Source organism: Syzygium oleosum, unplaced genomic scaffold, assembly GCF_021117445.2.
Source record: "Syzygium oleosum isolate NSW1041296 unplaced genomic scaffold, Sole_v2.1 Sole_v2.13, whole genome shotgun sequence".
NCBI lineage: Eukaryota > Viridiplantae > Streptophyta > Magnoliopsida > Myrtales > Myrtaceae > Syzygium > Syzygium oleosum.
Window position 1 is genome coordinate 7,630,086 of NW_026607497.1, and position 103,820 is coordinate 7,733,905.

General features: G+C 39.9%; 8 protein-coding genes and 1 long non-coding RNA gene across 10 annotated transcripts; 1 reads left to right on the forward strand and 8 right to left on the reverse strand.

Annotated features, from left to right (window-relative positions):
• Window positions 1-1,882: 1,882 nt before the first annotated feature.
• Window positions 1,883-23,881, reverse strand: LOC115675693 (protein SABRE). The gene is made up of 23 exons (XM_056317415.1): window positions 23,724-23,881; window positions 22,891-23,002; window positions 22,241-22,501; window positions 21,128-21,384; window positions 20,758-20,962; window positions 18,651-18,821; window positions 18,480-18,557; window positions 16,783-17,034; window positions 13,594-15,699; window positions 10,896-12,759; window positions 9,414-9,514; window positions 8,469-8,825; window positions 8,186-8,304; window positions 7,597-7,849; window positions 6,385-6,609; window positions 5,837-5,976; window positions 5,125-5,197; window positions 4,829-4,930; window positions 4,541-4,711; window positions 3,810-4,151; window positions 3,555-3,722; window positions 2,929-3,304; window positions 1,883-2,324 (listed from the first exon to the last, which is right to left on the reverse strand). Exons 1-23 carry the CDS (start codon window positions 23,795-23,797, stop codon window positions 2,215-2,217), a joined length of 7,917 nt encoding a protein of 2,638 aa, XP_056173390.1. The 5' UTR covers window positions 23,798-23,881; the 3' UTR covers window positions 1,883-2,214.
• A 2,841-nt stretch (window positions 23,882-26,722) lies between these two features.
• Window positions 26,723-28,563, reverse strand: LOC115675740 (transcription initiation factor IIA subunit 2). Its single transcript, XM_030598498.2, has 4 exons — window positions 28,506-28,563; window positions 28,218-28,372; window positions 28,048-28,098; window positions 26,723-27,030 (listed from the first exon to the last, which is right to left on the reverse strand). Exons 2-4 carry the CDS (start codon window positions 28,344-28,346, stop codon window positions 26,890-26,892), a joined length of 321 nt encoding a protein of 106 aa, XP_030454358.1. The 5' UTR covers window positions 28,347-28,372; window positions 28,506-28,563; the 3' UTR covers window positions 26,723-26,889.
• Window positions 28,564-29,413: 850 nt separating this feature from the next.
• On the reverse strand, window positions 29,414-35,631 carry LOC115675749 (probable rhamnogalacturonate lyase B). Its single transcript, XM_030598504.2, has 15 exons — window positions 35,401-35,631; window positions 34,742-34,863; window positions 34,443-34,502; window positions 33,650-33,769; window positions 33,434-33,553; window positions 33,152-33,293; window positions 32,363-32,533; window positions 32,061-32,216; window positions 31,857-31,963; window positions 31,017-31,107; window positions 30,765-30,906; window positions 30,485-30,641; window positions 30,123-30,239; window positions 29,913-30,039; window positions 29,414-29,817 (listed from the first exon to the last, which is right to left on the reverse strand). Exons 1-15 carry the CDS (start codon window positions 35,503-35,505, stop codon window positions 29,551-29,553), a joined length of 2,004 nt encoding a protein of 667 aa, XP_030454364.2. The 5' UTR covers window positions 35,506-35,631; the 3' UTR covers window positions 29,414-29,550.
• Window positions 35,632-36,851: 1,220 nt separating this feature from the next.
• On the reverse strand, window positions 36,852-42,842 carry LOC115675870 (uncharacterized). Its single transcript, XM_030598655.2, has 15 exons — window positions 42,587-42,842; window positions 42,003-42,124; window positions 40,673-40,732; window positions 40,041-40,160; window positions 39,834-39,953; window positions 39,540-39,681; window positions 39,254-39,424; window positions 38,900-39,055; window positions 38,705-38,811; window positions 38,504-38,594; window positions 38,194-38,335; window positions 37,954-38,110; window positions 37,727-37,843; window positions 37,317-37,443; window positions 36,852-37,219 (listed from the first exon to the last, which is right to left on the reverse strand). Exons 1-15 carry the CDS (start codon window positions 42,788-42,790, stop codon window positions 36,962-36,964), a joined length of 2,094 nt encoding a protein of 697 aa, XP_030454515.1. The 5' UTR covers window positions 42,791-42,842; the 3' UTR covers window positions 36,852-36,961.
• A 2,016-nt stretch (window positions 42,843-44,858) lies between these two features.
• LOC115675873 (F-box/LRR-repeat protein At5g63520-like) lies at window positions 44,859-53,720 on the reverse strand. 2 transcript variants are annotated; one of them, XM_056316971.1, is made up of 10 exons: window positions 53,431-53,720; window positions 52,533-52,640; window positions 52,328-52,420; window positions 52,021-52,161; window positions 51,593-51,688; window positions 51,451-51,490; window positions 49,966-50,172; window positions 48,877-48,998; window positions 47,633-47,751; window positions 44,859-45,488 (listed from the first exon to the last, which is right to left on the reverse strand). In XM_056316971.1, the coding sequence occupies exons 1-10, from the start codon at window positions 53,668-53,670 to the stop codon at window positions 45,020-45,022; spliced, it is 1,635 nt and encodes a 544-aa protein (XP_056172946.1). In that variant the 5' UTR covers window positions 53,671-53,720; the 3' UTR covers window positions 44,859-45,019. The 2 variants fall into 2 exon arrangements, with proteins under 2 accessions (XP_056172946.1, XP_030454519.1); XM_030598659.2 differs by having other exon boundaries at window positions 48,877-49,052.
• A 6,759-nt stretch (window positions 53,721-60,479) lies between these two features.
• Window positions 60,480-65,582, reverse strand: LOC115675872 (uncharacterized). The gene is made up of 15 exons (XM_030598658.2): window positions 65,457-65,582; window positions 65,238-65,359; window positions 64,994-65,047; window positions 64,677-64,796; window positions 64,447-64,566; window positions 64,182-64,323; window positions 63,578-63,748; window positions 63,109-63,264; window positions 62,889-62,995; window positions 62,485-62,575; window positions 62,117-62,258; window positions 61,873-62,029; window positions 61,483-61,599; window positions 61,165-61,291; window positions 60,480-61,041 (listed from the first exon to the last, which is right to left on the reverse strand). The coding sequence occupies exons 1-15, from the start codon at window positions 65,520-65,522 to the stop codon at window positions 60,760-60,762; spliced, it is 1,974 nt and encodes a 657-aa protein (XP_030454518.2). The 5' UTR covers window positions 65,523-65,582; the 3' UTR covers window positions 60,480-60,759.
• On the forward strand, window positions 60,884-61,485 carry LOC130139618 (uncharacterized). The gene is made up of 2 exons (XR_008817717.1): window positions 60,884-61,026; window positions 61,159-61,485. It is a non-coding gene; the product is annotated as an uncharacterized LOC130139618 (long non-coding RNA).
• Window positions 65,583-66,127: 545 nt separating the features above from the next.
• Window positions 66,128-76,673, reverse strand: LOC115675871 (rhamnogalacturonate lyase B-like). Its single transcript, XM_030598656.2, has 17 exons — window positions 76,566-76,673; window positions 76,295-76,527; window positions 75,627-75,679; window positions 75,298-75,419; window positions 74,871-74,921; window positions 70,537-70,656; window positions 70,339-70,458; window positions 70,037-70,178; window positions 69,757-69,927; window positions 69,476-69,631; window positions 69,280-69,386; window positions 68,937-69,027; window positions 67,811-67,952; window positions 67,575-67,731; window positions 67,332-67,448; window positions 66,788-66,914; window positions 66,128-66,714 (listed from the first exon to the last, which is right to left on the reverse strand). The coding sequence occupies exons 2-17, from the start codon at window positions 76,425-76,427 to the stop codon at window positions 66,460-66,462; spliced, it is 2,064 nt and encodes a 687-aa protein (XP_030454516.2). The 5' UTR covers window positions 76,428-76,527; window positions 76,566-76,673; the 3' UTR covers window positions 66,128-66,459.
• A 1,985-nt stretch (window positions 76,674-78,658) lies between these two features.
• On the reverse strand, window positions 78,659-83,553 carry LOC115675874 (uncharacterized). Its single transcript, XM_030598661.2, has 6 exons — window positions 83,391-83,553; window positions 83,116-83,192; window positions 81,741-81,876; window positions 80,485-80,622; window positions 80,274-80,395; window positions 78,659-79,078 (listed from the first exon to the last, which is right to left on the reverse strand). Exons 2-6 carry the CDS (start codon window positions 83,157-83,159, stop codon window positions 78,922-78,924), a joined length of 597 nt encoding a protein of 198 aa, XP_030454521.1. The 5' UTR covers window positions 83,160-83,192; window positions 83,391-83,553; the 3' UTR covers window positions 78,659-78,921.
• Window positions 83,554-103,820: the final 20,267 nt, after the last annotated feature.

The window sequence follows — 103,820 nt, forward strand, 5'->3', positions numbered from 1 at the left end:
CAGTTGATCTTGGTTTGTCATCTTGCCAAGAAAATATTTGGGCAGAAAAGAACCAAAAAAAATATTGGGAATGCTCTGTTTACTTTAGGGATGCTCTGTTCAAAGTGGCCCCTGGAGATATTTTGTCACGTCGATTTGCTCTCATACTCTTACTAATAAGATAAATACGACCAATACTATACGCTCTTATACTCTTACTAAGATGCATACCACCAATACTATACTAAAGGTCATCGGTACTAGACATGTACTGGTAATGAAAGGGATTGATAAACTTTGACGGACCGACTAATGGCGATCGTGGATCTACCACCGCTGATCTCAGGGCCATTGGAAGTAAATTGGGTCCTAAGCCCACTGAGATAGATAAGCGCAAGTCCTTTGGCCGAATGAAGAATCACATGAATGTCACCATCGATAGTCGGGGAGCCATTCAACGTTGGCAAGGCTTTTTCCTAATAATCTTACATAAAGCTTGTTGGACAATGGCCTTCTATGCAAGTTGGAAAGAAACGACGCAGCTCTTCAGGGTATAGAATTCGAAGACGAAAAGGTTTGAACTTATGATAGTTAGACTAGTATGGTCTTAAAGCTCAAGGAATTAAGTGGTGTATTACTTTTGAGCATGTTCATAATTGAACATTGATTCGGCAAAGCAAATACAAAGGGGAGGAACAAGACAAGGTTCTACTTTAGACTTCGCCTTATGAAGTTTCGAAGTTTAATGTGGATGGATCTTCTTTTGGTACTCCAGGACCATGAGCTGGCTGATACTAATGAACCTGAAGTCTTAAGTTAAATCCCTAATTGTCTCGATGTTTCCTAAACTTTTTTTGATTATCTGCATACTCAGGACGCATTGCTCATCTATTCTAGTTCCTATGGATGGTTGGCTTTCCATCTTAGCTTTTGAGTGTAACTTGGTCGTTGCTTTGCTTAATCTCATATGAAAATGATGGCAAATGTAGATTTCCTTTAAACTTAGTGATGTCAATTCAATGTTCGGGGTTGTAACTTTAATTTAAGCTCTACAGATTGGCTTTAGTTTCTAAAGTCGTATTGCAATGTTTCGTCGATAAAAATATTTCTCGAAAAGAAAAAATAGGCGTAGATCCAAGAAGAATGAACAATCACCGAGTACTAATCGACGAAGTTTGATGATTGAATGGTTTAGATCAAGACCAACACTGGTGATCTCACAGGACGAGCAGCGGCTACAGGATCAATTGACGATAGTTCTGGACCAAATACTGTTCAGTGGTGATCAAAGACTAACTATCAATGACCGGGGAACGACCACCAACAATCGAAAACTAATTCGTTGTAACCAAGGCTAGATCAATGCTTAGGTTCGCAAGAAAGAGAGTCCAATCGAGGCTGATTATGACAAACATTCAGCACTCAAAATCAAACAAAGGCAACTTCCGATCGACCCGACAACCTGAGACTGAACAACCAGGACTTGCAGATCGACCCGACAACCTGAGACTGAACAACCAGGACTTGCAGCCGAACGACGCCGACTTGTGTATTGGCAACTAGTCACTGAGGTGCAATTTTGAACTGGAGCTCAAAATTGGGCCATTCGGACATCTCGAATCGATCAGTTCTAGAGGCACAGTGACGAGAAGAGTTCGAAGACCCACTGTCGGCTCTTCCAGTGTTTTTGCTAGCCTAGGGGAAAAAAGTAGCGAGAGGTCAAAATCCTGATACAGACTAAGCAAAAGCGTTGGGGTTTGAAGGAAATTGCAGGGTCGGCAGTACCTCAGAGCATGTCATGGTAGGCCATCTCTTGTCAAGTTAGAGTCAGTCTGTTAAGGCATTAAACCTGTCAAATTCTCGGGCATCCATCCATCAGGAGAGAGAGAGAGAGAGAGAGAGAGAGTGGGACTTCTCATTTATTTCCAATGATGTGAATTCCTTTACATACAAAATTTTACAACTTTGCTCATTAGCGAGCTCGTATACTTTCCTAACAAGAAGCTACAACAATATACAAACAAATAAGTGATCTGTTGTAGGTAATTGAGCAGTATGTGAGAAACTCGCTCAACCTAGACAATTAATTTACCACGGATATAACTAATTCAAAATGTCTCAACCCGCCGCAATTCAAAATTTTTTACTTGCTCTTCTTAATCATGCACAGACAGGTATCTCCCCGCTGATAAGAGCAAGATTCAAGGGCTTCATGTGCTCTTAAATAATGCATTTCTATTCATGGAAATCTTCATAGGGAGAGGATCCGCTGGAAGAGTCGCTCTCAAACGCTGTAGTCTCCCTTGGAGAAGACGGAAGGGATTCTCTTGCTTGTGACGATGAACCTGACAAGACATAGCAATATATGAGTCTCAAGACCAACTTTGAAGCATTCAGATCATGGCAAGCGAGTGGACCAATGCTCTTAAACCAGTTAAATATGCGATAATGTAGTAACTGCAAAAAGTAAAGAGAGAGACAGAGAGAGAGAGAATCCAGGACGAGAGAAAAAAAGAATTCCAGAACCAGCATCCCAAGCAGTATCTTAGGCCTTTCTGAAAGGGATTTTGAACCTTTGGTTGTTTAACAATACCAGCTTGGCACAGAATTTCTAGGAGATGAAACCTCGATCCCACCAGCAGTATCACGTGGCAGAAGTCCAAAAGCTATGAAAGTTAGCGGATACAAACTTCTAGCTCACTGACAATAGGTTGGCCATAATCTCTCTCGCTCTCTCTCTCTCTCTCACACACACACACACACACCCTGGACGTGAATGAGGATATCAATGTGTTTATACAGTTTTACCGGTTTGAAGTGGAGGAGCTAGATTCGCTGACAGTTCCACAAAACCTTTTTCTTTTCTGGTCCTCTTTGACTTCTCAGCTAGAGGCGAATAGAGGGCCAAAGGTATAATCCTGACAAATTGGAGAAAGAAAAACCACAAACCTTTCTGCCCTCTGGTGCGGAACTTCATCGTGTGTCGCCTAATGAGCCTCTTTGCTTTAGTTATGGTGAGCTGCCTAGCAAATGGAGAGAACTCCAAATCACTTTCACTCCATTCACCGTCATTTTCTGCTTCACCCCGCATTGTCCGTAGAACAAACTTCTTTGCCTTGCGACGTTGGGTGTTGAAAAGGCCTCTTATGGAAGTAACAAAACCATCACCTGCTCCGTCACTGGTACGCTTAGGCCAGGATATAGGATACTGTTCATTCTTCTCAGCCGGACCTCCTTCATCATCACTAAAATTTAGATCGCTGTCAGGAATACCAGTCCCATTGTGCTCTCTCTGGCTATGTGCCTTGTCTTTGAATTTTTTACCCTGCACGATATGTGGGGAAAGAAATATAAAGACGAAAATAATGGAAAAGGCTTAGCACCTCAAAAGACGAAAAGGCTTGTTGGGGAAAAGCATGGTCAACCATGTCAAAGTCTAAAAGCTTTAGCATGAGTCCCAACCGAAGGAAAAATATCACAATTTAGTGGTGTAGGTTGCAATTAAAGGCCACTCAATCAGGTTGCAATTAAAGGCCACTCAATTTGGATCTTTGTTTATCATGACTCTTCAATACCTGCATTCCGGTCACGGACTTCAGGACTCCCCAGATAATATGCTTCTTCACTCGCGAGAAGAGTCGTCTCCATGTGCCAGTAAACTCCACACGGTGAAATGTATCCATGAGCAACTTAAGATCATTCACAACAAATCTCGATCCTTCATAAGTTACCAACAGCTCCACCTATGCCAAAGAAAAAGAAGACTTCAGACGAGATGAGGTTGCTGCAGTTCTATTGCAACAACATTATTATGCATGGATAAGAGCAACCTGACTGATCTTGATATTGTGAAACTCCATTAGCTTTCGCGGTCTAGATCTTTTCTCATTGTGTGACTTTCCTAATTTCTTCTCTTCATGAGATGACCGACCAGATTTGGCGGGTCTTGAATCCTTGAGTTTGTTTCGAGAAGATTCATCTTGTTGCTCGGCAAAACCAAGTGGCCCACTCTTTGAGGAAGAAATGGCTGAAGAGTGAAGCTGTAAAACTAGTTCATTGGCAACAGATTCTGCAACATTTTCTTCCCATGATCTGTCAAAGGAGGATGTCCTTCTCAATTCCGGGGTAGTACCACAGACGAGGTTTGCTTTAAAGTTCTGCACCTTAGACGGCTTCAACCAGTTCCAGAGTTATTAAAAAACAAAGAGAGTCAGTAAGTTCTGATTTCAATGCTAGTGCTACATAATGAAAAAAGTCCATCAATATGATAAAGACAACAAAATTGGTCTGCATCACATGGGTAACTGATAGGAAGACTAACAATCATCAAGTGCAAAAAAATACCAGTTACTAGAATTAATATACTAATTACCCAAGCTGTACTTCTGCAAATTTCCCACTAATGCCATGATAAGGTAAATATAGGAAACCAGAAAATAGCAACAATCAAGTACTGATTGGCCAAATAAATCTCGGTAGAAGCAATCATATACTAGTTGCTTGAATAATAATGATTTACAGGTTTCCCATCAATGACACATTAAATAATTGAGGAACTCACTTGCAGTGTATCTGCTGGAGAGGACTGACTATTTGAGGGTACTGTAGGGACAGTAGATTTATAAGTAACTTCAGATTCTCTTGTTGAGGAAACATTTGATGTTGATGCATCCTGAGAGGAGCCTTTCTTCGCCCGTTTGGAGCTGACAGTAGTTGAAACCTTCCAGACTTCCTGCATTGTTGTAAACTATCAATTGCCAGCCTTGAAAAGGTTTACTGAAAACTATCAAAAGGACTACTTCTAAGGAGAATTGTCACAAATGTAGAAGAGAGCAAAGTCTAATCTAACCTGTCGTCTTTGAGAATCCTGCTCCTCTTCAGGGAAAAAATATTCCCACATCATTCTGTACATTGTCTCGGTCAAATGGATCCTGAGGGGGTAAATATCTACCTACAATGTCGGAAAATGGGTTGAACAAGACAACCTGTCATAATGAAATTTCAAGTTTCTATAGTATGTGCAAGTTTCAATTTTCTGAATTTATCCGCAATTCAAGCCCAACGTCTTTACACGATTTAAAAGCATATGCTCCTGCAGCCACTATATTATAACAGGGTTGTGACTATAGAAACAAACTGCATTACCTGGAAAAGTTCAAGAGGAGAATTCCCATCCTTGGGAGCTCCTTGTTTTGCATCGACCCGAAGCATGACCTCTCTGAAGATGGAAAAAGTGAAATATTCAACAATTCTTCAAATATAGTAAGAGAAATTTCACAAGGCACTTGTCTGACCTACCGGGAAAAAAATTTACACAGCACTTAACAATGCAAAAGAATGATATCTGAAAAATATAAAAGCATAGATAAAGCATGGAGATTTGAAAAGCAGTCAAATACTAAGCAAGTAACAATGCCTAGAAGACAAGTAATTAAAATGATAATGCAATACACATAGAAACGCTAATCTGTGCATGATGAAGAAAATATCTGAAGACTCGTCCATACATACAGTCAAAATATTCCTACTAGTATTGTCAAGAGTGGAATATATGACTACAACAGCGACGGCGGTTATTATTATGTGAGAGGTAAAAGACGAGGAATAGATAATTATTTGCCGAAAGATCAAGCACGATAGAATAAGTTAATTCGAAGGAGATTCTCAGAATCGTGAAGTAGGATCACATTCGGAAAGCCAGAAAGACAAACCAAAAACGAAATGCAATAGCAATAAATGTCATCGTTGGACGAATATCACATTTAAGCTTTGCAACTATAGAAATGCAGAGACCAACATATCAACAAGCAATACTAAAAACATAACATGACTAAGCATTGGCAGCAAAAGTACTTACTTTCCCCATTCAGGTGGAGGATTCCACGCAGATAAAAGCATATCGGACTTGGCATCAGGCAGGCAGTTCCTAACAACAACGTACTTAGTCGTAAAACGAGCAACGCCAACGTCCTTGTAGTCCCGGTCAAAATCATAAATCTGCCAGAATATTTATATTGAGGTACATACTCCATTATCATATGAATAACTCAAAGATAGTAAACAGTAGCTTCAGTTTGCCAAAAAGCAAATTTTAGACAGGTAGCAACCTCTAACCTAAAGAAGTGAGTATGAGAACAAGCTCATCTACAACTTTTCAGGTAGTATTCTTTGACTACTAGTTCAACAAATCCAGAGAGAAAAGAAAACAGAACCAACAAAAATGAGTATCATATGGAATATTTCATCTCTAGAACCATGGCCAATTTTAGACATCAACAAGTGCGATAGCTGACCACGAACGAGAACACTTTGATGTGACAAGATGCAATTTCATCATGGGTGAAAGCTAAATCTGACTATAATTATAGGAAACAAAACCCATGCGCTATCCTTTGACGTACTCACCATGTCATTTATCTCAGCCTCGGCAAAAGATTTACCATCTACAAGCATGCTCCAAACCACTTTGTTGATTTGTAAAGATATACGCATAGCATATGATGGACTTTTATTCTTCTCCTTCTCCATTAGTCGTAACTGGGCGGCTTTTTGTAGAGCCGCCCTAAGTGCTAAAGATGCTACCTTCCTTGATTTTTGTGCATTTAAAAGCTCTCTCTGAAGTCTTTGAACCTGCATAAATGAAGCTTGTATGCTTTGTGATGCAATACCCCAAAAGAAAAAAAAAATGCCATAATATCGATAGCAATTCAAAGGCAAAATTAAAAGCACGTGGAATGCATTGTTCATATTGCAAAGACTACCCAAAACTAAAAAAGCCGCAAATAACATCAAAACCATTCATAGAAAGAAAGGAACAGATACAAACAAAAGCCTTTTTATAAAAGACCAATCAAATCCTCGGAAAAAATCAACTAACATAACTGTCAGAAAGCCTTTATCTAATGTCCAGATTATTATTAAGAAGTTAAGGTTAAGAAGACAATTGTTTCAGTCAGAGACAGAAACTTCTGGACAGATGCCACCTAATACTATTAGAAATAATGCAGCAATAATGGGGTCATGTTACTGAATTCAACCTTCCATATCAAAGTTGCATGTCAAATTTTGACTTGCTATGACCGGACTGGCACCTCAGATAGGAATGCAAACATATGAGACAACAGATCAGAAAACTATGCATGTGACCACAAAATAAATTTAAAAAAGTGATTAGCACAAGAGCACTAAAACATAACAATAAATTAATAAATGCACAAAGGTCCAATAAAAAATGTGTGTTGTATGACTAACTATATAGGAATTTGCTCTTACAGCAAACCCTCCCTAGTAGTTCTATACCACAAATCCAATTACCTTTGGCCCAATTGAGATGGTGTCACGAATCAACAGAAGCAACAATATCCTTCCAAGACATTTCTGATGTACCAGATTCTCTTTTAATAAATTTTTTTATTATTCATCCACTCATATGATCACATTCACATCAAGCCCATCTAAGAACCATGAGTGTGCAAAAGCTTTTTCAAATAATTTGAGAAGTGCTGACAACCTAATTAATCCTCGGTATATTTACCAAAAAGCAATTAATCCTATGGTTACCATTAAGTCAGAAAAATAGACAAGGACTTCATTGGATCTTATAAGTTGGATTCTCACCAAAACAGTCTTTCCGCCATTTACCATCCATAAGTCAAATTCTTTCTCTCGATGTAGGTCCCCTGAAGTTTCACAGTTATGAGACAATTTTCTAATGTCATCAATTAGCAACTTCTGGTCCCACTCTCTCTGCTCCAGGTTGATTTTCGCAAGTTCTACTTCTTCCACCCCATCAGGAACCACTTCATCTGCCTCCTCTTCAACATCTTCATCACCATCATCAATTGGGTATGTCAGACTACTTTTCCGAGGCCTGACAAGTAACATAACTCCCGCTCATAATCGACACAAGTAAGCAACCGATATAATAACACAAATATTCTGCATTTCTGTCTATCCCAATATTACATATAAGTCCACAAAAGCCAAAATGTGGATTAAGATGGCCAGGAATATCTTGCTGTTCAACCTTCAGCAAAACTCAACTTAGGCCTCACAAATAACATTCGAGCTCATGCCAGGGACATATTAGCAACAATGGAAATTCATACACCAATTAACAAGAACATGATGATCAGAATTCATATCCTACCTCTGCTAGAAATTTTAAAAAACATTATCAAGCTCAAAAATAGGAACTAATCCTCACTTGGGGAGACGCGCAAACAGAAGATTCGTCAACACATCCAGCATAACCTGAAATTGGCGAGAAGTCATTGTTGCCGTTATATCATGAGAATTAAATGCAAGCTCTTTCAAGGGCTTCATCTGCAGCAGAGAATAAAACAAAGCAAGTGAGATCTTACACTAAAATTCGGTTGACTAGATAAAAGCCTCTGCTAAAGTTTAAACATAAAAAAATCATGTGCCTTCCTGAAAATATACAAACACCAGATAATGTGCATTCCTGGACAAGAAGAGAGCTATATCACCTTCAAATCTGGAGTCCCACCTTTGTGCCTTGTATAGCGGAAATACATATCACATGGCATAAAAACTCTTTCAAGTAGAGCACCAGTTCGCTTCACTTTAGCTGAGTTTTTTAGAATTTTTGGGAGCCACTGAAGTCCGGCCCCAGGATCAACATCAGTAGGTGCAACATGAGCTTGGACTTTCTCCAACATGACAGAGAGCTCCATGCGTTTCCATGTCATTTCAGGTTGAGAATCTGGAACGTTTATCTTTGCAGATCCAAGTGCTTGTTCAATAATTTCATGCCCAAGATGGAGAACAGAATGAAAGGATCGTGCCAAAACACGGCCACTAACAGCAGCAAGCAGAAACCTACCCTGATTAGGTAAGAATCATAGCATCACATCATGAGAACCATTCCAAGGAAAGTTGCTCCTGCTCTATTTTCTAAGATTACTCAACAAGTTCATTGAACTTCATTCACAAATCATTAGACACACCTACACACATAAACACACACGCATGCACGCACACAAACATATTTATGAAAGGAGAAACGGTAAACTGTTTCAGGGATGCCTTCTACAATTAATAGTGTTAGTTACATGCCATACAATTTTCAAGGAGGGTAATATCTGTAACAGACTCTCCTTCACATGTATCTTTGACTCTGCCTTCAAAAGCTCTCCATCAGTTCATACAAGTCTTGATTATTCCCACTGAAAGACACGATTCAAGCGATTTTTTACTCTTTCATGACATTCTCTGATGTGTTGACCAGATCATTAATCATGACAGTCCATGCAAAAAGAAACCCAACAAATGGTACTTCCAATGGAAAGTTCCTTGTGAAGAAAAGGATAAGGCAAGGAAAAAAAGAAGATTCAGCAAAAATATCTACTGACAGGATCAAAATGCCTATTCAAGAGATGTTTCTGATGAGAGAGATTCTATTCAGAACTTACATTGGCTTCTTCCGAATGTAGATTAAACTGCGGCTCAATAACATTCACCATAAAATGCCGCGTGCCCTCCTCCTCAGAATCATTTGTACTTCCATTAATCACTGGCACAAGCACCCCCAACAATCAGTTTTTTTATTGCTCATAGAGGCATTCAAGTATATGAAATAAAGCAAGCATAGTATTTAGACTTAAGATACAGCCCAAAAATAAGAAAAGTATGACTTCAGAAGAACTTCATGTGGGCCAGTAGTGACATTCCATTTAAAATTACAACCCATGTTAAAGGACACTTCAAAGCCAGTAAGAAGTGTCACTTGATTACAAAGCTTCTTATTTTGGCTGTTTTATGTAAGGACTCATTCAAAGCATTTGTTTAGTAAAAGTGACTCTATACATTAGTTGGGTTAATATTTGGATTTTGAGAGTATAAGTACAGCTTTTGGTTAGCTTAGACTATCGGACATGTACTATTATCAAAGGCTAGACATTTTGGTGGAATCCCCAGCCACTTCTGCATTCTCCAACCTCTTACGCTTCTTACCTCAAAAGGAGAAAACAAATAATAATTCTGAAAGTTCTCAGTAAAAGCAAAAATAATGGTTTACTGTCCCTTCTCATGGTTTACCGTCTCTTCAGGAACAGTGCTACATCAATGTCTTCTTCTTCTTCTTCTTCTCTCTCTCTCTCTCTCTCTCTCTCTCATCTGCACACCAAACTTCTTCGGCCCAGAGTCATCTTATCGGCCCATCAGAATTAGTGGGTCCCAACAGGTTTAACATGGGGCCACCAGATTCAGCGAATCAAATTAATATAATGTTGCAAGCACTGGGTCCATTTGAAGTGGCTCGTGTCTAGACGAGTTCTGAACTACTTTGCCACATCTGGTCTAGGGCCAACTCACATCCCAGCAGTATAGGTACCAACCGTACCATTGCCCCAAGGGCCAAGTCCAAGCATCAACCCATGAAGTGACATAAGTGGATTCAGCCCATTATGCTCTAAGAAAGCCTATATTGCGGGTTGGCTCATTCTAATTGAAATGACTATTCTTTACCATTAAATAATCAAGACCCTGAGATATTTCTGCAGAACCTAACAATGATACTTTTTCTAAATTTGCATTATCTAACAGGCATGCAATCCCCATATCTCCAAGTAGTGAGGGCATAATTGTAAATTAGCTTCTACAGTGACCTAAGGGTACTTCTAAAAGTTTCAATGCCCTAACAAAATTCAGGATAGAGGGTAAGTCAGATGAGACCAAATTTTGGGGACTTAGATTAACATTTCATGATGACAACAACTTCAGTTCACACAAAAAAGTCCAGATTTATCATGATGAAAAAAAAAAACCAAACCATTTGATCAGCCCATCTAGATTTAAATTAAATAAAGTTATCAAATGACACTTTCAACGAAAAATAAAACATCAACTCAACAAATTAGTTACTTTCAATCAATCTCATGAGTATACAGACATACCGATGGCAGCAGACGCTGAATTCTCTATCTTGACTGAAGATGATGGAGATGAAAGCAATGCTGAAGTCTCTGCAAGTTGTGTGGAAGGAGAACTCCCACTATGGCCAGAAGAACAAGCCTTTCCCTGATCATTCTGATGCACATCAGCTCCATCATCTGCCTGGTTTTCCCGATGTAACCTCCTTTGCGCATAAAGCCGTGAAGGAGAAGGCTTGGGAGGCTCAAATGCTTTAGATATTCCACCAACCCAAGACCAAACAGCATCTCTGTTCTCAATTGTCCACAATAGCTTCAAGCCATAAACAAACACACGTTGACAATTATCAGCTATTAGCACATTGTATCCATCATCATCACTCTGGTCAGATCGTGCATGCTCATCACTCTCGCTTCCATTTTCAAATTCAGACCTGACATAGGTCATCTCAAGATTTCTCCTGCCACCCTCTTGCCATGCTAATAACCTGGCAGGATCAGCTTTTGGGGCCTGTCTTCGTATGGTAAAATAATCAGATGACAGCAAAAAACCATCATCACGATGCTTCTCGGTGCAATTAATTACACGATTGCCCTTCTCACTAGGAACTCTATCCATGGATATGGATTGCGAATTTTTCCTTGTCCCTTGACCTGCTTTTGCAAAAATGGGACCATTATCAGTGTCTTTATACAAAAATGCCTTGGGCATGTGAAGGTCAAGACCCTGGTAAACAAGATCAAGAGGTTCACGCTTGCATTCAAATGTGTATTTCTGCTTCCCCCGACTATAACACATTTCATACTTCAGCTTTGTCATATTAAATGTTAAACCTTCGGCAGGGTCATCTTCAGCTAAGGGGACATGTTTTAAGCAGGTAGGAGTAGCATCTACTCGCAGCATAAACTCTGTCATCACCTTGTCTAGGGAAAGGTTGCCTGATCTGACAGCTCTCGGAACTCCAAAACGAGGCCATCGAGAAAAACTGCGCAGCTTGTGAGGAGGATTATAATTCATACTCCAGAACTTTAATATCCAAGCCAAGTCATGGGCCCCGAGGTTGAATGTTGGTGAAACGTTGGGAGTACTTTCAGAAGGATGGGGACCACAGATGGTTTCATCAACAGCAACATCAGCTCCCTGAGTAGACTGGTATTGTTTCTCAGATTGTGGAAGAGGTCTAAAAGAGAAATTCCACCTGAGAGAGAGAGAGGTAGATCTGAAGGGGTCAAACACTTTTTCACGAGGCTTTCCTTCATTGGGAAGCGCAAACAAATAATGATTGAGTGGATCGACAGATTCGCACTCCCAGTCCATCGTTACTTCAAGTGCAAAAGCTGGTGTTTCCAGGAAAGCATCAGATAAACCTGTAGGAAGTTTTAAACTGCGGTTCTTCCCTAAACTTTCCAAGCTGCTCAAAAGAATCTTGAAATCCTTAGCAGAAACATAAACTCGACCATCTGATTGCTGGATCTCCATATATCCCGAAACAAATTGAAGTTTGTCAAGCTTTTCATAAGGATCAGTTGTGGCAAGAACAAACCATCTCGTTTCTAAAAAGAATAAGGTGATGTTTCCATGGATGTAATTTCTTACTTCATCCCACCACGGCAAGCTCCGCTCTTTCTTTGGTGGCTGAATTTGTGGTGTAGTATTCCTAAGGCTCAAATTCGCCCGGCGAAGTGCAACAGTGAAAGCATAGCTCACATCAGCGAAAGATGGTTCATATCCCACTCCAAATGAAATTTGTGCTTTTTGAAAATATATAGGCAAATCAAAGTATGTTTTCACTGGAGGAGTTGTGCCACTAACGGATCGAAGCAGGCAGACCTTTCTCCATCTACCAATAAAGACATCTTGGTGTATCTGGGGTTGAAAACATGTTGCCTAATTCCAAAAAGATAAGAAACATGTCAGCTGCCTAGGAAGATATGATATGAGTCGGACAAAGCAAGTGACTGAAGCTAGCAAAGAACAGAGAAACATTCATCAACCCTTGAAAAGAAAGAGAGCTAGAAATTAGTTATAATGCAAAAATTGCACAGAGCGGTTGATGGATATTACTGCTTCCAATCAACGCTACACTTGTTCTGTTAAAAAACTTGTATATATGTGTTCCACCTTAGGGGAACAAAACTTACACCTGAATAGCAATATCATCATAACCACAATGCTATTGTGGATAAACCAAAGTCTCATCTCATATTTCCATAGAATTCACTCGAAAGCAGCTTCTATAGATTGCAGAACATCCATTTTGGCAATGTTCATACATGAAAAAAATGCCTAATGATGAATACTGACAGGTATAATCTTTATTTTCGTTTGAAAGAGTTACTGTCAGTTAGTATCTTCTTAGGAGTGTATCTATTCATAGCCTCGCTCAATCCAGTAAAGGCAATCCTGAAATGCCTCACTTTCTAAACTTACTACTTAAAGTTGCACAAATCAACAGGTTCCAGTAGCCTTGTATTCAAAAACATTACCTAAAACAATAGGAGATATACTTAAAATCAGAAAACCCATATCAATAGGCAACAAAAGGTCCTCCTTTAACTCAAAAAAAAAAAAAGGACCCTCTTAACTAAATAATAGTATCTTTATGACAGATCCTCCCACTCAACCACCAAAAGGCATTTCATATGAACCAGAGTAACAGAGTGGACTTAAAAAGGTAGAGCAGAAAATAAGGAAAATAAACCAAAACATAACAAATTTTACCTGCTGCGCCAGAATTACACGGCCCTCACATTTACCAGAAGTTGCTGAGAACATAGGATGTGTGTAATTCCTTAACTGAACAACCAGAGTACCTGTGTGCAAGAGAATATTTCTTCCATAAAGACGAGAAAATGGAATGTCATTTTCACAGCATACAGGATCAAGTTTCCTGAGTATATCTATCATCCCAGCATCTCCACCATCAATGCTAGTCAAGCTTAAATCTAAATCGGTGGCAGATATTGAAAGAAGTGAAGTCCTGCCAGCACTAGGCCTAAATCCAGCCTGAAACCCTTCACTGCATGCCCCTGAACCTTCGGAAGGTCTTAACTTCTGACAAGCCTGGTAATAAGATTGAAATGACCTTTTGTATATTCCTTCTTCGAGTTCGCGCGAGGAAGATGGATCTTGTCCATCTATTTCAATTCCATCATTATTAAATTTTCTTTCTTGAGCAACATCACTTGTCTCTGCACTTCTACTACATAAGTTGCCTTTCATTGCTTCATCAAGATACTTCATTCTGACAGCTAACTCAAAAGCCTCATTCTTCATAAGCTGATAATGCTCATCAAGCCAGCCCTGAATAGGTTCTTCCTCGATATCAGCAGTCAGTTTACGTATGCCAAACTTTATACACCCCAATTTCGACAAACTAGACTTTTTTGATTTCGAGCTTTCTTTCTTGAATGGCAATATGAGCATGGTTTTAGCAGCAGCTATAAGCTTCAAGGCCCGTAACATATCCTCGATGGAGTCATCAATGGCACGCAACTGTAGCCTATATGGCATACATATATGAAAATGAAGACCTTGCACTATCCAATCCCATTTAGTAACTGAAGATACTTTCACATCAGATGAAGCACTACTGGTACTAGGAATACGTGAAACTTGCATCCGGGTGCTTTTGATTACTCTAGCCCCATTAAAACTTAGAGTAAGTCCTTCAAAGAGTACTCCTATCCGGGCATTTTCAGAAAAGATAGACTGAATTTGAACCAATGCATCAACCCCATCTCCAGCCTCTGCTGATACAGTCAACGTCTCCACGTCTATTGCAAAAATAGACTCCTTCTTGTGTTTGGCACTTCTTCCCAGTTCCTCAGCCATTTCTTTACTCTGATGAACATTTCCCTGAGAAAAGACATCATCATTACTGATACTACCCAGTTGCTGAAGCTTCTGATGATGCATCATAGATTTCAAATTCAGAACAAGTTCGAATAGCGATAGATGTACATCAGGCTCCCACCGCACCGTAATATTGGTTGCACTGAAAAGGGAGCAAACAGAAATCTCTTTGTGACCACCAGACCGTCGTACAAATTTAGCATTTTGCATGTCAAATACAGTCAATCCTGTAGAAGAGTGATGCTCCTTCATGTTTTCTTGATAAATTGATCTGGCTCTTTCGAGCTCCACCTGGGTTGTCTGTTTCTCTTTGTTTACGCACACAGAGAGGTGAAAAATGTCAAGCGTGACAGAATAGTTCAATGTCTTGCATTCTCTGTGGACTGTGGACATTATGGTTGCACTACGTGGAGTACCATCAGCAGAAACACTAACTATGACCCGACCACCCTGTGACCCATAATTCACACGCTTGGGATCTGCAACAGTCATATTTTCCAAGCCTGCCTCACCACAAATGTTTATAGAACATCGCTCAAGATTAAATTGTATGAGTCGAGTCCCTTTTCCTGATTGCTTAGATGCCCGGCCCCCTTGGCTCTGTCCTGATCTCTTTCTAGAAGCAGAAAGACTTTTGAAAAGAGCTTGAAAAGCTAGAGCAGTTGATATGAGGGATTCAACCCGCTTTAAGGTAAAATAAACACCCATACCAGTAACGTCAACTGAAAGAGCCAATTTAGATCTAGTAATGTCTTCTTCCGATGACTCCATGTCCTTTTTGCCCCAGTCTAGACTCACCTTAGCTATGTGCATCAAGGAACCAGAATTTGATTCAACACCAAAAAGGTTTTCTTTCAAACATTCTTGATACTCATCTTCCATATGCAGATTTATCTCACCAAGCTCCATGTGAACAGAAGGGCCTGTTGTAGATATATTATTTGCAAAGATGTGCGAGGATTGTGAGCAACCCTGCAAAAAGAAAATTATGAAGGATACCCAAGAAACTAAAGTGAAACTTATGCTTTGTAGGATCAATAACAAGAAGATAAAGATGAATAGACTAAGTGCATTTTACATAGACACTTGAGCAAGAACGATTAACAGGAAAAACTATATGTAAATTATAACGAAAGATAAAGGCAAACCTGCTGAGCAAGAAACCTAAGAGCTCTATGCAAGTGATTAGAACTACATAAAGAATCATCCTCAAAAAGTAGATTGCAAGTAATAGGAAAAAATTAAAAGACTTTGATAGAGAGAGAGAGAGAGAGAGAGAGAGAGAGAGAGAGTACAAATTACATTTTTAGCGAAAGTCAAAGGAAAAATTTCATCTGTAAGGACTTATATGCATTATCATAAATATGGTAAATGTGCCACAGAGATTTTGAAATCGAGAAGTAAAAGAATCAAAATGGAGAAGAAATTATCTCCGGTGAAAAAACCTTACCCATTTCCTAGAAAGCATAATACTGCAAGGCGAAGCCCAATTAAGAAGTTGATCCAGAGGAAATGTTTTGGATTGATTATGACGGTTCAATGAAAGATTCATCCATCCTACAAGGTCTTCCCATAATCAACATATTCATCTCGCTATGAACAAGAAACACTAAAAAGACTGACTCTGGAATTTTCTAAGTTGAGCAATATCACTTAAGTTTGCACCAGTTTAAAAGCAAAAGTGTCCCCATGTTTAGAAGGTAGTAACCAGCTGACAGTACTTGGTTGATGACCAACAGTTCTTGTTAAATTAGCAACACTTGGGACGTGGCCAACTTTTCAGTAAGAAATTAGCCTGGGAGCTAGAAGTAGAATCCCTTCAATGTCGTAGTCAAGACAAACTCTTACATCCTCAAATCTTGTAGTTTAGACATGCCTTCTGCATATAGTAAGTCTGCCATCCTAAGTTCAGTTAAGTGATTTCTAAAGAATGGAGTGTTAAGGCACAGTGGCGTATCAACTGAAGCAGCACAATTCAGGGGGACAGCAAATTATCTACATAAAATTTCTAGCTACAAACAAGTCCAAGTACCCAAAAGCTCATAGCAAACTCACATGATACAGAGGCAAACCACTGAAGCTGTATAGCACAATAGTTATCTCAGGAGCTGAGAGAGTACAAGTCCACATGATAGCTTTAGAATCTGATGATAGTGACCTCTTAGATGTCACAGTTGGCTCCTGCAGCACCATTTTCTTCTTCTTTGAGGACTGGAGATGCAACCACGGTTTTAATCTACTTATGAATACGTTGCACTGAGTACCTCCCAATTTGACATCAACTTCAGCTCTCACTGGCAATGTTGGCTGAAAATGAATAATTTATTACATGAGATAATAAAATTACAAAGAGAAGAGCGAGCTCATGCAGTCAGGCTTATTAAAGCTAAGAAATGACACATAATAATTGACAAGGGTATCAACACATAAGAATACAGTTGCAGACGTAAATGTGAAGTGTGTCAACAATCTACAAGCCTCTTTCATGCCATGTTGCAGCCCCGTTGATGATTCTAAAGAATTCAATTAGGTGGAGAACTTAAATTGATAGTTTTCATCGTCATACTAAAATTAGAAGGTTTATGAGACAACTCCGCCAGCCTTCTTAGGAGTCACAAAGTAACTCTGATGTGTTATAAGCTTTAGCACAATTACAGAATGGGGAAAAATATTGAAGTAATGAGAACACACAGTTCAACTTGGCGATTATGCACAACTAAAAGAACAGGCCTATGCAATATACAGGTCAAAGTAGACAGTACTTATGATCGTAATTGAAAACAAAAGTTGCTTATTGATTAAAACGTAATACCATGCAAGGTTTAAGAGAGATGGAATCCTTATTTAAATCTAACTTAAAAACACATTTCATACAGCTTTCATAGCTTACACAAATCATTCGTAGTTCCACGCTAGGAAAAAAAGCTAATAAGACCTTATAGGCATCTTTTTACTTCAAGAATGTTGAATAACTAATAAGTGTGGTTAGAAGTAGCAGCTGCAGGATGGTTTTGGAGGTAAAGCGCAAATAGTCAATGGTTATTCATGGTTTTATCAACCCTAGCAGATAAGACATCATTTATTCTCTTCTGTTCCGAAACCTAGTAATGATTTACTACGGATGATTTAGTTCATTTTGGTGCTATTTTTTTTAGTCCATGAGGGATTAGAACAATTGTCAAAGTATCCTGCATCACTTACAAACGAGATTTATGTCGGCATATATGCATGTATCTCACTCTTGCTTTTGTATGGACATTCTAAGGTGAAATAAGAGCAAACTTTCAATTGTTCCTTTCCCGTTTAATAATTCATCTCACATGTGGATTCTTGTTCGTTTCAATCCTCATTCTTCAACTTCATGTGCATTCTTCATATGATTTCGTTCTAGCTTGCATATGAGGGAGTGTTCAAGTATCCCACATAACTTATCCGCAGGATTTATGAGAGCCTTATATACCTTATTAGTTTACACAATCTGGTTTAGACTTCCTCACAACACCAAGGTATTCTTGGTTCTCAACTTTCGGAAACCTAAGGCAAGTGCTATCTGTACCGCTTCTTCGGTGTAACATAGATAAGTAACATTATTTCCAACATGCATTAAAGTTCAAACTTTCACCAACTTCTTCTCCCTTTATCAATGAACCTATCAGACTATATGCATTAGCCAGGATATGATGGACCCGTGACCCTCTACAGCAATTTCAAAAAATCTTCTTTTCTGAATCAAAAAATAGAACATGACTCACCTCTAGAGGAATGTACACCAGAGATATGACATCAACCTTCAGAATCTCCATAAGAGAACTGCCAGCTTCTCTTAGCAGCTGAAATATCACAGATAATTACTGTTTAGAAAGGACGAAATGGAATGGAGAATACGAAACTGAAAAGCAAATAACGGATTCACAAACTAGTACATAAATCTCGCTGAATTCCACTTGAATGTCAAGACGTGTACTCTCCCCCACATCCTCCGTGGATCGAGTTTTCAAGCATCTAAATTGAATGCCCGTGATGTTATTCTCTACACGCAGGTCATGCTCTTGATGACTAAACTTAATATCCACTTTTGGCAAACTGAAGGAAACCTGTCGAAAAGGAATTGTTTTCATTCAATAAAAGATTGCAACCAGTCAAGGAGCTTCAGATTGCAATATGAATGAAACTCTCAAACTTAAAGTAGATGATTTATGTAATCACCTAAAGTTGTTATATCCAGAATTGAAGAGATGATGCAAATGCTGGACCGTCATCAGAGAAAAACTACTGCTGTATTTGAGTTTTAAATTTAAAAGGCTATCATAAACTTTGCTTGGTATGAAGTAGGGGACCATCAGAGGAACCTTTGTGCTTGCTGGGAGGTCACATGTAAACCAAGTTAGAAGGGTGTGTCACTATTACAACTTGTTTCTTAAGAATATAACTGTTGTTCAGAAGCAGTGCTGTAGTCTGTTCAAAAAAATTTCTGCTCTCCGGGAGATGAATAGAAGTAGTATAGTTGGTGACAACATGGATGGCATGATTACTGGGGCATTTGTTTCCCAGGCAAGCACCAAGAAACTGATCGCCCCCACTTATGAAATTTTTTATATTTCTAAACATCAACAAAAAAGTTGGAAAGGATTATTAAATTTAATTAACCTTTGGAATATTTATAAGCACCAGCCACTTTGATTCTCCATCCTAATCTCTTTCATTCTTCGTGGAGTTTCCAATGATGTCCACCATTCATTTCTTATCTTGTCTTTTGTTTAACTAGTCATGATGAACTGCTATGTGGTTTTCTATTGCAGGGTAGACGTAGCAATAGTTAAGTACCAAACATTAAAAAGAAACTTATATTGCCAAAAATGCACACACATATAAAGTCTTTGTCACATGCACGAACCATGCTGCTATGCTGAAATCATCTAAAATCTTCTGTTGCATTTGCCTTTGTCTTCTCTGCCTTTATTTCAATCATTCTTTCTCCACAAGTTGCAGTACTGCAAACAACTTGATCATCTTAAAGTAACCAGTAGCTTGCTGGTACTTCTATATTCTTTAGTCATTTCTTAAAATTGAAAACCACAATTCATTGAATTCTTTGTTTATTCCTTCTTTTAGCCTACACTAAAAAATTTTACAACACCAAAATATGCCAATATACTTTTCGAAAAAATGGTCCTACAAATTAGTATAGTCAATCAAAGCCCCCCCTAAAACCCCATAAGACAATTTATCATGCCAATGAGAGGTTATGCTACTTTCTTGAGCCAAACATGACCCTTAGATAGTAGTGGCAATATAAACTCACAATATTCCACCAAAGAAAGAAACAAAGAAAGTTCATAATGCATGTTTTGTGGAATATCTCATATGATGCAACAATCAGCCTGACACTGAATAGACTGCATTTGTCAACATCATCAAGAATTGAACAATTTAGTAAGTCAACCATTCCAAGAAGCTTGGTTAGTATGGATTCTGAAGACATAAATTGTCAATGTGGTATCGTTCTACAATAGAAATTACCATAATACATCTTTTTCCATTTGGAACTGAATGAAGTTTTTTTATAGTGTGATCCAAGAGACAGTGATGTGAGTGTGTAAAAATAGCTCAATCACTTATGGAGCCCAAAACATCTTTACATTAACATTGCACAAAGCTTTATCCTTGTCAAAAGCATCAACCATATTAGAAGGCAGTCTTGTCTATTTTTAAGACATAACCTTATCGCAATTTGCACCCTTTACAAAAAAGAAACTTTAAAAATGTGCTGCTTAGTTAACGAAGATCAAGTTTGGAGTGGGGCAATAAAATTCCTCATTTTCCTTGTATAATAAGAAGTGTTTAATTGGTCGGACATAAATTCTATTTTTCCCATCAAATCCCTACAGCTCTCTGCCCATCAAAACATAAAACAATTAGGCGAAAAGATGCCACAGCGAAGAGAAAGTCCATGTAATGTAGTACAAGGACAAAACTAGAGAGGCAAGGTTACTACAAGGCACCAGCTTGTAATGCAATAAACTCACTAACCTTCTCAGGAAACATCAAACCGTACTTTGAAAGTGCTGCTTGTTTTCTGGGTGGATTTTTGCCAGCCGCAGAATCAATAGTTCGCTCCATCTCTGTAGAAAATGTATCAGATGACCTTTTGTCCTTCGAAAAAAGTGACTCATTCAGGTTCATATTGACTTCTCCACTATGGATGTCTAGATTGTTGATAATTACACCAACTTCCCTACGTTCAAAAGAGCAAAGCAGAATAATTAAAAAATAGACCAAGACTGTTGTATCCAAAGCTACAAAAAAAGGTCATCCGTATGTTGAGAGAACACCATAATGACAAAGTAATCACACACTGCAATTACATTTGAGAGAAATAAATGGGTGGGGAAAAAATCACCTATCATGACCGAACTCGCAAGAAAGAAGCAACTCCTCACAGCTCAAAGGTGCAGAAGACCTCTCCATACCAGCATGTGCCATCTGGTTGGAAGAGTCACCATCGAGATTACATGACTGGTCACAGCTCAATCGTGATTCACCCAGGTAAACCAGAATAGGTGATATCTGCAGCTTAACCAACAGATTACGTTTGGAGCCACCATCTTTAGATATTTCCACTTTCAAATCTTTTACTTCAACAGTAGCCTTGGGAGTCTGCCATTTACAAACACCCGATTAAGAAAAATATGAAATCAACCATGCAGTGTTCTCCATGCTCATGAAAAAAAGCAAAAGGACCAAAGACTTCTTTAGACTGAACATAGGAAAAGCAAGTTGTGGAAAGCAAGAATTCCATTTATATTATCTCAGCAGCCAAGCGTCAAATAAAAACATGGCAAGACCTGGCAGCCTAGCAAAATATATTTTAACTGATATGCCTGGCTTTAATACAGCTTCAAGTTCGCACCAACTAATAAAAGTACTTTCAGACACACCACGTGCTAATCTAGCAATTGGAATATCAATTTTTACAAGAATCGTAGCGTCTCAGGAAAAAAAACTACAAGAATCCTAGCACCTTAACAATAGGAGGAAGGGTGGGATGGCTGGCAAAGGGGACCATTACACGGTAACAAGAACATGAAGAGAACATGGCTACCTAGAGTATGGAATTTGAGAGATTGAGCGACTAATTCCATTCCCCGGTCCTCTCCCCTTTAAGTGCCTATCTTGGTCCAACCAGTGTCAATACATATCTCTGCTGCGAGTCTATGTGTGTATGCACAAGTGTAAACAGAATGTGGAGTTGTTAAATAATCATGCATAAAGATTACCAAATCATTCACCTTCCTTGTACTTCCTAACCAACCAATTACTGCCAATTGACTATTTTCTTCAACACCTAAACATACTTAGCACTTTGCTAAAAAGTAACACACCCAAAATCTCTCAAGGATAGAATTACCTCAGTGATCCTCTTGAAAAACAAACAAACTCAAAGTGACTAAGTCAAAACACTTCCAAAACAAATCACGAGTACATAAACCAACATTTAAGAATTGCAAGTTACCTTCAATGCCAAATCTGTAATACTAATAGACAAAAACCTTGCAATATTGGCTACAAGCATCCACTTTCCCCTGCCTGAAGTGCGGGGTCTCCGACTTTTGACTTTCTGCTTGCTTTTATTAGGAGGCCTGATCACAACCTCTAAATCAGATATCAGCACTTGTAGCTTGGGATCCCTCGAAAAAAAACCGGCCCCAAGCTTGACAAGAGACTGTCTCAGGCTGACTCTAATTTCTCCAACAGACACAGATTCGATGGGACCCTGCATATTGGCAAGTCAAATTCATCAACCACAGTTTACATTTCCTAGAATCCAGTTAGCAAACGAGTTCTTTCAGTCCTTTGAGCCCAGATCCCCAAAAATCCAAAAAGAGTCCATGTTGTATTACATGATGCATGCATGACTTCCCTGACTAATGTTGTTTTCACCTTGCCTGGGGTATATTGTCTCCACTCCATTAAGGCCGGAAGGCAAGAGCACAATCAGTGACATTTTGTCATAAAGAAACTCTAGATTGGCAGGTGATTAGGAGCATGGAATTTGAATATGAGTAACCGGATTGACCGGAGTAGATGCCTAAGATTTCTAAAAGGTTGAGTTTCTCTATGAAGAAAACTTTAGCAGACCAGTCATAGAAGTGAGAAAAGAACCTTTTTAAACTTCACCACAATGTCTCGTAAACATTTCCACCCACCAACTTTAAAGGCAACAGAAGCTCCCAAAACCCGGCTTAAAGTCCAAGCGACCAATCGAGAAGCAAAGCTGCAAGGAAGAGGAAAACGAAGACATGGATTAAAAAAAAAAACAGCTGAATAAATGGTACAAGGGCAATCCACCGATAACGAAGCCAAAAACAAAGGTACATAATTTCTGCGAAGTAACATTAGCATGAAAACTTGCAAACACTTAAACTCCATCAGATGAAACAGCATTATAAACCCCATGCAACAGCAAGGGCAACCTTATATCCCCAACATGGTCAACTTTCTCTGCGCAAGCACAACTCTATGTTTTTTCTGTTTGTTACATGAAGTGGCAAATTGAAAGTAAGCTTGGCCAATGCTAAACCATGGACGGACGAATTCCGCGAAGCAAGACACAGCAACCATCGGAAGAACCAATAAAACATGTCCTCCGCCGGAACTATACCCTGCATGGGACGAATTCGATCGAACGACCACGCAATTTTTCCCCGACCAGTCACTTTGATCGTCGCCAAACGGTTCCCATTGCTCGCTCGGCTCCGCTCCTTCCACCACTCGCCAACAGTCACTCAAAAACCAAAGTCACCGCACGCCGCTCGCATTTCTCTCCAAACGGCCGCAAAATCCCTTCTTTTCTCCCGATCCACCACGAAGGCTTAAACGCGATCGACACGTCGTGTCTCAAACCGATCGGCAGGCAGAATTTCAAGAGAGCAAAAGAGAAAAAGAAAAAAACAAAAAACAAAAGCGGAATTCCCACGGGGGGGAGGGGGACATACATGAAGAGCAACCACAGCACAATGGAGACCAGCAGGAACCCGAAGAGGAACTTGGCCGGCGAAGCGGACGCCATTTCCCGCGCGGGGCAGGGGCGGGGGCGGTGGCGGGCGGTCGCCGGCGCCCGATCAGGACGGCCGCGGGCGGCGGCGAGGAGGAGGCGGCGGCGAGGGGAGGGAGGGGGAGGAGGGGGATGGGTGGGGAGGGGAGATCATAGCAGTGGTCGTCGTCGTCGTGGTGCTTCCACTTCGAAGGGCCCTGAAGATCGGAAGGGAATTGATGGTTCGAGCTTTTATGGCAGGATTCGAAGGATCGGATCCGCGATGCTCTCTCGGTCGTCACACAGAGAGAGAGAGAGAGAGACGGACAGGGAGGCGGTGTTTCCGATCGGGTGCGCGAGGGCGCAGGGGAAGGAACGGTGCGCTCGACGTGCGCTCGGAGGAGAAGACGCCGTCTTTCGAGAATTCTCGTGCGTTTGGTCGTCTTTTTTTTTTTTTTTTTGGGACAAGTGCGCCCGGAGCCTTGAAACTCGTCCCGTAGACGTAATTATGTCCTAAAATTTTTCGTGAAAGTGTAACTGAGTCTTTAAGCTTTCAAAAAATACAATCGAATCTAGAAACTTGTCGAATTGATCTAATCATGTTTATATGTTGATTGAACTATTTGAAATTTTTAGGACTTGATTGCTTTGGTAATAAATTTTAGGACTTGATTGCATTTTATAACGAATTTTAGGACTTAATTGTACTTTTGAAAGTATAATAGTTTTAAGATTTAATTATACTTTCATGATAAATTTTAAAACTTGCAACGCACTTATCCTTTTCTTAACTATGTTAAAAAATTTAACATCCGAAATATCGACTAAAATCATTTTTGTAATGAAATATTCGAATCATCAAATAACAGAAGGAAATCATGGATGAAAAAGTACACAACATGAAGACCATTTTAGAGTGATAGCTACCGCTTGGTAGGTTAATTTTACATGTTGCAATGTATTAATTTAGTTGTCTGAAAAGTTGTGACTCATTTTCTCGATATTCGGGAGCATTTTCAAGGAATAGGATCTGAGAATCAAATCAATATATGTATTTTTTTTGGGAGATTTAACGAGAGATATAACCAAAAAAAAAATTCCAATAAACCATCAAATTTTAAACTAGTAACAAGGGTAACTTAGTGGGCTATTGCCCCCGACGGTTTTATATATAATTTTGATGATAGAATAATTTGGGTCTTCAAAATTATCATACATCAAAATTATGATTTTGTAACTTTGCAAGTGATCATTTAAGATACATGGCACTTAGATCGGATCAAATTAACTTCTACTATGATTTAGCTAGCCGGATAATCTTAATTGACATTTCTTGAATAATAACTTATATCCGGGTGGTTGTCAAGGAAATCATACCCAAAATTTAGTTCGCGATTCATGTCACTTTACCCTAAACTCCTCTTAACAAATATAGAGCTTTTGAATCCGCTCAAGAGAGAGCAAATCATCAATGTCAGAGATCAAGGAATCAAACGGGCATCGAGCTCGAGCTCCTAGCCGGTCCAGATAAAAAACAAGGTGATTCTTGAAACTTTGGAAACTTTGCAGATGCAACTTTTTCCTCGTCATATCGACCCGAAACGGATCGAATTTTCAAATATTCACTTTATTTTCTCAAGAAACCTATTGTGTTCACTTTATTTATCCATGCAGCATGTGTTGGTTTAGATTACAAAAAAGAAAAATTCCCGGTAGTTTTGGACGCTGACTTGTCTGTGACCCAAGTAAGTTACCCAACGACTATAATATTTTGCCTCGTCGAAGCTGTTTCCTTCTAAGTTCTGTAATTTGCCTCCTCGTCGTATGTGGTTTTTCTTGTTTACTGGCTGCTGGGTTTGTTTGCAGGTATGGCCTTCGGTGCCGGTTTTGCAATTGCTCTTAGATTCGTCAATGGTGAGATAGGTCCTCCCAAAGTCATTGTGTATGAGGCAGCTAAAGATCGTCGTAACCTTCAATTGAAGAGTTAGCAACATGCACCGTCTCTCGTGACTCCGATGTTTGTATATATGTATACATATTGCACATCTGTTCTTTGGAATCAACAGTGTGCTTTGCTGCTGTTGCATTGTTGCGGGAACATGTTTGAGTGCCGCAAAAAAGAGAAATTTCAAACCTCGTGTAACAGCAATACGCGGCTGTTTAGACGCATTGCTTCCTTGTTTTCCATTCGAACCCTTGCGGCGCTATGAAATGCTTGCATGTAGATTCTCTCAAACTGGTTATTCTAATTGTAATTGGCTTTTGCACGACAGACACGAATCGGACAGTTCTTGTATGTGGGATATCTTGCTAACATCGCCGTGGTTTAAGAAAGAAGTAAAGCAAAAGTAAATATCAAGTTAGTTTAGACGATGGCTTGTGACCTAACCAAACAACCTCATCAAGCACAACGCACTTCCCTTGCCTCTTCTTCTCCCTGCCCAGCTTCGTTTCTCTCAATCTGTCTGCAACAACAAACTCAGAAAACGCCTCGCTTGAAGTCCATGTAATTAAAAAAGGAAAGAAGTCCACGTTAAACGGGGTGCGATCTCGATTCTCTCTACTCTATCCCCACGCTTCGATTTCTTCGCTCGGCACGAGCACCTTTTCTGATGGTGGTCTCGGCTCACGGGTAAAGTCGGCAGTGCGATATTGAACTCAACGAAAAGCTGAAGGTTGGGCTGCTCGGAATTGGTATCCTACATGAAAGATGTAACATAGACGCAAGAAATTTCTCCCTCTTAAGACCACTGTCTAGATACAAAATGTTTTCCAAGGTTTGTGCTTTAGAGCCTTTTGCTCCGTGTATCATTGACTATGGGTTCAACCATGTCTCTTGCATTTTAATTTTGTAATCTGCAGTAAGCCTTCATAGTTACTCCGAGCTCGAAAGGTCATACAATGCAGTATGAATCTTATTTGACCGCAAGCACATAATCGATAGTCAAAAGGCCAAGAAAATACAATCAACATCCCTTATCCATTTAATCACCAATATTACAACTCTCAGAAGTCATTGAGATTTACACACATGGACGGAAGGAATTGAGACAGTAAAGAGGCGAAACACCTCGTCTCCAGCCAGTATAAAGTTTCTGGAATCCAAACACGCAATTGGTACTCGAAAATCACTGAGTGAGCAGCTTCGAGTCACATGCTACGATCTTAACCCGACCGACAGTTTCCGGGCAGTCCTCGTTCTTAAAAGTAGCGTCCTGTAGAATGAACGTCCACACGTTGTCGCAGAACCGGTACGTATGCAGATGTCCCTGAACCAAAACAAGAGAGAAGTTCAAAAAGATGTCAGTTTTCCTCTCATAGTGATCACAGCTTAAACCTTTTCACCTTATAACTAAATAGACAGTTTGAATGCATAAGTTCAAAACACACATATAACAAGATACATATCTCCTTAGTAGAAGACTAGAAGCTATTTGCTATCCTCAACAATCTCACAGCAGGAGTGTTATATTCATTTCGGAGGCAATATTTAGTGCATTAGGGCAAGCATTGATGTCCTTGGCTGCAGTCGTCCATAAGTCACCAACCAAGATCTTAAAAAATTCTGTTTAGATGAATCCATTTGTGCTATAATGATAACCAAAACGAGCCAAACCCAAAAGGGACAAATACTTTCACTGAACCAGTAGAGTTCGTACATTCAAAATAACACTTAACTCGCAAAGTACATGCATGCATAAGCCTCCTAGATGCCGAAACGTATGAGTGACGGATCTAATTTTCAATAAATTTACCGAAAAATGACTGGGCGTCGATTGTTAACGCTTATTCAATAAGATTTGGTATGTGATATTAGCATATCGGTTTGTTATAGAATCTTCAAATGAAATAAACAGGTATCTTTACAATCAGCGAATCCATGAATAAATAGCACAACCTATGCCTCTGCACACGCGCCCACGCGCGCGAGGAGAAAATACCGCGACGGTGATACTATCATTATTATACCATGTAAGCAACTAATTGAGGACATACCATCCAGCTATTGAAAAAAAAACAATGATGATAATAATGACATCACAAGCCATGCACTACTGCTCCAGCAAAGTATCATCTACCAGGGCTATGGAGCAAATTTGAAAAAAACCCGACATGAGAATCAATCAGCTAACAATCAGTCCGAATTACACGAGGACAGTGTCGTGAGGAACCTACTTCCACCAGTCGCCCTTTTCAGACAGACAATCGAGGCAATACAGCGAATAGCACCGCCAGCGACCGAATACGACAGAGGCATGACAAAAAAAGGAGACTTTTTTTTTTACCTTGATAGTCACCTTGCTCTTGACCTGGGTCTCCAGCGCCTCCGTCATGGACTTAAAGAAACGCGCACGGTCATCATCATCAGCTCAACACGAACGAACAGACAATCGCGAAAACAAAGACGGAAAAAAAAAAGAAAAAAGAAAGAAGAAGGTCGGGTCCAGATCCAGACCTTATCGAACTGGACGAGGACTTGGATGGCCAGCTCGGGGCTGAGGGTGCCGTTCGACACCATCTCGTCCAGCGTCTCCGTCAGGCACATCCCGATCGTCGACCTCCGGTACAGCTCGAACGTCGCCATTTCCCCCTCTCGATCCAATCACCGATCTACCCCCGAAAGAAAACGGAAAAAGAAGAACACCACCACCCCCGCAAACAAATCGATTCGATCCGAGTCGAGTCAATCTCCGAGAAGAAATCGAGCCAATTCGACGCGGGGAAGAGGAAGAGAGCAACGAACCGTACCGAGTGCTTCAGCTGGAGAGCTCCGCTGCTGCTGCTCGGCGTCGATTGGGGGGGGGCGTCCTCGAGAAAGAGAGAGAGTAGGGGGAGAGAATTGGGGCTTTTTATACCTAGATTCAAAGCGGAGCGGCATATATAGCAGGTGACGGACGGAGGACGTAGGACGGCCGGACCGAGGGGGCGAATTGACCGGAATGCCCTCCGCGGGCCCAGAGCGGGCGGTTTTTCATGGGCTTGCGGGCGGGATCGCAAAGCCCATTCGATAGATGGATCCGGGTCGATTGGCCCACGGACACCCGGCGAGGCACGTGGCGTCAACGGCCGCCACGTACGCGAACGGTGCGCTGACGTGGAAGACCCTAAGGAAACGAGATCTTGCATTGCTGCATCCGTAGAAGAAGAAGAAGCATCAATAAGCCTCGCCGATGGACGACATCGTCAGCTCGTCGCCGCCGCCTCCTCCTCCTCTGAGCACCGCCACCACCGGCAGCCACGCTCCCTCCATCAGAAGCGGGAGGGACCATCGAGGGACCTCGTCGCGCGCAAAGGAGGGGCTTGTCCTTCGCCGTGTTGGTGCAGGAACGTCTTCGCTACGTCAAAGCTTCTCCTGCTCGGCCAGGTAATGGATCAGCAGCTCCGGACCGAAATCACGAACCCGAAAGGTTACGGGCGAGCGGGACGGACCGATTTTGACTGCGAAGTAACATGCGAATTGCCCGTCGCGTTTTCTGTGCGGCAGGCGAAGAAGATGAGGGCGAGGAACGAGAGGGAGGCGACGGAGGCCGATCTGCGGACGGCGAAGATGCAGGCCGACGCCACCAGCGACGCCGAGAAGCGAATTCACGACAAATCCGCTTGATTTTCTCCATCAATAATTAGGAGAGTTTATGCTAATAACAATGTGTTCTCTTTGGTGGCAAAGAAGGCTAATGGAGAAATTCTATGTTTCGACTAAAGTGATGAAAATTTGTACAAGCGACCCTGTTATGCGATACGCACAATGCCACAATGTCGTCAAGCACGTAGGAATTTCTGGAGCGGGTCTAGGATTCGGCGTCCTTCCTTGTCATTCGGAGATGGGGAGGGCCTTCGAAACGGATGTAGTCGTACATGATTCCCTGGAGAGGACCCATGCTCATGGTTTGGGAGAGGAACACGGTGTTGTCCCCGGCGACGAGCTGGCCTCCGGGCACGTCGACGGCATAGGAGCGGTAGAGCCCGTGAATCCCGTGCCTGGCGATCGTGTTGTCGTGCCCGATCACGCCGGTCGAGAACAGGGGAGGATCCGCTTGCGGGTCATTGACTCGAACCTAGGAACATTGGAAAAAAAGAAACGAGGCGCGGATTCAATGACACTCAAAGTACGAGAGATTGAAAATCTAAGTAGTTCGACATAGGTTGGTACTTCTAGTTGTGCTACATTGGCCGTGGCCAACGCCAAACGCAGCTTGTAGGTCTCGGACGGACGAACATCGTCGAGTTTGAACTTTATTTGCCATGTCGTTCCTTGGTACGTGGTATCATCAATCTTCCTGTAATTCAAATTCGATCGAAGTGAAATGTTGCCGTACACCAACACCGAAGGTTAAGACAAGGTGTCAAAAGAGATGCGTACCTGGGAACTTGTGCGAAGAACCAATCTTTTCTATAATCACTAGCATCGACCGTATAGATCAAGTCGCTATCGGGATATAGTTCAGTGTATCTCTCCCACAATCCATATTGCCTAAACCTGTACGCGAAGTGAGATATTAGCTTCCTCCATGTTAATCGACATGATCAGCCGAACGATCGAATGTCGAATCGGATATGACCTCGATCTTTTATCAACACTACATTGTCTTTCTTCCCCTCGAAGCGATCGTGAGGGCCGCGCTCGCCGGTTCGGGGGATGGAATTTCATCCGATGCACTCGAACGAGACGGTTTGCATGGTTTTATAATGAAAAATTGTACAATCGAAACTTTGAGAGCTTACTTGTCAGGATGATTGAGATAGAGCTTGTTGATGTACTTCGGATCTGGGTCGGGCACGTAGAATTCTGCCGCGGAACGATCCGGGATTCCAATCTCCCACAAGGTCGGCCCATCTCTAGGAGGCTCGTACACAAGTTCCCCCACATCAACTTGGCAACCTAATAATGTCACATTCCAAAAGGGGGATTTACGTATATGGATCTTGGTTCATGCAATAATATTCATCTCCACGTAAGTTTGAGAAATTAATCGTACTTTAGCACAAAAAATTAGCCCGTCACCTGATGTTATAGTGATCGCTCTGTCATTCCGATAATCTCCGACATAACAGGGTGCCCATGCATAGATGCAATAGTCGCCGGTCCGCACGTTATTGATTGAGAAGTAACCATCCGAGTCGGCTTTCGTCCAAAATTGATAACCCTGAGAATCGATTTGATAATAATGTGTGAGATGGTATTTTCTAACTCCAAAAATATTTATCAATATTCTTTTTATTATTATTTTTTTTTCTTGTTCTCTATTTCATTCACCTTGACTTCTGTTTGCCACGATCCGACATCGCCCGGAGGTGCTAGTCCCACGTATGCCCCGTTCGCAGGGATTAAGGAATCATTGATGTACCTATGGAATAGTTCGCAATTCATCAAAAAGATAGATGTATACACGCAACTTAATGAACATCTAGAGCAAATTTATAATACATGGTATTGTATATAGTTGTTCTGCACATAAGATTGTCCTAAGTAAACTAAAAACCAGCACTAAAAATTATGACGCTGTCGATACAGTATGTTTATATCGTTTCAGAACATGTCATGTGATAGTTAGGCTCCGTTTGCTTCGCAGAAAATGAATGGTTTGGAAAACATTTTCCTAAAGATGATCGGCTGTATCGCTTGAAATAATTAGTTAATGAAAAATGATTTCGTTATCAATAATAATTGATGTCTAAACATTTTCATGAGCAATGAAAATAATATTCGTTGATTCGTTTTTGTAAGTGATATAAATAATTATTTTTAGGAAAATATTTTCCAAACTATTCAACGAATGGAGCTTAAAAGTTAAGAGATAAGTAAATTGGAAGTCCTAAATCTTGTTATAAAAGTGCAATTGAATCCTAAAACTTTAATAAAATGCAATTAAGTCCTAAAACTTGTCACGAAGGTGTAATTGAGTCCTAAAACTTGTCAAATTGGTCAAATCAAGTCTTTTCGTTGATTGCACTTTGTGAAAAGTTTAGAACTCAATTGCACTTTCGTGACAAGTTTTATGATTTGATTGAACTTTTTTGAAAATTTAAAAACTCAATTGTACTAAGTTTTGAGAATTTCAGTATTTAATTAGCAAGAAAATCAGGAACTAATTACCTGTCTCGAATCATAAGCCTCCCACTGACATAGCCCCGCTGGTCTAAAGTCTGGTATTCCTCCGAGGCTGGGAAGGCATAAGGCCAGCTCTGGACTTCGCTCAACATCTACAATACAACAGTCCACGGGTTTCTCAGGCGATCGCCCGTCGATTGTAATAACGAGCTCTAACACAGTTCACTCGATTAGTCAATCGATCATCACCTGTTCCTTAGCGTCGACCCAGAGCTTGAGTGGATCGTCGGTTTCCGGCACGCAGTTAAGGTAGAAAAACACGGGTCCGAAGACTTTCTTCCATGGCTCGCCCGGTGCGAGCTTCATCACCAGGTCCTCTCCGGCGTAGTGAGCGCTCAGAAACATCTGAGACATTACACACTCTTGCGTGTGAAGACTGAGTATGAGCTTAGGAGAGTGCAATGATCCACAGAACAATGAGAATTGGCAATTCGCGACCGGAAGTTGTCCACGAGAATTAGAGAGAGAAGGAGAGAGGGAGATCATCGTACGGCGAGGGTAATGGGGCCGACATGGGAGGTAAGGTTCTGTTTGAGAAGTCCGCCGGAGCGAAACTCGTTGCTCGGCGTTATTTGCCAGAATCCCACCGGAGGGTCGAAGCATATCCACCCGTGAACCTGGAGATCTTTGTTCTCGCATGAGTACTGGTACTTGTCATCCACCTGCAACCCGAATCTCAACCTGAGAAACATCCTCTAATTGGATTTGATCATGCTACAACTAAACTAAGTAGCGAAGTTAACTACAGTGTGGAGCTCTAACTGGTGAATTAGACACCAAATAAACCAACACAATAGGCGATATTTCCATAACACAAAATCTCCAAGTACCAACTCTCATTAATTTAAACTTTTGAGATGAGATGCACTTGTCGGTTATATTAGAAAAGTCGCGCATCAAAGAGTTGGTGCACTGTTGAGTGATAATATATTTTAATTTGCCCATAACTTATTGATCTAAACTTTCGAGTGAAGGTAAATTGAATATCTTAATTTGCCCATTTCGATAAAAAAAAATAAAAAAATTTGCCCATAACTTAGGACTTCCAATGTGTATCAATGTTTGGTGAATATCTCAATGAAGTAATTACTATATTCTTTTTTATCCATAACTTATTGGCTTGCAGCTTTCTAGGGCAATTATAGCACGTGAAATTACCAACTCGAGCTGCTTCAACTGTCATATGGGATTTGGTAAGCTCTTGCATACCTACAGCACCACCAGACCAGACAGCTGCAACACCTCGTTACAGCTTTGAGAAAGAGAGAGAGAGAGAGTACCTCGCCTTTGAACTCCGGTTCGACAGGATTGACGAGAAGAACGGCTTCAGGAGTGGCCAAGGGCTGCCCTCTGCCGGGCACTCGATCGTCAGGAAGGGGCATGTATCTCTGCCTGTCATCTCCCACCACCATGTACTTAAACCTATCCGCGTAATTACCACCACAACAACCAATCAAATTAATCAACACTGAGAAGAAAAATAGAGAAAAAAATGATGATCTCATCAACCAAGATGAATGTCATGCAGAAGTAGTTGGCATAACCACAACGTGTGTACTAACTTATCCTTCCTGAGCTTGAAGACGATCCTGGTCTGGGGAAGGTTGAAAGCAGGCCACTCCCCTGAGTGCTCGTAGATTCCATAGGAGTAGAATCCTGAGCAGTTCCGAAGCATGACGTACCTGAAAAAATATTTGAAGGAAATTGAATTTTTCCCTCAATTATCGGTGTTTATTTTTTTCATGTTTTATGACTTGAAACTTAGATAAAAATCGCGCCTTTTGTCAATATTGAGGGGAACCATCTTGCCCTCTTTCGAGGAATCCCACGCCCTCGTGAACGATATCTCCACCTGCTCGTCGTTCTCCACTATCACGTTGAACTTCGTCGCCTCCATCCTGCACCACCAATGCTAAGAAGCATTAGATGGAGGATAACATATAGGAAACATGAAAATTGGATGCATCACTTTTGTCAATCGTTAAAGAAAGATGCATGACCAATCTAACACTCCCTAATAATGAGATCGAGATATGGGGTTGAAATTATTTCTGAATGGGGTTAAAATTTGATCATCTGATGCGACCGAAGGAAAAGTATTTTTATACTACTTCTCCTTCTCTTTTGATGACGAGAAAGCCCATTTTAAATGGGTAAGTTCTGAACTCATGAAATTCCCGACTATCCTTGTAATCAAATAAGACGTGAGCTGAAATTTGGATGGGGTTACGAAGGCAAAAACATGAAAATGGTTTGAAAATCGAGTTTATATTGTGTGCCTAAGTTACACGCAAATCCGTTCTTTTAACCGCTCATCTAACTCCATGTTAGAGAATCGAAATGATTGTCTCTCCATCTTAACAAGCATGCTCAAAATTAGTTTTATTCTCGAATTTATAAATAAATTTGATCACGAAAGCTGATGTATACTACGGTAATGAGTCATAATTATCCAATAATAAACTAAAATATTCGTTTTTCCTATATAGATCCCATCTTCATAACTTACTTTTGTGTTATCAATTTTGATTTTTTTGTTAAGAAACAATGGAAAGGATGAAGCAGGCTCACCTATCATCAGTGCCCGTCGTGCCAGTACTTCCTGCTTCACTCCACACGAGGTCCCAGTACCTGCAAACCATAGGTACTCAAAACCCCCGTTTCGATCGGATTTGCTAAGTTAGAAAATGAGATAAAAGCATTGGAAATCTTACAATTTATTATGAAAATACAATTGAATCCATATTTTTTTAAAGTTTTAGAATTCGATTGCACTTTCGTAATAAGATTTAGGACTTCTAATGTACTTATCTTTTTGAAAATCAGAGATTATTTCAGAACCGGATTGATTCAGCTAATTATCGACGTACCCTCTATTGAATTCCTCGTTACGAACTTCGAGCAAATTGCTGATGCCATTGTATTTGATCCCGGTGACGAATCCATCTGGTTTCGCTATCGTCACTTTGACCATGCCATTGTCCATTACCACCTGCGCCACGTCCGTGCATGTCCGCACGACATCAATAAGATATAATAAACTCCCATGATGCATGTCTCAAACCCTAGCGTCCGAGAAATCTTGTTTTTATGTATGTGAATGCCTTGAGAAAATCACCTCCCCTTCCGCCCGAGCAGCTCGTGGAGAGGTAAAATGCAGGCAAACCAAACATGGGAACAAGACGGTTAACTAAGAACTTTGTTAACGCCAATCCCATCTCAGGGGGACGGAGCCACTAGACCCGATCGCGGGATGGCCGGGGCGAGTCTGCCCCCGAACGCTGGCCCCGACCAACAAGATTCGAAGTGCAAACCTAGCAGTCTGAGGTAAATCTCGTTTTTAGGCTCCGTGGATAACCGGCCCGTTGATCGAGTTTAACGGGAACCATACGAACACAGGTATTTTCTTCCGGATAAGATCGCTTCTCCGACATAATCTCAAACTAAAAGTGCTAAGAAAATAACATGGTGTAGATTTCGATGCGACTAGAAAGAGTATATATAACGATCAAGAAACGAAGAGACTCACATGCTTATCCTGAACATTCAATCGCACCCCCGGAGACGACGCAGCATGACCATCACGTCCCATTTCACCACCTTCTTGAGCAATGAAAGCATTCTGGTTCTCCATCTTTGCTCTGAATCATATGGAACGAGTAAATATATATATATAAAAAAATACTATCTCGCACGCTGGTTTCGGCAAAAGATCTGGAGCGACATGATGTGAGAGATACTGCAAGTTCGTGAGGACCTTCACGGGCTCATAAGAATGGCGTCTTTGAGCTTGCTTTCTTGAAGTAAAAAGCAAGCAATGCTTTTTCACAGGCTCGCTTTTATTTACTTCGCTCGGTCGCCACTACTGTTTGGTGGGTTTTTGAAATTGAGGCGTGCAAGGTTGGACATCTCTATAAATGCCAAACCCGGAGAATATCGTGGTTTATATGTCATGATAATATTATTAGATTGCTCATATAGGAGGACTTAATTTCGCACGTCGCGGCTTCGATCGATGTTGTCTTTGTAACGAGTTTTGACGGTTTCCTCTACCTTTATCTCTTTATTTCATTACTGAAATCTCCCGGCTATCGGAACCTTCTTCAGCTTTTAAGTACTTGTCTGACACAATGCCGACATAAGAATGTAGAGTTGACAGGGGGTACTTCGCGAGGGAGGCTCCGGCCCTCCTATCATCACGGCCGCAATTTCGACATTTACAAGAAAATATGGTGTGAATTTTTATGACAGCAAGTCTCGCTGGTGGTGTATCACTTGACTGCTCGTATGTATTGGGCATGATCCTTACCGCTAACTACTCCAAATTAGGTTTTTGAAACAAAAATATCGGATTATAGTGTTAAAACGATGTGGAGGACTCTCGACATAACAAAGGCATATAAATCTATAATTGCTTTGATCTCGAGCTTAATACACATATAGTAATATTAGACTAAACGATAATTTGCAGGTTTCCATGAACGCAATGCTTAAGAAAACTTAGCTGCTAAGAGTTGATTTTCTTGTGATTGGAGGAAAAGATATGGTCTCTCTCCGTCTGAACTTGACATGCCAGAGTGTCGTTGGACTTGGGAGTACTCGGAGAAGCCTAAGCGAGCTCTATAACTCCAATGAATAATGTTGAAGTTAATCAAAGTGTCATGGATATGAAATAACCATGAATCACATGCATTGATTCATTCAGGGCCTAATAGTTTGCTAGTGAATGTGGCCAATATCTTTATAGCTATTGAAATTTCACCCCAGTAACAACGTTCACATGAACTTTCAAGCTTTATTGTACAATCAGTTCGATCCATTTCGAGGGGATCGGGTGTTATATAGCTATGGCTTTGTTTTGTTCGTCATAGACTGAATCTCAAATTGTGATCAAGACAATCCGTTGAATTAGACGCTGTTCATGGAGCAATCTCTCACCGTTAAATATGGATGAATTGTTGCGAGGTCATCGTTGAATGGTTAGGGAAAAAATCATGACCATCTTATTAATGCTATCTAAAAAGAATGACCGCGTTGGCTCCACTACAACAGCTTTGATCTTGTAATGGATCTGAACGTAAAGAAAAAAACTAAAATCTGTCTGTAGAATTGGAAGATGGAGGTCCCTCGAGGCGAATGTAGTCGTACATTATCCCCCGAAAAGGGCTTATGCTTCCTATTTGTGTGAGGAAGACGGTGTTCTCGCCCTTGATCAATTCAGTGCCTGGCACGTCGATGGAGAACAGCCAATAGAGCCCGTGAATCCCGTGTCTTGCAATCGTGTTGTCCCTCCCGATCACACCGCTCGAGAATAGAGGGGAGCTTGCGCTCGCATCATTGACCCTTACCTTTAAGAAGAGAACATGACGAATATAAGTACTACAATGGAGCATCTTTCTTTAAAATGAGGCTCATTGAAATTCAGTAGGGCTAAGCTTAGCGTACCTGCAGCTCGGATACGTGAGCAGTTGCAAGAGCCAATTGCAATTTATAGGTTCCAGTATGATCGATGCTGTAAATTGTGAACTTGATTTGCCAAGTAGTTCCATTATATGTGTTATTGCCAATTTCTCTGTGACAAGGTAATGTTCAGCTGATGAGTTATGTTGGGCACAGAAAGCTTTTACATGACAATGAGATGAACCGCGAGTTTCGAAAAGAAAGTCTTAACAACAATTGTTTTGTCTGTTTCTTTCACTTTGAATTAGGTCCACCTAAAGATTTTGCATTCCAAGGTAAAGCAAGCTGCGCTTCTGTGGCTGCTATTATAAGATGTTCACTGCTTATCGTTCATGCATCTTAAAATTCCCGTGAATGTGAAAATAAAGAATAAAGACTGATTATGAAACCAAAACCTGGTAACTTGAGCAAAGAACCAATCCTTCCTGTAGTCGCTTGTCCCGACTGTGTATATCAAATCTTCATCTGGATATAACTCTGTATATCTTTGCCACAGGCCATACTGTCTAAACCTGGTTGATGGTAAATCAAATGTTAGCTCTCCTAGGCCAAGAAAGGGCAGAGAGAGAGAGAGAGAGAGAGAGAGAGAGAGAGAGATCATATGGCTTTGAACATGACTGACCTATCAGGATGATTAATGTAGAGCGGGTTGATGTATTGTGGGTCGGGATCTGGAACATAATACTCTGAAGCAGTACGGTCAGGGATGCCTATTTCCCACAATGTCGGGCCATTTCTCGGAGGCTCATACACAAGTTCGCCCACATCGATATTAGAAGCTGCTTGTCAACACGTATTAATCCATGTTAATTGTTCAAGAACGGAAGAAACGAACAGTCCATCCAAACAAGAAAGCATATACCTGCAGATATCGTGATGTTTTTCTCATATTTGTAGTCTCCGATGAAACCTGGAACCCAGGCATAGAGATTGTAATGACCGGGAATAATACCGCTGATGGAGAAATTTCCCTCTTCGTCTGCTCTAGTCCAAAATTGATAGCCCTAGTAAGGAGAGATTTGTTATATAGCAAGAAATCTCTGTATTTTCATTCTTCATTAATCATTAAAAAGGACTTGCATTAACAAAAACAGATCCAGGGCTCGCAAAAACTCTAGACAGCTTCACATAGCCCTGGTAGGTGCCTGTATATACAGAAAATTAAATATTACCTTGGTTTCTCTTTGCCACGATCCAACGTCTCCGGGCGGTGCCAAGCCCACATAAGCACCATTTGCCATCAGGCATTCCTTGCTAATATATCTGGATGATCGTTGATTCATTAGTTGATCGAACGCGCATAGAGAAAATGGACACCATTTTCCATTAAGCATTCTGGTTGCATTTGGCATAAAGGTAAGAGAAGTACCCACCTGTCTAGCACGAGTAGTCGACCAATCACATTGCCCCTTTGACTGGGCTGCACATAATCCTCTAGAGCCGGGAATTTGTACGGCCAGCTTTGGGCTTCAACAATTAACTTACAATAAAATCAAGTTAAACTATGCGCACAGAAAGATGGGACAAAGTTTGATAAGTTAAGTGTATCAAAGGCGTTCAAGCAAAACCTGCTCTTTTGCATCCATCCAAAGAGAGCGTGGGTCTTCTCCATTCGACATAGAGTTAACGTAGATGAAAACCGGGCCGTAGACTTTCTTCCACGGCTCATTCGGTCCAAACCTCATTGTCAGGTCGACTCCAGAGTAATGAGCACTGACAAAAACCTTAGGGATCCCGATTTGAAAAAGCAATAAGAGATTGGTAAATGTGTTCATTGTACTTTGTCACCAAGGAAAGAGAATTAAGAAGGTAACTTTGGGGTGATCAATTGAAGCTCCAACTAAAAGCATTAATCTCATCTAAGTGAGATAAACCTAGATTGCTTCTTCTAGTGTCTTAGATTTAAGAGGAGAGTTATTTACATTGAGGGATGTCGGACCGACATGAGATGTTAGAAACTGCTTCACAGGTCCACCACTGCGGAACTCATAGCTCGGTGTAATCTGCCAGACCCCAATAGGAGGATCCTTGCTGATCCAACCGTGGACCTGGATGTCTTTGCTTTCACATGAGTACTCGTACTTATCATCCACCTGCAATGACCAACTATACGCTCTCAAATGGTCTTCATTCCCTGCAATCTTCATTTTCGCTTCCTGAAGATGATCCTTTAATAAGTAAAACGAATGTCAGATCAGAAGAAACTACCTCTCCTTTAAACTCTGGTTCCACTGGATTAATGAGCCGAACCGCCTCAGGATAAGCCAGGACTTGCCCTCTGTCTGGCAATCTATCATCTGGAAGGGGCATATATCTTTGCCTGTTATCTGCTATCGCCATATAATGAAACCTAGGCACATCACGAAACGCATTCAAAAGTTAGTCCAATCTGTTGAACTCCACCATCAGGTCCATATTCTTTATTTCAAATACTTTTGACTTTTTAAAAAATGTTTGGGAAATGAACCTTTTTGAAATAATTTAGAGGCAGCAGAGACATACTTGTCCTTTCTAGGCTTGAGCACGGTCCTTGTGTTACCAATGTTGAAAGCAGGCCATTCTGCCAAGTGTTCATAAACCGCATATGTGTAGAAGCCTGAAGATCCACGAAGCATCACATACCTAAAAGATCGCCATTCATATTATCACCACTAGACGTGTAGATTTCCCATAAACATGACATGCTAACATTAGAAGGCGACGGCATACCTCTTGTCTATATTTAATGGAACTACCTCACCCTCAAGTGACAAGTTCCACATTCTAGTGAACGAGAGCTCAACCTGCTCATCGTTCTCCACTATAACCTCAAACTTTGTGCCATCAAGCCTGCATAAAGTTCAGTTTTACTTGTTACAGAGCGGCGGCTGTAAACATTTATAAATTAATCTTAACATCTTGATTTTGACATACCGTCTTTAGATATGTACTCGAGGGTCACATGAAATTTACTAACAAAAATTACTTTAGCAGGTCTGAGGTTGAAAATAAAAGGTTTTCTTTTTGGTGCATGGACAACTTCAAGAATGATGTTAAAAACTGGCAGTGCCAAAAGAACGAGTCTTTTGTGGTACCATTAAGAAATGCAGAACTCCAATTTGTCCTGATAAGAATTTATCCTCTCAGATAAATGCTTCAATGGATTTTTAAACGCTCTAAGGGCTCAAGCTGTTGAGCTGCTTACTACATTTACATAGCTTTCATAAAATTCAGCTGAGTCTTCATTGCAGGCTACAGAGTGACATTGTGGTGCCATAGTTCATGTCTGATCAAATTAAATTGCACCTGGAACTTCGACAGAAGCGAAGTTTGAGTGCAGAGAGGACGGTGAGATAACATACCTATCGAGTTTACCCTTTGTTTTGTTACTTTGCTTAGCACTCCAAACCACATCCCAGTACCTACATATTCCAGTAAAATAATTCAAGTATCGAACCATTGAACAAAAAACAATAGGATTGAAGCAAGAAGCAGCAATTGAACTAGTTTTTATGAATTTGTGGAACTTTAACTAATAAAAGTTGATCAATAAGAGGGACACTAAGACTCATCAACTAAATTGGTTCATTAGATGATGCGGCACTCTGTTAAATAGTTACTTAAGTTAGTGGTCCATTTAAGCACTCATCAGGAATCTGCCACATACTAAGTAAATATATTGGTTGAACAATATATGTGGCATTATTCTTAATGTAAGACTTGACCAAAAACCAACATATAAGGACTTTCTTCGCAAACTCAAAGTATACCCAGTACATGTATGTTCAATATATTTAACACAAATATGATGGGAATTGATCTTATAACTTTAACGCCAACTGATGATTTGCAAAGGCTAACAATGCTGAGGCAAAAGAAAGAGTGGCCTTTAGATATTCTGGGGTTCTGGCTAGTTGCATATTGCCGCTGATAACATGACAAGATAGACAAAGTATCACTTGGTATGATTATCTGGTCCATTTACTTTGGTCTTATGTGTTTTCTCTCACCCATGACGACAAAAGAAGCATTAACCATGACTGTGCCTACAGGCATCTTCAACTAGACTAGGCCCACAAGTGCACCATACTGGACCCATGCTTCATCAACTAGGTTACCTTTTGAGTTGTTTCTTAAGCCTTACTTCGAACAAATTTCGACAAAAGTGACAGCTGGGGAAAAAAGTACAGGAATCACAATGAAGAAATGCGTAGGTACGTGTTCATTTGAAAAACATGAGGAGATTTGTGTCTTTTTACTATAATTTCTGTGCTATAAGCTCCCAGTTTTACCAGGATTCAACAAGAGAATTATTGGATTTCTTTTCTTCTTTTTGTGGATTTCTCTCACTCAGTACAGTCAAAGTAGCAAATGATCAACTAAACATCCGTCCCATCTAATATGGTGCTAGAGATGTGCTTGTAATAATATACTCAAATTGGTATGGAGCATTCAATGCTGATATACTTAAATTCCCTAAACAAAGAAGACACATGAAAACCACATCCTCAACTTTTGCTGCCGTTATCGAGTGTAAGATGACTTGCTTCGATGGACCATGAATTTATTCTTTTGCTAATTATCGCTAAACAACCCAAGAATTTATCTAGTGCAGAGCATTCCATTAAGAATTAAATGAATGAGGAATGGCAAGTAAATAGAAAAGAACTCAAGACATCAACAGTCATATACCCTCTGTTAAATTCGCTGTTTTGTTCTTCGAGCAAATTGTCGATGCCATTGTACTGTATTCCAGTTACACTTCCCCCTGGATTCGACAAAGTGACTTGGAGGATACCATTATCCATAGCCACCTGCAAAGCACTCGATCAGCGTATTGGAAAAGAAAGATCTTTTGGATGGAAAGCAACTTACTTATGCAACGACATGCTTGTGATTCAATCTATCACGAGATTGCTCTTTCTTTTGCTGAACAAAAGATTGAATATTTCTCTCTCTGTCTCTCTCTGTCTCTCTCTCTCTCTCTCTCTCTCCAGTCTACCCCTTAAGAGGTCCTGAACTTGATGACTATTGCTCCAAAGCAGCTTTTTCCATCTACTAATGCCAACTCTAAAAGAACGACATCATCAAAATCTACTGACATTGGACTAAAACGTCCCTCTCTAATAATATGGTGCATGACTTCCATATTCAACCAGGCAAAACACAAAAAGATTTACAACTTTAAAGTTTAAATATAGTAGAGTGCACCCAAATAAAAACAAAAACAAAATAAAACAGAGATGAAGAATTGAAAGCAAAAAGAGATCTCATACATATTTATCACGAACTTGGACTCGAACCCCCCCGGAGGGTGGCGTGGAGGGTCCAGGTCCAGGTGCATTAGCCTCATCATCTCCATCACTAGCTTCTTCAACATGTCGCAAACTATCAACCTTGGTTCTTCCGACACAGAGACCATGGAACAGGAACGCAGAAAAGAACATCAACAAAAGGGGAGTTCTCGCAAAACCCATCATTCACAAATGCCTGAGGGGAAAGAAGAGAAGTTTTTTTTCAAAGGTAGGCATACCTGCTTGGGGGGGTGGATGGGAATGTAATAAGTGGGTGTTTGTTTTTTGGTAGGAGCATGAACCTCCAAAAGTCGCAAAAAGGATGACTGCTGGAGTTTCCTCAAAACGGAGGATAAGGGATTTACTTCCTTTCTTTGCTTCTCTACTTCCGCTTCTGCTTCCGCTTCCTCTTCCTCATTCTGCTGAATCTCTCTCGTGACGACGAGATCATGTCCATATTGTCTTTCCTGATTTTTTAGTGTCTTTCCTTTGTCGTCACCTTTTGTTTGGTTCCGGTGTGCGGACATGCTCTGAGGTTGTCCCACCCGTGAGAGGAGTCAACATGTGACGTGACGAAAGGTCTATTAATTAAATCGAAGAAGGGGAAAGAAAAACCAAGAAAAGGAAGGGAAAGAGGAATCGCCATGAAGTTGGAATGGTATCACATTCAAGTTGAACGGGGACAGCACGTTGGTTACACCAAAAGTCACCAAATTGAATTCGCGTTTGTCAACTGCCTTGCCCACCACTCCACCAACCCAACATGGGCAACACAAGATGCTGAAAAAGTTTGTTAAGGAACATGCTATATTCCTTCTTGCTTATGAAAATAATATCGATATTCTTAGTTTTGCCATGCATACACCTGTCAAAATGGTTCATTAACTCATTTCTTAACCTATACAAAATAGGGTGAGTTATTATTATTTGGGTTAGTTATATTTAGTAAATGGGTTTAAAAATAATATGGTGTTCAATGGGTCATAAGTGGGTTATAAATGGATTTACAACTTATGGTTTTCTCTTCATTCTTTCTCGCCCTCATTCGATTTCGAACTCACTCACTCCATATTCTCACCTTAATTTGGGTACGAGTTTTCCTAAATTTGGTTAAATATGAAAATGTTTTAGTAATATGGATCGGGTTGGGTATAGATCAGGTATGGATCAAGAAATTTGCGTTACAAATAAATAGGTCAAATGAGTTAATGTGTCATTTTGGGTCGGACCATTTATAACTCGACCCAAACCCGATCCACCTATTTGACAGATCTAGCCATGCATGCATGATTTTGGTTGTGATTTCTAACCTTGTGTGAGGTGGTAGAATTGCCTATTTCATGACAAGTTTGGATGCATAATTTACTTGCCTATTTTGCGACACGAAAAATTGCATAATATCAAAATGTATCCAATAATAGACAAACAAAGATCTAGAGATTAAAAGTTTTCCCATGGAGGAAAGAAAGTTGAGGATGCTGATATTTCTTGCTCTTTATGTATTTATACTACCATGTTCATATATATATATACACACACTCACACTTCCCATCTATTTCACACACGATGAAATTATTGGCCTTCATGATCTTTCATCTTTATGGTGCTTATTTAGGTTGAGTTTCTTCATTTGACCCGCCCCATAAATTACAAAATTCTAAGAATCAATATGTTTTCCCCCACGTTTTTAAAGCATATTTCTATAAATACAAATCACTAATCTGTGCCGGCAAATTTAATGATCAACTAGTAATATAATTTTCATCAGCAAATTATTTAGCCTGTAACGTATTAGTAAGTTACCAACAATTATTTAGCCCGAATGTGTTAGTAAGTTATCACCACTTCTGTTGAAGTACCAACAATTACTTGACTGATTGTCTTAAGTTAATTCAATGCATTGCCAATATTTATTTGCGTAGTCTAAAAATGTATTGAAGTTCCTAACATCTATAGACAATTACCAACTACTACTTTGAATCCATCTAACAACTTTCAATTGATTGTTCTATAATTACTAATTATTCCAAACACTTACCATATGTTTATTTGCAAAAGTTACCATCAAATTAAATGTTTCTATCTTCTATAACCAATATTAATATAAGTGATTTACCAACTATTCATGAATTGACCTGCCATCCAATTTTAACTTTACTTACTCTTATTTGATTGAGTTAGCAACGTCCATATAATTGTTTTAAAGTCACAACATAGTTCAACAATTTACCAAACAAACAGGTCAACATCCAAGTAATGAATGGACATGCATATAGTCTATTATCATTTCTAGATCCTGGTGACATCAAGGCATCCACCAAATAAACAACTACCTAAGTTTTCTTTTTCGTAATCAACATGACCGGTCAAGTCGAAATGCACAAACATCCGATCCGCAGGAAGAAAATCATCGGATCAAGATGTGACGGCGGTGCCTGGAGGAGCCGGAGTGTATGACATTACTAGATAAACGGTGCTATAAACATGGCAAACCCGATGCACGGAGGTTTCTTCTTCGCTGTCTTGCACGTTCAAGCTTGGTGAGCAACGGCCGATTTCCCCACCACAAAATATTCCTGCCACAGGAACTCCAGGAAAGTTCTCCACGAACGGCGAGCTATCGACATTGAAATCATTGAAAAACGATTCTCCACGGCCAAAAGAAGAGAAAATGAAACCTCCGAAAACCCGGGGTTTACCAGCACTGGCAACGATGCTCCCCATTTTATCAGAGCAATCGGAATCACTCCCCAGATTCAGACTTCTCAGGCGTGCTGAGACTTTTTGGCACGAGTCAAGGGCAGCTGCAGGATCAGAATAGTAAAACTGGAAACTATCTCCACTTTCAATGCCAGACCCCTCAACACGAAGGTATTCAACACCCCTGTCAAAAATTCAAGAAATAGTCCTGCATAAGGAGGAGAAAATGTAGTTTCACTTGGGAAAGCGAAAGGTGACTCTTGGGAAGGGTTGTCCAACCAAACAGGCAATAAATTTTTGTGCCGGAATCACATGTCGCATACTTTTAACAGCTGGTCATTCACATTCACATGATTGTTGCATGCCTGAAGCAGGCAAAAAATTGATGCCATGTTAAACTTAAATTCCAACTAAATAAGCAAGAGAATGTTAAGTGAAGTCAACATATATCCTAAGCTTGATGAACTTTGAAAACTTCTGACACTATTTGGGATAAGAACAGCAGCAAGAGTGCCATAACTTTCGTATAGTGCTCACTTGAGTGCCATAACTTTTTTTTCGCTCAAAGTGTTACATCAGAATAAAATAGATCATTTGATTGCCACTTCCGACAAATCGTCCTACGTTGCTTTTTTAATTAATTTTCCATCCGACGTGAATTTATTAAATATTTTATTATTTTTTTAATTTTATTTTTTAATTTTGATTTTTAATTTTTGTTTTTCTTTTCCCTTTTTTTTTCTTTTTTCAGGGCCGGCGAGGGTCACCGATGACCCTCGCTGACTACGAAGCCCTCGCCCACTGGGCGAGGGCCGCCTTGCCCTCCGCCGTGAAGGCCTGAACAAGGCCATCGCGGCCTCGCTAGCAGTGGGCGAGGCCGTTGCCAGATCTGGGCGCTCGCGGGCAAGGCAGCCTCGCCAGATCTGGCTGCGATGCCTTGCCCGCGGCAGCCCAAATCTGGCAACGGCCTTTGTGGCCTCGCCCAATGGGCGAGGGCTGCCTTGCCCGCAGCACTGTGAAAGCCCGGGCAAGGCCATCGCGGCCTCGCCGGCAAGGCAGTCCTCGCCCAGTGGGTGAGGCCGCGAAGGCCGTCGCCAAATCAGGGCGGCCGTGGGCAAGGCGGCCTCGCCAACTGTTGGTGAGGCCGCGATGGCCTTGCCCACTGTTGGCGAGGCCGCGATGGCCTTGCCTGGACCTTCGCTGCAGAGGGCAAGGCGGCCCTCGCCCATCTAGGTGAGGGCTTCGTAGCCGGCGAGGGTTGCCAGTGACCCTCACTGGCATTAAAAAAAAAAGCTAAAAAAAAAGGAAAAGAAAATTTCAAACAAAAGTAATTAAAAAATTCCAAAAAAATAAAAAATATATATATATTAAAAAATTGTCCACGTCACCGCCGGCGAAGCCACGTCAAACGACCGGCATCCACGTCGGATTTTCCGGTGAGGCAAATCGTCAATGGCACTTAAGTGATCGTTTTTTCAAATTCATGACACTCAAGTGAGTGAAAAAAAAAGTTATAGCACTCAAGTGAGCGTCGTACGAAAGTTTTGGCACTCCTAGTATTCTTATCCCAACATTATTTATGCCATTCAATTGAAAGATGAGATATAGTCATAATCCCATAAAAAAATCCTGAAACTTTTTCCTTGTGGAACACCAATACCCCAAACTTTTTTTCGTCTCAGCAAAATCACCAAACTCGTAATAGTGACCCAAAAGTACCTTCTGTTAAACTTCCCTCCATAATAGCCGTTAAAAAAATGATGTGTCGTTATCCCCACATACTGCCACGTCTGATCTTTAATTATCATTATGGATGGAACTGTGATGGAAGGTATTTTTGGGTCACTAGTACAAGTTTGGGGTACTAATGAGACAAACAAAAGTTTAGGATATTGATGTCCTCCACAAAAAACTTCAGGAATATTGGTGAGATTTTCCATGAGATATAATAGGTTAAATATATTTCATCCTACCCACCACCACAATGTTTTATTCTAGCAGCCAAATCCAAAATCTAGGAACTGAAATCACTAGAACATACTCTAACTCAGATTCAATTAATTATAATCATGCAGAAGAATACCAAATTGCAAAATTAATCTTTCTTTGTGATAATGAAGATCTACTAAAGCCAATATCACTAAGTCAATACCGAGGTATAGGCAGTGCAAGAAAAACTCCACAGATCCAGTTTCAAGTGGAAAGTAGAAAAAGTAAAGACAAAAATCAACGTACTATTGCCCTCTGTGTCCAACCTCACATCACAAAACAACCATGGAAATATATAAATCAACAAAGAGACAGAGGTAAAGAACCTTCAGAACTCACCCCATCACACCATGAAATGACAAGAATGACATCAACTTTGCCTTCTCTGCCCCAACTTCATATATCCTTCTTTTAGTTACTCCAATGTACACGTCAGGGTACTCAACACGATTTTCTAGCTGCCACATAGTAAAACAGAGGCAATGATAAGAGTATTATAACTTGGTAATAGTGAGAGCCTTTGTCCATATTATTTAGTAGCTCAAACTTGTGCACATAACATGAGGTGAAACTTCAAAACTAAAAATATGGAGAACAGAAAGATTACGCAACATCAGATCTCCACAGTAACTGCCACACGTGCTATGTCCATCAAGGTCATTGGTTGTTTGATACGGGAGCTCCATTAAGTAAGCCTTTCATATTCCTATTGAAAATCATGACCTGAAACTTCTAAAGCAGCTAATGCTGCACTGTTCTGAAGTAACACTCACCAGATTAGCCTATACAAGTTTCGCTATTTCCATGATATTTCAATTAAACTACAATCTGTGAAACAGATCTTCCTGGCAAGACACGACCACTGGATTTGATCTCAACCATAAAATGAAGAGGGTCGAATGGATTGCCGAAGGCCTTGAATTTAAGATTCGTCTTCTCAGGTGGATGACCACAAAAAATCTCTGACATGCAGCACAAACTTTCGAACAAATCAAGGAGCTACTAATTCGTGACAACTGTGAAGAAAGTTCTACGTTCCTTACAAAGCATTTTGGTCCACTAAGGAAATACAGGAGCTTATCGTAACCATTTATTCCCGAGACAAACAATTTTTCACGGTCACAACCCTCACGTGACTCAGATTCATTAAACTCTTGTGAAATTAAATGCTGAGGTTTAAAGCATGTTGACACCCTTTTGATATGGAGGATCCACGTAAGTGCACCAACTCCCAAGTGACTCTCAGAGAATACTTGGTTAAACATGATTTTCTGTAGAAATTGGACTAACTCATCCCTCATCATGAAAGGAACTCCAGAAAAGGAACTCAGTTCATGGCTCTGTTACCAAGGGTTCAACATTTAAGTGGAGACACAGGATCTAAGGACATGCAAATTCTTAGCATAGTACAGCAGTGAGAAGATTAACAAAGGAAACAGGTAGGATTGGCGAATCATTAATCAAAAACTCAGTAAAAAAGAAGCTCCAAATTTGGGAAGCTCCAAAACTTGGTCAAGTGTTTGGAACTAACATTGACAGTACCGAATCTGCAAGTTACGAAACAATAAACTTTGATCTCATACCTCATCTCTGATGTCATTCAGAATTCCTTCGCCATCAAGAATTTCCTCCTGACCTTCTCTTCTAGCAGTGAGCAAAGTACAGCAATCATCAACTTGGACAGAAGCTGCCCTGTGCCTTGGACCTATAGTTGACAATCCATCCGATAATGCCACATGAAACTTAATATCACCTAACCCTGCTCATGCAACCAATGCATGCAGGAAATCAAACATTAGCTGGAATAAAGCAAAAGGAGATCATGAAAAGGGCGGACTAAATGACAGAAGGTAAGTGCAAGAAACAGCAAACTGAACTAGATTTTTTTTTTTTTTTTTTTTGGTGTTGGGTGGGGGGGGGCGTGGGAGAAGGTGTTTGGGGGTGGAGCATTTAAAATAGGGGCAGACATCTACAACAAGCAAACAAGAAAGGGTACAACGATAGAAGGTCCCCATTTTTATTGACAGAAAAAGACAAAGGTAAAGCAAAAAAGGTTTAAAATATGAGGAGGATTAAAGCAAGACAAGCTGTATAACTTGATTCCAGTGCATGTGCAGGATCCTGTCTGAATGGGTAATACAAAATATAAGAAAGACGTGAAGGACTAAAAGTAATCAGAACACAATAACATAGAACCAGAAGACTACCGCAAGAAACAGCAAGACCAACTGAACATTGAGAGAGAGAGAGAGAGAGAGAGAGAGAGCATTTAAGATTAAGCAGGAATCTTTTTTCTTTCTGCTGGAGATACAATGGAAAACAATCTGGAGAATACAGAAAGGATAAAACAAAAGCATCGGCAATAATCAAGAAAGCTTCAGACGAGCATGTAGAGTTTAGAGTCTTATGAAGTGTAATTCCTTTCCTCCATAAATTCCTGTTTTAAGAGTGAATGGCTATTGATAGAGCATGCTTCTCTTTTTCGACATATATATAGAAATACATCAACAGAAGGAGCGAAACCAAAATCAAATTATCACCAATTGCAGTAGACAATTACTCTTGGATCCATTTGCAATGGAAGAAAAGAATGAAAGAAAGAATTATAAGCACAGACCAAGGCGGCTATGTATTACTGAAACTGAAACAATACACACATAAATAACAACTACCAGGGCGTTTGTGTCTATCTTTGGCAAAAACAAGTGCAACGGCACTAGTGGTATAGTTTTGGAGCACAATTGCAGAGATGTATCTGGATTTGTCCACACTTCTGTACTCAAAATTGCCTTTCTCGTCACCCACTATCGCAGTTTCCAAAGGCATTGCATAATCTGCAATGACGTGCTGGTTCATGAGGCCACAAGAGCCAATGCCAACTGCAGAAATTTGATCACGCTTGTAAGAAGATAAACAAAACAAGCTACAATGATGATAATGCCTCAGTGATGTACTTGTTCTTTTAGACTATATGCCCAACCATATTAACCAAACAAAAGCACATGCACTGAGTATGGTGAATCAAGAGAAGAAACTGCTCTTTCCAACATAGCTTTGTTACTACAAAATAATATTTCCTCTCACTTTGAGCTTCAAAATGGTGGACAGAATCATTTTTTTCACCATAAAAGATTCTGTTAATTATGAGCCAAATTTGCTTGAAGACCAGTCTTAATTTCTAAGCTTTGAAACATCATGATTTTCACAGGAGGAATCAATTTTGAAGTCTGGTCCTTTCCAGTAACAATTTCACAGTTCAAATCTCCCTTGGAGTAAGCTATAGAGGGCATATGCTAATAAGACTCAACTTGAAAAGCATTAAATAAAAGCCCATTATGCAAAATTAAGTGCACTTTTACCAACGGTGCTCTGATAACTTAAAAGGTAAAATTTCCGTCTGTTCAGGTCCTTGTCCTGGCATTTTTAGGTCTTGATCGAGGTCCTCATCCACTTGCTTTGCTTATAAATATGACTTCTCCATGAGTGGTGTTCAGCCACATAAGTAAGCTACAACCCTCTCTCTCTCTCTCTCTCTCTCTCTCTCTCTCATCTGATTGCTGTCCAGTTTTCTGGTCTACTTCTTTTGATTTCATATTTTAGTCCACTAATGAGCACTCTCGGGTTTTGGTATAACTTGGTTAGTATCATGAGATTTCGAGTTGCAATTTTATATTGCTAAGATTCAAACTAACTATATCAAATTTGTCCTGCACTAAATATTAGTGCTGTCGGAACCCAGGAGCCTGAGAATACTTCTGTAAGATGTTAATAGCACATTGAAAGGGGTCATTTATGCTGTGAATAGAAGTGTATCCATACATAAGCATAAACTATTCTCTTATGGCATATTTTCATGCATTAGAACATCTGACTTTTTTTCATGAAATATTATTGTTCAATTTCATCAACCCCGAGTGATTCAGGAGATGGTTTTATTTTTTTGACAACCTAGCAGCTAACTCCTGTGACGAGCATTGGGCAAAAAATGGATCAGATAAAAAGCCTTTTTTTATTAAGCTGTAATTTACCCCTTACCCTATTATCTCTCACCCCATAATATAGATTCCATCTTCCTACTGATGGAAGAAAATCAAGGATAAAAAGGACTCTTTCCACTTCCATCTAATTATCTAAGAGAATGAGAAGAATTAACCAACCTAGTTTCTCAGCGGCAGATTTGATCTCAGCAGTTCCATCCTACAAGATCAATGTAACATGTCAACTAAGGCATCCAAGAGAAACGAATTTTCACTTATGTGAAAGGGAAAAGAGTGTAAAACAGGTGACTGGGGGACATACTCCAAACATAATAACTCCAACTGGTGTTGAGCACCCCGACACAGCAACTGAGTATTCCATTATATCCGTTACGAACTTGTCAACCAATAACCGGTCCTGGTATCAGCAAGAAATTTCTACCTTAAACCTTGTCTACAACGTTTTGCATACCAAGCTTTGAACTAAAGAAAATCTGAAGTTCCATTCATGACAAGTGGCATAAGTTAGAACAGATCTCACCATTTCATCCAGTGGCACCTGCAATAGATACTAATCGAGCACAATGATATAAAAGGATTCATCTAGCCGACCCATTTAGTGGGGTAAGGCTTAATTTGGGTTGTTGCATCATCAATTGGTCATGGCCCAAAGACTTGAGGTCAATGTTCAACGACAATGCTATATATAGAGAAAATTTGTACGTAAATATAAGTCCAGGATTTCTTTACATCATTTACTTCCGCTAGATGCAGCAGCGGGACAACATCAACTTTCAATCCTGGTACAAAACCCACGGTCAGGACAATACCCTGTTCAGCATTGTCGGAATCTTCATTGTTGTAGGAACCAATATCAATACCTCCTTCAACCTGCAATATTTTGGTACCACAAAAGGACCCGAAAAGAAAAACAAAAAAAGCAATATTATCAACCTCTTCAGAAAGATTCCTCATCCATCAATATTTGTGCTTGTCTTATTTTACGCCTTTCTAAGAATCTCTCTTACAGGAAATAAAACATAAGGCAGAATCTAACCTCTTTGACTTGATTGGTAAGAACATCTACTCCAATAATTCCACTGTCAGCGGATATTACTATAGGTGTTCCAGCTCCCAATTTACTACCAATCTGGACCATGAATACTTTTATAAATCAAATAGCAACAGGTAAATGGACTGGAACGAATTGAAAGATGAAATTGAGTAAATATTACTAAAAATGCCTTCATCAATATTCATACGTATTGAAGAGCCTCCGTCGTATCAACGTTATTTCCGACATTGACAATGGCAAAATGTGGGCAAATTGGCTCAGCCAAAACCTTATCAACAACCTCTTGCAAAGCACTCTGCAAAATAATTAAAAAAATCCATAGCTCAGTAGAACTACAAACTAGTTATCAGGTGAAATAATTGCACCAAGACTTTAAGGAAAGGAGGAATAAAAGCTAGAGAAGGCAACGTGAGCTCAAACCGACAGTAGTGAAATGAAGAAAAGCAGCCAACTTATTCGGTCAATCTTTTATTAAGGCTAACAAATGAGCCCGCTTATTCGGATAATCTTCCCATCGAACATTAACCTGTCCCGGTATCAGTTGGCCATTAGCATATGGTTCGGTTCGTTTAGCCGATTCGCTAATGTGGCTATGATTCACCGACAGCTCCCTCTACTCTAATGAGTGCTATAAAGACATCATCAGCATGAGAAGGAATGATATGTAACAGTGATGTGACACGAAAATGGCATCCCACCCCCGCATTTCAAAAGGTATCATCGTTTCAATTTCTCCCCATCCGCGTATCTGGGCATACACCAGGAATCTCCCACAAATGTACGCCCGCGAACGCACACACCCACTCTCTCTCTCTCTCTCTCCGGACCACTTGGTGTCAGACGCAGCACAACGATTCATAGTGTCTATATACTCCCTAACCGAGCTTACATGGACTAATTGACAGGATATCGCGAGAATTTCTGCCCGGGGACCAAACCAAACCGAGAACGCGCAATACCCAAAAACCTAACGGTGAAATCCAAGAGAAAGACCAATCCCATTTCGCCCCCCGAAAAAACCGACACCCCACCAACTCGAGAGGCAACAGAAAGGAAAAGGAGTTCTCGTTCGACTAAAAGATTACTTGAGCGCAAGGGTCGAGGGAGAGAGCAGTAGCGAGCTTGGGCCGCGAGAGGATACGCCCGCAGACCCGGTGCCACGACCTGCTGACGCACGCCGCCGACGCGAAGGTCGTCGCCGGCAGCCGCCGGAGGATGCTCTCGAGGACGTCCTCGTCGACGGAGCCGAATCCGGAGGACGAGCGGCCGCCCCGTCCGCCGCCGACGCCGCCGCCGCCGAGCTTGGTCGCCGGAGAGCCCGCCATTGGATCCACGCCGAGATCGCGTGCGGACACTGTCGAACGGTAGCTTAGCCTTCAAGTTCCGCGAAGCACTGAGGCTCCCTCGTCCTTTATATGAACGGCATTATTTTAAATATTTTTTTAATTAAATTAATTAAATTATTGAGGTACCGATTTCGTCATCGCACACGTGTCGCGCGGAGCGGGTCCCGTCCCCGCGCGGTCCGCACCTACCGAATTCTGTCCGTACCGAGACCACCACATTCTTAGTGTTCATGGCTATTAATCAGCAACCACGATTCTCAGAAAAATATCAAATAATATAAAAAGAATCACGTTTTTTTCACTCCCCTCTCGAGCGTCACATCCCCTTTTTCCGTATATTGACCATATTACTCTCGCTGAGAGTCAAAAGTGGGGCTCATTCGGAAATTTTCTATCTGTTTCTTTTTCTTTTTTTCTTTCACTTTTCGTTTTCTTCTCGGTGGTTTTCTTGATTAGGGACCTAAAGATCTAAAGATCACGCCGTCTCACGAATGGTTCCCTGATGAGATTGACGAGCTCTTTATTCTCCCGAATGGCAAGTTGCATACGCTTCAGGATTATCCTCTTCACATTCAGGTCTTGCTCGCGTTGCACGTGGGCTCAAGCACCTCAATCATTTTGTTTCGATGTTCGGAAATCATTGTGAGAATCAAAAGATTGCCGAAGAGAATTACAAGCCCTCTTTGCACTGGTAAAGCTTAGAGTGATCATGATTAGCATGGTTAATCCTTGTCTTGTTACGAAGGTTCAATGCCAAGGCCAAGCTCTAAAGGAAGTCTCGCTCTCCTACCTATTCCTCACTAATAATCTAAACTACATGGTGGAAAAGGCAAGGTTGACGAAACTCAAATATGCAAGGCATGCGAAAAAGGTGAGGTAGTATGCGGTGAGCTATATGGCCGCGGCGTGGAGTAAGGTCCTCTTGTCATTGCCAGAGGCGACGACCAAGGGATGATCACCAGAGGTGGCAAGGGCGTGTCTCCAGAGTTTGACACAGAGTTTGAGGAGGAGTACTAGAAACATATGTCATGGACTGTGCCAAACAAGCTAAGCGAGGAGATCAAGTTGTCCCTTGTGTTGGCATAGGGGTGGTTCTACCAGACGTGCGAAGGGTTTGTCAGGGGCGATGGCGAGGTAGAAACGAAGCTCGTGAGCTTATGTAAGACGATGTAATTGTTGTTGTGCATGCAGGTCTCAGAGGAGGAAAATGAAGACGCACCGACGATATGCATCAACACAAGCGAGAACAAGACCAAGGAAAGTCGAAGAAAAAAAAAAGAAACAAATAAAAAAAAAAGACCTCAAATTGACCCCATGTTTGACTTTGTGAGATACAGCATTCTAAGGTGGAAAAAGTGAGGGGTAATATGGTCAATAAAATGTGAAAGGGAGTGTTCGCGCCGAATGAGGAGTGGAAAAAGTGCCACCCTATAAAAATAAGAGATGATGACATAAACAGTTTTTGAATTTCGATTCAATGTACAATGTGGTCCCTGAATTTTTAATTTATTTAATATAGTCCCTAAATTTTAACCCAATATTTAATGTGGTCCCTAAACTTTTAATTTATTCAATATGGTCCCTGAACTTTTGATACAAATTCTATATAGTCCTTGAACTATATAAAAATATTCAATGTAGTCCCTGAACTTGAATTAATGGAAAGATTACATTAAACATTTTCATATAGTTCATGGACAAAATTGAATATGTACCAAAAGTTCAAGGATAACATTAAACAAATTAAAAGTTCAGAGACCACATTATCATATAGGTGATTTTGTCCGTATCCAACTTTTTTTTTTCTCTCTTTCTTTTTACTGTCGAAAACACCTGAGAAAAAGGAGGCGTCGATAGATTTATAGAACCTTTGGTTTGACCGCTGCTCTAAGGGCACGAATGGCAATATTTCTCTTCCTTGGCCCTAATTTTGGCTATATATATATATATTTCTCCTCCTGGGACGAGTTTCTGAGCAACAAGTAGCGTTTGATAACAACACAAAATTTATGTTCCCAGAATAGAAATTTGTTTGATAAGTTATTCTTAAATTTCTATTCTCGGCAGCCGGCCGGCGAGCAAGCGGCAGACAGTCGGCGGGTGGGCGAGCGACAGGAGGTGGTGGGGCGGCGGCGGCGATGGGCGGACGACGGCGAGTGGTTGACCGTGGGCGGCAAGGGTGAGCAATAAAATAGAGTTGATGTTAAAAGTAGAAAATTTTAACTTCTCATTTCTATTCCAAATCTATTTGTGGGCCAAAATTTGTCTCAAAAATTAAAATTAAAATTATTTTACCAAACAGATTTATGTTCCAAATCTGTTTCCGGGGACAAAAAAATAGAAAAACAGATAAATATAATGGTTATCATTCGCGCCCTAATGGCCCCATTGAAACCAACACATTCTCAAGTGGGCTTTCGAAGCGAACATTCTACCAGAGTATGAAACTCAGCGCGATAAGATACTAGTGATACGACAGATCTTCTTCTTTATTTTGCACGGAATAATAGAAGGAATCGGAACATCATTATGTGTATAATCTAGTAAAGAAATGAAAGATGTGAGGAGGAAATTCCGTTTCCCTTGATGGATTGTGGTTTGAAGTTCAGTTTTATATTCAAAAGGAAGAGAGAAGAAACAATTATACAACAATTGGTAATTTATTAAAAGGGTTAATAGCACGAATAATCTCAAACCGGTACACATGTGACAAATTTACCCAAAGATTAATTTTTTTACTATAAAAAATCTCAAACTCGTACACCCGTGATAAATTTACCATATATTAGTTTATGTTAAATTTTACAGTCAAATTGCCAAGTTGGATGACATGTGACAGTTGACAGGTGTACTAGTTTTGGGTTTTACCCTTCATTTATCATAAGTGTTCAAGTTTGTGGTTTATTCGTGGTATTAATCTAATTTCATGGAAATTAACAGAAGATAAATTTGTTACAAGTGTATTAGTTTGAGATTTTTGGTGGTCAAAAAATTAGTTTGGGGTAAATTTGTCACAAGTGTACCAATTTAGGATTTTCTTATGATCAAAAAATTAGTTCAGAGTAAATTTGTTACATATGTACCAATTTGAAATTTTTCGTGATATTAACCCTTATTAAAATAATGACCATTATAAAACCTCTATAAATCAAACGTTATAAAAATGTTACAAGGCCATTATACAGCCATTACAGAATGATGGCTTTCATGGCGGTTATAACTTCTATCAAAGCCGTTACTTTAAAATATTTTAAAATTATTGAAATATCAAATAATCTCCCACATATTTCAAAAGGTTGTGAAAAGAAAAAATAGGATAATGATCGGTTGTTAGAGTGTAATGTATCAAAAATAATGCTTGTTAGGTTATGAACCAGGCCTAAAAAAGAATGAAATATAATTTACGAAATCATTGTTGAAATTTGAAACTTATATGAATCAATAATTACTTTTTGTTAATTATAATTTTCACCAATCACATTACGGTCCCACGAATTTTGTTGTTCAACACGGTTTTGCGCTAATAGGCCATGTGCGTACTTGGTTTATTCATAAGTGCTCTAGTGATTATTTCTAGTGATTATTGTCAATAATTCTTATAGGCCCTACTCTACAGTTATATAGGTTATTCCATCAAGTGTATTCTGCAGTTTAATATACCACCAATAATGGTTATGAAATTCATTAAAAGCTTAGCTCAGTCTCTTTTCTATTGCAGTCTTGCACTATGATCACATTAGGAGGGAGCAGAAATTTTTAATAATACATCACTAGATCAACAAGTGACTTATTATTACTCATATGAACCTAATTCATGAGATCGCTAATCATATAGATTGGGTTACCATCTTTGTTGATTTTCCTCAACTAGTATAAGTCCTATTCCCCTCGATATATCATAAATTATCTTCCCAAAGGTCTAGAAAGAGAATTAGCCAAATTCACTTATAAATTCACATAATCAATGTACATAATTTCATCTTTTAGCAATGGCTTTCCACATTACGTCTCAACCGGATGTGTCTCTTTACCATTGAAAATTTCATTCTTTGCAATGGCTATTGTCGCTTTGCAATAGTTATTGCCACTTGGAAGCTGTTGATTTCATTCCCTTTCCTAAGAACTTGAGTAGTTCTTGAATCACCAAGATAAATATTTTTTTCTCCTTCCCCCTACTAGAGTGTTGGAGGATAAAACATTATGTTTTTGCATATATGCCCGGTAGCACCTGAGTCTACCACCCATTCTTTCGCATTAACCACAATATTGGCTTAGGAAATAACTGCAATAATTACATCATTATAATCATTTGCTTCAACCGAGTCAACTTTTGGTTTAGCAGGATTGTCATTTTCCCCACATTTTTTTGGCTGATTTTTAAGTTTCGGCACCTCCACTAAGTGTAAATAGTATTCATTAGTGGATTTTGTCTCATTAGAATTTAAGATCCGGTTAGCATTACAACAAGAAATCCACAAATGCATTAATTTATGGTTCCTCCCAGATATTTTGTTACTTTGTACAAGGGGTCCCAATAATCTCGATTGGGATTTTGCGTATATCTGCTCAGTCTAGTTTTGAGTGTTTAAAGAAGTTATATATAAAAAAAGGATCAATACGGACAAATTAAGTTATACCAGAGTCTTGTAACCACACTTAACAAAACAAACTAGAATAGATGCTCAAGTATGTCTATAAAGTGATCATAGAAGCATCTGTGCCGATTTGTAGCCGGAATGCTAAGTAGCACAACCAGCATAAGACAGCGAAATGATTCATTTGAAAATAAGTGAAAGGGTAGATGTTCATCACGGTCTGCTATCCAAGCATATAAATTGCATCTCTATCTCTGCAATACAAGTAGATCATACAGGTCTAAGTATTTACTAACACCCTCTTCATAGCGTACAAATATCTGTGGACTGACACGTATCAATACACACAGCACATGCACGCTTCAGAATATTATTAACCCTAATCATGCTACAGAGCATTTCCTCATAATAGTAAAGACATACATCCTTTATCTCTTACCAAAGCAACCAGTCTTCATCATGAAATGTGTATACCATATGCGATGACAAAAAAAGCGGGTAAAAGCAAACCTGCCCATTCCTGCGCATTGGATTTTGTAGTAATGGAAGTATCGATCAAATCCAACCAAAACAGCACCAACATCCTAGTCATGCTCGTCTGGGATTTCGATGGTGGCTACTTCGGTCGCCTTTTTGGTTTGTCTGCTGAATGAAACGCGAGTTTTACACGGAGAGACAGTAGAAGATGGAAAGGGAGGGGGCACAAAACAAAAGGAGGCCTTCTTTATAACATCCCCCACCCGATCCCACAGCAAAATAAGGAAGATGGATTTGGTACTTCGGTGCTGATTTCGATGATTCTGGTTCGATTGTCGAGTTCTTGGTGCTGCTTTACCCACCTCTCGCTTGGGATTGGTCCAAGGGTTTGATTCATCACGCGGGCTCAATTTGATGTTAGGGTTACGGGTCGATGTAGTTGGATTCCTTTCTGCTGCTGGAGCTGTGATGAAGATGTGGGGACCTTATGATTGACATGTAAAAGCGGACTTTTTCCATCATTCTCGTTTTCTCAGACATCTTTTCTTCCTTTTTTTGGCTGCTTCAGTTATGAAGCTTAAATGCTATATCAATGGACGAGAAAATGTAGATTGAAGAATGTGCTCTGCGAATCTGGAAATTCTGGAGTGTAGTAAAAATGGTTGCTTCACGAAAATTCGAAAGTTGAGAGAGAGTTGCAGAGAGAGAACGAAAGGGACAAGAAACCGGTGAAAAAGATGAGAAGCAGAGGAGAGAGGAGAGAGACAAAGGGAGATAGATTGAGATTTGAGAGTGGGCCTGCAAGCAACACGAGTCGCAGGATGATTGAACTTGTATTTTGCCGACGTGGAATCACTTGGGCTACCCAATATTTTCTCGAGTTTAACAGGTGGTGGTGGACGTAGAAACCCAAGTCAAGTCGCGTCGCGAGGAAAAGACAGACCTGCAACACCCAACTCAGAAAGAGAGTGGGACGTAGAAAATTCCAACCGGACGTGATTGGGAAGAGAAGCATGTATTGTCAAGCTTTGCCTGAAAATGCGGAAAACATGTTAAACAATGATTGATTTGCCAAAAAAACACACGGCAATCGCATTCCACGGCGATATAAACCCACGTGGCTTAATGCCTCGAAGAAATGGCACACGTGCCCCATAAGTTTAATTAGTAAACCTCGTTTGGCCATATCCTAACTCTGTACTGTAGCTTTGCCGGCGGCTTAGGACTCATCAACGGTGGTTAGCGAAGACTATCAAATTGTCCCAAACTTTTTGAAATTATTGAGGTAAACAAATGCCACAAGCGGCTATCTTATTGACTCCAAAAGAACTAATGACAAAATGGAAAATCTTAGCGAATCTAATTCGAAATCTTAATGTTGACTCTCTTGTACAAATCTAATGACGCGTTAGCTATAATATTGCTGTTAATATGCCTAATCAACATAGACGCATTATTGATAAATGGCGCGTTTGTTTCGCGAAAATGAATGAATGATTTAGAAAATATTTTCTTAGAATAATTGCTTGTATCGCTTACAAAAATGAACGGACGAAATAAACAGAGCCGAAAGTTGATTGTTTCTCGAAAGCTTAATCATCAATCCATGTCTTCATTGTTTTTTCTTTTTCTTTTTTTCATTACGTATGCCAAACGTATAATTTCCCAATTCTAGTTCACGTAATTTTCACATCAATCTCTCGGATAGCATGGATCGCCACGTCAACTTCACTATGTCGAAATTTGGAGATGGATGGACCTCAATGAAAAATAATCGCAAGTTTCAGGACTCGATTTCGGGCAAATTCCAAGTTCTAAGGACTATATCGAGAAAAGTACATAGCTTCAAGGACCCAATGCAGAACTTCTTTTACCTCATCGCTTACGTGCATCTAAAATCTTTATTAGCACAGACCAACGTGAAAATCAAGTTTGCTAAAACGACCCTGAACTTTAATTTATTTCCCCTTCACAAAGCATGGCCATTGGCCAAACATCAACTGCACACATGTGGCCATGATGCTGCCGCCTTTGAAGTGGATGGTGACGGCGAAGGAGCTTCGAGACGAATATAGTCGTACATGATCCCCTGGAACGGACTGCTGCTCCTCGGCTGCGCGAGGAAGACGATGTTGTCCCCTTCGCTAAGCAAAGTCCCCTTGATGTCCACACTGTACAGCCAGTAGAGCCCGTGGATCCCGTGCCTCGCGACCGAGTTGTCCCTCCCGATCAATCCGGTCGAGAACACCGCGTTCGACTTCGGGTTGTTTACCCGTACCTGTCGAGACGATGGGATCGCGTTTAGTTTTTTTCTTCTTGAATTAACATTGAAAAATCGGAAGGTTTCATCCGCTTTTCCTTTTCTTTCCTTTTCAGCAATGGTGATCTTGTGCAGATGTACCTGTAACTCGGAAAGCGTGGCAGACGCGAGCGCTATCCGGAGCTTGTAAACACCGTTCTTGTCCACGTTCGCGAGGGCGAACTTGATCTGCCATGTTGTGCCCTGATATGTTTTATCAACCTTCTTCCTGGAAAAGTTGAAAGATTGATTGAGAACGTGCAAGCTGCAGAATTGTTTTGAAAGTGCAATCCCTTCTTTTACACTCCATAACATGATGTCCTTAATGAGCTCTAGAAGGAGTCTAGTGACTTGTTATTACATTTACTATAACATGTATGTCTGATGAATGCACAAATTTATTAGAAGAGGATGTGTTACCTATTAACCTGCGCAAAGAACCAATCCTTGGAGTAGTCACTAGCGCCGACGGTGTAAACCAAATCTCCATCGGGATACAACTCGGCATATCTATCCCATAGTCCATATTGCCTAAACCTGTAAGCGAAATTACTTTAAATCGCGTCATAATTTAATCGAAACCTCCATCATCTTATCAGGCAGACAGGCATTTGCCTGATTTTTCGAGAAAGCCATGCACAAATCACGCAGAAACTGGAGAAAAGACTTAGCCATGCGAAGCAAATGATTTGTGCATAGATCCACTCTCATTGGGGTTATTAGCATTTACAGTTCATTTACAAAGCTCAAGTGTAATGTCCAACAGAAGTGATATCTTAGTTCATATTTGCTAGTGGATGTGCATCTAACCTATCAGGATGATTGACGTAGAGCCTGTTGATGTACTTGGGGTCGGGATCAGGCACATAGAATTCCGCCGCGGAGCGGTCGGGGATGCCGATTTCCCACATTGTTGGCCCGTCTCTTGGGGGCTTGTATATGAGATCGCCCACGTCGATGTTGCTGCCTGTGCATACATGGACGGCAAGTCACATCCGACTAACCAAATTTTGGTTACAAAGTTTGAGAGGAATTGGAAAGTGAAAAAAGGCACCTGGTGTTACGGAGATTGGAACGCCATACTTGTAATCGCCGATGCATCCAGGGACCCATGCGTAGAGATTGTAGTCTCCGGCCCATGCGTTGTTGATGGAGAAATACCCGTCCTCGTCCGCTCTAGTCCAGAATTGGTAGTCCTAAATCCAAGACCACATATTAACTCTTGTTAAAACTGTGCTTTTGAAGTCAACAGAACCAAAACTACCATAGCTGTAATCAAAGCACATAAGCTAGAGAAACAATCTCTCCTTTTGAGGGTTGTTCTTAATGTGAATGTTATGGTCATTATCATAGGTGATGTCTTTAGATCAGGAGAGCAATCTGAATAAATAGTGAAAGAAGCAAAGCCTAAGTCAGACGGACCTTGCATTCGCGTTGCCACGACCCGACATCGCCCGGTGGAGCTAACCCGACGTAGGCATTTTTCGCGGATATATAATCGTCGCTCACGTACCTATGGAGGCATCCATTTTCCCCACATGAACAGATAGTAAATATCGCAATAATGTCGGAGCAATTCTGAATAATGCATGAACCTGATTCTCTTTTCTGCCTTTTCTTTCGGTAGTCTAACCCTCGAATGAAGTGGAGGTCACAAAATTCTATGCTTTCTCTTTCACATATGAATTCGAGAATTATCTCGGCACTAGCAACAATTCTATCAGGCGAATTTGCAAAAGTTCGACAGACAAAGCATGCAGTTTTTCTTTGATCAGGAAGATAATTAAAAGGGTGGAATATTATATGATGTGGTTCAGCATATGTACCGGTCCAAGACTAGTAATCTGCCACGGACACTGCCTCGTTGGTCTGAGGAGGGAAAATCTTCTGAAGCCACAAAACTGTAAGGCCAACTCTCTACTTCCACCATCATCTGAAAAAGAAAGAACAAGAACAAAATTCCCATGTGCATGTTACAAACATTAGTATGTAATTAGAAGTCCAAGAGCTTAAGAACAAATAAAGGAAAAGGAGGAGGAGAAAAACCTGTAGCTTAGCACCCTCCCAGAGAAAAAGGTGGTCGACAGGATCGGTGACGGAGTTGACGTAGAGAAACACAGGGCCAAACACTTTCTTCCACTCCTCTCCGGCTTGGAACTTAGGCACCAGGTCGTCTCCCGTGTAATGGGCACTCAGAAACACCTGTAGTTCACATAAATCTCTACATATTATTATCAATATTAATTTGAAAAATCACCAGCAATGGATACCACATGCATGAGTAAAGAGTCACTGAATAAGTACCATCAAGCTAAAGACTCGCCATTCTACTTGTTAAAAGAAGAGAAGATGATCATCAAGAGAAAAGACGGATGGGCGCTAGGGCTAGGTATGCTGCCAAATACAACGTATTCTCTCACATTTTTGTGCACCGGCCTCAATTTGGTCTGTCGAACCATTTATAAAACGAGTATGCGTGATAACTTTGATTAGGTTGTGGGCCGACGTGGCGTACCGCTAGGGTGGTGGGGCCGACGTGGGAGGTGAGATTCTGCTTGAGGGGCCCGCCGGATCGGAACTCATTGCTGGGAGTGATTAGCCAGAATCCCACCGGCGGATCACTGCAGATCCAACCGTGCACCTTGCTGTCTTTGTTGTCACACGAATATTGGTATTTGTCGTCCACCTATTACGTCAATTGTACACAAGGATGATTTATTATTTGTTGGCCAAAGAGAAAAGAAAAAAGTACTTCAATTCAATTATATGAATGATACAGTAGAAAAAATCAACTATAGTAAAAAAAAAATTGTACGGGAATTTGCGTCTTTTGATAATGAAATATGATTCACTTGATGTATTTGCATATATATTGTAGAACGAGCCAACGCCATAGATGAGATTCCACTCGACAACATTGGTCTGACTTGAACTAGTTGGAGTCTGCTATCTTTTACAGTACTACCAGAAAAAGTAGTGATGCCATCTGATACATTATCGGTTTAAACACAACATGTTCTCCATATTTAAATATGTAGTTTCAGTTGATCAACATGGCAATAGAGTAAGAACTCAACAATAACCTAATAGATTATCAATATAAGAGTTAATTAACATGCCTCCCCTTTGAGATCAGGTTCAATCGGGTCGACGAGCAAGACAGCTTCAGGGTAAGCAAGTGGTTGGCCTCGTGGTGGTATACGGTCGTCCGGAAGCGGCAAGTACCTTTGCCTATTGTCAGCCATTGCCATGTACTGGAACCTACAATTTCCCTCCCATGCACAAAAACAACATGATCAAAAATTAGAAACTCCTAGATTGTGGAAGAACTGTTACAGGTCAGAAAATTGTAATGCATGTGTGTCTTGTTTGCTCAATTATTACTTGTCCTTCCTAAGCTTGAAAGCGATCCTCGTTTCGCCGAGGCTGAAGCCCGGCCAGTCCTTCAAGTGCTCGTAGATGGCGTAAGAGTAGAAGCCCGAGCTACCACTCAGCATTATAAACCTGAAATGGGTCACCATCGAACTCTTTCAAATTACGTTTAGAATATGCCAATATCAATCAACATGAGCACACATGCACAATAAGGTAGGGTTGCGATTCCTGTGTGTGACCTTTTATCAATGTTGAGGGGAACGAGCTTGCCTTCAAGGGAGGGATCATAAGTCCTCGTGAACGAGAGCTCCACCTGCTCGTCACTTTGAACTACCACGCTAAAACTTGTTCCTTTAATCCTGCATTTGAAATCTCAGTTCTTGAATGTATAGCTGAAAAATCCAAACCTATTATTTATGATTGTTTGCAATCGAAGAACATATGGGGCTGACGAGCGAGACGTGGCTAACGTGGTGGACAAAGAAAACAGATTTCGAATCGCTGAAGCTTCATATATCGGAACTGAGAGTCGATCAGGAATGGCACGATCACTTACACGTCGAATATCCCCGAGGAACTTCCTGGTGGATTCCATACAAGATCCCAATATCTACAAAATCAAGGAGAATTTAAAAAGGTTAAGTCAATTAATCTATTACAGAAAAGGCATTATATACATAAATGATCATTTTATTGAAGAATATTTATGCAGAAAAGATTGCTGGAGGCACTAGATAAATGTGTATAACATTATTATCTTGGAAATCTGTAAATATACATCTACATATATAAAACTTTACCCTCTGTTGGACTCATCGTTAAGAACTTCAAGTAGATTGTCAATGCCATTATATCGAATGCCAGTCACAATGCCTTCTGGCTTTGATAGAGTCACCTGGACAATGCCGTTGTCCATCACCACCTGCACATTCAAGTTTTAGCAAAACAGAAATCAGAGTTTCTATTTACCCAAACGAAAATGGAGGAAAATAAAATAAAAGACGATGACAGAATACTACATGGCGATCTTGAATAAGCAATTGCACTCCCAAATGGGACATCTTGAATTCGTCTTCCAAACACATGCAATTGTGAATGTAATTGCTATATATGTATATATATATATATATATATACCCACACATATGTAAGCTAATTGGACCGCCACAATGGTGGGGATGTTGGGGACTATACTTTTCTTGGACTGGAGATCAAGCATTCATATGCACTTTTTGAATGTCACTTAGTGGTCTCTCTTTACTTTGTCGCCACCATCAGCTTTGGTGTAGGAGGTACACAAGCGTGCAAGATTCGCCAAGAATAATAATGATAAAGAAAGCAAATTACTTAAAGATGCATCGACCCGAAAAATAAAGACACAGAGATGCATGAACGACCAGCGATAAGTAAATTACTGTAGGCCATGTTGCTCAATCACGTGAGGGCTTTGTTTTGTCACTTTCGCCGATCTTATTGAGTTAGGATAAATTTGTGATTGATGAAACCAACATTTAAGAGCATTAAGAAGGTTGAGTGATAAGCACCTGAAATGTCATAATCCATCTATGTGCGAGACCAAAGATGCAAGCACCTAACCCAGGCGGACTTGGCTGCAATATCCAAATCATAGGAGATGACAGAGGAAAAAGAAGGGTTCTGAGACCCCGGGGCGAATTAGAGAAAGGAGATCATATGTTGAATCGTGTCCCAACCATAGAATATGAACAACACAATGAATGCCGATAACATTCACTGTTTACTGATGTATATAGACATTCCCTTCAGAAAGGCCCCACGACGGCCCTCAAGTTCAACAGATACATACTAGCATTTTCTTTGCCAAATCGACTGAGCACGTTAATATTGCTCGAGAAAGTGCAACATGCACCAGTCGTACATGAAGAGGACGCAGATTGTCCTGTATATACAAAAACAGTCAATTCTGGGTCAAATAGACAACCTCTTTTTTCCTGAATATCATCATCTGCCAAAGAAACTATTGTAAACAGAGCCGAGTCCAACTCTACTTCAACCCAGAAGGGTGAGATTGGGGGCCTTCGAGACGCAAGTAGTCATACATGAGCCCTTGAAAAGGGCTATCGCATCTAGGTTGAGTCAGGAATATGGTATTTGCCCCCTCGTTTAGCAGAGCACCAGGTACATTCACGTTGAAGAGCCAGTAAAGCCCTTGAATCCCATGTCTGGCAATCGAGTTGTCCCTTCCTATAAGTCCGCTTGTAAAAAGAGGGCGTCTCGCCTTTGGATCATTAACTCGAACCTTCAAAAAAGATTCACATTTGTTTCTCAGTGAATTGTCTACTAATAGTGAAAGCAGATATACCCGTCCATACCTGCAATTCTGCTAGCGTAGCTGATGCAAGTGCAATTCGCAGCTTGTATGATTTGCTCCGATCAACGTAGCTTAGATTGAACTTGATCTGCCATGTAGTTCCTTCATGACTACCATCCTGTTTCCTCCTGATGAAAAGGCACGTCAATCTTAAATAAATGATCAGGACAGACATCCTTAATTGGACCCCCATGAGTCCGGGTTTAAGATGAAGAAACACTTTTTGGAAAATGAAAGAATCAATGAAATATGCATGCAATAACAAAGCAAGAACTTAGAAGATTGTGTTGTTCTCAACAGTTTTTAGCTTCTTATGTTGGAATCATCTCTAATGACGACTGATGAGTCAGTCTCATCAATCTTGCTTTTCGATCCTTTTGCACAATCTCAAAAACCAGGATGCATGGCACCAATTAAGCATGTTTCTTTCCTTTTTGAGCCTCTTTTGGCCAATTAGCTTGATCACACTATCTTTTTCTTCACTCGAGATGGATATAAGAGATGCAAAGACTGCTAAAAAGGATCAAAGGTTGGTAGAATTGCACCTGGGGACTTGAGCAAAAAACCAATCTTTAGTATGGTCACTAACACCAATTGTATAGACCAAATCCTTCTCGGGATACAATTCTCCATATCTGCTCCATAATCCATACTGCCTAAACCTGGCAACATCGTGAAATTGCTTAGGCCATGGGCTTTTGCAGAAAAGAAGTCCCACAGTTTTATGCACCATCGGGTGAAACCCATCTTTTGTGAGAATCAAAATCATACGATGTCCAAGAGCTGACCTATCAGGATGGTGCACATAAATTCTGTTGACGTACGATGCATCAGGATCAGGGACATAAAATTCTGCAGCCGAGCGATCGGGAATACCCATTTCCCACAAAGTGGCCCCGTCTCTAGGAGGCTCATATACCAGATCACCCATGTCATGGTCCAAACCTGAATTAATAGCTTTCTATCATATAATTCTCATAAAGAACAACCCTTGCAATTAAATAACTGAACGCGGGTTCAAAACCTGATGAAATGGTGATGATATCGTCGTGCCGGTAATCTCCAATGAAACCGGGGACCCATGCATACAGGTTATAGTCACCAGTTCTTACGTGCTTGATGGAGAAATACCCATCATTATCAGCTTGTGTCCAAAATTGATAGCCCTAAAAAGCATAGTAAGGTTACGATTCCGTAAGGGTGCATCAATGCATTACCTTTTGTCAAACAGCTTTTAGGAGTTATAGAAGAACCGTTCAAAATATGCTGAAGTCATTTTGGGAAATTTTTATTCTTGACAAACATTCAGGGTGAAAAATATGAGGCAAGCAATGATTGGAAATAGCACATTTGCTGCTATAGCCATGGCAACACTCCACTTCCACTTTCCTCTATAGCTACTTATTCTGCCACAAGTAAAGTTCATTTCATCACTATAACTTAAACTTTTGCATGCTTCAGTCTAAAAAATTATATAGCATTGAGTCCGAGATATTAAAAATCTACGAAAATGTCTAATATGAACTTCAAATAAAAATTCATTTGTCTGATCATTGAGGGAAGTAATCAAAGCATGAGAGCTAATACATCATGAGGGATATGCAGTTCAAAGATCATGATACTGTTGACATTTTCAGCACACTTTGTCTCTTCAAATTACCATCATGTAAATTATCATGTAATTGTGGGGAAGTTAGAATTTTATTGATGTATGATCTGATATCTCCCCCTTCTATGATATGACTAGAAGGAATAGATCCAGAACAATTTCCATGACTGCAACATGCGTCCCTCATGTACGTGCTGCTTGCTTTTCCAAATATGTACTTTTCAGGGTAAAGTTAACTAGTCTCGTCATTTGATTCCACTAGATTAAACAAAGGCTAAAGGATTCTATAAAAAGTCAATGATAACATCCAAAGAACAATGAAATTCTACTTTGATCACGCAAACTGATAAGAACTCCAACTCATGCTGAGCCTTTCGTTTGGACATGAGCAGGCTATCATACAGGAGATTTTAAAGGCAATGCCGGATGCAGGTTCACTGCGAGCACAGAAGGTGATCTAAAATCAAGAGTAAAGAAACTAGAAGCAAAAAGATAAACATTGACATGTCTGCCATTAACCAAAAGAGTTCATTGAGGTTACCTTACATTCTCTTTGCCAAGATCCAGCATCTCCTGGTGGAGCCAACCCAACATAAGCTCTTTTTGCCGAAATGCAGTCCTTGCTAACGTACCTAAGTGTCAATGTTACAAATATCTCACTATATTGCTCGTACTAGAGTTCATGCTCTCAAGATATACAGATAATCCATGATCCACTATTTCAAATTAGTCCAGATCGATCATTGTGTTGTAATAAGTCAAATTAGAGAATCCACCATAGCATCCCCAGATCACCAAGTTCCTCAAAGTAAGAACTTCCAAATTCATCATGTAGATTAATTAGATATTATGATGAAACATCAATATGCACCTTAGCTCTGTACCTGTCCCGGACTAACAGCCTGCCCCTGACATTACCCCTTTGGTGTGATTTGGGGAAATCTTCAGAAGCCGGGAAATTGTAGGGCCACCTTTCAACTTCATTCATCATCTAATAACATTGAGTATGCATTTGTGTCACTTTATCAGATGAGATTTAACCATCCCGCTTAGTTTGACAGTTCTCGTTTCTGTACAAACCTGAATCTTAGCATCTTCCCACAGCCAGCGTGGATCGTCCCTAGCTGATGCAGAATTAAGGTAGATGAAAACAGGACCGAAAACTTTTTTCCACGGTTCACCAGGTTCAAACTTCGGCACCAGATCCTTTCCAGCATAATGGGCACTGAGAAAAATCTGGTGACACCATTCCATTAAGAGAGAGAGAGAGAGAGAGAGAGAGAATTGCCAAGATGTATGTTTAATCACATCACGTCATGAGAACCTTTAAAACTGTATCCTTTCCCTAAGGTATCACTTACAGCAAGAGTCGTTGGGCCAACGTGGGAAGTTAGGCTTTGTTTGAGCGGTCCACCAGATCGGAACTCATCACTGGGAGTAATTTGCCAGAACCCAACAGCTGGATCACTGCTAATCCAACCATGGACTTGGATATCCTTGTTATTGCATGAGTACTGGTATTTGTCATCCACCTTCCACAGAAAAGTTTATAACTTGAATCTACTGACCGCATAAAAAACTTCGGTATAGCATGCGAGTGACTCAAGGCCAGATGTGGGTCTACATGGCTTGGATAAGTACCTCTCCCCTATGCTCTGGATCCACAGGATTAACAAGCAGGACAGCTTCAGGATATGCAAGAGTTTGGCATCTTCCCGATAACCGGTCATCTGGTAGTGGCATTTTCCTTTGCCTATCATCTGCTATGGCCATGTAATGAAATCTGTTTAATTGGGGGTAAAAAACAGCCACAGTTAAGTTTTTCCCAAGTTCAAGAGTGCTAAAATTTAGAGCTCTGATTCTGCTTTAGCATTTTCATCCAGAACAGTTCATAAAGATCATTGTTCAGCAGAGCTAATCACAAATCTGATAGATCCATTTACTTGTCTTTTCTGAGCTTGAAAGTGATTCTTGTTTCGCCAATTTCAAAGGGAGGCCATTCCGCCAAATGGTCGTAAATGGCATAAGAGTAAAAGCCTGACGATCCACGAAGCATTACAAACCTATGGACAGAAAGCATCAAGCTGTTAATCTGATTAACACTTGGGTCGAGATAAGTTAAGTCTGGCTTGAGCACGGACCTTTTATCTATGTTTAAGGGAACATACTTCCCCTCGAGAGAGAAATCCCAGGTTCTCACAAATGAAAGTTCAACCTGTTCCTCGTTCTCCACTATTACATTGAAACATGTCCCTTTAATCCTGCAAGGTAATTAATTCGTGTTTCAAGTGTAGGCATAGATTGAATAATTATTTCCTTTTGAGAGAGGTAAAACACTTCTTCTGCCGTATCAGTTTCCAAGCAAATGTCAATTTCTCACGTGAGAGTTTTGGAATTCACAAGGCAACTTTGGCGAAAAAAAAATTAATGGACTTATGCTGTTAAAGGTTAATAACATACCATAAAACACCAAAAACGGAAAATCTGTCATATCTAGAAGTAGACTCTCAGATATTTCGTTCATGCAGAAATATTGTTGCGGATCCTTAGCAGATTTTTAGGATTTAGTTTTTTACCTATTTCAGTTAGGATTTGTTTTTAAAATTCTTCTTATCATTAGGGACAAATATCTTATTTATTTTTTATTCCTTGTATTTTGGGATCTTATTGTTTTTCTGTTCCTAGAGATAAGCTTCTACAGCTTATAAATTTGTAAGTAGCGATTCAATCAATAACACAATTTAGCTAGTCTTTTCTCCTTCAACCAACTCAACATGGTATCAGAGCATGGTTGTTCTGATCTGTAAAGTTGAGAAAAACCATGGTAAAGACTGCCATGACAGGGGCAAGCAGAGGAGCAGACTCGGATGGTTCTACGATCATCTCGTCCTCCTCTACAATTGCTCCTACTCCTTCTTTCCTTGATCAATCCCTCTCCTCTCCTCAAATTACCTCACTCAAATTAAATGGAAAAAACTTCCTCTCTTGGTCTCGGTCAGTCCTAATGGTCGTTAAAGGAAGGGGTAAGCTTGGATATCTCTTAGGTACTCTATCAAAACCAGACTCAAAGGATCCTGCTTTTGAGACATGGGATGCCAACAACAACATTGTTATGTCATGGCAAATCAATTCCATGACAGAAAAAATCCAAAGTAGCTGTCTCTACTACTCCTCAGCGCGAACTCTGGAACTATCTAAATTTGGCATATTCCGACCTTGATAATTCATCTCAAGTATTTGAACTTCGGAATGCAGCAAGGAATCTACTGTAGGGAGAAGCCGATGTGACAGAATACTACACCTCACTGGTAAAGATCTGACAGGAATTAGATCTTCATGATGACTGCATTCTATGGCTGTGCTACATGTACCAAGAAATATCAGGACCGAATGGCAAAGGAGAGGGCATACGATTTCTTGGCAGGTCTAAATAGAGATCTTGATGAGGTTCGAGGTCGTCTTCTTGGAATCAAACCATTACCATGTATAGAGGAGATTTTTTCTGAAGTCAGGCGTGAAGAATCAAGGAAGCGAGTGACGTTAGGCAGCAACAAATCTGATATAACAGACCCAGAATCATCAGCCCTTGTTTCTCATCGTAATGATCACAACAAGGCTTGAATTTCAGGACTTGAGTTCGGGAAGAGGATTGGCGGTGCTAAGGAACACGGTGGACTTTATTATTTTGTTTCAGATTTCTGCATTAATCAAAATGTTTTCAATGTTAGTTGTGAATCTTTTCCAATGACTCGTGAAAAACATCTCATGTTATTACATTTCAGACTTGGACATCCAAGCTTTGGATATATGAAACAATTATTTCCATCATTATTCCTTTCAAGTGATGTTTTTCAATGTGATATATGCCAATTAGCTAAACATAAGCGCTCTTCCTACTCATCTCATGAACATATCCCATCCTCACCATTTTCTTTGATACACGGTGACTTATGGGGACCTTCACGTGTTACAACTAATACGGGAAAAAGGTGGTTCATTACTTTTATAGATGATCATGCCCGTCTTACTTGGGTATATCTATTAAAAGACAAGAGTGAAGTTTCTCATATCTTTCAAATATTCCATACCATGGTTAAAACTCAGTTCGGTACTAATATCAAAATCTTTCGTATGCGATAATGGTACGAATACTTCAACTCCACTAGTTCTTATGTCCGTACCCCAAAAACAGAATGGTGTTGCTTGAACGCAAAACAGACACTTGTTAGAGGTAGCCCGTTCCCTCATGTTTACAACTAATGTACCTACATATCTTTGGGGGATTCTATCCTTACAGCTTGTTACCTAATTAACCGGTTACCCTCACGAGTTCACAAGTATGAGACACCAATCAACATTCTTTGCAAAACTTTCCAGATCACCAAATTGTCTCCTCCTTACCATTGAAAGTTTTCGGCTGCAAGTGTTTCATTCATATCACCGATCCTTCTCGTTCAAAGCTTGAACCTCGAGCCATTCCATGCATATTTCTCGGTTACTCCTCCACAAAAAAGGTTACAAGTGTTTTATTCCCCAACATAAAAAATATATTATCTTTATGGATATTACCTTTTTGAACAGCAACCTTTTTCAAGAATTCTCTTCAGGGGGAGAAACCAGTAAATATAGAGGAAGACAATTCTTGGGACACAATCACTAAATCCTTTACGCTCACCGAATCGTCCCTACCGTCCCTACATTGCCTACAATGCCCGAATCACTATCTCAACCTATCACTCTATCCACTATACCATCATCTACCGAAACCAATATTGAAATAGAAACTGTGTCTCCTTCTATCTCTCGAGACCGCACCCAACAGTCCTGAAACTGTACCCAATAGCCCACAATTACACACTGAATTACGTGTTTATTCACGTAGAAATTTGAAACAAAATAAGGAGACCATTGTGCAACCCGAAAGCAGTCAATTCTTGGACCCGGATCGATCTAATAAGGTTAGTGAGCTCGACATTCCCATTGCTGTTAGAAAGGGTGTAAGATCATGTACACAACATCCTATTTCTAATTATGTTTCCTATGGACATCTGTCTCCTTCTTTTAGAGCCTTTGTTACAAGGGTTTCAGGCGAAAATCTTCCTAAGGATATTCATAATGCCTTAAAAGAACCACAATGGAAGAAAGCTGTATTTGAGAAGATGAGTGCCCTTGAGAAGAATAACACCTGGGATATTGTTGAAAACCCAAGGGAAGGCTCCAGTAGGTTGCAAATGGGTTTTACAGTTAAATACAAATCTGATGGCTCGTGGAAAGGTACAAAGCAAGATTAGTCGCCAAGGGTTTCACCCAAACATACGGGATTGATTACGGGAGACGTTTGCACCCGTAGCGAAGCTGAATACTATACGAGTAATTTCTCTCTTGCAGAAACCTTGATTGGAAACTACAACAACTCGATGTCAAGAATGCATTCCTAAACGGTGATTTGGAAGAAGAAGTTTATATGGATCTTCCGCCAGGATTTGATGATGCGAAGAAGTATGGAAAGGTTTGCATTGAACAAAGCTCTTTATGGGCTGAAACAATCTCCTAGAGCCTGGTTTGGGAGATTCACTAAAGCCGTCTTACAACAAGGATATTGTCAAGCCAGATGGATCACACTCTTTTTATAGACATAAGGAAGGTAAGAGTACTATCCTTATTGTTTATGTTGACGACATTATCTTAACAGGTAATGACGAAGAGGAAATGTCAAGGTTGAAGGGAAGTTAGCTGCTGAATTCGAAATTAAGGACTTGGGATCCTTAAGATATTTTCTTGGAATGGAATTTGCAAGAAATAGAGAAGGTATTTCCGTTACCCAAAGAAAGTATGTATTGGATTTATTGAAAGAAACAGGGATGCTTTGCTCTAAACCCGTTGATACTCCAATGGAACCATTAAGCAAACCGGCGTAAAGTCGATGGGACACCTGTAGATAAAGGAAGGTATCAACGTTTGGTAGGTAAACTCATTTATTTTTCACATACCAGACCTGATATAGCATTTGTTGTAAGTGTGGTAAGTCGATATATGCATGATCCTACTGAAGAAGATATGGAAGCTGTCTTTAGAATTTTGAAATACTTGAAGTGTACCTGGAAAGGGGCTGTTTTTCAGAAAAAATGAGAATAGATTAATTGAAGGATATACAGATGCTGATTGGGCGGGATCAGTGGAAGATAGGAGATCAACTTCTGGTTATTGTACTTTTATTTGGGGCAATCTTGTAACCTGGAGGAGTAAGAAGCGAGTGTTGTGGTTAGAAGCGGTGCAGAGGCAGAATTTCGAGCTTTGGCACACGGAGTTTGAAACATCCATACACAAGAAAAGGACATCGATTGATGTCCGAATGGCATTGTCACACGAAATGTATCATATGCATAACCATGTTGCTTAGCTGAGAAAATGACATTCTGCTTAGCTCTGACAAAGGAGAAATGAAGGCATCAAAGAAAGAGAGTAGCAGGCATACACGTCGAATATTCCCTTGCTTCCCGGCGCATTCCAAACCAGGTCCCAGTATCTGAAATGCCCAGTGGAAATACAAGAAAAGAAATAACCGAAATAAGAAAGAGAAAAGATGGACAAGCTTGTGACAGTTGCTGCATCAAACAGTAATTTCATAACGAGGAAAAAACAGAAAAGCATAGATTATCTCAGTATCGAAGAAACTCAGAGAAACACAGCAAGACAACACATCCTAATTCAAAAGCCTAATATCTGCATCGTATAAACTTTTTCCCTGAGCACTGTAAAACACGCCATGTATCGAAATGCTGGGCCACATGGACAATTTATTGTGTTGCATGCAATCCTGCATTTTAACCAAAGAAACCATCCTTTTCCAAATGAACACGAATGAAGTAAGAAAGAAACGGAAGCGGTCAAATCACACTCACCCTCTGTTAGATTCTTGGTTACAGATTTCCAGTAAATTGTCGACACTGTTATACCTTACTCCAATGACTATTCCATCGGGTTTCGATAATGTGACCTGCACTATGCCATTGTCCATGATCACCTGCAAAGAGAGTGAAGTAAATCTAAGAATGCCAAAAGAAATCTAACGCAACATATACCAGGTCGTTCTTATCCTGCAGGATACCTGTTTGATGTCCTAAATGATTTCTCCACACACACGCGCACACCCCCCAAACCCCCCCCCCGGCACAAAAAAAGCAACAAAAAAAAAATGGAGGAAAGTTGACACTCTCTGGAAAATTCATACTTGATGATGTTGGATGTGCAGATGAACTCCCGGAGTAGACATGGCTTCTTGTCCTGCGAAATTTCCCAGAATATGTCAACGGGCATGCGATTCTTGATTAAATGCAATGAATTTCCTGTCTTACAGATTAGAACAATATGCCGAGCAAGCCAAGTCAGTCCACAAAACCTTTATGCTAATTCTCAAGTCCTTTTATATCCCCTCTTACGTCCAAGTACAGAGGCTACATAGGCGTCATTAGCCCACTCAAAGATTGAGAGAGTTCAGAAAAAACGTGAATATCATCGTAAACTTCCGTAGATTGTCAGCAATAAAGATCGAATTTTTAGCGTATATAAGCACGAGACTGATCTATTCAACGTACATAAATGGAATCATTGAGAAAGCGTGACTGATGCCGTATTTTGCACGTCACTGGTTGCTCTTGCATTAGAAACTGAGTCTGTGACTCGTCTAGAGACGTAGCCGTCTCTCTTATGAAAGTGCCAAAACATGCAAAAACTGCCCGTGTTCTCGCTCATCATCAACATCGGCAAACACAGAACGAAATAAACAAACGACCCAGTTGCACGAATTTCGACAAAACACCCAGATCACTTTCCCCACACACCCAGATCACTGTAATTCGCAAAGAGGAGGAGGACAACATCCGGGGGGGGGAAATTTACCTCGGAGTTCTTGAGGATCAGAGGCTTGCTCCTTCGACTTCTTGGAACTGCACAGACCCATCGATCTCGATAGGGGAGAGGAACGAATCACGCGGCGCGTCAGCCTTTGCCTTAACTTCCCATCACTGATCATCACATGTTGAATTTCAAGCAGCAGTGGCTGTTGGCGAGTTCACTTTTGAGCGGTGGTGGTAGTTGACAGATGAGATGCTAAACAGTAATTATAAGTTTCGCTTCGATTCTTACTCCATTTGGGCTTAAAGTTCCGGACTCTCTCTCTCTCTCTCTAAATGTAACATTTTCCGCGATCGAAAATTGAATAATTTAAAAAATATTTTCCTTAAAAATAATTGATTTTATTTCTTATAAAAATTAATGAACGAAAATATTTTCATCGTTCATGAAAATGTTTAGATATAAATTGTTGTGAATAAATTATTATTGGGAAAATATTTTCCGAATCATACATTTTTTTATCAAGGAGACGGAGCCTAAGATGCAATTTGATTACTTCACATCCCAAAATTATTGACGATGACAGAGAAGTAATAACAAGATGGTTGCTGTGTTCCCACGCGTTAGTCGCTAGATGAAAAATATATATTGCAGTCTTCAATTATTCATTCATTATAACCATCTTCTGGGCAATTGGATATTTATCGAAGATTATGCTAATTAGGGCACTAATTAAATATATTTATCTGCGGAATGCCCAATTCTCAAATTATTAACGACTCATATATATAGCAAGAAAAGACGGTGTGTTGAAATTTGTACTTGTTTGACGCTTTAACAAAATCTTTTTAAGAAATTTGATTCTAGAGTTTATGAAATACTCAAAATTTTCCTAAAACTTAATGAAAACTAAGTTGTATACCAAGAATCTATTTATTTATATATCAATTATTTAAGTCAAAAAGTATCGTTTATCTCACTTTTTAACCGTTTTATTATTATCGCTATATCAAAAGAAAAAATTAAAATTAGCCAGCACTTTCTTCTTATAAAGTAAACACACAATTCACACATGATTAATATATTCAATCAGCAAAATAATTATCCAATTTCTTAAAAAAAAATATTTCTTTCTTTTCGTACATGACCAATTTTTTTTTTTTTGGTCATAGTACATGACCAATTGACAACCATGCAAGTGTATCTCGTATGCCTCAACTCAATATTAGTCCACTAATATAAGCCAAAACACCATTTTGTCTCATTTTTAAATTTTGATTTTGCTAATATTGTAATACGAGAAAGAAGTCATCCATCGATTTTTCACTAAAAAGTGCACTAGGCGAAATTCCTTAATTGTCTCCACACGGCAACAACCAACTCCATCTTCTCTCATTTTCTTTTGCTAAGTTTTGAATAAATTATTACTTTCAGAATGGAAAAAATGTTTATTTAAAATATTAGCTTCCCAAAAAAGAATTCTTATAGTGGTAAAAAAAAGAAAAAAAATGTATAGTATTTCATTCACTATCCAATTGAACAAATTGATTTTATTATCATATCATTTTTTGGAATTACTCTTGCATTAAATAATGCAAAGACAAAAAAGGACATAATTATCATATCTCGAGTAACTTCTCACTTCAAACATTGTCTTATACAATTACCCATTTTCATCCCGTCACACATTCACCCAACCACGCGTGCGCCCGGCACTAGTTCTACATCTATCTAAATAATTGGAGTGTGAAAAGAAAATGGGCGAAGTAGTTTTTTGATTGAATTTTGCTTGCTTTTTCATCTTTTGAAGAAAAAGTGAAAGGTAAATAAATTAATTTAATATACCACACAGTGTAACTGTTTTTCTTTTGCTTTTTTACTTTTACAAGCAGGGTATTCTTTCTTCTTTTTTTATCGCTAAGTGTAAAAAATGGGTGGAAATTTGAGAAGTCCTTTATTTATTTATTTTTTTTTTGGTCGAAGAGAAGTCTTTTATTAATTTCTCTCAATCTTACACTTTGCTTACTTTCTAATATTAGTTTTGCTAGCCTTTTTAACTTTTTTTTTTTTTGCCAATACAAATTCAAAAATTGCTCTGAAAAGTTTAAAATAGTTTATCATTTTAATGTCGTGTCCAAGGTTTCATTTCCTTCGATTCAATAAAACTATAGCATTATCAGATTCTTTGGAAACAAAAAAATCAATAGTCTCTTTTTCTTTTTCCTTTTTATCTCAGATTTACATTTACTGTCGTTCAAAGAAAAGTGGTTGATAACACCACAACATAATTATCAGGAAATCACAATTCGATAGCCTCACTAAAGTTCGAGGATCACGTAACCCAAAATTAAGGTAGCGATACAATCCATGAGATTGAAGTTGAGTTTCTGAATGAAGCTGTAGTAAAAGTCTGGCTAAACCACTGCTAAGAATACAACATGAGCACAAGGCAAAAAGTTCACAGCCAACGTTGATGAAGTTAAGTTCGTGAGAAAACTAAGAAAAGCTGCGACAACCGAGCGTCTCGTCACAGGCAAATCTATTGCGACAACCCCATATGTACCTAATTATCATTACAATAGTATGGTTTCGGACGATCCCCAGCCTCTATAAATGAAGAGCTTACTAGCCGATTTACATTGATCGAATGTGTCTGCTGCGCGGTCCAAAACTCAATGCACCTGATTGTTCTCCATCTTTTTCTGGAAGAATAGCGAACCCAATAGAACGGCAATACCCGTGATTGCGATGGTGAATAAGATGCGCCTTGGAGAGTACTCATTGGGTTGCCCCCGTGGAGGACGCTCTCCTTGAGGTGGTCTGATGTTACTGAGAAAGATACAGAAAATTCATCGTATTTGTCAGACATGAAATTTTAAATAGCACCTACCCTAAGGTCCAGAAAGTTGCATGCTACTAAGGCACGAAAAGACACAGACAATTTGTACATATATTGGGTGCAGAATTCAATCATCGTCACCGTAGTGGAGAATTTTATCAAGGTAGAAGAATCTTAAAAAGCATAACAAATGATCAAGGGTAGTTCCACCCGCTGTTATCCTGCATCAACTGTGGCTGATTCATGGTTTATGAACTTCGATTTCCAGCTTCAAATTCACAGGCATCCTTTTGGTTCCCTTTCGAATTGGATTACCCAAGGCATGTGATCTGTAAATCCTATTACTACAACTATCAAGTTTGGATGTTTAATCTATATAATGAATCTTGAAACATGAAAAATTTCGATAATAGGATTTCCATTCCTTGAAAAATCCAATGCCAAAGTGAACCAAATGAGGCCTTGAGATTCATTTCTTTGCAACTCATGCATCTTATAACCAGAATCAGATCAATTTTCCCGCAAAATGCTAGAGTGGTAGACTTGTAGCCAATATTCTGGACACCATGTTATTGCCATGTAGCCACACGCCAGTGTCTTGCCGAAAGATTAATTGGTACTAATTAAAGTGCATCAATTGCCCGAAAATGGATGAAACTAGATTGATATAATAATTCAGTGACCTGGTGGCAAAATCCACTAAAATACAGTGACAAACAGTGAGATTCTACCAATGATAAAACATGTAATCAGCGTATCAGAGAAAACTAGCAGGAATTTCAACCATCCCAGCCAAAAGGAGAACAGAAGGTAAGTCTTCACTAATGTCAAGAAAGCAATGTATCTGAAGACAAATCAATATGAACTGCTTCCATGCCCTTGCTTGATGATTCAAGAGCAACGGCGCAAGGAAAAACTAATGGGGCTGGGTCAGGAGAAACATCGAAGGCCAGTGTAATAACAAAACCCTGACATCTAAAAACAGATAACAAGGGGAAAGAGGTACAGCTAATTAGCCTATTGGATTGAATTTACAAACCTTTCCAAGAGCAACAAAGGAATGAAACAAAATAAACAACAGAGATTACTATAATTGTGGACAATTTTGAAATCCAAGCCTTTTGTGAGAAGAGGGGGCAAATATTCTGCTTGCTAAATATCCAGAGACAAGTTACAGTTGTTTACCTGGAAGGTCCTGCACTATGATCTGGAACACCCTCACAGCGACGTTCGTGGTTGTATCTTTCTCGCAATCTAATGTATCTGTTGCAAAGATGGCAAAGTTCTGTCCTGTTTCCACATACTTCCTACAATCATGAAGTAACGTGGACATGACATACAGGATTGTTTGATAGCAGCTCTCAGTATTATTTCTTCAGATACACAAAAAAGCTACCTGATGCTCAGCCAAATCAATTGCAGGCAATGGAAACTCGCAGAATTCACAAGTGACGATCCTTTGAGGGCAATTTTCTCCTCTATGAACAGCTAAAATATCACGTTCCATCATCTCACTGCACAGCGAACAAGAAACCTGCTCCAGCACATGAGGACCATGAAAAAATTCAGGAAACATCAGAGCTAAGCTCAGAAACCTCAAGCATAACGCTTGGTCTGCTTTTTCAATCTATTTGTAAAGAATATTTTCTGTTTTACTGAGGATTACGGTACAACAAAATGCAAATGTAACCTCAAAAAAATCTTGACACAGAAGTTATTCAACCATCTAAACCCATAGGATCAATTTAGATAAGCTAATTAGTAGAAGGTACAGAGGGAGAAGTGTTAAAATGGCATCTACAAAGTCGCATGGTGAAATTCTGGTTCACTTTTATTGACAAACAATACAATCAAACAAGGAATTATGAAGCAATGAACCCAGTAATTAATTTATTTGGTCTAGAAAGTTAAAGCCCCTTCTAGGATTAGCATAGACATTGTTCGTAGTAACGGGGGTTTCTTAGATAGGATATAAAAGCTTTCAGCAATCAGCTCAAGAGTGCAACATATACATAACAAATAAACAATTACCAGAGCGCCCCCCCTCCCCTCTTTCTTTCATTCTTCATCTCAAAGTAGCAGCACAATAGGCTTGTCCCACAATAAAGAAAGGCAAGAGGACTTCCAGATCAAGGAATACTTAGCATGACCACAAAAAAGTTGACTTGATTGTAAACATATCATACATATCTGACACATATCGGTCAGGAAAAAGAAAGTCATGGCTAACAACATGGTCCAGTATGACCATTGTAGGCAAGGTACATCAGCTAGTATTCACATATCAAATCAAGCTATTATTAATTATACATCAAGTTCCAAATGCCATTTCCCTCAAGTCAGTTTATAAGCACAACACAGTAGCATCACACTTTGTCAGCAAACATCAGAATAACAGGTAGAAATCAGCAATACTCAAACTACATCCTGACACTGCATCCCTAAAACCTTGAAAATTCCAATTCAGCAACATCCCCCAAACAAAAAAGCACAAACAAAGAAAAAAAAAGTCAAATCATGGATTAATATCCAGCACAATGGAGACCGACCATGCTCTGAAGATGCACAAAGACAGAAACTTGTCCATTTACAGTATAGATGAAAGAAAAAGGGCACACCAAATGGAAGTGTTCCATTTGAGAACTTACGTACCGGAGCATGGGTGGTCAAGAAATGTTCCTCCGCATGTCTCTTAGGAACCATGTCCCCACAAACTTTACATTTTTCAAGATTCCGAGAGCAATGGGCATAGTGTAGATCGATGTTTGGGGAAGGGATAGATCTTTCGCTGCAAGAAAAGCAGCATGCACATGTCAGCTAACCTCAAATGTTAAACCAGAAAAATAGAGTATGTCATGCTGGATCGAGCCATTAAAATCACAGAGCATGAGTGAATTCTATGGAAAATGAGCCATTAGCCATTGTAGATATGGAGGCATAAAAAATTATGGTAAGGTCTCAAGCTCTGAAAGACCAGAGCAAGCCTCCACCAGAAAACATATAGAAAACAGCCCCAGTTCTAAAAGATATAACAACATTTGCAGCGTACATGTTCAGTAAAACACCAGAAGTTATGTGGTGCTGATAAAAAACAGCCATTTAGTTTCAATTATAAAATGACGCCAAAAACTATATCATCACTGCATTAATCAGTAGTTGATCCACTACCATACTTGAAAAATACTTAATATCTCAGTTGACTTTCCAACCAGGCCTATCCCTAATGTGCTAGGCATTTGATAACATAACCTGCACATATTCCAACAGTGCACGACTACATGACTCAAATAACAAACCGTGATCTAGGTAACTACTACAGTTCTGAAAAGTTAGACATGCAGGATCAGGGTGAAGCAGCGCAGTGCTAGAGGGAATGACCTTAGAGTAATCTGCAGAATCTATTCTGTGTGTTCATATTATAGACTTTGTCCTCCCCTCAGCATCCAATTTTTAAACACGCACATGCTGTTTAGAAACAAGGCGTTACACTTGGAATCAGCTTAGCACTGGACATTAAAGCCTTTAAAGATATGGAATGATAATTCATATAAGTACACAACATGCATTTTTGCCTATCCTCCCACCAGCGTTTCTTGAAGTACACACATCAACCATCAACACGCCTGAGCACAGAAAAATAAACACTGCATCCTCTAGAATTAAGTTGCAGCAGTTCAATTGAGACATAATCACAATACGAGAACTAGTGCAGCAATTCAGAGCTAATACTGTCTTCCCACACATCACCTACGGCGAGATCAAACACCAAAAACCTCAGTAACCTTCTAATTGTCCCCACAAACATATGAAGTTAGCTCACCCGGTCAAATTATACCACCACAAAGCTGATGAAAGATCATAAAACCACTCAAAAACGCCGAGAAAAACATAAATTCGACCCAAATTACGCCGTCAACCCGGACCCATGAATCGAAATTCACCGGTCAACATTCCGGATCAAAAGATAATTGAGCCGCAACCCAGAAAGAAAAAGGGAACGAAAACACTTAAAAAAAGAAAAATTTACCAGTGACTGCATATTCTGGTGGTGTCATCCGCTACGACTGCCATGGCGACACGGGAGGCTCCGACCAATTCGTTCCGCTGATGAACAGAGCAAAGAGAACTCGTAAAAAAGAACGAAACTTTGAATCAAGAAATCAAGAAATGCAGCCGGGAAAAAAGAGAGAACTCGGGACGATCGAACGATCGCCCGAGGGCAAAACGCCACGCCAGGCGCGCAATTCAGCACGACACCCACGAGATTCCGACCCGAAACGACGACGGGGACGGCGGACGAACCTTCGATCTTCGGAGAATACGTTTGGTTCTTCCCGGGAGATGCTGTACCTTAATTTCTGTGAAGAGAGAGAGAGAGAGAGAGAGAGAGAAGGGGGAGTTCAATGATCGCTCTTTTCTTCACCAAACAGCTCGATGTTGGCTCCACGCGCCTTCCCGGTTAGACGCGCCACGCTATCCGAAAAAGATAACTTTCGCCCGGCGATGTCTCGTTTACTTTGGAATCTTCACTCGTTGGTATTGACTTTTGGGAGAAGGATACCACAACTCGTGTATGTGTGGAAAACCTTGAGTGTCATGAATTTTTTTCGATTACTTGAATATCATGATTACATGTTCTATATATCATAACATTTTTCGTTATTACTTGAGGGTCATATACTTTTTAATCAATCACTTGAATGCTAAATGTTCATCAAAGTGCTATGTCACGTCGTCGAAAAAATTTAGTAAGTTAGTTATAGTACTCAAATGAACTTTTTAAGAAGTTGTGACACTTAAATAGTCGAAAAAAAAAGTTATGAACACTACAAATGACATAACTTTCGTACTACGCTCACTTGAGTGTCATAATTTTTTAGAAATGTTGTGCTTTGTCGTCCGGATTCGGATTGGGATATGATAAAGGGGATTTAAAATCCTTCACATATGCCATCGGTGCAACCCAAGATAGGATTTGGAATATTTGAAAACAATCTTTGAAAATCTTCGAGAACCTGCAACTGAAGATAAAATTGAAAATCTTTGAAAATCATTCTCATTTGAAAATCTTTAAAAATCTTTGAAAATCTCATCTCTGACTTTGCTCCTCCTCTGTATGTGAGACTCAAACCCTCTCGACCACGTCTGTGGAAAGTCAATCTTGGGAGCATGACGTCTCTCAACCGACACGGGTTCACGTAATTTTGGAACATTCTCGTGAAGAGTGAGAGGCACTTCCTATGGGCTATACAGCCGGACTCCATTGCCAAATAAAGCTACTAAGCGAGGCGACATCGGAGAAGGTGTGTGTCGTGAGACGGGCCCGCACGTGGAACTCGACGCTTGAGAGCGTAGTTGCCAAGAAGTTGATGATGTGCCGGCCGTTCGTCGTCGACTAGTAGGTGAACAGCCGGCTAGTGAGTCATGCGTGAAAAGTCGGCTCGAAGTAAAGGATGTATGTGACTAGGGAGGAAATGATGATTTATGCAAAACTCGATAGAATGATCGTCTTTAGACCCCTTTCCACCCTTACTCGTCGGAACACAATCACCGCCCGGCGATGATGACCGGCATGGTCAGAGGTGATGGCGATTGTGCGATTGTCGCAAGTGACGATGATTGGTAATTTTGGTGATGGTCCTCGGGCGAGCGGTGCCGGTGAAGCAATATGCGAAGTGTCACTTTATCACTCTTTTAAAAAATAAAATATGAATTTTTAGTTGTTTTTAAATTTTAGATCCAATCCGGTCTTATCCCACCCCTAGGTCGAATTTCATATCCGGATATATCCAGGTATATCTGGTTCAAAAATTGTCACTAAACACCGGGCTACCAAACGCAGCCTAAAAGTTTCACTTTGGATAGTGATCTTCACTACTTTCACATGGTGATACATACAAAATGTTAAACATGTAAATGGCCCATAAGTTAACATAAATTCAATCTTGTTGTTCTATAGATTTTTTTACAAATTAAAACATTATTTTATCCAGTCAAGAAGTTAAAATTTGATTTTGTTTGTATAGGTGGTGAAAAATCGACTTCATTAGAAAAATAAAACCCGCCCAACATGCTTTGAAAACTAATTCGATGGGATACGACTAGACTTAAAAGGTCAAAAATTTGTAATAGACTCAAACAGCATCTAATAAGGATGTACATTTTAAAGCTAAAATACTTTCATATTCAAAATGTATGAAATGTTTCTAAATTATTTGGGTTCTCCAAAAGTAATAGGAAATAATTTATTTTATTTATCAATTTATGGCTTAATTTATCTGGAATGGCATTTGCCAGAGAAAAAAGTAATGTAAAAAAAGAATCGAGTATTCATTCACGCATGTTTAGGCGAAACTTAAAACCCCATTACGTTTTCAATATCTAATCACAACTGATTAATATTTCATACTTTATTTACATTAAATCTAAAAAAGATAATTCATAATCTTTGATAACCCAAAAAAAAAAAATCTTTGATAGCCGTGAGGTAAGAATTGGATAATGCAACTTGATTAAAAACGAAATTTGTTAAATAATCGATTAACGAAACTTTTCAATGTCCAAAGTATTGATCGCCCTTGTGGCATGCACAATCAATGTCTTGAAAACTGAATCATACTGAATAAAATTTGCTTAGCTGACGCTCCGAGGGCAGTTGATAATTCGCCGGGTCAGATTGGACTTTTCGTATCCAACTTGAAAAGACCTCCATCCAACGGCGAAATGAATTCATATCCGGACTATTCAAAATTCGAGAGATCCGAAGTCAATAGCAGTCCGACCCGATCTCTACTTGCATACGAGAGTAGACAATTTGAAAACAATTGAAACCAACGAAGATTGAAAAGATCCACAACCTGCACTTGGTATTTCATAAGCCAAATTGACTCATAGCAAAATACATTTATCCGAAATCAAAATCGAAGGTTGTTTCTAGTAATAGAATTTCCACATGATCGCACCACACCACACCACACCAGATTGGGCTTATTACTCAATTGAAGGCCCAGCTCGATGTTGGGCCAATCTTCGTCCCTTTTTCTCCACAGCCACAGAATGCATTTGCTTTCAATGTTCTTATTATTGGTTGATATTACAAAGAGCTGGTACGATAACTTGATTTATTGTGCTATTTGTTCGATGTGCAAGTTGATCTAGGACTAATCGGTTCCTGACCTAAAATGGGATCCTACCCCCTGAATCCCTTTTTGGGAATTAGGAACCGGATCATTTGGTTTAGGGTCCATAGTCATCTGTCTATAATTACCACTCGACCAAAACAATTTTAGCAGGAAAATAACGTTAACTTCTATGTTTCTCAATCCTTCTTCACCACGGCCGGGGAAAGGGTTGTTGTTTGAATATCTAGGTAGCAGAGAGAAAAAGAACCTGCTTCGATGAGCGTAACCTTCATGATTAGGATTACCCGACCAGACACGAATTGGAGTCATAACGACGAAAGGGAGGCGAAAGAAGATCATGGAGATTGTTGAATATGACCACACCCCCCCCCCCCCCTCCAAACAGAACCAGCGGTTCTAAGGCTTGAACCGGGAATGGAACCGGTCTAGGATAGGTTTGAGGTTCCCGGAATTGAATTGACCAAGCTAGTTCCAACCGATTCACGAGTTGAAACAATGGCAATGGACTGGCAATGGTACAACAATGTGTCGTGTTTAGGTTGTTTGATCTTTGCGTACGATACGAAATATTGTCTATGCCTCTAGGAGGATCAAGCCATCCTCGTTCGAAATAAGTTACCATATTATAAATTATGGGGATAAAATGACAAATTGCCTAGTTCTATTAACTGCACATCCTTCAGTCATATTTAGCACACACGTACTACTCTCGCGAGTTAAACACTGACACTTCAGTTACTCATTTGTAGTTTCTAAGCGACCATTCCCAATTACAGAAGCGTCTAATTCTCATTCAATTATGCTAAACCTAAATGTTCCTAAATCATATGAATTCTACACGTGTTTTTGAAAATTTCCACCAATAGCTGTTGACCAGGCTGTAGCCAATAATCTTATCCCTTTTCTTAATCATGCGTTGCAATCTTAGGGACATTTCCAACCCTAGTATGGCAAAGGCCTTCTCTTACATCATATTCTCTGTATCATCATACACATATTTTTTTGTACCTATGCTCTTGTATTATTCTTTATTCCAAGTTATGCATGCATGCTCTAAAATGCTATCATGTCTATCATCGTAAGCGTCTTCGTACACGCGTGGCCTAGTTCGTTCTTGTCCACTCCTTTGTCTGCATACGATCATGGGAATCAAACTAGGCGAACCATTCTTGCGAAAATCTGCACTAGTTTAATCCCCACGCCTCGGCAAAGTTGACGAGTTTCCCTTTTTAAATCCATCTCTCCACCAATTTTTAATACCGATTGGCAGCACGTTGATGCTACACTTACATTATGTATTGTGGTCACGACCCTCTTGCTGTTGGTTGGCGAGGTATTGTAATTTACTCTTGATGTGTGCAAGGATGATGACCCGTGCCTACCCTATTAAGCATATTCCATATGCAGTCTTACTGACTTTCCACACACTTAGGGTCCGTTTGTTTGAATGAAAATTGTTTTCGGGAAATTATTTTTTGATTTTCTGCTGTTTGGATGACGAAAAGCTAATTAATGTGTAGAAAACAATTTTCCCAAAATAGCCTTCCTTCAAACAGACGGACTCTGCTTCCACGTTCATACACTCAAGGGAGAACAGTGGAGGGAGAGAAAAGGTTTCTTTTTCAATTGAATGTACTGAACATCGTGGTCCATGTATTAACCCGCAAGAGGATGTAAGGATCGAAAACAAACTGTACGACTTGGATCCCTACCATTCATTTCTTTCGAATAATGTGTTATGATTTCAAAAGATATATAAATTGGGAAAATTAATCACTCTCCTAAAGTGGGAGTATCCATACATGCTTATATGAGATAGGTAGAAAGAAAAATAGGGTTTCATTTTTCCTATACCTCCTCCTTAGGGGTCGAGACATGACTTTTCCATTTAACATGTAGTCTTAAGGGCAACTTTTGTAAGTTGACGATAAACACCACGATCACATATAGATCATGATGAAGAATGACTACGCTTGATAAGTGGTTAGGTCAAGTCGAATATCGAGCCTCAAAGCTTTCTCTGACTGAATTATGATTTGAAAAATATTGAGTTTTTTACAAATATGACTAGTCTTCGGCTCAGGCCAACTTCAGGGTTTCTGAGCTGAGAAAGAAATATATTGCCCAAGCTCGCCCATTGACACTCTAGGCCTGAGCCTGCATGGGTTTGGGCTCATGATTAGATCCAGGTTTAACTACAACATGCAAAACGATCTACGTATATTAAGTTTGAGATTTGGATAATACATATAGTTAAAAGTACATGAAAAGCATGTTGACGATATTTATCTCGTCCATGTTTTTTGTGTAATGTGAGGACTATTTCAAAAAAAAACACGCAGAAATCATCCAATGACTTCGTGTTTCGAATAGTTTATTCAAGAGCGTCTCTATTTCCTTCGTCTCACCGAAATATTGAAAATTTCTATATCTAGTATAGTTCTGTTCTGATTGCACTTAGAATAATCGTACATTCAAATACTTTGCTTATATTGTTGTTCTTAAGGATAATGCAATTGCTCTTCTTTTATAGGGTAGTTAAATGTCAAGAAAACCTATGGGTTCCACGTGATTTGACAAGCTGATTTTATTAGATCCGTTATTGATCCTAAGATCGCCAGATTTGTCAAAAGCGTAAGGGTCCCGGACCACTCGCTTTCCTCACATCAATCACTTGTCAAAATCCTATCTACGTTCGAATACACAGTCATCACCAACATCAAAACAGTAACAGCCACAGAATCGGCTATAATGCAAGTCGTGTTCAGTGGACGATACACTTGAAAACCCTAGATGCAGTATCGACAGCCATTTCAGATTTCTGGCCGACCGTACAATCAACCCAACCCCCATGGAGTTGCGCGACTCTGATACAGGTGTTGTGTGCCAAACCCAATACACACAAACTTAGGGTTTTGGGGACACTTCTTGATCTCCACGGCTCTTGATTGGCTGAGCCCACGTGAAGACACCTGGGTGGCCCAGTAGGATGCGATTTACATGGGAAGTAATGCCTTTTTCTGGGTTCTTGACATTGACAAATCCGAAAGCATGGCTCGGTCTTTCTTTATTCGTGACATGAAACGATCGCATTCCTCGAACTTAGGCAATGGGACAAGTGTCAATCATCAGCCAAATGATGTAAGCTCGCGGACCTAAAAGGAGAACTCCCTCGCTTTTAGGCCTTAAAATAATGAGAAGTTTCTCTGTGATCATCAAGGCACACACCCTCTTTTGAGAGCATCGACCCATTTTGTGGTGTTTGATGCAGAGATTATTGATTCTATATTCATTGAAAAGGGCAAATCAAAGATCTCCTCTTTATGAAAGAGATTTTGCGCTGTTCTTTTTCTCTCTGGGGGGAAAAATTGAGAGCCATGTGTCATCAAATCTCCACCGGCAAATCTTCTCAGTTGGTTGTAATCGACCCGCCATGGAATTACTTTATTTCGTCATTGATTCAAGGTGGCACTAAGTGTCGTCGTGTCCCTTGTCAATTATTCGTGCTTTATCATGTCATTGCCGAAATTAACCCAAAACCGTGATTAATCAATGTGATGAAAATTCAATAAAAAGTGGTGTCAATTTCAAGTTCGACAGGCATGCTTGCACACCTGTCGAAATTTGAGTTACTGCCGGTGATTCTTATTTCGAATGGTCATTTCACTTCTAAATAACAACCGTATCATAGATAATCCCATCGATCGTGCTTGTAAAGTTGTCGATTATGAGTTTCTCTCGGTGACTCTTTCTTATTTCGAACGGTCATTTGACTTCTAAATAATTACCACATTTATCAATAATCCCATTGATCATACTTGCACACCCATCGAATTTGAGATTTTGTCGATGACTCTTCCTTATTCCGTACGATCATTTCACTTCTCAATTATAATCATGTTTATGAATAATCCCATCGATGAAATTCTTTCTTGTGATTATAATTGGTCAAAGAAGGACACCTATATCGAAGAATCAAAGTATAATACTGCTAGCTCTATAGATCACTGAATATGGTGAGAATTTATTGCAGAGTAATTCCAGCTAGGATGATTCCTTCTCTTTACCAACTTTAGGTGGAATAATAATTCTGGCCCCAACTTTTTTTTGTCTTATAAAAAATCACCAACTTTCATTTAAATCTCAAATCTGGCCCCCCTTGACTTAGAACCATTGATTATCCAACTTAATTATTCCACTTCAGCAATAAATCCACGCGGCTTGCTGACTGGATTTAAAGCACTATTTATTGTCTTCTTCTCTTAGGCACAGTTTGAAGAATAATAGTGAAATTGTTCATCTCATTTACTTCACCGGCAAGTCAAAAAGATCTCAAAATTGAATCTCTTTGGTCAGACTTCGTCGTTTCGTCATAATTTGAAGTTATAGACCACCGCCCGTCGATAGACACCATGGATGAGATCCACCATGCTCACGACCATAACCTTTTTTTTCAAACAAGGGTGACTTCAAATAGAAAGTCAACGGGGGGCCAGATTTGGGATAAAGGTGAAAGTTTGTGATTTTTTATGAGAGAAAAAAAAATTTGGGCTAGAATTGTCACTCAACCTAAAGTTAGTGCTTTTTTACGAGACAAAAAAAAGTTTGGGCCAGAATTGTCACCCGACCAAAAGTTTGTGCTTTTTTTTGGAATTAGCCCTAATCCCATCGATCATACTTGCACACCCATCGAATTTGAGATTTTGTCGATAACTCTTCCTTATTCCGTACGATCATTTCACTTCTCAATTATAATCATGTTTATGAATAATCCCATCGATGAAATTTCTTTCTCGTGATTATGACTGGTCAATGAAGGACACCTATATCGAAGAATCAAAGTATAATATTGCTAGCTCTATAGATCACCAAATTTGGTGAGAATTCATTGCACAGTAATTCCAGCTAGGATGATTCCTTCTCTTTACACCTATCCATGTATTCTAGATGTTTTTCAAAGATTTAGTACTCAAGATTGAAGAACTTCATCTTTGCTGAGAGACTGATTGGAACTGATTTTAGATTTGCTTTTTCCACAGCTGAATCTTCAACAGTAAAAATCAAGGAACCAATGAAGGTAATGGAAGAGATAATATACATTTCCTGTTCATTAGACACACTTTATTGAGAGCCTACCCCATTGTCCTCGAATTTTGGCCCAGGTTGTTCTCAATTTGAAAGAGAAACTTCAACAAGAAAAGAAACAAAGAGCTAACGTGATCTTGTAACTTATTCCTGTTCCTTTCAGTGGAGTTTAAAACGACGTGTGGGTGGGTAGTCATGGTACGGATTCGGTATTTTATGTTTTGATTTGGATTTAACAATAGGATTTTGCTAAAAATCCCATAAAATAATAGGGCAGCCGTGATAGGTCATCGACATTATCGCCTTTCTATAAATGGTCCAGCTAAGCGCGGCTCGCTCACTAAATAACAATATGACTTTGCACCAATCAAAGCCTGATTATTCGCTCGAGAAGCATGACTCAGCTCAAAGGGAAAAAAAAGCCGGTGAAAAAGATGGACAGCTTGCCACTTCGAGATTCACAATGTGCGGCTTACCGAGAACACTGCCTCGATGACCCCCTCTGGACAAGAAGCTGTAGTCCCCCTTATCACTGGCCAATCCAACATTCTTATCAGAGTCCGATGCACGATATCGTCTCACGAAGCACGGATATACATCGAAATCTAAAGCCACACATGCAAAGCCTGCGAAAAAAAGGAAAATATTCCTAAGAACAAAGCAATGCATTTTAGGGCTAGAGATGGAATAATTCTTGGGTTGCGCCAAACTCCAAAAGAGCTTTGAATAGCTTGTCTGGTGAGGACGGAGACAAGAGAACAAAGCGCCCAATTTCCAAATTGCATTTTATTACCTTATGTTTTTCTTGAAGAAATTTTATTACCATATTTGGTAACCTTAAAAGGTCAAAAGTGGCAATCTTTCTGTTCTCGGCATGTGGCGTCGACACGTGGATATACACCTCTTCTTGTCTGCAGCGACATTGATGGAGATTCGCCGTCTCCTGGGCATGGGCCGCATGATTCCTTGTATCATGTGAAGTACCAGATAAGTTCCTCGGAATCTTACCCAAAATGACCACTTGCTCCTCTTTGAAATTTTTTTTAATGAGGTTAATTTCCCCTTTTTTTTCTGCTTTTCTTATTTTCTTTTCAATGTAACAAATAAAGGGAAATTAACCTTATTTGTCTGATAATATATATTAATCAACTCATGGGTCATTCTTTTTGCGGTATTCCTGTAATCACGATGGCGAGGCGATAATATATATTATCAAGCAAATGAGTTGATTTGCTAGTCGGGTTTTTACTCATTAAAGTTACCTTTAATATGATTTTTTTGAAGATAGGGTTAGTCATAATTAGGGGATATGGAGCCTCTCTATAGAATATAGTGGTTTATAATTTCCATGATTGAATAGGTTTTGTGAGGATCACGCATCCGTACTGCAACTTAGCTTTCGTAAGGTGAACGCAAGTCCTGTTTAAAGTAAATCAGATCTTACAAGTTATCATCGTAATAGTATGGATTGTACAAGTTCTATTAGTTCATTGCCTTGGTGCTAGAGAAAGAAGCAGTTGCACATAATTACCCTGAAAAATGTGATCGAGGTGCTTTCGTAGATGAGCAAAGTAAGTGTTCCAATTTTTAGGCTCATCAATCAGATATCATTCTATTAACTAGCCAAAAAGCATGTGCATAACAAAAAAAGAGAAAACAAATTAAATGTGTGGATAGAGAAAAATATTCAAGTAATTAGTATCATATCGTATCAATTTAGGAAATGAAGCTAAATAGTTATAAGATGAGGAACTGAAATCCTTACGGGGTTATTAGTTGACAATAATCTCGATTATTTTGATGAGAATTTCGGCATTTTTGTTATTAGGTATTGTAATTTATCTAATATGTGGACGTATGTGGAATTTTTAAAGAAAGTTTGACGATAATTGTGTTATTTGGTTTTTCTATACATTAGATATAAAACTTTTCTATCTATTAAGTATAATTCCACATCACTTGAGCACATAGTTATTAATGTGCCTTATATAAATGTAGTTGCGTTCCACCTAATGGTTTTAGTTTTTGGGTTTGACTTTCGATAGTGGTATCATTTATAACTGTTAAGTCGAGTCGAGCGCGTGTAAATATGTGATTTACAATTGAGAGAGAGTCTTAAGCGTGATTCCACATTGCTTAAATACATGGTTATGTATATGTGGTCTTCCTCTATCTAAAAATATAAGCTATTGGATTTACCTTTCTAAAACTATCTCCATATAGTTCATATTTACACATTACATACACTTGCAACATATTCTTCATCTTATCTGGTGAAAATGTAAATTTCACTATTACCGGAGTAAAGCAAATTTCCCTTTTGTCTATATGCAAATTGCATGATTGCTCTGACGGTTGAACTTTTCCATTATAATAATAATAATAAATATCCATTACAAAAACAAGTTCAAATGCTAACATGTATACTTCATTCCGTTAGTGGACAACAGTACCTATTTCTTGACTGGCTGTGTACAAAATTTTTTACACTGCCTGTGTACTTTACACTAATGCAGTCATTAACTCAATAGGTGCAAATTCTATTAAGAAAACCTACAATATTAGAATACATATTCTTTTTTCAGCCCTCGGTGCACGAGTAATGATATTGTTGTGAGTAAAAATAAAGGAAAGGTTGAGTGGAAGTTGGGTGCACCAATAAAAGAAGGCGTGAAGCATGCCATGCAAACTATATTTCCATACAATTCCTTACTTGTATGTGCTTGCAGCATATATAATACATGGTCATGTAGACTTATTGAGGAGCACCTTTTTGTTCTTTTTTTCCCCGGCCCAAAGGAGAGGACCTAACACTTAACACTTCACAACCCAATTCTGTAGACTGAGATGCATGCTTTATATGCGCTATACTTATTGTATTGGTACCAAATTCAGGTCTTGCAGACCAAGACTTATTGTACCAATGTAAAAAGGTTTAGGATTAAATTGGTTCAATTAAAATGTTTAGGATTGAATTTGTACCAATGCAATAGGTTTAGGACTTTTTTAGTACTTTTCCCCATACCAAGACCTAAACTTTTCAACTTACTATAATATCACTTATGACCCGTGCGAGATGAAGAGAAATGCGGTTCATCATCTCCTTTTTCCCTCTTCTTACTCTCCATCTACTTTTTTGGGAAAATTCTGCAGACCCTTTTTTTTTTTCTTTTTGTTTCTTTTTTTAATTTTTTACATGCAGTTAGAAGAAGCATAGCATGCCCCATTTTCAACATATTTTCATTATACATTGGATTATGGCCTACATAAGAATAAACAAGTATGCCAACTTGCTCTCGTGGAAATGCTATAGGATCATTAATCATGATGATTGTTGTAAAAGATAGGTGCAAGTTGCCCCTTCAAAGTGAGTGATGAGAATGTTTAATTAATCAGTGGCTTCCACTAGTTAAATAGTTAATTAAGTTTTAACCAATAGGTCTCTCTCTCTCTCTCTCTCTCTCTCTCTCTCTCTCTCTCTCTCTCTCTCTCTCTCTCTCTCTAATAAGCATTGTTAGGGTACTCCAAGTTTGTCAATATCTGAATTTGCCTAACTGAGAGTGCTTATTATTGATTTTATTTGGCAATTGAGCCATTAATCACGTGCAATGTGGTCCTAAAGACCTCACATTGGTAAGAAAAAGTATTTTCATTGCGAGTGCCATGTGCAACATGCACCTTACTATATATGGTAGAAATGATTACATACTTGTTACAGACCGTTTGTTTAAAAAGATTTCTCGCAAAAGAAATGTGAGAAGACAATGTAATATTGCAGAATTACTCTTTGAGTGTGCAATGGCACAAGCATGCATACATCACATTTTCTAGAACAAGCTCCTCTAGTCAAACAAACTAAGATTCAATAATTAGTGGCTGTAAATAACTCAGCATCCTATTTTGTAGTTTGCCCATTTTCCTATTCTTGGTAAAAGAAAAAGGTGGGACATAAACTCCATAAAAGTCATGAACATGGAACATCACCACAGCATTCGACTAATGATCGACACTTGTCCAGGGTCACAAAATCTTTGGGCGAATTCCAAAAAAAACCCCAACTTTAGATCAAGTCCCAAATCTATCCCGAACTTTTTTTTGTCTTAGAAAAACCCCAAACTTTAACTTCAATCCTAAATCTGCCCCGAATTTTGTTTTGTGTAAAAAAATTAGCAAATTTTATTTATTTTCAAAAATATACCCATGTGATCCAGTTCAAACTTGACGTGGCACTTCGACGTTGATAACAAATCCACATCAGTAAAGTAATAAGGTGATAGGTACAGGCCGACGTCACATTTCTACTTCGATAACAAATCCAACCCAATAAAAATTGTTGACTGATCTAGGATATGAAAGTTAGGGACGATAACAAATCCACACCAAAAGAAAATTTTAATATAAAAAAACTCAATTTTTAGGCTCAATCCAAATTTGCCCCGAACTTTCTCTGTCTAAGAAAAAGCCACATTACTTTGTTAATGTGGATTTGTTATCGACATGGAAGTGCTACGTCAAGTTAAAATTGGATCACAGGGGTATATTTTTGAAAATAAATTGAATTTTGGTGATTCTTTTTATACAAAATAAATTTTGAGGCAGATTTAGGACTGGATTTAAAGGTTTAAGTTTTTTTTAGACAAAAAAAAATTTGAGGCATATTTGGGGCTGAATTTAAAGTTTTGGATTTTGTCAAGACAAAAAAATTTGAGGCAAATTTGAGATTTGATCTAAAATGGGGGATTTCTTAGGAAATTAGGCCCAAAATCTTTAATTGTGTCAAAGTTGTCAAGATCTATATCTCAGACCTTGATTTCTGACCCATCAAGTGTGATAAAAATCGAATCTGATTGTTCAGATCGTGAATCGTAATCACGTGGGCTTGGCCAATCAGAAGCAGAAATTAGTCGCCAATTTCCGAGCTGAGAAATTCTTTGGAAATTGATAATGGGGGTCCGTACGATATACGCAGCCCCCAAAAATCTACATCAGCCAAGTGGATAAGATTCTTAACGAGTCTTATTGTTACTTTGTAATTGAAAAGGAAAGATCAATACGTGTGGTTATAAAATTGTGGCTTTGGAAAGTAAGTGGAAATACTAATTCGGGCAAAGAGAAATTCCCGACCTTCGCCCTAAATTCAAGGAAAGGTCTGAAATGAGTTTGGTGGTTCCCCACGAATAGGTTTTGTTGAGAATTGATGCGTATTAGCAAAGAACAATTTTTACAATTTGAGTCATGGTATGGTATTCACACTAAATATGTGCTCGTATAATATAATTTCACGAAATGAACAATAAGTTGGATATAGGAAAAAAAATGTGTAACTTCATTGCAATATCAAGAAGCTAAATGATTTTGCTCTCACATTTTCTTCTATATGTAAAAAAGAATTTTGTTCAATCATTTAGCACATATAGCAAAGAGGGTGTTCGTTATTTGGTAAATTAGCTTCATGCCAACACTCATCATAGTTGTGAGAAAAAGGGGGATGCTCCAATTTTTGTAACATGTTAGAAGAACATTCATGCACATTGCTTTTAAAGTTGCAGAACCTCTTAACCATCTTAAGAAAGCTACTCTATTTAATTTTAAGCTGATGCAATTTCAAAATTTTGTCTTGCCAAACACATTTCGCTACAATATAACATTGTTATGACTTTTGTATTTCTTTGCTTTAGAAGATATTTCCAATGTAATGGGATCATTTTGGTCTCCTGTCATGGCATGGGAAGAAGGCAAACCCAAAGCTAATTGCATCTTTCTTTATCAAGCAATTGAAAAAAATTTATTACCACCGACTTGCAATTAATCCAATACTTAATTGCACTCCCTTTAATATATTGGGTATCGGGTCGTTGACCGGGTTATGGGGCAATATCATGTGTGGACCTCTCTGCTTGGATACTCACCATTTCATTTTTTTCTTATATATATGTATATATTTGGTACTTATAAACACGAGGTGTATTGGATGAAACCACAAAAGAGCTCGACCTAGAACTCATAAAAAGTGTTACGGTTTCTACAGATATTACAAAGTTAGTTGAGCCCACAAAAGCAATTGGAAAAGCAAAGCACAAAATAGGAGAGAACAATTAGACAAAAGCATATTTGAAAAACGAAATCGTACCGTCGTACTTGAGCCACTTCACATTGTTTTTTTATTTATGAAACGAACGGTTCGTTCTAACTGAAGTGAGGATGCCCGCCATGAGAAATGCGTAATGAAAGAGTTCTCTTGATGTGTTAGGTTTTATGATTCATGTGGTTACTTCCTCTCGAATGCCATCGGCATAATGGTAAGAAACATGATTTGAAAATTCTATGGACTCGAGGGTTTAACTAAAATAGGAAAGGTTGAGATGATGACATTTCTCCAAGTGTAGAAAGCATGCTGTATTGCAATTCGAAATTAGATGAACCGGCGAAGTTAGCATTTACCATGCATTGCATCATAACATCTATCTTGATCACAAAGAAAATGTGAGAAGAACGGCGAGTGTAATCGTTTTTCCCCTCTTTTCATTTGGTTTTTCTCCCTTTATTAGTTAAACTCTTCCTCATCCAAGAGGATTTTGGATATTGAACATGTAATGTGTCTTGAATCCATAATAATGCAGAAGGGACTTATGGCAAAAACCAAGCGCCACGACAAGTTATTCTATCTGTGACTGAATAGAGTCTTAAAACCAATCGTCAAACACGCAACAAGGTCAGGACGTACATTCTTTTTATTTCCTACGCATCGTCTGTCGGCACCCTAAACTGTGAAGCTCACATGGTTTTCAACCCCAAGGGGGAATTCAGACCGGACCGTATGCAAGAACTGAAGCAGTTGCTGACCATGATGTTACCGGACCGAGGCTGGAGTCAGTCGATGGCGACGAGATAAGAGTGGATAACATCATATGTATCGGGTCGATGGTAGTTGTAGAAAATCTCATTGACCGGGTTGATAGGAACCGGTACAAGCAGTTTGACAAGCTAACTGGTATGAAAGATGGTCTCAACCGAGCGAAGGGACACCCACGTTCATGTGAAGAACAAGATTTACTCTCTCGGCCAATACAATTTTACTTAACGCAATATATTTCCTTTCATCTCAAGTTTTACAATCCTTTGTAACCCCCGTCATTTGCTCTTGTTCCTTTGAACTTTTGTGCTGTCATCTGTGAATTTATTTCACCAAATTTTGAATCCAATCACCAAGTTCTTTTATCTTTCCAAGTGTAATGGTCTGCCAATCAATACAAGGACCTCGGCGTTTATCAGGGATTGTTGCTTGGATTATTTTGTTCTTGGTAGTCGTTTTTTTAATCTTATGTCAGCATGTTCCCCCTCGTCTTCTATAGAAGTCATTTTTACTTTGTTTCGTAGAAAGTGAGTGTGTTCTTGATCGACAATTCAAAGAAGACGATATTTTTAGGGAACGGTATGTTTGAAAAAAAGGTAACAAATGCCACATAAAAATCATCTAACATCTTTTATAATTTCCATTCGGATCTGATTAAAAACTCAGTGCATTCCGTTCATACGCCTTGAAGGTGGTGCAACGTGCCAATTTAATCCTAAACATTTTATCTTTGTGCCAATTCAATCATTCCGGCCAAAATTGGCCGGATTTTGCTGACGTGGATGCCGGCGGCCGGTCACTAGCGCTGACGTTAACAACTTTTAATAATATTTTAATATATTTTTTGAATTTTGTTTCTTTTTTTCCTCTCCTCCCTCCTTCCTCCAGCCGGTTGCCAGACCAGCAACCGGCCATAGGCTAAACCTCACCAGCCACTGGTGAGGCTCGCCCTCGTCGGATGGCCATGAGGGCAGCCTCGCGCTAGGCGAGCGAGGCTGGGTGAGGCCCAACCTCGCCGGATCTAGCAAGGTCAAGCTGGGCGAGGCACGACCTTGCTAGATCTGGCGAGGTCTAACCTCACCCAACCATAGCGAGGCTCGCCTTCACCGTCGCTGGCAAGAGCGAGCCTCGCCAGTGGCCGGAGAGGTCGACCTCGCCAGTCTCTGGCCTCTAGTCGGTTGCAGTCAGGCGACCAGCGGAGAGGAAAAAAAAGAATAAAATATATTAAAATATTATTAAAAATTATCCACGTCAGCGCCGGTGACTGGCCGCCGGCCAGCCGGCAACCACGTCAGCAAAATCTAGCCAAAATTAGCCGAAAGAACTGAATTGACACAAAGACAAAAGATTTAGAATTCAATTGGCACAAAAAAAAATATTTATGACTAAATTGGCACAAATGCAAAAGGTTCATAACTTTTTTGGCACTTTTCCCTTTGAAAAAAAAGTAACAAATGCCACATAAAGATCATCTAACATCTTTTATAATTTCCATTCAGATCTGATTAGAAACTCAGTGCATTCCGTTCATACGCCTCGAAGGTGGTGCAAAACTAAGACTTCCTTATTTCTGTGAAAGTTACGGACAAGCTCGCGAGAGCCGGGAACGTGAATTCACTAATATTCAATGCAATAATGAAAGCTAGTTTCGGATATTTTTACGATAACTACTTTCGAGGCCACGAAGAGATCTCGGGTACTTTTCGAGCGTCTCGCTCCATTCACGAATCGGCCGCATCCCGAACCCGTCAAAAACCGAGCCGAGACACCGGAAACCGACACTTCACAAACGACTTTTCCCGACTCGCCCGCCCGGCGGTACACGAAACCCCCTTTCCCTCTCCTTTCACTCAAAACGTACTTCCTATGCATGAAGCCATCTGGGTTTTGCTCGTGGCTCTAGTGTCCCCGGCACCTCCATGATCAAAGTCTCTTCAGGATTAATCAAACACCAACTTGACATTATCATATTAACCGCCGTTTGGACATATGAAGAATAAATCGTTGACAGCGCCAACCTGGGAACTTGCTTTGTTGGGCGAGAGACAAAGGAACCACAGTGACAAGTCTACTTTGTTCTTACCCGAAATAGAGAACATAGTACTCCTTTATGACGTCACGCTCAGGCTTTTGGAATTTCTTGTTTCCTTTTTTTTTTTAGGCACGCCCTCCAATTTTTTTACCTTTAAAAAAAACATAACCTTTTAAAATACCAGGAAAAAGGGCAAAAAAAAAAACTAAAAGAGGAAAGCACTTTTGCGTTCTACTTTCCATTTATTGCATCTCGTGCTGACACGTGGGGAATCACTCCACATCGGCCTTGACGAAGCACTGGGATTGGCGGTCCCGCGGTCTCGGGGAAACCTACGACACACGTCAGCCTGTCCCTTGGCGAAATGACAGGTATACCCCTCCTGTCTATTTATAGTATCCTTGTACCTATACTAATTAAAATTTTATGGCAGCTCTATTTAGAAATTTTTAGTGGGGAAAAAGAACCTAATGCTAGTACGATTAGTGAGCGGGAAAAACAATGGAGTGCTGTGAGGGAGGGAGGGAGAGAGAGAGAGAAAGAGGGACGGATTTCGTGTCGATCGATGAATGATAAGTGTCTCGCCTCTAGCGATCGGATTTTGAACAGGACAGATTTAATTAATCTTTCTTCTATGCACGTCAGAAAAGAAGACCATTGATAGGGTGAGTCATTCCTTAAATATATTCGGGCGGTGACCATCCGGCTATTTCACGTCGGACATCTGGCTTTGTTGATTAGAACACGCCACATCATAATCAAGGATTGGTTTGAATATTGTTCAGGCTTAATCTACACTTTAGAAATGATGAGGTAGGCAACCATTTAAAAGAGAGTTAGTTATCCTTCTTTTTTTTTTTTTTTCTAGAGAACAGTTATATTTGAAGTCGTTAATTTGTATTAAACATTATGCCGCGTAGTTCAAATTTGTTCAGCGCATGATACACTATCGAAATCTTTTGTTTTTTTGTTGTGACTTAGGTTCTCTCAACATGATTAGCCAATGTCGTTAAGATCTCAAAATGGATAAATTGAGAGGATTCTAAACCTTTGGGATTTTATCTTCTTGTAAAGCCCAAGGGTCACCACAAAAACTATATAACTATCCAGCCAATAATTGTTTTTTTTTTTTAGTAACCGAGGTGTCCGGGCCAGCTTGCGCGCACCTCGACTATTCCTCGGGGGAGACTAGCACAGCAACCTACCGCTATGGCCCCCCACTTAAATCACAAGTGCTCAGCTGGGGAATCGAACCTGGGACCAGTGCGCCTAACCACACAATCCTAAGTACGCCCTAACCAACCGAGCTACCCATGAGTGGGTCACCAGCCAATAATTGTTATAATATGATAAAATCAAGTTTACCTGTTTAAGATGGTTTCTTGGTCACTAAAGACACAAAGGTACAAGGATTAGGGGTTATAACCAGAGGTTTCGTCTAGTCAATTTAATGCTCAGAGCAAAAATTATAATTAACGAAGTGCTCCGTGACGATACGATTGCGTGGTCATCACGACTTAGCTCCAACTCTACTTCCTATGACAAACGTATGAATCAAGTCTCTGTACTGGTATGTAAGAGCTTTTTTCCTGTGAGCATATCAAGAATCGCACTCCTCTAAGAGATAAATATTGAAAATCATAAGTACGAACTTTTCGAAAGGCTCGTTCATGAATCGCATAACCTTCCTTTTTCCCTATCGATAGAGTTACATAGACTCATTTTACGAATGAGTAGACCGACAAATCAATCCAAAAAAAAAAAAAGAAAAGCATAAGGTCACAGCTACCTTTCTTCGTTGATCGAGTGTGGCTACCTCCACCTCGTGATATGCACAAGTAACTCAATTGAGTGGAAGCGGATCGAATCAATCGGTCCCCACTTTCTCGGGCCATGTCGTCCTTTTCCCACTCGCTCGAGTCACGCGGCTGTCACTTCCGGGCGCAGAGCCCTCGCGCGCCCCGGTCCGATCTCCTCCGTTGATCTCCCCGCGGGTTCACCCTTTCCCTAAAACGGTGAACCACCCGTGACCCTATCATCCACCCCCCACCCACCCCCCGCCCCCCAAACTCCGGCCATGCGAGGAGGGCAAGGGGCAAAAACTCGTCCCCACGCCGCGCTGCCAAAAGAAGCCAGAATTCCCAAAATAGAAAAAGATACGGATTCGTATGCCACGCGTCGGCGATCCATACGCGGGAGCCCCATTACCGGGAAAATCCCCCGGAATAAAGAACGCCGAGGAAACTTCTGATTGGTCCACGTTGCCGGGTGGGGGAAGCGAAAACCGGTGGTGGTATTGTCCGAAGCGGAAATCGTCTCCCCCGAATGGAGCTTTCCTCATATAGCATCGAAAGGCCAAGAAAACTTTCTTTTTTTGCGCTCGCTGCTGCTGCTGCTGCTGCTTCTGGGATTGTTTTGCTCGCTCGTTGCTTCGCTCTGTACGGTCCAAAAAACAAAGACCGGTGATCTCCCCCGGAACCTCGTTTGTCTCCATTAACCCAAAGTGAGTCCCTGTGTTTTAAATTTTGCTTTCTTCCCTTTTTCTTGTTTTCCCTCGTTCTTTTTCGGTTGGGTTTTTCCCTTTCTTGGTTCTCGCAAAGTTTGGAACTTTTTTGGGTTCTTCGTTTTTTTCTCTGCTCCCATCTCTTTCTTCCTCTCGACATCTTGATCTCTCGGGAATGCGTGCTGACAGTGACCGGGTTTCCTCTTTCGCTCGTCCCCCTCTTTTGCTGGGAATTTCTTCTGAGTCGGCTTTCTGATATTGGGTACGGGCGGGGTTGATTGTCTTGTCTTGCTTTTTAGCTTGATTCTTGAGTTGGGATGATTCTCTTTTTCTTTTTTTTATGGGTTTGGTGTGGGTGGTGAAGTTGATGGATTCGTTGAGGATGGGCTTTTGTGTTTGTGGTTTTTGTGTAGGCATGGGGAGAGGGAAGATTGTGATAAGGAGGATCGACAACTCGACGAGCAGGCAGGTGACCTTCTCGAAGCGGAGGAACGGGCTGCTGAAGAAGGCGAAGGAGCTCGCGATCCTGTGCGACGCCGAGGTCGGGGTCATCATCTTCTCCAGCACTGGCAAGCTCTATGATTTCGCCAGCACCAGGTCCTATTCAAGATCTCTCCTCCAATTCTTTTGTTTGTTCTCATTTGGGTTATTGTTTTATTGCTATGATGATAATGCTGTTAGACCTGACGATGAATCCCTTTTTAATTCCCATATATTGCAATGGCATTGCTTCCTTGCTTTTTCGAATATGTGCCGTCTGAATTTTTGGCATCTCGTGGAGTTGGATATCGCCTTTTCTCTCCCTAATTTGTGTTTCGAATGCATTCAATTCGGCTTTGGTCACTTGAGATTAAGAAAACTGTCCACCAAAAATCCAAAATTACTCTAGATTTTACTGAGGCAGCTGGGAATATGATTGTATGGAGGTCTCTAAGTCTGCAGTGTAGAGCTTTCATAAACTAGGCTTGCGCCTCAATGTGTTGCATGTATTGCTCAATTCTTTATTATCTAACTAAAAGATGACAGTCAAATGTGCACCAACCGTTATGTTCCTCCCGATTCATGTGGCTGGAGTATGTACGATAGTAGTGCCACTGAATGTTGTAGAGTAAGGGCG

Excerpts from the sequence above, each read along its gene's own strand:
- LOC115675693 (XM_056317415.1), bottom strand. The coding sequence starts at position 23,797 with ATGGCGTCCGCTTCGCCGGCCAAGTTCCTCTTCGGGTTCCTGCTGGTC. Across the intron at positions 20,963-21,127 it reads TGCGAGTTCGGTCATGATAG|GGAAGTTGGTGTAATTATCA; the intron begins GTGATTTTTTCC and ends TTTTGAACGTAG. Across the intron at positions 8,305-8,468 it reads GTGGGACTCCAGATTTGAAG|ATGAAGCCCTTGAAAGAGCT; the intron begins GTGATATAGCTC and ends TCTCTGCTGCAG.
- LOC115675874 (XM_030598661.2), bottom strand. The coding sequence starts at position 83,159 with ATGGCAGTCGTAGCGGATGACACCACCAGAATATGCAGTCACTG. Across the intron at positions 81,877-83,115 it reads ACCAGAATATGCAGTCACTG|CGAAAGATCTATCCCTTCCC; the intron begins GTAAATTTTTCT and ends CTTTTCTTGCAG. Across the intron at positions 80,623-81,740 it reads TCTTGACCACCCATGCTCCG|GTTTCTTGTTCGCTGTGCAG; the intron begins GTACGTAAGTTC and ends GTGCTGGAGCAG.
- LOC115675749 (XM_030598504.2), bottom strand. The coding sequence starts at position 35,505 with ATGGAGAACCAGAATGCTTTCATTGCTCAAGAAGGTGGTGAAATGGGA. Across the intron at positions 33,770-34,442 it reads ACGACGGGCACTGATGATAG|GATGGAGGCGACGAAGTTCA; the intron begins GTGAGCCTGCTT and ends TTGGTGGTGCAG. Across the intron at positions 30,907-31,016 it reads CGTGGCAAACAGAAGTCAAG|GGTTATCAATTTTGGACGAA; the intron begins GTGAATGAAATA and ends ATCGATTCTCAG.
- LOC115675871 (XM_030598656.2), bottom strand. The coding sequence starts at position 76,427 with ATGATCAGTGATGGGAAGTTAAGGCAAAGGCTGACGCGCCGCGTGATT. Across the intron at positions 69,928-70,036 it reads ATCCAGAGCATAGGGGAGAG|GTGGATGACAAATACCAGTA; the intron begins GTACTTATCCAA and ends TTTCTGTGGAAG. Across the intron at positions 66,715-66,787 it reads CTACGCTAGCAGAATTGCAG|GTTCGAGTTAATGATCCAAA; the intron begins GTATGGACGGGT and ends TCTTTTTTGAAG.
- LOC115675870 (XM_030598655.2), bottom strand. The coding sequence starts at position 42,790 with ATGATGGGTTTTGCGAGAACTCCCCTTTTGTTGATGTTCTTTTCTGCG. Across the intron at positions 40,733-42,002 it reads AACAGCGAATTTAACAGAGG|GTACTGGGATGTGGTTTGGA; the intron begins GTATATGACTGT and ends TGGAATATGTAG. Across the intron at positions 40,161-40,672 it reads ACAAAGGGTAAACTCGATAG|GCTTGATGGCACAAAGTTTG; the intron begins GTATGTTATCTC and ends AACTTTATGCAG.
- LOC115675873 (XM_030598659.2), bottom strand. The coding sequence starts at position 53,670 with ATGGCGGGCTCTCCGGCGACCAAGCTCGGCGGCGGCGGCGTCGGCGGC. Across the intron at positions 52,421-52,532 it reads CGACGGAGGCTCTTCAATAC|ATTGGTAGTAAATTGGGAGC; the intron begins GTATGAATATTG and ends TTCATGGTCCAG. Across the intron at positions 50,173-51,450 it reads ATCTGCCGCTGAGAAACTAG|TTGGCATTGGCTCTTGTGGC; the intron begins GTTGGTTAATTC and ends AAATTTCTGCAG.
- LOC115675740 (XM_030598498.2), bottom strand. The coding sequence starts at position 28,346 with ATGGCGACGTTCGAGCTGTACCGGAGGTCGACGATCGGGATGTGCCTG. Across the intron at positions 28,099-28,217 it reads TCCTCGTCCAGTTCGATAAG|TCCATGACGGAGGCGCTGGA; the intron begins GTCTGGATCTGG and ends CGTTTCTTTAAG. Across the intron at positions 27,031-28,047 it reads AGAGCAAGGTGACTATCAAG|GGACATCTGCATACGTACCG; the intron begins GTAAAAAAAAAA and ends GTTTTGGTTCAG.
- LOC115675872 (XM_030598658.2), bottom strand. The coding sequence starts at position 65,522 with ATGTGTTTGGAAGACGAATTCAAGATGTCCCATTTGGGAGTGCAATTG. Across the intron at positions 65,360-65,456 it reads TGCTTATTCAAGATCGCCAT|GTGGTGATGGACAACGGCAT; the intron begins GTAGTATTCTGT and ends TTGAATGTGCAG. Across the intron at positions 62,576-62,888 it reads AGATTACTAGTCTTGGACCG|GTACGTGAGCGACGATTATA; the intron begins GTACATATGCTG and ends ATGCCTCCATAG.